The 144,179-nt window shown below is 37.5% G+C and overlaps 1 protein-coding gene, 3 pseudogenes and 4 gene segments (V, D, J or C); all 8 read right to left on the bottom strand.

Moving 5' to 3' along the window:
- Positions 1-34,864: 34,864 nt before the first annotated feature.
- On the bottom strand, positions 34,865-37,221 carry LOC148102929 (Ig heavy chain V region 6.96 pseudogene; annotated as a pseudogene).
- A 21,720-nt stretch (positions 37,222-58,941) lies between these two features.
- LOC102795187 (Ig mu chain C region secreted form) lies at positions 58,942-60,465 on the bottom strand. The gene is given in 5 exon segments (XM_087840400.1): positions 58,942-59,306; positions 59,461-59,562; positions 59,565-59,687; positions 59,792-60,124; positions 60,201-60,465. Coding segments are annotated over 5 exon segments (831 nt in total). The 3' UTR covers positions 58,942-59,298.
- Positions 60,466-83,822: 23,357 nt separating this feature from the next.
- On the bottom strand, positions 83,823-84,269 carry LOC102795472 (Ig heavy chain V region 5A-like). The segment is given in 2 exon segments: positions 83,823-84,127; positions 84,210-84,269. Coding segments are annotated over 2 exon segments (348 nt in total).
- An 11,068-nt stretch (positions 84,270-95,337) lies between these two features.
- LOC148102928 (immunoglobulin heavy variable 3-48-like) lies at positions 95,338-95,794 on the bottom strand. The segment is given in 2 exon segments: positions 95,338-95,651; positions 95,749-95,794. Coding segments are annotated over 2 exon segments (360 nt in total).
- Positions 95,795-97,983: 2,189 nt separating this feature from the next.
- On the bottom strand, positions 97,984-98,449 carry LOC148102927 (Ig heavy chain V region 6.96 pseudogene; annotated as a pseudogene).
- Positions 98,450-103,892: 5,443 nt separating this feature from the next.
- LOC148102926 (immunoglobulin heavy variable 3-48 pseudogene) lies at positions 103,893-105,142 on the bottom strand (annotated as a pseudogene).
- Positions 105,143-110,653: 5,511 nt separating this feature from the next.
- Positions 110,654-111,092, bottom strand: LOC102797719 (immunoglobulin heavy variable 4-38-2-like). The segment is given in 2 exon segments: positions 110,654-110,955; positions 111,039-111,092. Coding segments are annotated over 2 exon segments (345 nt in total).
- A 1,411-nt stretch (positions 111,093-112,503) lies between these two features.
- Positions 112,504-112,955, bottom strand: LOC102776175 (Ig heavy chain V region XIG14-like). The segment is given in 2 exon segments: positions 112,504-112,808; positions 112,892-112,955. Coding segments are annotated over 2 exon segments (348 nt in total).
- Between the last annotated feature and the right edge of the window lie 31,224 nt (positions 112,956-144,179).

Raw genomic sequence — 144,179 nt, 5'->3', positions numbered from 1 at the left:
CTTGATCTCGAGGTACTGAGTGGTGCTTGGAACATCTTGAGTAAAGGTGAATCGGTTTTGAAAGGCACTGGCGTAGCTAGCAACAGTCGTTTCATCCACTCCAAAGCCTTCCCAGGTTTCTGTCATATCCAGTTAATGCTGTAACTTGTCATTGTATAACCAGATGTGACACATGAAATCTTTGCATAGAACTCCCTCTGCAGGTTTAAATTCGAACATAAAAAATATGGTTTAACATCTGCTGCTGGTACAATATTTTTAGATGTAGACAGAGTACTGCAGTGCACTAATGTAAACTGTGAACTTGGGGACAGACTTTGCTGGAAACCTCTGAAGAAAACTGACTAGAGACCAAAGGATTCACCAAAAAAAAAAAATTAAATCAGACCTTCCCAAAGTGTGGGGCCCGCCCCCCAGGGGCGTGGTATGAAAAAAAAGGGGGGGGGGGACAAAACGCTTGGACACTGCTACCACGGGGTGGCCACAGAAACGCAAAGCATGAGATGAAGCGTCACTGAATATGTTTCCAAACCAACTTCATTCTAAGCCAAAGACTAGAAAATATGGTGAAGCATATCTTCCCTTTGGTTTCACCTGCACAAGTGCCAAGGTAGGTCTCCCCTGCATGGGTTTTCCCTGTGTCGGGAGCAGAGCTGGGCTGTTCAAATCACGGACTAACAGTATCCCACAGTTGTTTATGTTTTTAAACCCATTTTGCACAGAGAGGCATTGAATAATTTTTGCATGATTCTAAATATGATTGTTACTTTTGGAGATTAAATACAAGTGTCTGAAAATATGTATGACTGTAACTCTAATAATAAAAAATGAAAAATCTAACTTTTAAACATGGTATTATTAGTTTCAAAACATATGTGCATTAACAGTAGAACAGAGAAGCTGCTAACAGTCAAAATAGCTGAAACATCTTAATCTAAAATATATATTTTTACATTTCTGTGTATGATGGTGTTGACAAAAACCTTGCACTTCTCAGGCAAAAACATAAATTATTAAAAAGTGTTACACCTGGGAGATTGTACCAAAACATGGTGAGACAGCAATTTGGTGTAACAATTATATGTAAATGTTTTTGAAAAATCAAAAAATATTTTTTAGAAAATTAAAACCTATTTTGTCCCTAATCTCAAGAATCACTGTTTAAAAATCAATTCAGGATTTGATTCGATATCACTTTATTCAAGCTAAAATCGATTTGAAGCAGAAAATATCCAGGCTAACTTGGCTAACTTTGTTATAGCGGTAGTTTGGTGCTCTTCATTATGGGGTGCCATTTGTAAACTGAAACATGCTGAAATTAATGGCAACATTTTTCCACTTTTAGCTCAAAACCTTACAAAAACATGTTTTTTTGAGTTGTTTTTTTTACAAGAATTACTAAAATAATTGTAACCTTTTATGTTTAAAACACAATTTTGAATATTAAAGCTAAATGTTAAATCTAAATATTATATTTAAATTTAAATGTTAAATCAAAATGTCACGGGAAACCAAATAATTACCTAACGTGCAAATTTATTGCACGGGTCAACGGAAATACCAAAATAAAGGCTTTACGAAAAGCTCCCGCTCTAAAGTGTGCCGGTAGTGGTCAGGTTGTGTGTCTGCTCTCCCCTGACGGTCACTTCTCACCGCCATGAACTGCTTCACGTCTTGCCTACCAGCATGTTCAGCGATTTAGCTGAAAACATCGGAAGATTTTGTCAGCCATCCAAAGGTTCAGCAGTAGTGCACCCCCAGCAGCTGCAGTCTCCACTTCACGATCACTGTCTTTGTAAGGTTTTGAGCTAAACGTAGAAAAATGTTGCCATTAATTTCAGCGTGTTTCAGTTTACAAACAGTGGCCCATACTTCATGCCAAGCTTTACGGTTCATTGTTTTACTTAGCAGGTATGAAAATGAACACTGTCGTCTAATTATTGTTAGAGCAGATGAAGTGTATGCCATTTTTTTATGTTCTTGTTTATAGTCAGTAAAAAAGAGGTTGAGTGCCTTATCCAAGACTTTAACATGTTTATAGCGGAGTCTAACAACTCTGGAAGAGCAGAACACGGTCTGGACAGAGGGAAGTTCCTAAGCATACTGCACAGGCATCTGGGCTGACTGATGACAGGATCATGGGTAGAGGTATTCAGTTTACAGTCATTTATATGTATGTAATTATTTATTTATTTACAACCCAAGTTCCAAAAAAAGGTGGGACACTGTGTGAAATGTAAAGGCAGCATGCAATGATCATTTTGAATGTGCATAAACTGTAGATTTTTTTAACATCCAGTCATGTTCGTGACCTGCTGCCAATTCTGCCAATTAACCTGAAGTTGCAAAATGTTTTTCTGTTTCTTTTTTAGTACCACTTGCTTTCGACCCTACTGTTGCCTTCTCAGCTGTCTTGAGATATGTTGGTGCCATCAAATTCAAACTGTTAGGAGACCTGGGTCATCAACCCAGAGTTTTGAGTTTTGTATTGTACTTTGAGTTCTCCCTTCTGGTTTCTGTTCTGTGTTCCTTAGTTGCTCGTTCTCCCCTGTCTGCTGCATTCCCTTGTCAAGTCCGCGTCTCTGTGTTATGTTTCCTGTTTTACTTAAAGTAAAGTTTAAAGTTGCATTTCAGTTCACCTTTTTACTCCATGTGTTTGCACACAGCCTCCACATGACAGAAGATCGCGACCACAACATGGACCCAGCAGACCGTGAGCTGTACGAGCGTCGGGAGGCAGCCTTTGCCCAGCTGGAGGAGGAGCTCTGCTGGAAGCCGTGGTGTGCTCCTGACTATGATCGTGTCTTCTATGGTACTTGTGTATTTAAGCCCAGTGTTTTCTACCTACCATCATCCCATGCTGTGTGGTCTATCTTTCAGTTAAGCCAGGTTTCTGTTTTTTGTCATCAACCATTAAAGTTCCATTTGAGTTCACCTTTTTACTCCGTGTGTCTTATGCTGGGCTTACACGATGCGATTTTTGGCCCACTTTGAGCCGATTTTTCAGTCGTGCAACCGTTTTGGCGATCGGCCCGATTTTGGCCTTCATCGTGCGTCGTGCATCGTGTAGTATACGTGGGATAACGAGAAGCGATTAACACCTCACGACCAGCTCTCGATCATCAATCGCTTGGTCGAGAGGATTTCAAACCTGTTTGAAATTCTCACGACCGTCGTGAGGGTGTCACCGCAGCTTCTCACACTGCGCAAGCGCAAACACATAAATGTCAGTGAAAAAGACGAAGTAGCACGGCAGTGCAGCGTGTGATCTGGACACAAGCGATGGAGGCACTTGTAGAACTTTGGAAAGCTCATCCGAGCCTTTTCGATGTGGCCTCACACGACCACAACAACCGTGAAAATAGTTGGATTTACACTGCTGCTCAATCACAGCTGCCTGATCAGTGTTTTTAATTAGCAATTTAGCAAAGTTAATGGTGGTGGTGTGCGTGTCTGTGTGAGTGAAAGACAGAGAGGGAGAGTGAGCGACAGATTTTCTGTTATAACCTTCATTTTTATGGATGCACAGTGTGGGCACTCTGGTCGCATCATCGCATCGGGCTGTATAGTGTGAGACATTGCATCGTGACCTACGAACTTCTAACCCCTGCGAGTCAATCGTACAGTTTGAGCAGGAGCTGAATCGTGCGACTGAAAAATCGCAGTGTCTGCCCAGCATTAGTGATGTGTCGGTTGCGAACGAGCCGACTCTTTGAAGTGAATGACACTAGCCGGCCAGTGTTGCCAACTCCTCAGTAAGGAAAATCGCTATTGGTTGTCCTAAAAGTCGCTAAATGACGTCATCACCTAATTAGCATAATTGGTCATGCTAATGTAATTGTAACCTATGCTGTTGGAGAGAGAAATAACATCGTGGAAGAGACATAAAGTGAGCAAAAAACGTCCTAAATGCATTTAGAATTTATTTAGAACTACAAATAAAATTTCTTTTAACAATTATTGTTTTTTGTAATGTCTTTCACGTCTTTTTGTAGCGACTTTTTTTTAGAAAAAAAGTCGCTAGGGGGTCTGAAAACTCGCTAAATATAGCGACAAAGTCGCTAAGTTGGCAACACTGTAGCCGGCTCCTTATTGGGAGACTTTTTTTTTCTCTCTCTCGCCCTCTGTCTCTCTCACTTTTTTCCGCTTCACTCTGCACACGTGCCTTGTGCTTGCGCTGGGCAGAGGGGGGAGGGGCGGTAGTTACACTCCCAGTAGCACAGGAACAGAGCGGAGGGAAGGACAGAGAAAGAGAGCCAGGGACGACAACAACATCACATTAGAAAGGTATAGTAATCATCCACAACTATTTTCAGTTGCGGATGATAAAGGATTCAGAAAGTTTATTCATGCAGGCCTATATGACAGAGAATATGCATCTTCTTTTTTTTTTGTTGCATATTTTAATTTATATTTTATTGCGTTGTGGTTTGCAGTGTTTTGTGTTGTTTCACTTTAAATTCATTAAAAAGGAAAAAGCTGAAAATTTAAATAGTTTAGTTGAAATGTAAATAGTTGGTTTTTGTATTTTATCATTTATTTGGTACATTTTATGTGGAGTGAATAAATAAAAGTATGTTGGCTTTTATTTTTATGTATGGCTGCTAGAGACAAAGCACGTACAAACTCCAAAACATGTAAAAACTCAGAAGCACGCACAAATTCAGAAGCACGTACAAACTCTAAAACACGTAAAAACTCAGAAGCACGCACACATTCAGAAGCACGTACAAACTCTAAAACACGTAAAAACTCAGAAGCACGCACACATTCAGAAGCACGTACAAACTCTAAAACATGTAAAAACTCAGAAGCACGCACAAATTCAGAAGCACGTACAAACTCTAAAACACGTAAAAACTCAGAAGCACGCACACATTCAGAAGCACGTACAAACTCTAAAACATGTAAAAACTCAGAAGCACGCACACATTCAGAAGCACGTACAAACTCCAAAACACGTAAAAACTCAAAAGCACGTACAAACTCCAAAACACGTAAAAACTCAGAAGCACGTACAAACGCCAAAACACGCACAAAATCCAAAACACAAAAAAAACTCAGAAGCACGCACAAATTCAGAAACACGTACAAATTCAGAAGCATGTACAAATGCATGTGAAACCTCTAAAACACGTACAAACTCCAAAACACAATGAAAGTGCTCCAGGATGCTAAGGGCCTTGTTGAGCTTTTGTTACCTAGTGGCTACACAAGCCAGGAAGTACCAACTACCGGATTTGGTGTGTGGCAGCAACAGGTAAATGAACTTTTTAAAAAAATTATTTGAATATATATGAGTCTTTGTGTATACAAACAATAAACATATGCTTTCAATTGTGTAATTTAAGTGATCTTGGTAGCTCTGTTTTGGAAGTTCAGTTAAGGCTAGATATGTGTTTTGAAGTTTGTACGTGCTTTGGAGTTTGTATGTGCTTTTTAGAGTTTGTACGTGCTTTGTCTGTAGGGGCCACAGTACATATTTATATGTAAACATATTTAAATAAAACCATGTTTTTTTTAAATTTCTTTTGTGCGTAATTTTATATTGTTGTTGATATTAAATTAATTAAAGCAACAAAACAAGCTTGGGAGCCGAAAGAGCCAGCTCTTTTTAGAGAACCGTCTCTTTCGGCTCACTAAAAAAAGCCGTAATTCCTATCACTAGTTCTGTCATAAAACTTCTGGCCTATTTTCATCAATCTTTCCATCTTGTGGCCGCAATTTTCTTTTATCACTGGTAGTACACTTTCCTGGTATCCCATTGGAAACAGCAGCACACCTCTCTTTCGAAGGAGTATTCATTTCTTACTAACATTGACCAGCAGCCTTTTCTCTTTTTTTGGTTTTTGGGTGTTTTTTTCCACATGTTATTGTGGATGAGCTGATGGAGAGGAGACAACATCAGCACTTTAAGATTAATGTATCTGATTAATTACCTAGCTGAACAAGTCTGCAAAGTTTTAACTAGTTGTTTTGCTAACACTCCACATTCATTTTTCAATTCCACTCCTTTGGAACAGATTTGTTTTGAGTTGACGGTCTTATGGTCGTATTTTAAAGCCACAAAAATACACACTTGCATTGTTTTTTCTTTGACTATAAAATCAGTCTGTCAGTGATTCTTCGGTGGTACACTGAAGTAGCGAGGTAGCAAAGATGGAGGGTTATGTGGATGGTAGGAATTAAAAAAGAAAAGCTTAAAGCAGTTAATATAAAAGTTAATTACTGTTTGAGACGCTGAAACTGAAGTCTGTGCTAAGCAGTTAGAACAGCACTGTTTAGAGGTACTTTGAAGTAATCTGTAAAATGATCAATGACTTGGTAATGATGAAGAAAATTATTTTCCCACACTAATGAATGTGTGTTTTTTAATATACACTTGGTATGCACATGCAAAAGTGTATTCAATGTGCATGCTCACATTTATTCTGACACTCTCTATCACCGCTACCAACATGCCAATCATGACTCAGCCCATGATCCCTGGCAGGAAGCGGAGGAGGAAGAGGAGGCTGATGATCGTGGCAATAACCAATTCCCTGCAAAGAGGAGGTACAATCAAATTGAGAAAAATCTCTTTGCAATACAAACAGAGCTGACAAGAAAAGGATGAAAAAGGAGAGTTTATTACTTACAAGAGAATCCAGTACCAGGAATGTGTGAAATCCTCAAAGGTTTTCATCACCACCTGACGAGCTCCCATTACCACAGTGACATTCCTGTGGAGAAAGCCACGTGTGTTTATCTGCTTGAGGAATTTCTCATCACACGTTATTTGTAGTGGCAGGTTGACACAGACCAAAAACTAGCTGTGTAACCAAAATCCACTGATGTATACTCACTGTACACCAGCAACAATGTGTTGGGCGTTTCTAATTTCCTTTCCATCATTAAATGTGGAGCTGTTTCCCACAGTTATCACCCCTCCTTTCATGCCCAAAGCTGGGAAGCACCTGCAGGTGACTGAAAGAAAAGTAGAGAAACATGTAATTGTCAAAAATACAAAAACAAACAAATGAAATGTGTTTCCCTACATGTGTAAAGAATGTCATTTGAAAACTATTTAAAATAAACCTATCATCAATTTCCTCACATTCTTTAATACATTTACTGTTGCAAAGGTGGATGTTCAGATTATTCTCAGCTAAAGTTTCAAGTAATCCCAATGAGTCAAAGCTTCAGGCTGTAAACAAAAATGCTCTGTTTCCAACAGATTTTTTTTTTTAGTTTAGTCACTTTTTGTTACAGTAACTGGAGGGACTCAAACGCAGGACAGGTTTATTCACGAACACCAGGTGAAATGTGCAACAGTGGCAAAGTGCTATATACAAGGGTGTGGGGATCAGGGCTCCAGAGAATCCACAGGGAAAAGCAGGGGAACAGTCTCACTCCTCTTCACTCTCTCTTGGTGTCTCACCAGTCTTTCACTCCTCTCTCGCACCAGAGTCTCTGTAGGTAACAAAGGTAGGTCTAGGGCAGACGTTCCCAAAGTGTGGGGCCCGCCCCCTAGGGAGGGCGCAGAGCCATTGCAGGGGGGGCGCGGCATGAAAAGGGAAAAAAAAAAAAACAATGCTTGGACACTGCTAGCACGGGCGGCCACAGAAACGCAAAGCAGGAGATGAAGCATCGCTGAATATGTTTCCAAACCAACTTCATTCTGAGCCAAAGACTAGAAAATATGGTGAAGCAGGTCTTCCCTTTGGTTTCACCTGCACAAGTGCCGAGGTCGGTCTCCCTGCAGGATTGGGTTTCCCTTCCTTGGAAGCAGTGCTGGGATATTTAAATCATGGACAAACAGGATCCCACATTCTTGATTTGTAGTTCACAAACACTTGTTGTAATGACTAACTACTCCTGACATTTTGGAGATGTTTGCTCTTTATACAGTAAAGTTACAGCAGGATACAAATAATATCAGGCTGATCCTGCCACGATTTGTTCCCCGGTTCAAATCACGGACAAACAGCATCCAACAGTTGTTTATGTTTTTGAACCATTTTGCAGAGGGATTTTTTGAAAAATGTATTGATAGCAATGTTGAATATTATTACACAGGAAAAAAAAAAACTACATGTAAAATAATTACACCATGCCTTTCTAAATGGAGGGACAGTAACTGCTTGTATATGTAAGCCTGTAAAACCTGCAGACAGTCAGATTAACAGTATTTTGTCTCTATCTGTCATTCTGCAATTCATCTCATGTAAACAATAATGTGGCGCGCAGCGTGACGTGAAAAAATGCACATACCTTTGACGTTGCCTGAGGAACTCTGTATTCCTCGTGGTAAACGCAAAAAAGGAGTTTTAAAAAATCTCCGTTCTCGGTGATTCGAAACGCCGTTTACGTGGACGAAACAGCTGCGTTTTCAAAAATACCCGTGTAGGTGTGGACGTAGCGTAAAAGACTTAGTAGTTTACTTCCTTACTACCTGTCATTTATTGCAGATTACTTGTATTTGCTTAATTGTTTACTAAATATTTGAGGTGTGAAATACACCGCAATGGAGCAAAATATGGGTGTGTGTGGTTGGAGGATGTGTTCGTGCGTGCGTGCGTGCATGCGCGCGCGCGCGAGGGGGGCGCGAACATTTTTCTTGTAAAACAAGGGGGGCCCAGCAAAAAAAGTTTGGGAACCACTGGTCTAGGGTATGTGTACACAGGGAAACAATGTGTTAACACAAGAAGCAAAACTACGGGAACTACACTGTACTTAAAGGTTTTGTATAGCTGCTCCTCTGTTGTCTGTTATTGTTTGATCAAGCACAGGAATAAACAGCAGAATCTTCTGCTGTCAGACACTTGATCTCAAGCTACTGTCTGCTGCTAGAGTCTTCTTCAGTCATGATGAAATGACATTGAATTGCCATAGGTAGCAGAGTTTAAACCTGTGTTCATCTACCCAGCCGAAGGCTCCTCCTGGTCTCTCTGGTGTCCAGTGAATAATGTAGTCTGTCAGAATATAACCAGATACAACACATGATATTTTCACTCTCTCTGCTGGTCATTTCAGAACAGAGGGAGACTGCCCCAGTTTAATCTCACTCTAAACTCCCCAAAAAGGACAAAAGGATAAAGTAGTGATTGTCACTCACCACGTTTGTCTTCAGTATTTTAAAGAATAGATCATTTTCATGCCATGGAAACAAACAATAAATAATAAACTTGACAAAATAATATGTGCCATATTTTACAGCAGTTTAAATCAAAATATTTGCGTAATTCAAAACACAGTTTCCAAGATGCAATGCAAATATTGGTGATGATGTGTTTATAAAGGCGCAAAAGATTGCATTGAGCTCTCTCTACAGGAACAGGATTTTGTATTTAAAACACAGTCTCAAAGTAATTTAGCATATGCTATGATGGAAAATTTGTGCTCTTCAGTGAAGATAATTACACCCTAATTTTTTTGTAAGAATAGAGTTTGGAATTTTTTAAAGTTTTACTTTATTTGCAGTGAAGGAATAATTACAACTGAATGGATCATTATATATGAGTGGATGTAATAAGTTGTGTAGGATTATGTACAGCTGCTTAGCCACTTCTGTCACTGTGGGTCTCGAGCACAATAATAAACAGCAGAATCTTCAGTCTTCAGGCTGTTCATCTGCAGATACAGCTGCTGTCTGCTGTTGTCTCTGGAGACAGTAAACCTGCCTCGGACTGACGGTGAATAGTAATTAGTGCTACTGCTAGTATCAGCAGCAATCCACTCCAGCCCTTTTCCAGGAGCCTGTCTGATCCAGTGAATCCAGTAGCTGCTGAGTGTGAATCCAGATGTTGTACAGGTCAATCTATGAGACTGACCAGGTTGTTTAACTGCTGGTTCAGATTCTGTCAGAGTCTGACCATTAACACCTGCCCCAGTAAAGAGAAAATTAATAACAAATGCACAACTTAAAAAGGATGGCCCAAAATATAATTTTAGATTATCATCAGCAAAGCTTTTCACCTGCCAAGCAGAAAGTTATAAGCAGCAGTCCTGTCCTACAGTCCATCATGTCAGGCTGTGAGTCCACTGTTCTCTGTCCTCATCTCTGCAGTCAGACATAGAGATGTCAGTGCTTTGCATTGACTCCGCCTCCACCTCTTTTCTCTAATCTCACTGACAATGTGATCTCGGTTAGGGAAAGGTGGGCCTGAAAATCGATAAGGATGAGCTGTGTGCTAAGAATTGCAACAACCTCACATTACTCTCCTTGACAGTCTGGTTGTGCCCACCGTGTTAAAGCTACTAATCACAGTAGATGGAGCACAAAATGATTTTTTACTTTCTTACAACATGTTTGTTTTATGCGAGTCATACAAATGAGAACAGCTGGTTATCACTCAAGAAAGAACATTTACTGCCAGATTTACTGAAGCACAAAGCCTTCTTTAACACTAAAAAGCTTCTGGATGTACTAAAGAGATATGGTGCCAATTTTGTGACTACTACTACTGCTCGTCCAACACATTTCATTGCAATGCTGACGCTGTGCTAACGTACATATAACAACTAAAACTGAAGTAACAACAACGACTTCATTTTCAGCTTGCTTGCCTTTCCCTAACTGCTATGAATAGTTAATATTTTATCCTCATTTTATAATAAAATAATAAATATGGATAAATAAAAACTCTTTTTCATCTGCAGAGGAAAGACAGAAGTTATAAGATCACATTGTTACTTGATATTAGTACATGCTGAGGTTTTCGTGCAGCAGTTTGTGTTCAGTGTTGGACACAGAAGTAAACAACAGGTGTACTGTCTGCTGGAGTCTTCTTCAGTCGTGATTACACGACTTTGAAAAGAACTGCCATAGGCAGCAGAGTTTCTTCCTGTGTTAATCCACCCAATCCACTCCAGAGCTCCCCCTGGTCTCTGTCGTATCCAGCCAGTATTGTAACCTGTCAGTCTATAACCAGATAGGATACATGAGATCTTCACTCTCTCTCCAGGTATTTTCACCTCAGAGGGATTCTGCTCCAGTTTGATCTCACTCCAAACTCCTGTAAAAAAGAAAGGAGATAAAAAAATATATATATAGTCGTCTTCTGTGTTTTAAAGTATAACCAATTTTCTTACCATGGAAACAATGAATAAAGAGTAACTCATTGAACTTGCTGATATAGTTATCGGTTATAGTCTAATTTTACTCTAATATCTAATAATCTGTAGTGTTTTATATACAGTTCTAAAACAACTGTATTTAAAATAAGTAATTTTCTATCTCTGTATAAAGTTAACTTTATCTTCAACTTCACACTATTTTTTGAAGCATTAAGAGTATATCACTCTAAACTGAACACATCACTTGATTCAGGATTTGTTGGTCTCCAGACTGTTTTAAGGGTCAGCTATGGCTCAGATAGTGGGTGAAGTTTAAAAGTTTAAAATCTAATTCAACTAGTTTAATTTGATAATAACACTACAGCTATTAAGATCTAAGTTATTTATTTTAAATTGGAACTTGTGTAATGCCATTTCGTAGAGAAATTCTTAATTTCTAAATCACATTTTTATGGGCCTCATCTCCCTAAACCCTTCACTGAACTGGGGACATCTGTTGCTACTCAGACTGTTTCATCAGGTGTCGAGGAGGTAATGTAACAAACATATGTGCAGACTGTCAGTAGAGATTCATTTATATGTGGTGTAAAGTTGTTCTGTTATATTGCAGGTGGGGAGCCAAACTGTAATCTCAGAGTTAGGAGAAATGCCAGCTTTCCTCCAGAATCAGCAGTAATTTTTCCTGTGTACCCCTTAGTGAAGATAATTGTAGAGTGTCACAGCTTAAACTTCTATAGGATGATTTTTTTTTTTTAAATGTATGTTATTCTTTATTGGGTGTGAATAAGTTCTCTAAATGGTACACATTGGGTGAGAGAGTATAATAAAACCTGAAGGATTTTGTACAGCTGCTTAACCAACTTCTATCACTGTGACTCTCGGGCACAATAATAAACAGCAGAATCTTCAGTCTTCAGGCTGTTCATCTGCAGATACAGCTGCTCTCTGCTGTTGTCTCTGGAGACAGTAAACCGGCCTTGTACTGACTGAGAGTAGTATTTGCTACTACCACCTGTATCAGCAGCAATCCACTCCAGTCCTTTTCCAGGAGCCTGTCTGATCCAGTTCATCCAGTGGCTGCTGAATGAGATTCCAGATGTTGTACAGGTCAATCTGTGAGACTCTCCAGGTTGTTTAACCGCTGGTTCAGATTCTGTCAGAGTCTGACCATCAACACCTGTCAAGACATTAGAAAAAAATCAAATTACTTATTTTTCAAAATTTTATGTCAATGTCAATTTAAGCTCAGAGAAAAACCTTGCCTGCCCAGCAAACAGCTAAAAGCAGCAGTCCTGCCTTGAAATCCATCATAGTGCTATAGAGGTGCACAAAGGTGTCTGTCGTTCTCTCCAAAGAGGGTTAAGTAGTGGTGGAAGATGCTTTGCATTGACTCCACCTCACAGGAAAGTGATAACTGACTGTTTTCACAATTTTTCAAATGCTAGCAAGTCTGTGTTATAAACACGCATTTTGCCTGAAGAATTAATCTCTCCTCCAAACCTCTGCATATTAAATAAAAATGATGACAATGTCACTTTTTTAATAATGCATGTTTGCCATAACAATTACCAGCTTTTAGATAGATTTGATATTATTTTTGCTCCCTCTCATAGCATTCATGCTACAGTCTTCAATATACCAGAGTACTCATTCAGCAGTAACAATAACAAGCTAATTAATATTATAGTGTCTTTGAAAACATAGTTTAAGTTCAATTTTAGATTTGGATCAACCAGAAAGCCCTAAAGCATAGAAGTACTAAAGGTCATATTATAGTTAACAATTTTAGTTTGATGCCAGACCCAGATTTAAAAATGATGAAAAATGTACAGACAGTACTTTGTATACATTTCATTCATCACTATATTCATACACACCACTATACAGTTGTGGCAGTCGTTGCATTGCTGAGAAGTCTTTACAGAGATTTAAGAACATAATGTTTAGCCACATATTCTCCTTAAAATGCTGGCCGTGTGAGTGCTGTCCGAAAAACAATGTGGGCTTTGTAGATAATAGATAGATAACCTAAAGAGCTGGCGAGCTTTTATTTCCAGAAATCTGAACAAATGTATAACAACACACACACACACACACACACCCCCCCCCCCCACAAAAAAAAAAAAAATGTGACTACTCAGAGTTGGCACCAGCAAGCAGAGGTACTGTCTCCTATGCGACTCTGCAGCTTCCTTCATCCTGCCATTCCCTGAAAACCTCATCCCCACAAAAAACAACATTCAGCAAAAAACAATTTAAGCACAAAAAAGACAAGGAAGAAAGATATAGCTTTCTAACAGTACTAAAAATCAAAACAAATGGATTATTCTTTCTTTCAACAGGAAGGGGCAGCCACCTGCTGTGACCCACTGGTACTTTTCCTACAGACTGTCTTATCCAAGCTGTACAGTTGCCAAAAGTTTCCAAAAGAATAAATGGCTTGTTTGCATTCACCTGAAGTTTTCTTATAAGCAGTTTTTATAGTCGAGTAGCAAGAAAGTTACCAACTATGTTATCTGATAAACTTGCCAGGAGACCAACTTTGCCTCGCATTCCTTTAATTGTATTACTCAGTCATGCTTTAAATTGACACTGTGATTAAAATTAGTTGCAACAAAGGAACTAATTGTCCTCTTGTCTCTCCTCTTGTTGTTATACATACAGTTTATCCAGAGAGGATTCACTTTGTCATAGAATTTTGAGGTGAAAAGTGAATTTAGTCCATTTTGGAATAAAGCTACAACGTGACAAAATGACAAAACAAGTGAAGCACTATGAATACTTTTTAGATACAGTATGTATTTAAGGACTTTGGGGTTTTTGTTCAGGTCTGCAGCTGGTTTGTTTTATTGTGGTTTCCTGGCACAGTAATACACAGCAGTGTCTTCAGGCTGCAGATTCTGTCCATTTAGAGTCACTGTCTTGCTGGAAGAGTCTAAGCTGATACTGAACTTGTTCTTTAATGAATCTTTGTAGAGTGTGCTATGTCCAACACCTGACCCTCCAATCCACTCCAGTCCTTTCCCTGCAGGCTGTCTGATCCAAGCTGTCCAGTAAGTGCTTATAGAATAAGTGACCTGACAATTGATAGTCAGACGTTGACTTGGCTGCAAAGTCACAGGGCCTGACTGTGTCAGCTGTTCACACTTTACACCTGTAATGAGAGAAGTATATTTCAAATTGTGCAGTTACAGATAAATTGGTTACTATGACAAATGCAAACCATGTATGATAAATCCAGAGAAACCTACACGATCCAACTGCTAACAGTAGCAGAGCTACAGACAACATTGTTTATGGTGAGATTTCTGGTATCTCCAGCCAAAAAATATGAGAAGGTTTTTATGGCTGAGTAGCAAGGAAGCTCACTGAGTTTGCATAGAATAAACCACACGAGGCACTATGTAGCCAACAGAAGGATGACTGTTCTATTTAAAAAAAACTTTTCATGATAACTTTGCCTAATATTTGTTTAATTGTATTCACACTTTCACAGCCCCCCACAATGAAAGTGAATATTAAACTACATTTTCCTAACTTTTTTTGCTCAAAGTTGTTCCATGAGCACAGATGGACCTGCACCTGTCTTTTTGTATTTTCAGAGCAAAGATTTGCAGGTTCAAACTGTGACTGATGTATTTATTTGTTTGCCAGGAACCATGAACAAAAACATCTCCTGAGATGGGTAATACAACATTTAGCTCCTAGCTAATTTCCATCTGCAGTCTCCTGTCAAACAACAAATAAAATATTAAAAAAGTCACACTGTCATGATTTTTTAAATATAATTAATACAACTGACAATTCATGTAGTGTTATACTTTCAGTGTATCCTTTAGAAAAACTTTCAGAAGTATTTTTTTCCAGTAGAATTCTACAAATTTAAAGCAAATAAAAAGCTCAGCATCTTCTCATTATGTAGCTGTTGAGATGCCAGGTAATGTACCTGAAAAGTTATACATTCCTAAAATTGTGTCAATAAATAATGTAACCAACTGTTTATTAAGAGGTTTGCCACGCCACCTTAAAATGTGACTATAAATATGGCTTTATGTGTTTCAAATCTTTCTTTTGTTGCCACCCCAATACTGTTTTTATTATTTATTACTGACACCTACCTACAGCATTCCCTTTTAAACATTCAGAAATTTACTGCTGTAAAAAGTATTGTGACCCACTGAAACACAAAGTCAGAAACAACAACAATCCTTTTATAGTGTGTACATGTTTACATGTATTTCAGGCCTTCACATCAGTTCGTGTTCAATTTTCTGCCACCTTTAGGTGGTTGTAAAATATTTTCATTGAGTCTTTATGCTAAGGTATACAAAGTTTTAAAAGGAATTATTTCTGAAAAAACACTTCACTGAAATGTCACAAGAGACAAAAAATGTACAATATTTAATACTGACAATATATTTGAGTGTGTCTGGAGATTTTGTTCAGCTTCTCATAAACCTGATTTCCCAACAATTTGAATTGAATTGAATAAGATGGCACATTAAAGCTAAATTGATTTAAAATAAAACACATGAATAAAGGTTTGTTTTCTTTACAACAAGTTGGACCAAAGCATTTTTACAAATTTTATTTGTTCCTTCAACTTTTAATCTGTTGTCCAGTCATTTGTTGTCTGAGAGCTCCTCCTCTGGCAGATCATGTAAGTGATCAGGCTCTGAGGGGTTTTTTTTTTCAGGTCCACTGCTGGCTTGTGTTATTGTGCATCTCTGGCACAGTAATACATGGCAGTGTCGTCAGGCTGCATATTCTGTCCAATTAGCGTCACTGCTTTGCTTGAAGTGTCCAAATCAATACTGAACTTGTTCTTCAGTGAATCTTTGTAAGCTGCTTCTCCAGTATATCTGGCACCGATCCACTCCAGTCCTTTCCCTGCAGGTTGCCAGATCCAGCCTGTCCAGTAGCTGCTAAGAGAATAAGAGACCTGACAGGTGATGGTCAGACGTTGGCCTGGCTGCACAGTTTTAGACCCTGGCTGTGTCAACTGCTCACACTTTACACCTGTAAATAGAAAATAGTTTTTTAACAGATGATTGAGTAAAGCTGTTAAAGATAAACTTGTGAGTATGGCAAATCCAGAGAGACTCGCGTGATCCAGCTGCCAACAACAGCAGCAGAGCTACAGAAAACATGGTTTATGTTGAGGGTGATGTTCTGCTATTGTCACCCCAAAGTGTGAGAGTTTTTATTGGTGAGTAGAAAGGAAACTCACCGAGTTTGCATAGAATCAAACACATTAGGCAGGAGTACCAGCTATAACTGTTAGTAGATACATAGTAATAGTGTCAGATAAGCTCGCAAGGAGATCAAATTTACCTTACATTTATTTGAATTTATTACTTTTACTTACTTTACTTACATTTTGCCCCTGAAAAGAAATTGAACATCGAATGACTTTTTTCTCATAACACATCCCTGTTCCACAGATTTTTTTAGTCATTAGTCATTCCTCACGTACAGAAATACACCGTGTATTTACATTTTAAATTATATAATTAAATTGTTGATGTATTTAAAATATTTCTCCTGTACTTATGGTTTTCCGCACATTAATGTAATTACTTCATCTTTCAGTGTTTGCAGAATGGGATCCACAGTAAAATCAGGCAATTAATGCAATTTTTATTGTTTGAATCTACTATTGTTTCATTCATTTTCATCAATAACTGTAATATTTTAGTAGGTTAATTATGGTTCCCATGGGTGAAGCTTGTACAAGGCAGTTGGGACAGCTGATTAGGATGCAGGGCAGCACCAGTGTGAATCATTGCACAAACAGCTAGCATAGTCCTGCCACATTGTGCTTAATTTCATTTCCATGTGACAAAAGGTGTTGAAGACATGTTAACATAGCAATACAGATATTTAAAAAATATGTTATAGTCAACCAAATACAGTACCAGTGTGTAAATCCAATGTTTATGCTAATGACACGTTTGTTAAATAATAAATATGATTATTTTGTGTCAAACACTGCCTCACCTACAGTAGCTACTTGTAATATAGACATATAGATGCTTTACTTGTTATAATGTGCAGAATATTGTTAATGTGAGTATAAATATAGTGTTAGCAGGCATTTAATGTTTGACATAAGTTCTGTAGTACTGTAAAAGTTTATGACATTGGTGATCATTGTCAAAGGTGTTGTCTTTGTGTCAGTGTTTATCTGAATAGGTGCATGACCCTGTCTCCCTGACATGTTCTGTTTTGCATACACTCCTCCTCTCCTCTTCATCAGTGAAACACATTTTTGATTCACTCACACAAGTACTGTCATACTAACCTATTTATATACAATGATTAGTTGTTTACTGTACTAAAGCAATAAACATGCTGCATATCATCATCTGAACAGAACTCAGGTAGCAACAATAGCAATGTGAACAGACTGGAAAACTTGAAAGGGACTTGATAGAATGCTGAAAAGAGAAAAAAAAACCACACAAATAAATAAATGATAATGTTTCATCATAAGTGAATGTTCAAACAAATACCTGTTCTAGAAATTCTTGGTCTTGTCATAGCATGTGTCTAATGTACAATATAATATATATTTACAGATGCTATATAAAATCAGTTTTGAATAAAATAAATCTCCTTTACTGTTGCAAGTAAAACAACTTATTTAGAGTTTTAAGAAAAGGAAGTCAGAAACCACAGCAGCTGCACTCGTGTTCATTTTGACATATTTACATGCGTGTCATATTTTCCTTTGTTTCCAGTTTACATGTTTTACTGACACCTGCAGTTGTTTGTTATGTCAAATATTAAAAAATACTAAAATATGACGTATTTTTATGGTCTTACTTTCTCTAAAGTACAGTAATACTGATTGACTTTACACACCTGTGACAGAAATCACATTTTCATCAATCATGCCACTACTCAGTATTTCTTTTGTATTTATAAGCGTAAATTTAAAAAAATTCCATCTGCACCAGTGACAATGAATCTGCAAACACAGTGGAATTTCCAAAGTTTGTAAAATGTTCTGGCATTTTTCTTCATGGCAGAAACAGAGAGACGATAACTTTTTATAGTTAAATATGTGACAGTAATTTGGTAAGTAAGTAATTTAGCTCTGATGTTTCTTGAAATACTGATGTATAAAGGAAGAAGTTACTTTTTCATCATTTTGAACAAAGGTGTGAACTGAAATTTTTAACTACTAGAAATGTTAAATGTTTTACACTATATACAATAAAGATTTTATGTTGCAATGATTTGCTGTTGTTTATATAATAAAAACACAGATGTCTGTCATAAAAGATTGCAGGTCTCAGCTGCCCAATAAAGGGTAATAGATAGGTGATGCCCTGATGCTGTCAAAGTCAGGATGGCTGTCAGTGACCGTCTGTTCACACTTCACATCTGTTGCAAAAAGCTTTTTGTTCACAGTTTATACTGCAAAAGAATGATGACTGTGACTCACAGGATCCAGGTGTAAAAAGCAGCAGGAAAACTATAGAAAACATGGTTTATGAGAAAGTTTACATACTGTGAACCCAAACTGTTTACTGTATTGCCATACATTGACATAAACTCCTAATTTCTTGTGCATTAGCAAATAATATGTTTAATGGAAGATGTTTTTTAAAATCTGAATTGCAATAAAAATTATAATAGGCCCCCATGGAAACAAAGAGTGTTGTCTAAATATAATGTGAACTTTTCACTGGGTATAATAAACTGAACTAAAAACAACATATTTGAAACTTAACTAAGCTGAACTAAATTGAATCTAAAGTGTTCTTTTTTTGTGATGCTAGCAAGTGTTAACACTGCTAGCATCCAAGACTGAGTTCTACATAAACTAATATTTTGTTGTTGCTGGCTTACTTAAAATACCCTTGATGTTTTCAGTCTCTGCAGATGTGTGGAAAAAAAGGATTAACTTGACACTGAAGGAAAATAGCTTTTGAGGAACTAAAACTGTGTGTGTCAATATGTTAGCTTTATTTACTAATGAATATTTTTTATATTATATATTATTTATATTATTTTATATTATAACAAAATATAATATATTATTAAGACAACTAACTAATAATGACTCTGTAGCTCTGAAAAAATCTGAATCTGACACTGTTACGGCCCTAGCAGGGCCTCCTCCTGAAGGTGCCTGTGTGGGAGTGTCCTTCAATCACTTCTGCCTGAGGTGCCACCTTTCCCTTTTACACAGCTGACTTTCGTCAGTAATTAAACGTATTTAATCCCAGGGAAAGGTGAGCTCTGGGCCAGAGTGCCATGTGAGTGGTTACAGCTAGTGAGCTGTGAGTGTTTGTAGCTATTGAGCTGTGAGTGTTTGTGGTGTTTGCAGCTAGTGAGCTGTGTTATTGTGGTTTGCAGCTAGTGAGCTGCTCTCTTTCTTTTTGGCTTACGTTTTACTTTATTGACCAACGCCTGAGTTTTGTTTGTTTTCTTAAATGGTGATAGCGGCTTGTCTCTTTTAGTTGAGCTACTTTAGTAGAACTATTTAATTTAACCCTTTTGCCTCCTTGACTCCTTTTCCTGACCCGGACACTTTTTGTTACTTTCCCCTTCATCGCCTGGACCCTTTTAGGGGAACGTAACAACACGTAAAGTTTTTGTATAGCATTGCATCATCGTGTGTCCCTGTGCCTCTTGAACACAGTAATAAACAGCAGAATCTTCAGTTGTCAAGCTGTTCATCTGCAGATACACCTGCTTTCTGCTGTTGTCTCTGGAGATGGTAAATCGGCCTCTGAATGACTGAGAGTAGAAGGAGTTACTGCTCGATTCAATATGAGCGATCCATTCCAGTCCTTTTCCAGGACGCTGCCTGATCCAGTCAGCATAAATGTCACCAGCAAACCCTGAGTATGTACAGGTCAGTCTGTGGGAGTCTCCAGGCCTTTTAACCACTGGTTCAGACTCAGTCAGTGTCTGACCCTCAGTACCTACACAAATGTCAACAACGGATTAGGACAATGAACAATTACATCTACATGTGTTTGTCCAATAGATTTATATACCCTTACCAGCCAAAGTAGAACACACAATGAAAGAAACAACTAAATAAGCAGATCTGGTCATTGTAAAAGGCTGTTTTCTTTGTCCAGTTTGCAGTGTGTATGTTAGATTGAGCTTCTGACCTTTGCTCTACACCAATATGAGGATATTGTAGATACCGGTTTTGCATGGACTCCTCCTCCTTAGCAGAAAAAATATTTTTGGTTCACTCAAAGTTATATTTTTTAGGATAGTTTCCAGACAGAGCCTGAAGTTGTTTTTTTTGGCAGTAAACCTCTAAAATACAAAAGTACAGAACAAGCGCAACATCATCTCCTCACCCAGTTGTGGTTAGACTTATTTTAGACTGTCCAGGTTGTACAACTATTACTTTGACTGAATGAGAACAATCCTGGACATACTTGGAAAAAAGCCTAAATAAATATAATTTCCAACAATAATAACATGTGGATTAAGAAAATGAAGATTTTGTCTTTGTCTTGGCAACATCAGTGGTGTGCACCTCTCTTTTATGTCAAACTTTGCACTGTTATTTTTTATAAGCATTTGATTGCCTATTTCTATACAGTTAGGGTTACAGTGCAAGGTGTTGCTTTGGTGCCCTCTTGTTGGTGCATATAGTTTTGCATTAAAAAAATATGTTTTCAGGTCTTCCAGCTGTGTGAAGACAAAGGTGTAGAGATACTTTAAGCAGCAAAATTGCTGAGGAACTGAAACCATGTGTACAGTTGTGGTCAAAAGTTTACATACATTTGTAAAGAATATAATATAATGACTCCTCCGAGTGTCCCGTTATTTCTAAAACTCTGATTGGAACAGATACTTCTTTGTCACAAAAAACATTCATGAAGTTTGGTTCTTTTATGACTTTATTATGGGTTAACAGAACAGAAAAAAGTGATCACATCTTCTGGGTCAAAAATATGTGTTTGGGGTCATTGTCCCGTTGGAACACCCAACTGCGCCCAAGACCCAACCTTCGTGCTGATGATTTTAGGTTATGTTGAAGAATGTGAAGGTAATCCTCCTTCTTCATTATCCCATTTACTCTCTGTAAAGCACCAGTTCCATTGGCAGCAAAACAGCCCCACAGCATAATACTCCCACCACCATGCTTGATTGTAGGCATGGTGTTCTTGGGGTTAAAGACCTCACCTTTTCTCCTCCAAACATATTGCTGGGCATTGTGGCCAAAAAGCTCGATTTTTGTTTCGTCTGACCACAGAACTTTCCTCCAGAAGGTCTTATCTTTGTCCATGTAATCAGCAGCAAACTTCAGTCGAGCCTTAAGGTGCCGCTTTTGGAACAAGGGCTTCCTTCTTGCATGGCAGCCTCTCAGTCCATGGAGATGCAAAACACGTTTGACTGTGGACAATGACACCTGTGTTCCAGCAGCTTCTAATTCTTGGCAGATCTGCTTTTTGGTGATTCTTGGTTGACTCTTTACCCTCCTGACCAATTTTCTCTCAGCAGCAGGTGATAGCTTGCATTTTATTCCTGATCTTGGCAGTGACGGAACAGTGCCATGCACTTTATACTTACAAACAATTGTTTGTACTGTTGCTCTTGGGACATGCAGCTGCTTTGAAATGGCCCCAAGTGACTTTCCTGACTTGTTCAAGTCAATAATTCGCTTTTTCAGATCCATGCTGAGCTCCTTTGACTTTCCCATTGTAGTGTTTGTGGGCATTTGTATCCAATGAGCCATATTTAACTGGCCTAAGAGAAGTTACCAGCTGTAGTCAGTCATAATCACTCACAAGAAGTTAAGAGGCCATGCTATGAAGCTCAGTTCACTGACAACTTTCTAAGTCACCAAAATTGCAAATTCATGCTGCTGTATGTATATTTTTGACCCAGCAGATGTGACCACTTTTTTCTGTTAACCCATAATAAAGTCATAAAAGAACCAAACTTCATGAATGTTTTTTGTGACAAAGAAGTATCTGTTCCAATCACTCTATCAGAGAAAAATCTGAGTTTTAGAAATAACGGGACACTCAGTAGAGCCATTATATTATATTCTTTACAAGTGTATGTAAACTTTTGACCACAACTGTAAGAACAAATAAAAACATACTTTCAAGAACAGATAAAAACTAGGATGTGTCAAATTTAAAGTTAAAGACAGATAGACAGATAGATAGATAGATAGATAGATAGCATATCTACACATTGAATATGAAGAATTCAATATGAAGAATATAAAAGTCTCGTGAAATATAAATGTTGTGCCTGAATATTAATATATTTCTACATTTAGAATGAGCTCAAAAATGAGTACAGTAGGATTTTGTACAGCTTTTAAAATGACTTCAGTCACTGTGGCCTTTCGAGCACAATAATAAACAGCAGAATCTTCAGTCTTCAGGCTGTTCATCTCTAGATACACCTGCTGTTTGTCATTGTCTCTGGAGATCGTAAACCGACCTTGGACTGACTGAGAGTAGTATTTAGTGCTACCAGTTGGTTGAGTTAAATGAGCAATCCATTCCAGTGCTTTTCCAGGAGCCTGTCTCACCCAGACCATCGCATAGTCGCTGAATGTGAATCCAGAGGCTGTACATGTCAGTCTGTGAGATTCTCCAGGCCTTTTAATTACTGGTTCAGATTCTGTCAAAGTCTGTCCATCAACACCTATAAACAAGAAAACTGAATATGAAATATGTCGATAACACAAAGAAAACTTTATTAAAGTAAGATCAAACTCTTCACCTGCCCAGCAGAGAGTTAAAATCAGCAGCCCTGTCATGCAGTCCATCATGTCAAACTGTGTGCACACTGCTCCAAGCAGTCAAATAAGTAGAGGTGAGATCAGAAAGTTTTACACTGACTCCTCCTACCCCAGAGAAAAGCAGTCTACATGTGTACTGGAATTATTCATGATGTGAGAACCTATTATTTTATTTACATAGTAACAACATGAGGGCCAGGAACAAAAAACAAAATGAGTGTGCAGTAGTAATCTCCATTGCCTATGTCACCTCACATATCAAAAGCTGTGGGTGTTTATCTGTGCTTGAATGGTTTCTCTCTGGGTGTCATTATCTGGAGACATTAATTTGAAAAATCCCATCAGCCACTTCAATTTTGATTTTTTTTCAAATTATTTCCATCTTACCAAAGAATTTTGACCAGAGGGTAATTTTTTGAGGTTTTCCAAACATGGTTAAAGACTTTAACCATAAGTAAGTCAAATTTCTAATTTAACATTTTTTCAGCTGCACAAATTCCTGATCAGCCTGAAATTGCTCCAACAGATTGAAAGAATATATTTCTATATTTAAGCAGAATTTAGTCAACTATACTATGTGTTCAAACATAATTGACATTCACCACTTTTAGTTAAGTGCTTTTTCTGTGGAGATTTTTTAAACACTTTTGACAATAAAGAACATAGTTTAGCGATGGCATGCCTGCTTCATGTAAACTCCAAAACTGAATTGTTGGAAATGAAAAAACAAAAGCTGCATCATGACACGCTGAGGGTGCAACATCTGCATGCTTTGGAACAGATTTTTTTCAAATGCTTTCATCCAGCCGTTATCATATAATAATAATAACATAATTATAATAATCTGACAAACCATAGTTTGTCACCTAATTACAGGTGAAAGTAAATGACTAAAATAAATCACTTATATTCTAACATTTAGTTAAATATCTGCATTTAGGATGGAAAAAAACTTTTTTCAACAAATGAATGAGTTATGAAACCCTATGTAACTATCACCACTATAATAATGTATCTTTTTTATATTATTTCCACATCAACAGTTATTTTACAGTAAACAAGAAGACCTTATAATTGGACTGATGTGCTCTTCAAATTATTAGTGGTCTGAGGGCTCCTCCTCTGGTGTATTTATCTTACAAAGGCTTTCAGAGCTTTTTGTTTAGCTTCTGTTGATGGTATCATGCAGTAATGCAGTAGGCAAACAGAGCATAGACTGAGCCAGGGAGGAGTCAGCTCAAACTGCTTTTCAGTCATCCAGATGTCTGCTTCATCTGAAGGTTTGCACAAACGCTCCTCCTTCAGCAACACCCATTATCAGCAGCTCTCAGGTAAAATTTTGAAAAATAGGCCAAAAGGATTTATTTTTTAAGGCTAGAGTAATCTGCAAGAACCCTTTGACTCATGAAACTAACAATCAGGTTAAAAAGATGCATGTCTATAATACAAAAAATAATAATTATCTGCCTGAAGCAGTCTTCCTTCTTTGATTCATTGGAGAATATCTTCAGAATTTATTGTGGGTGAATTTTATGTGGGACAAATTGCTGGTCAAAACAAGGTATAGCACAAGAAAGGGTAATTTGATCTAACTGTTTAACCCTACAAGAACCCCACAGCCCTTTACTAAACTTAAAGAAATGTGTTCCTTTTGCTAACCTGTAAAAATGTTTGTTTGTTTGTTTGTTTTCAGATGTATAATTTGTGGTGGATTCTCATTATTTTGAGGTATTTGTGCAGGTCTCTGGGTGGGTTGTGTCACTGTGGGCTACGCACACAATAATAAACAGCTGTGTCCTCGGGCTGCAAATTTACTCCTGTTAGTGTTACAGATGAAGTAGAAGTGTACGTGTGGTGGAGTAACTTGTTCTTCAAAGCATTGTTTTGAGCCATGTCACCGTTACCCCACCGATGCAAAATCCACTCCAGAGTTTTTCCTTTACTCTGTCTGATCCAACCTGTTGCATAGTTGCGATCAGTCAAAGAATAACCAGAGACCTGACAGGTGATGGTTACAGACTTTCCAGGCTGTACAACCATTGAGTCTGACTGGATGAGATCAATACTGTACACACCTGTAGAAAAAGAAATAAACATTATTTCCATTATTTATCTGAATGTTCTGCATTTCACTTGCATTTATTATTCATCTCCTCACAGGATCCAACTACCAGCAGCAGCATCAGAGTCACAGACAGCATGGCTGATGTTAAAGAAACTGATGTGATCTCTTCTGTTCTCTCACTGACGCACGGACACACTTCACTTTCTTATAAGGTGAGAAACAGGATGGATGATTTGAATATGACTTACATTCAGTCAGGAAACTTCTCTTTGGCAATACTGCACACTATTGTTATTCATTGTTATGCAGATTCCTCCCAGATCCATTTATCCATCAAGCTAGATAATGCAAAACAACTAGTTAAACTGAAGACATAATGCCCTGGATGGTCACTACTAAGCTACTTCTAAAATCAGTCAATACCAAGCTCATTGGGCAAACCTGCAAATCTTACTCTGTGTCTATCCAGATGCTTCCTACAGCCAGCATTACCTCCAGTAATACTGTGAGAAATCTTGTCTTGTCTTGTCATTTTTGAAGAGAATGTCTTGCAGTGCACAAAGTATATATATATATATATGACTGTATTCATGTATTTATACTATACAATTAAAATGAGAAACATGCTGCCTCAGCGTGATGATGAAAAGCTAGTCCATGCATTTATTAAGGGTGGAGTATTACAATTCTTAATTGTCAGATAACTCTAAAATCTCCCTAACATCCAAAATACTGCACAGAGAGTACTATTAGGCACTGGAAAGACAAACCACATTTGTCCCAAATCATCTTTTCCAGATTGGCTTCCTTTCTGAGCCTAGGTCTATAGGAGGTTTCTGCCTGTTACACAGAGTTTTTCCTTCCCACTGTTGCTAAGTGCTTTCTCAAAAGGGGGTCACATCATTGCTGGTGTTTCTTTCTGATATTGTGGGTTCCTTATTTTTTGCCAAGTTGGTACAAAATACAGTTTTCCAAATTTATGCTTGATACAGTACTTGCAAAAATTGCATTGCTGTCTGGTCTTAGAGCTCCTCCTTTGGTGGCTTCAAGTTACAAGTGCAGGCTCTGATGGTTATTTTAAATGTGAGCTGTTTAGTCACAATCCCAGACTATTCGACTGCAACCAATAAAATAGCATAGCATGATCCCCACACTCTGCCTCTTGCCAAGTATCATTTTGTGTGTGGATGTGAGAATGTGAGGATTTCTGTCACTCCATGTTAGCCCAGTAATGAACTGGTGGTGACCTTTAAGTCATCTGGGAAGAGCTTTTAGGACCTATATGTGTATGATTTTCATATAATTAGACATATATATTTACATAACTCTGTTTTATAGAATATATAACACAAAGAATATCAAAAACTTATTGAAATGTCTGTGAAATACAAATGTTGTACTTGAATAGCCTATTTATAACATAATACATACAATAGATAATAAAATTATACCAATGATGCTTAATGCTAAGGTTGAAAGATGAGTACAGTAAGATTTTGTACAGCTGCTATAACAACCTCTGTCACTGTGTGCGTCGAGCACAATAATAAACAGCAGAATCAGCAGTCGTCAAGCTGCTCATCTGCAGATACACCTGCTGTTTGTCGTTGTCTCTGGAGATGGTAAACCGACCTTGGACTGACTGCGAGTAATATTTATCACTACCACTTGGGCTACTTAATAAAGCAATCCACTCCAGTCCTTTCCCAGGAGCCTGTCTGACCCAAGCCATCCGGTAGTCTCTGAATGTGAACCCAGAGGCTGTACATGTCAATGTGTGAGACTCTCCAGGTCTTTTAACCACTGGTTCAGATTCTGTCAGAGTCTGCCCATCAATGCCTGTTAAGCCAAACGATAAAAAATTATGTGAAACAAGAAAACGTCAAGTGAAATATGTCAGTGAGAAAAAAATAAACTTCATCAAGATCGTTAAGACTCTTCACCTGCACAGAATATAGTTAGAAGCAACAGTCCTGTCCTGCAGTCCATCATGTTCAATTGTGAGTTCACTGTTCAAAGCAGTCAGATAAGTAGAGGTGATACAGTAAAGCTGATTTACATTGACTCATTCTGTTTTTGTTTTTCTTTAATTATTCATGTTTTGGGAATAGAAATTTGTTGACAAAATGGAAACCAGTGACGCATGTAAAAACATCAGGTGTTTCCTGATCCCACTTTATTTGCAATCCATTTACTATTATTAACACTTTGTTACACTTAACTTTCACTTCAAATATAAATGAGCAGCTTCTTTTTAATTAAAAATTATTAATATTATTATTAGTAGTAGCAGTATTAGTAGGAATGGTAATAGTAGTAAGGGCAACAAAAGTGGTTAATTTCATGTTTTATTGTTCTTGCAGTTTGTCTTATAAAACATTTACTGTATTTTTCTGTCAAAGATTCACCATCGTTAAAGTGTGACATATTAATAACCAGGAGGATTTTATAAATGTTTAAAGTACACCAGTCCTATTATGGAAATTGAATCCACTGTCCCCAGCCATCAGATATGTACAATCTACACCTGAAGTTTTACATCTACTACTCTCATGAAAGAAAGAAAAAGAACGTGTGTGAAAAAGAATATCGCCACTGTGGATACCGTGTTCGGATTTAGAATTTCTCCTTGCAAATAAATTCACTGAATACTTAAGAATAAGTACTGCGACTGAGTCCTGTTTTGAGAAGCAACACCTTGACAGTGAGTTTAAGATAATGATGTTTTTTAAAGGCTTTTTTATCTATTAATATTATTTATAGATTTTAGGATAATATTCTTAACTAATGATAACATTTATGGCCCTAAAAACACCTAGAAATAAAAAAAATAATAAAACACCAAACACATCACATTTTGTATCTACTAGTGTTTGTGTGTTTTACCCACTGCCATATATTGCACAGTTAGTGCCTTCCTATTCTACTGCCACCCACAGGTATTAGCAAAAACATTTTCTGTGGAGTTTTTGTACAGCCTGTCAGTGCACTTTAAACATTGCACCGGAATATGCTGCAGAGACTTCTGGCTTTAGGTTTGATAGTCTCATATAAGTCATGCTGTTGCTCTTATCTCTGCTGGAATAGTCAGTGCCACTAGCATCACTATAAACACGACGCAACCATTCCAGTCTTTTTCCTGCAGGCTGTCTGATCCAATGCATACTGCAGCAACTAAATGAGAAGCCAGTCCTGTATAGAGAATCATTGTATATTCAGGATCGTTAATAAATCGTTTTTTTTTTAAAAAGTGAATCTTAACACAAACTTACATCACTAATTTTTACTGTATTTAGAGAAAATGGACAAATATGTTAAAACTGTAGCTGAAGGAAAAGTTAAAATTTTAAAAATATGCCAACCATGAAAAGAATCGTAGCACATTTTAACAGCTAGTTCAATAGTCAGCCTCTGGCTGTGACATTACCCAGCATACATCACCTCCTCCATCAATGCAATGGCTAATGCAAAAGTAATCACCTGTAACTATTTTATCTGCTGTAATTTTCAATCAGATAGTTGTTTATATTATATAATTTATTGTGTTCAGTATATGTCACTATAATGTGATTCAGAACCATGTAAAAATACGGACGACAGCCTCTTCTGTAGCAGTCTCATGTCTTCTGGACAGAGATCTCAGATGTTTTTCCGTGGATCTGCTGGAGCCACTCGCCTAGCTTGGGGGTAACTGCACCGAGTGTTCTGATTACCACTGGTATCACTGTTACATTCACCTTCCACATCTTCTCGAGCTCTTATCTGAGCCCTTGGTACTTCTTCAGCTTCTCATATTCCTTCTTTCTGATGTTACTATCACTCTGTATAGCTCTCTATCTATCACTACAGCCGTCTTCTTCTGCTTGTCTACCACTTCTATGTCCGGTTGGTTAGCCATCACCAGTCTGTCCGTCTGTATCCGGAAGTCCAACAGGATCTTAGCTCGGTCATTCTCGACCACGCTAGGGAGCATCTCCCATTTTGACCTTGGGGCTTCCAGACCATACTCTGCATACTCTGTTTCTGTATACTGTGCCCCTTGGTTATGATGTTCAATGTATGACCTGCCTCCTAACATCTTGCACACTGCTGTTATATGCTGGATTTTCTCAGGGGCATCTTTACACAGCCTGCACCAGGGGTCTTTCCTGTGGTAGATCCCTGCCAGCATTTGCAGCACCACCCTACTGATACTAGAAACTAATACTGTTAAAAGGTATTCTACTGACAAAGATTCAATAGGTAATTTGTTAAGCACTAGCAAATAAAAATAAGGTCAATAGAAGCTATTTAATATAAATAAGAATTTAAAAAAAAAAAGAATCATGAAGTGTCCTCATGGAAAAATAAGGTATATTATTTAGTGGGGACAATAAATGTACTAAATTGACTGTAAGCCCTCCTTCTATAGAGATATGATCAAAATCAAGATATATTTAAACAGCATGATAAAACTAAAGTATTTCTTTTGTACTGAGTTTATAAACCTTTTGACCTTGTTAGTACAGCTGACATCCCAGATTGCATAAAAATTGATATAAACTAAAAGTTTGCTGTTACTGGTTTGAATAAAATAACCTTCTTGTTTTGAGTTTCTGCAGATGTGTGAGGCAAAGACAAGAACTTGATACTGCAGGAAAATAGCTTTTGAGGAACTGAAGCTGTGTATGACAGCTAAGCAACTTTTTAAATAAATAAATAAATAAATAAATGATCAAAAATTAAAATGTTATGATCAATGCGATCTTTCTACAATATAACCAAACACATTTGACCCGTATCTTCAAGTTCCTTCTTAGTTACCATAAATACCCAATGAATATGCATGAGAGCGATATATTTACAAACAGTGCATATGGTAATATCTGTTAGTTGTAAGATAAGATTTATTAGCTAATATTAATATTTAGCAACATTAATAAAATTAAGCAACAATACTCAGGTGGGCAGTGGAGTTTAAATCGTGCTCAGCTGGTATTAAAAGACCCAAAGAAAATATGCTGAAAATTACAACAGCAACAAAAACCTGAACTATTGATACAAGACAGGAAACCATATCACACATGCAAGCATGATCCATGCTGTCTTTTAAATTGCCTTTAATCCCGATTCTGATGCTCCATTTGAACTACTGCAGGTTATGATGGCCATGTTGCTGTCATGTGATTAACTGATTAGATATCTATGTTAGCAAGTTGTTGACTAGTTGTGCCTAACAAAAGGCTGGTGAGTGTATATACAGTCAGATAAATAGAAATAGAAGAAGTCTGGTCTGCACTAACTCCTCCTCATAGGTGTGTATCGCTTTATATAGCTGCTCAACGAATGTCAGTCACTGTGACTCTAACAAACAATAATAAACAGAAGAATATTTATTATATTATTCAAAAGTATATTCAAAAATTTGTGAAAAGGGAAAAAATAAATAAATTGGCTGGCTTGAGTTTACAACTTAAAAAATTAAACACAAATTAATATCTTTGAATGTGATGGGCATACAGTTATCATCATCGTGCTTCCACTGTTCCTGTCTCCAGCCAAGTAAGTAAAGGTAGAAGGAACTTGATTAAAAACAAACAAACAAACTTTTTTCTGTGGAGTTTTTGTACAGCCTCTCAGATTACTTGAAACACTGTGACTGTTTGGCACAGTAATACATTGCAGAGTCCTCTGGCTTTAAGTTTGATAGTCTCAGATAGGTTATGCTGTTGCTGTTATCTCTGGTGATTTCTATTCGTCCTCGCAGACTACTTGAATAGTCTGTTCCACTGCCAGAGCTATGAACGCGCCCCAACCATTCCAACGCTTTTCCTGCAGGTTGTCGATTCCAGTGCATACTGCAGCAACTAAATGAAAAGCCAGATCCCCTGCAGGAAAGACTCAGAGTTTCCCCGGGTCTTTTCACTACTGGACTAGAAGGAATGGATTCCATACTCTGACCTGTAACACCTGATGAGATTTAAGAATTGAAGAGTCTAAAAACAAACTGAGACAGTTATCTGGCATGTATTATGGATCACAGCTTGAATGTGATTTAAGAATGTCTAATAGAGACAAAGCAAAAAGCAAAACTTACTGGGCAGAAAATGAGCAACCAGCAGCAGAGTGACTACATTCATCATTTTGAGGCTGGAGATGTGACCTCTCATGCTGCACATAAATTACAAGACGAGTCAGAATTATAGAAGTACTCTGCACAGACTAAAGATTTGCATCAGGATATCACTGGGTGGGAGTGGAAAATAGTCCAGCAGAGTCAGTCACTCAGACGTTTTGAAAAAATTGCATTTTCATATTTTCATTTTGAAATCTAAAGACTTAAAATTATGTTGTTGTTAACTCAAGCTGCTCTATTTAAATTCATTTAATAAAAAGCACTGTCTCTATATCCACTATCAGTGCCTTAAAACACACTATTGCCTTTGCAACACTTCAGTATTTAATTTTTTTAATAAGTTATTGATATTTTCAAAGGAAAAATAGCATTTGTTATAATGATCTTATCTTCACAAAATAGCACTTACCACTGTCATAAAACTTGTGATGTACTGATAGAAAACAGAGGGGCAACCATCAGGACCTTCTTATAGTCATTTTTATGGCTTTAAATGTGATGACAAGCACTGCCCTGAGAGAACGATCGTCTGCAAATATATCACATAAGTTATGAATATCAAACTGATATGATCATATTACATACAGTGGATGTAACAACATTTTGTGTGTGTTTTATTTGTTTGTTTAATTATTTAGTTTTGTTTTGTTTTTCAGCTACAGTTTGAAACTTTGTGATTAGATTTAGCAAAAGATCCTGGCTTGGGTTAAGATACACCATTTTATTGTGCTACCTTGGATGTTAGCTTGAGGTGGGACATAATGTTTTAAAGTGTGATACGAAGTGGACTTGACCGAAGATATAAAAAGGTCAGTTTTCCAGATGACTCCTCATCATGGAGAAATGAATTTTTATACACCTCTGTGAAACAGTGTAAGATCATCACTTTTCAAGTATCAAAAAAGTTAATTTGATTATTTTGTTTGCTTGTTTTTTTTTTTAGGGTAAGAAGACGTTTTTTAATATTTTTTTCATAGTTTTTTCATAGTTTTTTTCAGTGTTTATCCCAATTACTACAGAAAAAAATATGATTAAATTAATGTTCCTCCTGACAGACCATGCTTTGAAAGCAGAATGCTGTTTTTTGGTACTTATGAATAAAAAAAATAACACAAAATCTCAGTGAGGCTGACTAGTACCTACATTTGTAATGCTGTTATGATTTAGATCATTCAAATGTTTCAGGAAAATGTAATTACTCTTTCAGTTACAAACAAGTAAAATAAAGAGTTCTTAACTTCGGTTTGGTCAGGGCAAACAAACAGCAAACAAACAGGATGATTTTATTGATTTTATATACCAAGTTATATTTTGTTGCCACTAAATTGCAGATCAAAGTCAGTTATTTTAATATCACAATATTATAGATTAAAATTAGATCAAGATCAATGTCATCTTGAGCATGGTCATTCAGTTTGATCAAAAATACTAATTATTGGCAATTTTATCAATGAATGGTCTTGAATGTCTTGAAATCATTAATGGACTGACAGCGCCTCCTCTGGTGGCTTCATGTTACAAATGTTAGGGCTTCACTGTGTTTTTGTTCAGGTTTGCTGATGGTTTGTGTTAGTGTGAGTCTCTCGCACAGTAATACACAGCCGTGTCCTCAGGCTGCACATTTTGTCCATTTAGAGTCACTGTGTTGCTGGAAGAGTCCAAGCTGATACTGAACTTGTTCTTTAGTGAATCTTTGTAGTATGTGCTGTATCCAACACGTGCACTTTGAATAAATTCCAGTTCTTTCCCTTCGGGCTGTCTGATCCAAGCTGTGTGATGGTTACCAACAGAATAAGAGACCTGACATGTGATGGTCAGACTCTGACCTGGCTGGACAGTCACAGTGTCTGGCTGAGATAGCTGTTCACACTTCACACCTGATAAAAACAACAACAACAAAAACATTTGTTACAATCTTTCAACATTCACAGAAAAAGAAAAACTGATGACAGTGACAAATCCACAGAGACTCACTTCCAGCTGCCAACAACAGGAGCAGAGCTACAGAAAACATGATTTATGTCCAGCGTGGCGTGTCGTGAATGGCCTGATGTCAGTGGCGAGGTTTTTATAGCTGATAATTTTGCATGGCATTAAAGATACGAAGTATCAGTGTTAGTCAAGCTAAAACCTCAAATTCAAAACAGTTTTGAGACCTATTTTTAAGGACTGACTCCTCAGATGCTTTATATCCTTCCCGGATAGGAAGAGGGTCTGAAAACTTGCTAAATATATCAACAAAGTTGCTAAGTTGGCAACACCGCTTAAAGACTGGATAGCTAGCAACTTGACCAAGTCCTTATAGAGAAAGCAAAGATTACGATGCAGTTCAAACATTTTCTGTTCCATCTTTTCACTGTTTGAATCATTTGAGACATGTTAGAAACTGTCTGTAAAGTATAAATATTGTGAAAAAAGATTCTACAGAAACAAAAAAAATGAGTGGATCGATGAGTGCTGATCATTTCTTTCTCTGACATTAAAAATTCCTTATAGCTTCCTTATACATGAACATTTAAAATTCTCTAATGTTTAGTACTATCTAAACCTAGTATCTGTATTATAGTATCTGTATAACAATATGTAACGGTAATATTATGTTCATATTTAACTATGTATGTATGTATATATATATATATATATATATATATATATATATATATATAGATAGATAGATAGATAGATAGATAGATATAGACATAGATTCATCGCAATCATTGCCATTACATTTTTTTATGCAATTAACGCATCTGGAGTGCAGAATGACTCAAAATCTGCCAATGCATTTCGGGCAGTTTGTCCGAGTTGCTGTTGCACATGCACAAATGGGCAGTTGATCTGGCAGTGACAGGCAGCTGAACCAATCAAATCTATATGGAAGATGATAAACGCACATTGGCCCTCTCGATGGGAAATTTGAGTATTGAAAAAATAACAAGACGGAACAGTCGACCGACATAAAGTGTTATGCACATTGTGCAAGAAGGAATTTTCTTTTCACTGAAGCACTTCCAGCTTCAAATATCACATTGACGTGAAGGATACGTTAGTCGGGCATGCTGCTAGCACTTTGGCTAACGCGTCACCCAGCTTGCCACTAACTCACAGAGCATCAGGGACTCAGTAAGACTACCTCGGACACAATGACTGACACAATTACCAAGTGGAATGCAATAAACTGCAGACCTATTAATATGGTTGAGAACACGTGCTTTACATAGCTATGGTTCCTCGTTTCAAGGACTTTAAGTGCCTCACCAAGAGTGACAGAGAGAGTGGATACATGTTTACAGAGTTTTTTGTTAACATGAATGTTCAAGATGTTCAATAAACATGTTAAGTGTGTATATTTTCCCCTTTTTTCTCGAGTCAGTTTGCTCTTGCAAAGTAAAATGCTATTAATAAAGAATAAAAACGAATAATATTTAATCATGATTAATTAAAATTAATCCACAGTAACCATGTGATGAATCTGATTAAACATTTTAATTGCTTGACAGCACTAATATATATTATATATTAGTGTACACTTACCTATTAGTATATAGGTTTTTAAAAAAGTTGTATTTCACAGGAGAGAACCTGTGCTAAGATTGAAGAAAGCTATTCAAATTCTCTTTGAATTTAAGCATACATTCTTTGTGTTTATTCTGCATTTATTTCATTGGATTGAATAAATGTCAGTTACAAGCTTAAATATAAAGTTGAAAAAATGTAATTGCAACCAGGCTATTGATCAAGTAATTGCAATTAATCGCAATTACTTACAGAAAATTGTGAGATTAATTTTTTAATCTATTGAAAGCACTAATATGTACATAAACACTAAGCATTTAGTCAAAGAATAAGTTCAGTACAGCTGCTTAAACTACTTCAGTCACTGTGGCTCCCGAGCACAATAATAAACAGCAGAATCTTCAGTTTTCAGACTGTTCATCTGCAGATACAGCTGCTGTCTGCTGTTGTCTCTGGAGATGGTGAACCGGCCTTGAACTGACTGCGAGTAGTATTGGCTAGTACCATCAGGGCTACTGAAACCAATCCACTCCAGTCCTTTTCCAGGAGCCTCTCTCATCCAGGCCATCCAGTAGCCACTGAATGTGAATCCAGATGCTGTATACAGTGGGGCAAAAAAGTATTTAGTCAGCCACCGATTGTGCAAGTTCCCCCACTTAAAATGATGACAGAGGTCAGTAATTTGCACCAGAGGTACACTTCAACTGTGAGAGACAGAATGTGAAAAAAAATTCATGAATTCACATGGTAGGATTTGTAAAGAATTTATTCGTAAATCAGGGTGGAAAATAAGTATTTGGTCAATAGCAAAAATACAACTCAATACTTTGTAACATAACCTTTGTTGGCAATAACAGAGGTCAAACGTTTACTATAGGTCTTTACCAGGTTTGCACACACAGTAGCTGGTATTTTGGCCCATTCCTCCATGCAGATCTTCTCAAGAGCAGTGATGTTTTGGGGCTGTCGCCGAGCAACACGGACTTTCAACTCCCGCCACAGATTTTCTATGGGGTTGAGGTCTGGAGACTGGCTAGGCCACTCCAGGACTTTCAAATGCTTCTTACGGAGCCACTCCTTTGTTGCCCGGGCGGTGTGTTTTGGATCATTGTCATGTTGGAAGACCCAGCCTCGTTTCATCTTCAAAGTTCTCACTGATGGAAGGAGGTTTTGGCTCAAAATCTCACAATACTTGGCCCCATTCATTCTGTCCTTAACACGGATCAGTCGTCCTGTCCCCTTGGCAGAAAAACAGCCCCATAGCATGATGTTTCCACCCCCATGCTTCACAGTAGGTATGGTGTTCTTGGGATGCAACTCAGTATTCTTCTTCCTCCAAACACGACGAGTTGAGTTTATACCAAAAAGTTCTACTTTGGTTTCATCTGACCACATGACATTCTCCCAATCCTCTGCTGTATCATCCATGTGCTCTCTGGCAAACTTCAGACGGGCCTGGACATGCACTGGCTTCAGCAGCGGAACACGTCTGGGGTGGCTGTAGTTCAGGTGGCAGAGCAGGTCAGCCACTAACCAGAAGGTCGGTGGTTCGATCCCAGGCTGCTCCAGTCTGCATGCCAAATATCCTTGGGCAAGATACTAACCCCGCGTTGCTCTCCGATGCATCCATCGGAGTGTGAATGTGTATGAATGGTAGATTACTTAGCACTTAGATCAGAAAAAAGTGCTTGTGTGAATGGGTGTGATTGGGTGAATGAATTAGTTGTATAAAGCGCTTTGAGTGCTCAGACAGAGTAGAAAAGCGCTATATAAGAACAAGTCCATTTACCATTTACATCTGGCACTGCGGGATTTGATTCCCTGCCGTTGTAGTGTGTTACTGATGGTGACCTTTGTTACTTTGGTCCCAGCTCTCTGCAGGTCATTCACCAGGTCCCCCCGTGTGGTTCTGGGATCTTTGCTCACCGTTCTCATGATCATTTTGACCCCACGGGATGAGATCTTGCGTGGAGCCCCAGATCGAGGGAGATTATCAGTGGTCTTGTATGTCTTCCATTTTCTGATGATTGCTCCCACAGTTGATTTTTTCACACCAAGCTGCTTGCCTATTGTAGATTCACTCTTCCCAGTCTGGTGCAGGTCTACAATTCTTTTCCTGGTGTCCTTCGAAAGCTCTTTGGTCTTGGCCATGGCGGAGTTTGGAGTCTGACTGGTTGAGGCTGTGGACAGGTGTCTTTTATACAGATGATGAGGTCAAACAGGTGCCATTCATACAGGTAACGAGTGGGGGACAGAAAAGCTTCTTACAGAAGACGTTACAGGTCTGTGAGAGCCAGGGATTTTCCTTGTTTGAGGTGACCAAATACTTATTTTCCACCCTGATTTACGAATAAATTCTTTACAAATCCTACCATGTGAATTCATGGATTTTTTTTTCACATTCTGTCTCTCACAGTTGAAGTGTACCTCTGGTGCAAATTACTGACCTCTGTCATCATTTTAAGTGGGGGAACTTGCACAATCGGTGGCTGACTAAATACTTTTTTGCCCCACTGTATGTCAATCTGTGAGATTCTCCAGGCCTTTTAATTACTGGTTCAGAGTCTGCTAGAGCCTGGCCATCAGCACCTGTTAATACAAGCAAGATAACATCATATGAAATATGTCAGTAACACAAAGATAAATGCTATTAAATCAAGATCAGTAAGACTCCTCACCTGCCCAGCACAAAAGCAGCAGCCCTGTCCTGCAGTCCATCCTGTTCAACTGTAAACTCAGTGTCCAAGCAGTCACATAAGTAAAGGAGAGATGGAAATGTTTTACACTGACTCCTTCTATTGGAAAGAAAAGTACTGTTTTTGTGTCTCTGTTTGTTTTTAATTATTATGTTGTGGAAATATACATTTGTTTATACACTGACAAAACAGAGACCTGTAAAACATCAACCGCTGCTTTTAATGTGTGTCTGAGTGTGTGTGACGGTGATTGTGTGTATTAATAATATAATAATACTTGATTGTTTGTGTTAAACGATGTGTCACTTAAATGTTTTAATAGTTTATCTTCAGCGGGCATTTATGTAACTATAAACCCTGTGTAAACAACTTTATCACAGAGAAAAAAAATAACAATGAACAATTTTACACATTTCTGCAAAAAATAATGTATTATAATGTTTTACTTCATTAACCAGTTTTAAAGGATGACGATTATGTGTTAAATGTTTTAACTTAAGAAATGGGTGTAGGGTGCAGCTATTGCAGTGTGGACTGTGCATTAGATGGATGGCCATGAGAAACACGACACAAAGTCAACTGTTGCAGTCCCACCTTTAGGTCAATGTAAAATACATTTTCTGTGGAGTTTGTGTACAGCCAGGCAAATTACTTTGATTACTATGTGTATCTGGTACAGTAATACACCTCAGAGTCCTCTGACTTTAGGTTTGATTGTCACAGATGGAGGTGAGGCCTCTGATGTTTCAAACAAAGTGCAAGTCACCAAAACAGTAGTAAACTACAAAGACATCATAAAGAGGGTGTGGTACAAGTACCCCAACAATGTCTATCACTGAGATGTTTATTTTCATGTTAAAAATCAGGTCATTGTAAAATATTGCATCATTCATTGTCATTTTGAAAGCTATTACTTGGGGAAAAAATTATATGTTAATGTTTATTAAACAGTTCTACATTAAAACATTTTCAATTAAGTCATCTAACTATCCAAACTTGCCTTTCCTGTTATTTTTTTTTCTGACAATCCATGAAAGTACATGCTTGATTAATGTATGAAGAAATGCGCCCCAGTTGACTGGAAAATTGCACCTGGCATGAATTGTGATATCCTAAAAAAGGGGGTGACAAAAGAAAAGAAAAACACCATTAAACTGTTGAAACACGACGAAAACAGACATCTGCAATTAAAATATCTACAATCTAAAATATCTAATTATCATTTTTTGGTGTGTTTATTTTTTGTGTTTGGTTATTTTTTTTCCTGTGTCAGTGGATACGTTTCATGTTTACTGTGCATCTGTGCGTGTCTGTTGATGGTTGGTAACAGTGCCACATACACAGTAATAGACAGTGTCTTCAGGATGCAGTTTCACCACTGTTAATGTCAATATATTATTGGAATGTGTTAGTAACTTTTTTATTCACTGAACAAAGAAACAGTAAATCAGTAAAACTCAGGTTAACAATAAATTTCAAAGCAATGAAGTGTTGATAATATGTATTATATGAGAACATGGCTTATAAATATAGCTTTAGCAGAAATCATGCTGTGGCCCAAAATGTTTTAAAGCCATTTACTAGTTTTTTTTTAAAGGCTAAATTTAATGGCCATTTAATTCTAAATAAAAGTAAATTAGTAAATTATCAGTACGTAAACAATTCAGATATATCTTTAAAAGAATCATCAGACTTTGAAAAAAAAAATTGCTTTGCATAAAAAACACTGACTGATTAGAAACACAGGTATGTGGAGATACAACACACAAAAACCATGAACATTTATTGTGGCTATTTTTTTCTGAATGTGTATATGATAATGAAGTAAAGAAAAGAATTTTGGTTTGACCTGGGGTGTTAAGTTTTTGTACAGAGTTTCTTCCTCTTGTGTCACTGTGGCTCTCGAGCACAATAATAAACAGCAGAATCCTCAGTCGTCAAGCTGCTCATCTGCAGATACACCTGCTTTCTGCTGTTGTCTCTGGTGATGGTGAAGCGGCCTCTGAATGACTGAGAGTAGTAGATGCTGCTACTGCCACTGCTGCGATAGGCGATCCATTCCAGTCCTTTTCCAGCAGCCTGTCTGATCCAAGCAGCATCAATATCACTGCTGAACCCTGAGTATGTACAGGTCAGTGTGTGGGAGTCTCCAGGCCTTTTAACCACTGATTCAGACTCTGTCAGTGTTTGACCCTCAGTACCTACAGAAATATTAACTTATTGTTGTGATCACATTTTCATTAGAAAAATGTTTGTTTGTCCAACAGATTTATGTATCCTTACCAGCCAAGGTAGAAAACAAAATGAGAGAAACAACTAAACAGTTTGGTCTGATCATTGCAAAAGTCATTGTTGTTGTTGTCCACTCTGCAGTCTGTGACTTTTACTCTGCAGATCAACATTTGAAGGCATTGGCCATATCAGTTTTGCATTGGCTCCTCCTACTCAACAAAAAAACAAAAAACTCTTTTTCACAAAGTGAGAAGCAAAAGCTGGAAAATGTATAAATCACATTTGTCAGTAATATGACCATGTACTATAAATAATTGCGATGCAGAATTTTCTAATGATTCAAATGAACAATTATTAAGACAGTGTGACTGAATTTCTGTCTGCTGTCTATGAAGATGAGAGTAATATTCATTTCAATCAGAGTAGCACTGCACTACCTTTCCAGCAGCATGTCTGACTCAAGCGTTCCAGTAATGACTGTCAAACTCTCACTTTATACCCATCAGTCTCTGGGATTCTTCAGGCGTTTTGACCACTGGTTCACACTCAGTTAGGATTTAACAGTACCTACAAACAAATATTTAATTATTAGGGAAAATTAATTATGGAAAAGTTAACCTTGTATCAGTTCCTCCATCTGTTAGAGGACCACACCTTAGCTCATGCAAAATAGTCAGTAGCACTCATGATTTTCATGTTGCATTTTTTGTAGAAATTCATGAACTGCAGCATGTCTGGGTTTATGTGTATGTGTTCATCTTATTCTTCTACTGTAATCTTTTGCTATTATTTGTGAACACTTGAATATGTGCTCTTACACTGCTAATATTAAGCAGCACACATTTTTGTTTGTTAATTTCATAAAATGGAATAATATAGAATAAGAGGCTTTGAAGCATGCACAATTTTTTATTTTAATGACATCTATGGAGCTTTATAAACTCAAACTTCATTGAAGTTATAACAACTAATCTTATCTTAAGTTCTAATTTGAAGACATTTCATTACAAACTTGCATTATAGTTGTTTATGTTATGTCTTTATGTTGGGCACAAGCAAGTTTGATTAATCTTACGCATAGCAAGTTAAGTTATGGGTGTAGCATATATCAGAATTTTTTAAATTGTTTTTGAATAAAATTTGTGTAATTTTCATATTTTCTTTGTTTTTGTTTTTCAAGTTTTCATTGTTATAGAAAATATACAAGCCTTTCTTATTTAACCACTCCAAAACCATAAATGATCTAAGGGCTCCTCTGGTGGCTTCATGTTACAACTATTCAGACATTGAAGAGTTTTTGTTAATAACTCCCCCCAGACTGAGCTCCAACAGGGAGATCAGTTTGAGAACAGAAAAAAACACCTCTGCACATAGCACATGAAAAAACTCTTAATACACCAAAGAAACACATGACAAGCAACAGGGGTGGGTAAAGGGTGAGAGACACCCAGTGTAGACAGTACATCTGGGCCTGCAGCCTGTGCGCTGGTCTCCTTGATCCACCGTCAGCATCGGAGGGGAATAAGCGTCGAAGGCGTTTGGAGGGGGATGAGTGTACATCTGCATGTGTATATATATATGTCTGTGTGCGTGTGTGTGTATGTGTCCAGAGTTCAGCTGAGACAGTGTCCTTCGCACTGCAGGGCTAAGTAAACAGTCTTCCAGCCAACCCAGGTGGCCTTGCGTATAGGAAGAACAGTCTAGGCTCACACTGTTATCAAGGTGTTTTTGTTCAGCTCCAGCCTTGAGACCACAGCTGGCACCGAGTGGTAGCCGCATGAAGTGATGATGGTTTTTACTTTAGTGCGAACAACTCATATGAATTTCAAAGCTGTTCTAACAGTCCGACACTGGTCTCTCAATCTCCCGTTGGAGAGCCGTGAGCTTCTCCGTGATGTTATCAAACTTACGCTCCGTGATGTTGTCATTCTTGTGCTCAAAGAGCAGATTCTGAGAACTCACGACCGCAGTGAGCTTCTCCAAGATATTATCCAATTTGCGCTCAGAGGTCTTGTTCTGAGTGTTCATGGCAGCCGTAGCTTCTCCAAGATCTTATCCGTGCTGCACTCAATGAGCCCATTTTGAGAACTCACACCTTGTCCCATCGTTTCAATCCCAGCAGGCAGCCTTGTGGGGGTTTGAACAGCCGGTTCCGCTTTCTTAATTCTTCGATAAGCCAGGCCAAGCCAGTTCCAATCAGCAAGAACCCTGTTATCATGGTTCCGAATAGGTAGATATCTTCAGCGTCTTTGATCAACAGTCCCGCCAGGCACACCACCCTCCAGTTGTGCCACCCGTCCATCGTGTATCCGGCAAGGAAAGTACCTCCAGGACACTCAGGCTCACCCGAGCCCAGACTTCTCGTTGAAAAAAGGGTGTCAATTGCCTTCAGGGACCAGTTGATCAAATCCATAATTCCTCTTTTAGGTTTTAGAGAACAGACTGTGAGAGAGTGTTCCAGGGAAAAGTAATAGCTAAGGGAGAGGAGGAGGAGGAGAGGAGAAAAGTGTGACCGCCTTCGTCAAGAGCAAGAGAGAAACAAATGATTTTATGTCCATATTTTATGTCCACTGCCTCCACTTATAATCCACTCCAGTTCTTTCCCTGCAGGCTGTCTGATCCAAGCTATCCTCCAGCTGCCTGGAGAATAAGAGACCTGACAGGTGATTGTCAGACTCTGACCTGGCTGTGCAATCACAGAGGCTGGCTGTGTCAGCTGCACTTCACACCTGTGGATAAAACATCAGTGCAATTGTAAAAAAAAACAACAACAATATTCTCCAATCATAATGTTAGTATTTCTGGCTCAGTTCCTCTGACTCACAGGCCCAACCAGCCAACAGAAGCAGAACAAAGAACATTTTGGTACCGAAGGTGGTCTGATGGGAGCTCCTGCTCTCCTGTTGGAACTCACAGCATCATATCAGGTATTTATAAGAGTCTGTGAGGAGGTTTACTTTGCATAAACATTGACACTGAAAGACAACAAAAGAACTATGGATTACACCCTCACTTACAGCTAGACTGGAAATTGTTGTGAAAACATTTCATATATAAGCAAGCAGATTATGTTATTATTTCTTCGAGCGTGTTAATAACTGTACTTCGTTTCTGTACATTTGAAATGTAGAAAGCATTTTTGACTTAGTTTACATGTTATTTGTTTTTGTATATTTCCTTTTTTTAAAGAAAGTTCAATTTTATTTTATTTTTTTACAGAACCAGTCTAAAATCATTATTTGTCTGAGGGTTGTACCACCGCTTGTTTAATGGTTTCACCAGTGCTGAGAGTCTAAGGAGTTTTTGTACAGCTCTACTAATAGTTTGTGTGACTGTGACTCTCTGGCACAGTAATACACAGCAGTGTCTTCAGGCTGCATGTTCTGTCCATTTAGAGTCACTGTGTTGCTTGAAGTGTCTAAGTCAATACTAAACTTGTTCTTTAATGAATCTTTGTAAAATGAATCTCCAGTATATTTCATCCCAATCCACTCCAGTCCTTTCCCTGCAGGCTGTCTAATCCAAGCTGTCCGATAGCTGCCCATAGAATAAGAGACCTGACAGGTGATGGTCAGACGCTGACCTGGCTGCACAATCACAGAGGATGGCTGTGTCAGCTGCTCACACTTCACACCTGTGGAAAAAAACATGTTTTATGTAACAGCAAAAGTCAGTATGCTGTGATCATCCTGTCAGTGTTTTTTTCCAGTGAGACTCACAGGATCCAGCAGCCAGCAGGAGCAGCAGAGCCACAGAGAACATTTTGGTATTCAAGATAATCTGATGAGAACTTTTCTTCTGCTTTAACTGACACCATGATGATGATGATTTTTATAGTCGACTGTCAGGAAGTTTGCTTTGCATATAGATGGATGTTGACAGATTATAAGATAAGATAAGATAAGATAAGATAACCTTTATTAGTCCCACACGTAGGAAATGTGTTAAATTTGGCTATAAGAGATCACACTGCGGCAATCAGTATTTACAATTTTTTTTAAAAAAACTAATTAAAATAACAATATTATTTAAAACACAAATATAAAGTTTGATGTGTTTTTCATTCAAAAATAATTTTACAAAAACAATCTCCCAGTGAAGCAGCTTTACTGAATCTTTGACTATGTTGATGCGTTAAATGTAATCTCTGTAACTTATGTGAAAAAATGTTTTTTCTCACTCCTGTGACACTGTGAGTCTCAGGCACAGTAATAAACAATAAAATCCTGCTATCAAGTTATCAAGAACATATAAAGTTTATATATTCTGTGTTAAAACGGTAAAATTTTGATAGTAAAAATATTTTTATATCTTTAGTTCCTGAAAACTTTACATTTATCACATCTTAATTTAACACACAGTGTTTATGATTACATTTCAACTTTTTTATATGAATGCTTTTAGTCACCCTATGTTAAACCACCATAATTATTTAATTTTGACAATTGGATATTCAGTTATATAAACTGCTTTTTAACATGTTTGCATATTAGTCTTATAAATATTTGCTGGTCAACCTGCTCTCAAATAACTCGGCCTTCTGACAGCTACTAAAAAAATACAACAAAGACAACAACAATAAAAACACCCTCAGACAAAGTCTGATGTTTGCTTATTTAATAACAATCTGAGGTAAACACAGTGGCCACAAAGTATCTGTGCATAGTTTTATGTCAAAGTGAAATACAATAAAGGAATATCTACTGACTTGATTTTTACATCAGTCATTATTCTTCTAGCAATTTAACTCACATTGTAAAATCACTTGAATAATGTAATATCTTAAATTCATCAGTGGTCTGAGGGCTCCTCCTCTGGTGGCTTCATGTTATAACTGTTTAGGCACTGAGGGGTTTTTGTTCAACTCTATGGATGTTTTGATGCTGTGGTTCTCGTCCACAGTAATACACAGCAGTGTCTTCAGTCTCCACAATCTGTCCACTTGCAGTCAGTGCTTTGCTGGAAGAGTCTAAGTTGATGCGAAACTTATTCTTTACTAAATCTTTGCTGAATGAATCACCAGGATTATATTCAGATCCATACCACTCCTTTCCCTGCAGGCTGCAATAAGTAATGATAAATAAGTCTATCTTTAAAAAAGGTACTATTAAAGATTAATGCATGTGGTCTGAAAACTAAACAAGATGCTGAGTGCAATTTATAGTAAATATTTGAAATAGATAATCAAATTGATGACTTATCCCAACAGATATTGTTAAATATTTTGAAGATCCTTGCACCTTTGTTGTTTCGTCTTGTGTTAATGACGTTGACTTGCAGTTCATTACTATAATTGTGAACAGCAGAAAGTAAATTGTTCCTTTGGTGATGTGCTGAGTTTTTGTACAAAGATTCTTCCTCTTGTGTCACTGTGAGTATCGAGCACAGTAATAAACAGCAGAATCCTCAACTGTCAAGCTGTTCATCTGCAGATACACCTGCTGTCTGCTGTTGTCTCTGGAGATGGTAAAGCGGCCTTGGACTGACTGAGAGTAGAAGCTGCCACTACTCTCACCCCAGATGAAGGCAATCCACTCCAGTCCTTTTCCAGCAGCTTGTCTGATCCAAACAGTAGCAGAATGACCACTGAAACCTGAGTATGTACAGGTCAGTCTGTGGGAGTCTCCAGGACCTTTTACCTCTGGTTCAGACTGAGTCAGTGTTTGACCCTCAGTACCTACAAACAAACAGAAACAATTAACTTATGTATTGTTTTATAACAATAATGTAAAAGGACTGTACCGTTCTTACCAGCCCAGCAAATTGAAAGGGTGAGAAAAACAGCCATAAAATTACGATGATTCATTGTTAAAGCCATTTGTCTCTGCTCTGTGTACATGGGTGGCTAATCATGTAGTCACGGGCTTATATTCTACATCACATACTTAAACATGTTAGAGAACATAGTTTGCATCGGCTCCTCCTCAAACAGAACATAATTTGAATTATGCAGGCTAACATTAAAAATGCACAAAAATTATGTATTATCTTTTTCTCCTCAATTCACTAGCTTACCACCTTGCATAGATTTATATTTATGCATCTTTTGATGAAGGATCTGTTCTGAGACAGTGCCTTAGACACAGTTAACTCAGTATCTTTTCTGAAGGCAGATAAAACCCCAGAAAGACAGAGAATGCACAAACTGCAGCGCCTGAAGGTTTGTGTAAAGAATATCATTTGGAGAGAGTGAGAATGTGACAAAGTATCCTTAACTGTGAAATCTAATATTAAATCAAAATGAATTATCTTTTACTAAACAGTAAACTATGGAGATAATGGAGATAATACATTTATTTCATGAACACTGCATTGATTTGTTTCCAAAAATAGAAATAAAACCAAATCTAAACTCAGTTACAGGATTTTAAGTAGAAGCTTAGTTCAAATGCTTCAAATATACATGTCATATGTTACTAGGACTTAATTACAGATAAAAGTATTGTTTTTATTTTGTGAACAATTGAGCTTTGAGCTATTAAAGTTGAATTGTATACTGTACCTTAAATTATAATTCAGTTAGTACTGTTTTATTACCTCTAAAATTAAAACTAGTGCTACAGAGTGGCATAGAGCAGAGACTGTGTTAGTGGCCTGGTCCTGTAATCATCTGTGGTCTGAGGGCTCCTCCTCTGGTGACTTCCTGTAATTGTTCAGGCACTGAGGAGCAGGGGTGCTGCCAGGCAAACATACATATGTGTGTGTGTGTGTGTGTTCCTACCTAGCTATCTTTGTGAGGACCAAAATCTACATTCTACTATACTTGCGAGAACCAACAGTCACTTGTGAGGACGCACACGCCAATCCTCACATGTTTGAAGGCCTTTTTGAGGCTCAAAATGTGGTTTTAGCGTCAGGGTTACAATCAGGTTCTGGTTAGGTTTAGGGTAAGGGTTAGGCATTCATTTTTAATGGTTATGGTCAGGGTAAGGGGCTAGGGAAACCATTATGTCAATGAACCTCCTCACTAAGATAGCTGAACGGGGGTTGTATGTGTGTGTGTGTGTGTGTGTGTGTGCGTGTGTGTGTGCGTGCGTGCGTGCGTGCGTGCGTGTAAGTGTGTGTGTGTGTGTGTGTGTGTGTGTGTTTAAACATTGATTTTTGTCTGGAGGTAAATTTAAATTCACATTCTGTATATAAAATGGGGTAAATAATGTATAGAATAGAAATACCTTTACCAAGGGCAATTAGCCTGCAATTAGACACTTTTAGACAAAAAATTTTCTCACTTACCTTCTTCTTCAAATATCAGTGGAACTGATCAGGACTGTGCATACAGGGAGATGGGACAGAGATAACTAAGCCTGAGGTCTGATCTGTTTGCCCTGGCAGCAGATCATCATGTGCAGAAAAAAGTGATTCAGCATACTTATGGACAAAGGCTCCACAAAATACTGGTTGCCCTTTGGGGAAGAAAAGCTGAAGGTAAATTTAGATTTAGTTTGATGTGCTGAGTTTTTGTACAGTGTGTCTTCCTCTTGTGTCACTGTGGCTCTCGAGCACAGTAATAAACAGCTGAATCCTCAGTTGTCAAGCTGTTCATCTGCAGATACACCTGCTTTCTGCTGTTGTCTCTGGAGATGGTAAACCGGCCTTGGACTGACTGAGAGTAGTACTTGCTACTGCCACTACCACTCTCGATCCGAGCAATCCATTCCAGTCCTTTCCCAGCAGCCTGTCTGATCCAAGCTGCAGCAATATCATAACTGAACCCTGAGTATGTACAGGTCAGTCTGTGGGAGTCTCCAGGCCTTTTAACCACTGATTCAGACTCAGTCAGTGTTTGACCCCCAGTACCTACAGAAATGTTAATAGCTCATTAGTTATCACATTTCTTCATATCATTTAATTTGTTCAGCAAAATGTATGCTTACCAGCCAAGAAACAAAACAGAATCTGTAAAATAACTGATCTGATCATTTTTAAACTCAGTTGTCTTTGCCAGTTTGCAGTGTCTACATGAGGTTGGGTCCCTGATTCTTACTCTTGAACACTTATAAAGTTACAGAATAAATGGTGTTTGCATTGACTCCTCCTCCCTAGCAAAAAATACTGCTGTTTAACAAAGTGATAAACTAGAAAATGAACATGTACAGTTTGACAGTTTTCTATGATTTTATAGTACTTTGCAATTTTAAAATAAATTAGAACTTTCAAATATTAAAACTGACCATTTTTTCAAGACAATCATTCGCACACTATTTTCAGAACATTATGTCTTATACTGCTAGTAGTGCTGGACGCTGGGCTCTTTATGTACTCTTTTTGGCACAGATTTCCTTTATTATTCTTTATTTCTATTGAACACACAAATGCGCAGTATTTGACAACACCACAGGTGTAAGTGTGCCTCAGATGGCTTGGCTATAACTTTGCTTTTCTCAGCAACAAACTGTGTCACATTGTCAGGAAGGGACCTTCATTTCCCATTTGCTAGGAAAGCCAGAGGGACCTATTATCAGAAAGCCACATGCACAGCCTCCAATGAATCATTGTTAAAATTGTATTGCTCAGTGTTTAATAAATTAAATGAGATGTACTCTAATAAATGGCTCTATTTTAATAGCTTGTTTTGTATAAAGTTATTCAAAAAATGTAAATAAAATAGTCAACTCCTTAGTGCCTGTGATCTCAGCACAGTGGCACAAAGCAACTTTAGAAAATGTTTTATATACTCAAGTATGTTTCATTTTCTCAGTGTATTAATCACTTAAAACAGCACAGGTTTCTATAAACTTGCAATATATTAGAAGAAAAAAAAGTTCCCATTAAACATTTAAAAAATCTTATCTTAAAAAAACAATGAAAAACTAAAAACAAATTGACTTTTGGTAGGTTATAACATTTTCCCCACTGTACAAAAACACTATCACAAAAAAAGCTTTAGTCACTTATTTAATTAATCTTCCAGAGTCTTTTTCTTCACATTTTTTGTTTACACACAGAACAATTTGAGAGTATGAGTATGTGACATGTGTATTACCACTTAGCATTAGAGTACATTGAGGAAAATTTCATCTTGCATTTCTAAAAAAAATGCCACTTTTTTTGATATAATTCAGTATTCCTTGTGTTGTTGGCAAATAGAGGAAGTAGTTTTTGTATGACTCTCCTGTTGCTGTTTCTCACTGTGTCTCTTCGGGCACAGTAATAAACTGCTGTGTCCTCAGTCTTCAGATTGTTCATCTGTAGATAGACTTTACTGCTGGAGTCATCTCTGGAAATAGTAAATCGACCCTGGACTGACTGGGAGTAATAGAAATGAGAACTGCCTGTGTGTACAAAAGCGATCCACTCCAGTCCTTTTCCAGGAGCCTGTCTGACCCAGTTCATAGGGTAGCTGCTGAATGTGAATCCAGAGCCTGTACAGGTCAGTCTGTGGGATTCTCCAGGCCTTTTAACTGCTGGTTCAGACTCAATCAGAGTCTGACCATCAACACCTGTCAACAGCACCAAATCACACTAAGTTAAATAGTTTGTTGAGAGAAATAAATGTTGTGTAATATCAGGGTCTATGAGTGTTTTCACCTGCCCAGCAGATAGTTAACAGCAGCAGTCCTGTCCTGTAGGCCATACTGTCAAACTGTGTGTCCTTAGCTTCCTGTCATCTTCTCTGAAGTCAGATTTATAGAGGAGGAGCAGCATGCAAAAATATTGTGGTTTTGCATTCATCCCACATTTTTTTAAGACCAGTCACAATTAGCCATGTAGTTAGGATATGTAATATATAAATCTGTTTTAGTCAGCCACTGATTATATCAATAGAACAGGTGAAGGTGAAGATACTATTGTCAATTTTCTTAATGATGTTTATTGATTAATACTTGTATTTTTAATACAGATTACAACTGGCAGAATTAAATAGAAATATGGATTAACCTGCAAGCAACAAGTGGAGTTTGGATGTTTTGTGCTGCTATGAACTGCATGAAGATTTGTATCAGGATGTCACAGTGAGGGAGTAGGAATTTGATTAGGGATGTGACATTGAATTTTTTTTGTCATTGTCATAAATTATTGTGACTTAATTATGGACATTTTCTTGTTTTGTCATGACTGACCTATTAAGTTATTAACACTTACCAGTGTTGAGGCTCTGAGGGATTTTTTATTCAGCTATACTGATGGTTTGTATTACTGTGACTCTCTGGCACAGTAATACACGTCCTGGTTGAAGTGTCTAAGATGATAGTCAACTTGTCCTTGTGCAGTATAATTTGTATTATCAATCCAGTTCTGTCCCTGCAGTGTCTCTAATATGATGAAACAATACAATGAAATCAGTGTATCTTTCATACTGTCATTGCCTCAGTGAGACTCTTTGGATCCAACAGCGGCATCAGAGCTACAGAGAACTTGTACTGAGGGTGATAACCCAAAACGTCTCATTTTCTCCTGCACCAGGCTTATATTAATCTTTATATCAGTGTGTGAGGAGCTTTGCTTTCTGTACAGAAGGACAATGACCGATTATAAGAGAGAATGAATGGCCTTGTGGCTGTACTGTAGTACTGGTTTGGGCATAATTAAAGGAAAAGTATTTAAAACAGAAATTTAGATTTTAATATGTCTTTGTCTTTGTTTTTTTAATTGATAAAAAATTTAATTAAGACAAGACATCATAAAAGCATTTCCCATTGAGGCAGTGTTATTACATCTTTGAGCGTTTCGATAACTTAACTGTAATTTCTGTAACTTTAAGGGGAAAAACAGCTGGCAGCAAATGGTTCCATCTTTTGATGGGCTGACTTTTTGTAGAGCATTTCTTCATTTTGTGTCACTGTGACTCTCGAGCACAATAATAAACAGCAGAGTCCCCAGTTGTCAAGCTGTTCATCTGCAGATACACCTGCTTTCTGCTGTTGTCTCTGGAAATGGTAAAGCGGCCTCTGAATGACTGAGAGTGCCAGCTGCTGCTGCTGCTACTGCTGATCCAAGCGATCCATTCTAGTCCTTTTCCAGCAGCCTGTCTGATCCAAGCATTACTATAATCACCACTGAACCCTGAGTATGTACAGGTCAGTCTTTGGGAGTCTCCAGGCCTTTTAACCACTGATTCAGACTCAGTCAGTGTTTGACCTTCAGTACCTACAGAAATGTTGATGGCTTATTATTCCAAAGACTTTACTTCATAACAATTAATTTGAACAATAAATGTAAAAACGTCCTTACCAGTCAAGAAAAAAAACAAAATCAGTAAAATTGCAAAATAAACTTTTCTGATCATTGTTAAGGTCAGATGTCTTTGTCTAGTCTGCAGTGTCTCTGGTAGAATGAGTACCAAGATATATAAATCTACTGATCAGTTTTACATAGACTCCTCCTACAAAGTAAACTCAGCAGTATATCAAGAACCTAGTAAATATTTTTAGCAACTAACAGATGAATAGAATGATGAGTTTGAGAACTGTTTGTCGCACTGGCTGCCCTGCTAGTACATAATTTTTCTTTTTGTTTTGTTTTGTTTTGTTTTGTTTTGTTTTGTTTTGTTTGTTTTTTTTTGGTGTTTTTTGCTATGATCTTCATATGCACTGTATGCATCTGGTCCCTGTCATTCCTGTCTTCTAAGGACAAGTACAATGGTGCGGGGGCAAGCCATTAGACATAATTTGTTTCTGGGCACAGCAGTGCTGTCGTTACATTGTATGTGAAGTGTCCTTAAGATTTCTTTTAAGAGGCCAGAGGGCACAACCTGATATCCAGGCAGCCAGAAACACAGGATCATTAACTTTTGCATCTTTTCTGATGATTGAAACAGAGAAAACATGCAAACTGCAAAGCCTGAAGATTAATATCAGGATATCACTGGGAGGAAGTGACAAATATAAGTTTACTGTTTATTTATTTATTTTTGTTTAATTAAATCTAAAACATGTTTTTATCTGTAAAACGTTAACTAAATAATAAACATTAGCCTTCTCTCATCTACCCCGTGATGACTTTTTTTGGACTTATATAATGTGAATATTTCAGGAAAATTGCTTTGTCCTCAGTTCTCTCTATGTTCTCTCTTTCTATCCTTTATGCTATTTTTGTGTGGACTTGGGAGCCATCTCAGGTTATCCGTACACACACCTGTTCCTTATGCACTTCTTTGCAGCCACTACTTGATGTAATGTCAGACCGTCAGTCTTTGCTGGATCATTGCATTGCATCGGTCAGCAAATGTCCTTCTCATAATTTCTGCTAAAGAGAGGAGAGCTATTTGGTGTTTTTTAGGAGAGAATCTGTGCCTTTTTTTTTTTTTTTTTTTTTGCAAATAATGAAACACAACCAATTCTAACCTTCATTACAGGTGGTTTAACACAAAGCTGGAAGAACTTTTAATGAACTTTAAGAACTTTTTAAAACTTATCATATAAATGAGTATCAAAATATATTATTGTCACTTAATTACAGAAACAAAATGTCAAAACTTTTGCAGGTTATTAAGGTTGAATTGGAAATATAAAATTTAAAACTTTACACAGCAGTGTCTTCAGGCTGCATATTCTGTCTATTTAGAGTCACTGTCTTGCTTGAAATGTCTAAGTTGATGGTGAACTTGTTCTTTAGTGAATCTTTGTAGTATGTGTTGTGTCCATAATGTGCATCTCCAATCCACTCCAGTCCTTTCCCTGCAGGCTGTCTGATCCAAGCTGTCCGATAGCTGCTTAGAGAATAAGAGACCTGACAGGTGATGGTCAGACGCTGACCTGGCTGCACAGTCACAGTGTCTGGCTGTGTCAGCTGTTCACATTTTACACCTGTGGAGAAAACATGTTGAATACTGAATCTGTGTTTCAGCAGAATCTTATAATCATATTCTGTCTTTTCCGTATTGAGACTCACAGGTTCCAGAAACCAGCAGCAGGAGCAAAGCTACAGAGAACATGTTGCCTCCTTTGTGTCACTGATGGCATGATCTCAACTCTTATAGGAGACTGTGAGTAAGTGCAATTTGCATACATGGATACAAACATGGTATAACAGAAAAGTTACTGAAGTTTCCACCTGTAAAAATAACTCTCATATATTAGGCAACCCTTAAGTTAAATATGTGTTTCTGACTGCAGAAAAATGTGGGTCATAGCTAGGTATTTTACAATGAAATGGAAATATGGAAAATGGGTTGTGCAAAAAAGGTGTTACATTATTGTGCTTAATTAGTGCTTAAATGGTAAATGGCCTGTATTTGTATAGCGCTTTGCTAGTCCCTAAGGACCCGAAAGCGCTTTACACAACCAGTCATCCACCCATTCACACATACATTCACACACTTAAACTATTTAAAACAGTGGAGGTTTATATGAACTAAAAAGGAAAAAAAATATTTTTTTCTTTAAAATTTTTCGGCTTCTGTGTTATTTATTATGTCTTATTTAATGAAGTGTTGAATTTGCAGATTTTGTTTTCTAAACTCTTTTGATACACACTGAAAGCTAAAAAAAAAAGATGAATCCATCTGTCTAAGCTTTCATTTTATATCATATACATAAAATAATTTAATTATAGTATAAAGAATTGTAAAACAATTGTTTTTTCATAGCAGTTCAGAACTTCTATAATTGATTTCTTTTATTCAAAAATATGTTTTGCAACCCAAGTTTATGCAGGCGTTCATAAACAGAAAAAAAAAGATAAAACTGACATTTCAAATCTTATTCTTTATTCACAAAGATATACAGTTAGACCTGTGCCACAGAAGTTCTTTTTTTCAGTTAGTGTTGTCTTCAGTATTCAGTGAGTGCACATTTCAAGAGGAAAGCTGTGCCGACTGTTCATGTTTAAATGTTTTTGAAAAAAACATTGAATAACACTGTAATAACAGTAACACTTAATGTGCTGTGATCATGCTGTTAGTGTCTCGACTTCAGTGAGAGTCACAGGATCCAGCAGCAGCAGAGCTACAGACAACAGGTTGGTACTCAAGGTGATAGCATGGGAGCTTCTGTTCCTATTAAAAATATTTTTATTTAAAAGTTTTTATAAACGTCTGATAGGTGGCAATCCTTTTTTTTAATCTATGTCCATTATTTTCATTATTTGCTTTTTTCTAAATAATGTGTTATTATTATCATTATCATCTTTTTTAAAAAGAAATTTCTTACAACTGTCTCATTAGCCGGTGTCCCTGTTTTTGATGAACAACTGCTTCCTTTGGGTTCTTCTAAAAACAGATGGCAGGATGTTTTTGTAAAGCCTCTTCAGCTGCTTTAACCACTGTGTTTCTCTTTGGCACAGTAATAAATAGCAGAATCCTCTGGCCTCAAATTGGACAACCTCAAAGACACCATGCTGTTGCTGTCATCTCTGCTGATTTCTACACGTCCTCTCAAACTGCTTGCATAACTGTTTCTGCTGGAAGTTGAGAAGCCGCTCCCGATCAATTCCAGTGGTTTTCCTGCAGGTTCTCTGACCCAGATCATAACACAGCAATCAAAACTGAAGCCTGATCCTCTACAGGAGAGACTAAGAGTGTCTCCAGGCTTTTTCACTACTGGACTGGAAGGAATGGACTCCATGCTCTGACCTGTAACACCTGATGAGATGAAAGAAGAGAGGAACAAGTGAGACACCTGGAAAGTTGTAATGGGGCCACAAATGAGTATGACTTGATGTTTTTTTGATATGAGAAAAATAAGAATCAAGACAACTTACAGGGCAGAGAGAGAACAATGAGCAGGGGAGTGAGTGTATTCATCATCCTGGTGGAGATGTGATTTCTTGTGCTCTATGCAATATAAAAGACCAGCACGGGATGAAGATTTGCATCATGATATCAGAAAAGGGAGGGGCTCAAAAAGATAGTTATTCTTTAGTTTAATTATGTGCAGTGTAACGACAAAATGTGTTTTTTATTAGGGTTCATTAAAATTAAAACAACAGGAGTAGTAATGAAAGAGAAAGTTAATTTACATTTTTATTTGGCTTTGTTGTGAATAATACACATGAAATGGAATAAATGGTAAGCATACAGATTGCTAGCATTACTTGTGAAGTCTTAAGGATATATATGCTACATATGCATTACATACTTAAGATTTAAAGATAAAAAGAAAAACATCTGAATCAACATTAAAATGTAAATTTGGGTGAAAAAAGTTGATTTCATTTGTTTCACATGGCCAATTTAACCTGTACATTTATGTGATTGGTTGAGGTGTTTTATTTTCTGCAGTGTCGTTTAGTCTTTACTGTTTGAATGCATATAGAGTATGAGTAATTTTTTTGCACACTTCAATGTGTTTTAGATTTAAAACTCTAGGTTTTATCCCTTAGAAGAATAATCCATAATGACAACTTGCAAAAAAGGGAAAATTATATCTTTATCCATAACTCATGAGGGATGTACAGTTGTAAAGTAATTAATTAAATTGGATAAAAAGCACAAACAAATTAAAGCCTGAAATAGAGGCTGGGTGTCAAATGCTGAATATCAAATCAGTATCAAACGAAGAGCTACAGAAAAGAATAGAACAGTCCTTTATTGTCATTGTACATGCACAACAAAATTGTGCTCCACACCAACTATGCAGGTATAAAATATAAATAGTAAGATAGCAGGAATAAATAACAAACATGAGAGATATATACAAACAGCAGGAATATAGACAGAACAAGAGAAAGGCACACAATAAAAGACCAGGTTGCAAAGTCCTTGGGCCTCTAAAATAGCTGAGTGAAATATTTTTCATTTCCTTTTTTTTTAATCAAAAAAAGCATTAAATTGCATTCTTTTGCTTTGTTTGTAAACATGGACTCATTTGCTGAACTAAGTCTGAACTTGTAACTACTAAACTATGCAACACTTTCATATTTTTTATGCTTTCAAAGAAACATACAGCAATGTGGTTTACTTTGAGGGTTATGTATACCAGAATATGTTTTTGGTTGTTGAAGAAAAGAAGAGGGATTAAGAAAAGTAACCTTCCTCTGTGAGAAATAATGTTTATTAGAACTGGAATTAATAATCAGCTTTATTTCCAGATTATGTTTCAATGTTATGTATTGACTTATTATGCTGATCTAAAAATCATCAGTGGTCTGAGAGCTCCTCCTCTGGTGGTTTCATGTTAGAACTGTTCAGTGAGGGGTTTTTGTTCAGCTCTAGTGAAGGGTTGTGTTACTGTGGCTCTCTAGCACAGTAATACACAGCAGAGTCCTCTGGCTTTAGGTTGGAAAGTCTCAGATGCACCATGCTGTTGCTGTTGTCTCTGGTGATTTCTATACGTCCTTGCACACTGCTGGCATAAATGGTTTTACTTGCATCATACCAAATAACTCCCATCCATTCTAGTGTTTTTCCTGCTGGTTGTCTGATCCAGTGCATTCCATACTGGCCAAAGTCAAAACCAGACCCTCTACAGGAAAGACTGAAGGCTTCCTGAGGCTTTTTCAACACTGAAGTGGGGGGAATGGACTCCAAAGCCTGACCATTTAAACCTGGAAAGAACCAGTGAGATAAGTGAAACTGGGAGAAAAGTGTCACTTCATAAATTAACAGAAAAGAATAAATAAATAAATAAATAGATAAATTATTATTATTATTAATAATAATAATAATAATAATAATAATAATAATAATAATAATAATAATAATAATAATAATAAGTCAGTTATAAAATTATATGACTTACAGGGTAGACAGAGCACTGTCACCAGAACAGAGAGTCTGAGCATCATCTTGAAAGTGAAGTTGTGAAGGAAGTGCTTCCCATTAGACAAGATGACAGCCAGACCCTACGAGGACAGAAGTAAGCCATCTAAATTTTATTAGGGAGGGACTAAAATGTCAGGCTTAAATATTATTCAAATACATCTTTAAAAAAAGGTTAAAAAAAAGGTTGAAGATGCGATGTAGTACACACAGACACACACGTACACACACAAACACATATAAAGCAGACAAAGACACATTTTTGATAAAGCATAACAGTGAGTTCAGTCTCGTGTTATCTTCTATTATGTTGGAAAAAATGCTATCTGGGACAGAAGTGAAGTTAAATGATTTAATTAACAATACGGGGTTGAAAAACAAAAAATAAAATGTTTTGCTTTTGTTGTTTAGTTTATTTTGTTATCCATGCATTAAATCTTTCAACTACCTTTCTAACTTGGGTCATCCAGCAAGAGGCAACGTACACCATGTGTAAGTAATCAGTCTGTGAAAAGCCTGTGTTTTAAGAATGAGAATAGACCAACAGAAGGATCGTTTAGACTTTTATGGTTATTATATTAAACTTATTATGACTCATTTAATTACATGCTGTTGATTTTTAAGTGACATCTTATTTCTTCTTATTGTGCTGATCTGAAATCATTGGTGCTCTGAGGGATCACCTTCTTGTGGCTTCGTGTGTTCAGTCACAGAGGGGTTTTTGTTCAGGTCTCATGATGCTTTGTGTTACTGTGGGTGGTTCTCTGGCACAGTAATACACAGCAGAGTCTTCAGGCTGCACATTCTGTCCAATCAGAGTCACGATCCTGTTGGAAGAGTCTATGTCGATACTAAACTTGTTCTGTAGTGAGTCTTTGTACCGTGTGCTGTGTCCAATATGTACACTACCAATGCACTCCAGTTCTTTGCCTGCAGGTTGTCTGATCCAAAATGTTCGAGCGCTGCTAAGAGAATAAGAGGCCTGACAGGTGATGGTCAGACGATCCCCTGGATGCACAGTCACAGAAGCTGGCTGTGTCAGCTGTTCACACTTTACACCTGAGTAGGAAAACATGGGGAATATTGAAACAGTGTAACAGTCATTGTGTTTTTATCATAGTGTGAGTTAATCAGTGAGACTCACAGGATCCAGCAGCCAGCAGCAGCAGAGCTAAAGAGAACATGTTGATACTGAAGTTGATCTGATGAGAATGTCTCATCTTCTTCTGTAACCGGTGCCATGATTTCAAGTCTTAATAGCAGACTTCCAGGAAGTTCACTTTGCATATTGAGAAGGACTCTGAGAGCCCTCTCACAAGAGGACTCTCACTTAAAATTGTGTTAATATAATATGTATCTATTATTAACTCAGGAAGAAGCTCTGATTCACAGAGGATGCTCCTACAAACATATTGTGTGAATGCATAATTTGGAAAATTACCCCAGGATTCTTGAATGTGCCATTGTGTCTATCTATTTTTGTATCCCTCTTAAAAATTGTGTTTCAGTGTTTTTGAATGATATTTTCCATATTATTTTTCATTATAATCAAAAGTCTTTTTTATATTTTAAAAGCATTCATAGAGGATAAACACAGGTGTTATTGTGACAGTGAGTTGAACATCATAGTTTGATCATCTGTTGCCCCCTGTAGGTTCTTGTGAAACTGTATGGCTGAAGGTTTTTGTAAAGCTTATGTCATTACTTAAACCATGGTTTGTCTTTCACACAGTAATACACAACAGAGTTTTCTGGTTTTAGGATGGAAGTCTCAGATATGTCATACTGTTGCTGTTGTCTTCGGTAATTCTATATGTCCACTCAAACAGCTCATGTATCTGTTTCTCCTGGAAGATAAAAAGCCTTTTCCTATCCATTCCGGTTCGTTTCCTGGTTGTTGTTTTATGCAATCCATAGTACAGCAACTAACTGTGAAACCAGATCCTTTACAGGAGAAACTGAGAGTCTCTCCAGGCCTTTTTACTACAGGATTGGAAGGAATGGACTCCATACTCTGACCTGTAACAGCTGAGGAGATGAAAACAGAGAGAAACAAGTGAGACAGATAAAATGATAGACAGATAAAAGTATCATTAACTCACCATCAAGCAGTGTGTCCTGGTACATGGTGAAATAGTGAGCAGCACAGGAACTCAGGGGGAAGCAAAAAAGCAATCGATGAGGTACAGCACAAATGCTATTGCAAGGACGAGCCAGGACGTCAGGTCATCCATATTCGTTCATTCATAGTTTTGATGCCTTCAGTGAGAATCTACCATGTGAATAGTCATGAAAATAAAGAAAAGCATTAAATGAGAAGGTGTGTCCTGGTAGTGTATTAAATACTAATATTTCCAATGTTAATAAATGTGTTTTTGTTAACGTGAAAATATGGGATAGTCTGAAAGTGCAACAGATCACCTCAGAGGTTGCCAATAGTAAGCTTTAGTGTGTTTAGTGCTCTCCCTGCCAGTTGTGAATTCCTCTAAACCTCAAGTACACAAATGCAATTCATTCAAATACAGGGAGTGTACAGATTTACAAGGACACTACATATGTTTGCAAAGAAGAAGAGTTACAACAACAGTCTTTGTGCTTTCAAATGACTGCACCTCTTCATAACACCACTGGCATACCAACACATTTATCGGCATCTTGAAATTACTACATGAAAAGTTTTTTACATAGAGGTGGAAACTATATTGCTGCGTCTGCACATGGAGCTTTGTCTCACTCTTGTGGAAAATCTGAGAATTACAATATCTTGGAGCATGAAGCAATTTTCTGAAGGATAAACATGGTGTTCATTATTATTATTATTATTATTATTATTATTATTATTATTATTATTATTATTATTATGATAGTAAAAATGCACGGTATAATTTAAAAATTGGACTGGAATCTTACTTTTAAACAATCAAATGACAGGCGCTTATCTTAATCAATGTAGCTATGATACCATATAAAGTGGTGATGATGAAAAAACCAATGAGGGTGAAAACTGCATTCCAGCTTTCCTCAGCTCACATCAGCATGCTCAATATCATCAAATAAAACACACTTCTTTTACTTGGGACAGGTCAAGGTGGCTCTGGAACTGAACTTTCCATCTGGGCATCTTTGGGGTCACTAGTGTTGTAGTTCAGCAGTTCTTTGTCTCCATTTAGAAAACCAGTGATGTTAATGGATACAGGACTGAAGCCAAAAACCAGGCACACGAGTTCATTAGAGCCCTGAAACAAGTAGGCAGATGGTTGGCTGTAGATCACTGAGGCTGGAAAGATGTGCATTACAGTTTTAGTAATCAGTTAATCATTTTAATCAGTTTTGTTAAAATGAATATAATGGAAATAAAAGATTAATGTTAAATGCTAAACAGCAGCTCACCAAACACATCAGTTATGGTGGCTTCAACAAGTGCTTCAGATGACTCATGTTTGACAACACAGGAATATGTAGACCTTTTGTCTTCAGTTTTGGATATGTTTCTTCCCAGTACACTAAGATGTTAGCAGGGAAAAATCCAGACACTAGGCAAACAAGCGTTAGGATGTCAGACACTGAAAGTTCAGAGGCAGTTGGTTGCATTGTCTTCACTGTTGGCACACAAAGGTCTTGAAAAACACTAAAGGGAGAGAACCATAAAAATATAGTCACAACCAGAGGAACATGAACTTTAGAAAGAGCTGTAATCAATTTGTTACATTTCTAACATTACCTCTGGTTTTGCTTATATGGTCTTCATTGCCCTGATTGGAACATGGATGTTTTCCTTCACAAAACCCTTGTTTATCTGCATCACAATTTTCTGCGGACACATTAAGGAAGCTCTGTTAAGTCTCTGTCCCATTGTTGTGACTCACTGCAGGATTAGTAAGGACATAACAGTCAGGAATTTTGGTGCCCGCTGATTTCCAGGTGATGGAGAAATCATTAACACTAGGGGCAACCAGAAGACAGATAACAGTCATGGGTCCTTTGTTCTCAGGCTGTTGCAGTGGTGATGGTCCCTGAACATAAACCCCAACTAGCTGTGAGGATGATGGAGGTACTCAAAAAACCCCAAAACAAAAACAAAAACAAAACAATTCTTAATATGTATCACAATAATAGTATTTTCACTTTACCTGTACAGAGATTGACATTTCTTGTGATATTTTTATTCATAGACCTGTCAGATACTGTACAAGCGAAGATCTTCCACTCAGAGTGATCAATTATAAGTTGGCTGGTCACTCCAGCATGTCCATCTACACTCATGCTGAGATCAGTGGTTGTTGGAGATCTTTGCTGAGACTCGTTAAACCATCTAATATGAGCGTTGAAGACCCATCCGCAACATAAGAGTGTCTGTGATCTTGACTCCTTACTTTGGACCAGAAGGAGCTCCATTAAAGTGAGACAAATCAGGGCATCAATTAATCGATTTAACAGAAACCATTAAAGTATAAATCAACAAAGTTAAATCAGCTGCCTGAAAGGGAAGCGAGAGTAGCTTATTACCAAAAATATAGCTGGTAGAGTTTGCTCTCCTCTGCATGTTAAATGCTTTACTTGCTTCCACCAACTCAAGAAAAAAGTTTACTGATAATAAGAGTTGTGTTTTACTCTCCGCGCATTTTTTCATTTGTGGCGCTCCATTAATCAGCCAGGAGATCATGGCATGAAAATTAGTGTGGACCCAACATGTTCCTTGCACATTAGAGTCTGACGCTTAAGTCTTATACTTGGGAATCTCCACATGAATGGAAGGTGAATTTCTGTGGAATTAAAGAAAAACATGCTAATTAATAAACTTTATCTTAAGACTGTTCTTAATTTATTCAAGATATACCTGCAAATGAGCATGGTGAATATGGGGTTTGAGACAGTAGCTGTACATACTCACTGTGACAAATGCTTATTGTCATCTTATATTCATTTAAACTGTGATTAGCTTTGCAGGTAAAAGTTGATCCTTGTCCCCACACTGAGAGTTTGCTGCTCAGGCTGAAGGTTTTCTGCTCTGTCCCTTCACTTTGTAGCTTCGTTCTGCTTGGCTTCTTGTTTTGACTCAGTGGTGATTTGTCCTAAAACCACTCCAAAGCCAGTTTGTCTGGGAAAAAGCTGATGAGCCTTACTGGTGAGATTCCAAATTCCCAGTCCGAGACTGGGTACAATGTGATGTTTGGCAACACAATCCATGGCACTGAAATAAAGAAGAGATTAGTTTGATTTGCATAACTCATTATAAATATCATGTGTGAAAACAAAGAAAAACATTAATCTTATCTAAGTTATACATACCTTCAGATTCTGGTAAATGCAGAACTCTTCAATTTCAGTTGTCATTAAGTTATGTTAGAGTTGTACTTTTACATTGTTTAGTGTTGTTCAGTAAGGTGAAAATAGGGCAGGAAGTCTGTTGCACAGTTGTTATGCATGATAAGGCAGAGTGATCAGGGCAAGCAGCAAGCGGAAGCATTGAGTAACAACCAGGTCTCAAAAAAGTACCAAAACACAGAAGTGAGAGAATGCAAAGAGCAACGGAGCATCACAAACAGCAGGTGTGAGGTGTGGTTATGCCAGTAAGAGAAACAAGATGCACATTTAAATTTCTCATGACAGTTTGCATGTGTACCAAATACACAATATCTTATCACCTTGCCAAATATTTTAGTTCTCAAATCTTGTAATAATAGACTAAAATGCAACCAGTTGTAAAAGAAACCATTTGGCATTTTTGGTATCACATGAGCTGCTGATCCCAGCGCTGTGGATGTGGGTTGGCCTGTAGTTATCTAATAATAACAACTTTAAGCATCTGTGTAAAGCATATAAATTATTCACTGTTGCTCTTTTCTTAGTGTAATTCTAGCAGCCACTGTCAATATCTGATCTAATATCTGATCTGATCAATTCTTCTGTAAATCTGATGTGAAGTTTTTTACAGAAGAAAGATTGCCAAGTGTGATTAGCGTTTATGCCACATGCAGTTTATTTTTCTGAATCATGTGTGAGTTTTAAACCACTGCCTGAAAGGTTTTTGAGTTACACAGTGGATCGCTGCGGTTCTAACCATTTCTCTGTTTGCAGTACCATTAAGACCCAATTTAGCTGCTCTCTCTTCTTGTCTTTGGAAATTTGTCACTCTACAGGTTATAAAAGGAGACGATGTAACACAAATACATCTCTCGGTAGATAACTCATGCAACAACAGTCTATAATGTTGAATCTTCTTGAATATCTCATTTTTACACTAACTAAAAGTTGGGACGAAGAAATTACAGTGTATTAATATTTACAAAAGTTCTGAAAATGAGAAAAACTAAAATACATAATTTTCTTGAACCATACTATACCAAACATTGATTATCAGATACATGTAAACAGGATAAAGACTACTGGATTTTGTACTGTTCAAGGAACTTCAGTTTGTAAATGTGAATTGAAGAATAAAATTTAGCTTTTTTTATTCATTTTTGGTTTTCTGAGTTTTTGTACAGTGTTTCTTCCTCTTGTGTCACTGTGACTCTCGAGCACAATAATAAACAGCAGAGTCTTCAGTCTTCAGGCTGTTCATCTGCAGATACACCTGCTGTCTGCTGTTGTCTCTGGAGATGGTAAACCGGCCTTGGACTGACTGAGAGTAGTATTTGCTACTACCAGTACTAACTTCGGCAACCCATTCCAGTACTTTTCCGGGAGTCTGTCTGACCCAGTGCATATCATAGCTGCTAAATGAGAATCCAGAGGCTGTGCAGGTCAGTCTGTGGGACTCTCCAGGCCTTTTAATGACTGGTTCAGATTCTGTCAGAGTCTGACCATCAACACCTGTCAAAACAAACAAGAACATTATCACCTGCTGTGAGTTGGAAAATCATTAAAAGAAATTCAGCTCAAAATGACTGAAACTATACCTCCCCAGAACAGTAAGATAATCAGCAGTCTGGCCGATATGTCCATTATGTTAAACTGTGAGTTCACCCCTGTCATTCACACTTCAGTCACAAGAGTATTCTTTAAAATCACCCAAGTTTTGCATTAACTCCTCCCCACAGAAAGGATATAGTGTTCATCCTTCTTTTTTTCTTCTGATCCCCTATTTTAAATTAGATTATCAACAAGTAGTTGCTACCGTAAAGAGAACACAAATCAACCAGCCACACAGATGCTCCAGTCATGTCTGGATTAATGGATGATTGTAGTTGTTTTCTACATAGAAGTGCATTAAAACATATGTGTCTCAAGATTGTTGAAGTCTTCAGTGAAATCACGTACTATGCTCTTAACTGAAGAATGTTGTTTTAATATTGTGAGTAGTGCATCACTGCCATATATACAGCTACTTCCTTTAACACTGATGACAACTTGAAAGCATCAATGGTCCAAGAGCTCCTCCTGTGGTTTGTTAATATTAGAGCTGTTTAGACACTAAATGGTTTTTGTTCAAGTCAACTAGTGTTTTGTGTCACTGTTAGTCTCTGGCACAGAAATACACAGCACTGTCTTCAATTTGCACATTCTGTCCAGTTAGAATCACTGTGTTCGTGGAAGAGTGAAATGCTGAACTTATTTCTGAGTAAACTGTAGTGAGGTGTTCTTCCAGAAGCTGCTCTTCCAATCCACTCTAGTCCTTTTCCCAGAGCCTGTCTATTCCAGTGAGTCTAATAGCTGCGCACGGAATAAGACACCTTACAGGTGATGGTCAGAGGGTGACCTAAAAGCACACTCAAAGAGTCTGGCTGTGTCAGCTGTTCACACTTGACACCTGTTGACAAAAGGCATGTGTTGTTGTAAATTATAACACAAAGAAGAAATGCTGGATATAACAAATCTATAGAGACTCACATCCAGCAGCTAAGAACACTAGCAGAGCTACAGACAACATATTGTTTGGTGTCTGTTTTGTTGTGAACTCTGCATCACAATCTGATGTAAAGTTTTTATAACCCAGTAACAGAGAAAGCCTATGAGTTTGCATATGATCATACACATCATAGCTGGTCTAACTGGAGCCAATCAAAGAGTGTGTAAAACAGCTGATTGTTTCATTGCATTTAATATATCTGAAAACAATATAGTATTAAGATTTCCTTTTTTTTCTTCTTTTTGTAGACCATCTAGTAATTAAAAAGAATATTAAATAATATAAATTTTACATGTTTTGGTATTATTTCAAAAATCTTAAAACCTTGTTACTGCTTACTAATGCTTTGGCTTGCTGGGATAAACCAGTGGTAGATCATTTTACCCAAAAGTACTAATTATGAGTGGCTTTTAAACAGTTATCATTTTGCACATTTTAAATCCACATTTATATGGCTGCAGAAATCAAAAACTGTTCACAACCAAATGTCACTGAGTATTGTGATATCACTGGTTATAATTTTATCACCAATATTGTTCTAATTGTACTGTTTTTAACATGTTATGAACAAAAAAAATAAAAACGTGACAAACAAATTGATTTAGCAAATACTAACTTTAGAATTCTTCACATCCTGGTACAATTAAAACATGGAGATGGATATTCGATTATTGTATTCCATAAAAGATGAAAGATGGCTCTGTTTTGGTTACTTCAAAATAAAGAATAATTAATGGAACAATACATTTGTAATGAAAAGTGTAGAATATAATACATTAACATGTCAGATATACTCAAACATTCTTAAAATTGACATTGTTTTATATATTAAAATTATTTTAAAAGTAAAATTAAAGATAGCACTTGATAAATGTCTGTCATATAGAGAGGATGACTCTAAGATTTTGTACAAACAGCTTCAGTCAGTCATTCTTTACACTGTTCATCTGCACATTTCTGTTGTTTTTCTGGAGATGGGAAAGCTGCCTTCACCTGAATAAACGGCAGAATCCTCAGTCCTCAGACTGTTCATCTTCAAATACACCTGCTATGTGCTGTTGTCTCTGGAGATGGTAAACTGTCCTTGTACTCTGGGCCAGTTCTAGACAGGCATTTATGAGGGGGCAGACAGAAATGTAAAGGGGGCACAAGGTGGCAATGCAGGCGAGAAAGGTGTGGGAGCTGTGTGGGGTGCTCTGGATTCAGGGTTCCACAAACGATTATTTTGATAGTCGACTAGTCGCCGATTATTTTTGCGATTAGTCGACCAATCAGATCGTGCATCCATTGGACGTAAAACGAACATCTTATTGCACCAGCATGCATCTGCTTTTATATAACTATCATTAGCTTACAGCTTGAAGTATGTGCTAACTAAAAATAAAGACAAGATCATAGTTTATTAAACTTTTAATGAAATTTGCAGATTGTCTCAATGGAGTTTAATAAACTCAGTCGTCTGCTCCTTGCTATCTAAAATATAACAGGACACTGGCGTAAATTCTTTACCATCTCACACTTCTGTTTAATCAGTTTTCTGTTTGACGTTTTTTCAGCTGTGTGAAAACGATAACTTTAATCTCAGTCAAACCGATTTACTCGCTTTACTGATTTACTTGCTACTTATTCCTGCGTCTTTCAGGATCTTACAAAGCTTCAAACAACGCACCAACTATTAAATTAGTCGTTGACGATTTTGATAGTCGACGAAATCGTGACTAGTCAACTAATTATGGCAGCCCTACTCTGGGTAACTGTTTTTGTCATGTAATTGGTTTGCACTTTGTCAGGCTTTTACCCTAAGACCTGACCAACTTGGGTGTCCCACCTGAAGGCTAAGCTTCTGCTGGTCTAGCTTTTATGGTCACTAAAACACGCAAAGACCACGTTAAGGTGAAAAAATAGAGAAGTATAATTTTTTCAGTGACTTTATTATAGTCTCTTTTTACTTTGTAATACAGAATTTTTCAAATGTTAAAACTTACAATACATCAAGAGACTTTATCATATCACAGGACCTATGCTCTATCCATCTGTGTTTTTAGGAAAGATCTCAAACTCCAAACTATTTAAAAGAAGTAGTACAAGGTTTATATTTGTGTGCATTATACGTATGGACCCAGTCCCTGTCATTCTTTATTTCTACTGCAGCACTTGCAAGTGCATGTCTATTTCAAACTTTGCAGTAATATCGCACCCAGGCTGATACCCTCAGACATCGGTGCGTTGATGGTTCTTGGTGTCTGGGGCTGGGCGCTCCTGTATGTACCGGCTCACTCCTGGTGGCCGCTTGGCAGGGCCTGGAGCCTGTGACCTGGTTGGGCCCCTTCCAGAGGGTGGGGGGCCCTCAGGCCTCTGGCCTCTGGGCCTGGGGCTCTGTCCTCTCTGCCACAGCTGGCTGCCAGCAGAGCTCGTGGACAAGTCACTGCAGCCCCCTCTGGCCTCTGCTCCGTGGCTCCTGGGTGACCCCTTGTTAGGTTTATATTGTGGATTGTCATTTATGCTTAGAAATATGTACTCATATATGCTTAGAGTTTTATAATCGATTGCATAATGATAGAGGTCTGATCCTTAGCAGTCTGTAAAGACTTTGTGTGCCAGAGCACTCTGGCATACACACACATCTTAAGGTCATGAGAGAGGTCGTACCTTCTCTTACTGATTTATGCTATTGGAGGACACCTACTCTGTATCTGTTTAACTATAAGTGCCTGTTGTTTAGGTGGACCGCTGGACTCCTGGCTCCAGCTTTGGGGGAGTCATTCACAGGGTCACATCTTGACACACACACATGCACACACACACATACCTACACCATGCACAGACTGGTATTCTTTGTTCACATGTATGTCTATGTAAGACATCATAGGTTAATGAACATATGCATAGTCATGTAACCGCAATAAAGAGCAGTGTTACGAGGGAGCAGACGAGAGCAAGTGGGGTCAAGCGAAGGAACGACGCAGGTCACAGGTCTCTCCCTCGTGCACGAGCAATACAAAAAACTTTGACGACTGTCTTGCTTTGCTGTGTAGTAGAATTGTCTTGAACGTTCCAGCAAATAGGTTTATGCTACAAACCTAACACCCCTCGTCTGGGGCTCTCCTCAGCTCTTCCCAGGAGGGCGGCATGGTTAATGGTCCTCCTTGGGTTCTTGGGTACACAGGTGTTCACAGACACAAACTACACCTTTCTTGTCTGCTACCTTGAAGCACATTGTGCGCTGTCGATCTTGCGTGCTGCACAATAACATTTAATATTTAGTATCTACTGTTATTTACTGTTAGCTAGTTTATTGTGATGATTTTGTGTTTATTAAGTTGCTCTTTTTTGTTTGTTTTCTCTTCTGTTTTTTCTTCTCTTGACAGGTAATCCAGGTGATTTTTTTCTTCTCCCCTTTCTCACTATCTCTTCTCCCCTCTTTTTTCTTTCTCTACTTCTCTTTCTTTCATTGTTTCTTTCTTCCTTTCCTATCCCCCAGTCATGTCTGTCCCATCTGTAACAACCGAAAATAAAATAAAATAAATACATAATAATAATAAAGGTCAATCAGATGATCCAATATGGCAAGGCCATGATGATCCACTTGGTAAAGTAAATCCGCTAGGCATCTTTCTTGGCCTTCAGACAATCATTCTGATGGCTAAAGATCCAAACGGGACAGGCAAAAAAAAAAAAAGAAAGAAAGAAAATGAAACAACTGTAGCTGCCGCCACGATTGTGTGAATGTGAGAGTGAATGAATAGTGGAATTGTAAAGCACTTTGAGGGTCTCGAAAAGCGCTATATAAATGCAATCCAGTATTATTATTATCATTACAAATTATTAAGACTTTAACAAATTCCATTGAGTCCTCTTGAGAACATGTGAGCATACCTCCTTTGAGGTGATTGGAAGTAAAGAAAAACAATAGTGCTTATCAGTCCAGCAAAGAGTGGAATGGAGCGCTGGTACACACACACACACACACACTGTGCCCCCAAAGTGCTGTAAGGATTTGTGAAAGAAAGTATAAAGCATCATTAAGATTAGCATTCACCCTCCGAAAAGGGTGAAGGGGAAAAATCATTGGATGTGACCAAATTAAATCCTTTATGTGCAACTCATACTGTATGATTTCGATTTTTTTCCTGTTCAAGCACTGAGGGGTTCTTTTTCAACTCTACTGATGTTTCTTTTCTGTGAGTCTCTGGACAAGTAATGTTGAAAGTTGAAAGCAGTGTTTGACTTTCATGGGTTTTTGTACAGCGTTACTTCCTTTTGTGTCACTGTGACTGTCGAGCACAATAATAAACAGCTGAATCCTCAGTCGTCAAGCTGTTCATCTGCAGATACACCTGCTTTCTGCTGTTGTCTCTGGAGATGGTGAACCGGCCTCTGACTGACTCAGAGTAGTAGATGCTGCTACTGCTATCACTGATAGTAGAAACCCATTCCAGTCCTTTTCCAGGAGCCTGTCTGATCCAAGCGTTCCAGTAATTGCTACTGAACCCTGAGTATGTACAGATCAGTCTGTGGGAGTCTCCAGGCCTTTTAACCACTGATTCAGACTCAGTCAGTGTTTGACCTTCAGTACCTACAAACAAACAGCTTATTAGATGCAATGATGCAGACATTTTATGTGTTTTCATTAGTAAAAGTAAACGTATAATGCTTACCAGCCCAGTTCATTAAAAGAATGAGAAAAGTGAACCAGATATGAAGTCTGAACATGATGAAAGCCATTTATCTCTGCTCAGTCTACAGTGGGTACATCAATGATTTACTCTCTGTCTTAAACTCTCTAACACTTATGTAAAGATAAACTAGAACAGTTTTGCATCAGCTCCTCCCTCAAAAACAGAACCACACTGTAGCTTGTAGTACTGATTATTTTATTACATTATTATTTGAAATGTATTTATTTGTTAAGTAATTGTGTTCAGGTAAGACAGTCCTATCCTTATAATTCTACATTTTTTTCTTTTCTTTTTTCTTTGATCATAAAATCCTTCTTGATACTCATTTAGAAAAGTATATCATGTTGAAGCATTTGTTTAAGCATCAGAGTTTCTGTGTTTATGATTATTGTTCATTTTACTGTAAAGTATGAGCAAAGTAAATAAAAATTAATTCTGTTCAGCATGCGCATAAATCGTTCTATTAGTCTGTCTCCAAAAAGATTGTCAAAGAGATTGAACTGCAGGTGATTAATGCAAATATCATTTTGATCGGCTGAGTTTTTGAACTAAATTTCTTGAAGGAGGATTGTTTACTGTCATATGTAAATATTTATAAAACGATAGTGAGGTTTCTGCTAAATGCCACTTAACATCTGTTTCATTTATCAAGCTTAATATTACAAAAAAATAGATTTTACTCCAGCAGACAAACTATTGGAGTCATCTCTGGAGATGATGGACCTATCCTGGATGAACTGGGACTATCAGCAGTGCCAGTGTGTATCAGTTCATATTGTAGCTGCTGAATGTGAATCCGGAGCATGTAGGTTAATTCTGGATATTTTCCAGGCCTTTTTACCACTGATTCAGATGTTGTCAGAGACCATAAAAACATGTCAAGAGCATCAAATCACACTAAATTAAACTGTAATATCAAAAATTATTAATGCTGTCAACTCCCAAGTAAATAGTTAACAGCAGTTATGATGATATTTCTAATCCACAAAAAATAAGCAAGGAGCAACTAAAGTTGTCCAGTTTTATTTTCAATATTCATATTTCTCTCTTTTAAAATAAAATGAAAATAAAATCAAAGACAGGAGATCTCATAATGAACAATACTCAGAGAATAAGAGACCTGACAGGTTACTGTGAGATCATGATAAACATGAAAAATCGAGTGTCCAGGTTCGTTGATGGTTTGTGTTACTGTGGCCTGGCTGCACAGTCTCAGAGGCTGGCTGTGTCAACTCTGCACACGTTACATCTGTAAAAAGGTGGATATAAAGCAGGACAAATGATTGAATTTTAAAAGAAAAGCTGCACATTTACAGGTTATAAATTTACAGTGACTTGCGGTATCCAGCTGCCAACAGCAATGGGGAAACATGTTTTTTGATTGAAGCTGACTGTATGACCTTCTGATCACTGTTTCACTTTAAGTGACTCCTTTATAACTGTGTCACAGGAAGTCACTTGGTTTGCATATTGATTTGAAATATTAGGGTGCAAATTTACCATGGTGTGTGACCAGGTAACCATATGTCTCATGTTGGGGTGCAGCAGACTTCATCACTGCTCCACTACTCAATAAAGTGCAAAAAGAATATCAAAAAGAAAAGAACAAAGACAAGGAAAAATACTGGAAAAAATATTAACTTGTAAAAGCAGCATGTAATACAAAAAGAGAGGAAGAGAAGTGATTGATGCATTGTGGGAGGTTCACCAGAACCCTGGGCTTATGGCAGGATTTCTAACAAATTTGTAGAATAATTTATTCAATAAATATATCTTTGTATGTTATGTATTATGGGATAGGAGAGACCTCTTTGGTAATTTCTTTGCTGTTGTACATCTTCATTGAAGGGCCATGGATTAAACACAATCAACAGAAACTCAGTAGCTCACACTTAAGTACTTTGTGTAAGCTTGAAGTCAGTAGACAGTTTGTGAGATTATCTGGATCTTTTAATCAGCCTGTCAAAGTCTTATGAACAAAGACAAAATAAAACTGGATTTGTAAGTAAAACAAAACACAAAACAAAATCACATGCACAAGCACATATGAGTGAAAAACGTCTGAGGATCACAGGAGGATTTTGTTCAGCTGGTTAACTAGTTCCAGTCACTGTGAGTCTCGAGCACAATAATACACAGCAGAATCTTCAGTCTTCAAGTTGTTCATCTGCAGAAACAGCTGTTCTCTGCTGTTGTCTCTGGAGGCAGTAAACCTGCCTCGTACTGACTGAGAGTAGTAGTTGGTGCCTCCATTAGCCTCAGTTGCAATCCACTCCAGTCCTTTCCCAGGAGCCTGTCTGATCCAGGCCATCCACCAGCTACTAAATGAGAGTCCAGAGGTGGTACAGGTGAGCCTGTGAGACTCTCCGGGTTTTTTAACAACTGGTTCAGATTGTGTCAGAGTCTGACCATCAATACCTGTAAAAACAGAATTGAATAATAATCAGTTCCTTCATGTTTTTAAGAATTTTATTGATGAGTAAATCTTGTAGATCTTCACCTGTCCAGCAGATAGCTAATAGCAGCAGCCCCGTCCTGCAGTCCATTGTGTTAAACTGTGTGACTTCTGCTCTCTGTCATGCTCCCTGCAGTCACATAAGTAGAGGTGTAAGGTATGTAAGTTTTGCATTGACTCCTCCTCACATTAGGTAACTAGACTCGTGTGAACTCACTTTAACTGAGCGTCACATATTAACTGGTGAAACTGGAGTGGATGCTACATGTAAGTAAATGTTTGCATAAACTTTAAATTGAGTGACAGTTTTGGACATCACTTCAGTAACAAATAAAGAAATAAATATGTGATCTGTTGGATTAAGGGAACCATTTTGATTTGCCACTTCCTGAAACTTGAGACCAAGTTTCTGTTCAGTAAAAACAAATAATAGACATAATGTTAATGTTTATAAAGGTTATCTCTTTTTTACAATGTCTGCTATCAGTGTCTCCAGTATTCAAACTGAGTGCACATTCACTCGTCTTGCAAAATTACAACACACTCTTTGCAAGACTGTTAACACGTCTCCCTCCTTAACACCTAGCAAGGTTTTGTGGTACTTACAGTTTTTTCTGATTGCTTAAGCACATTTTTTGTAACTATTGGCTATTTTTGCAAAACTCTACACACAAATAAGAAAACCTGTCACCCAATTATCAAAACATTGTAGTTCTCTTGCAAAAGCGAACACAGCTAGATTAACTCTTCGCACCTTCGTAAAAATGGTGTTTTCGTATCAAACAGTACACACAAGCCATCATCTACTAAGCACACAATGCGCCAACTGCACACTGATGGTATGAATACAAAACACATCTGGCTTTTGCTTTCTCTGTGCACAAGGTAGGCTATGTCAGTTTGAGCTCATACTTTTGTCATAGATTCGTAAGCATAGAGGGATCCAAACTTCAAGTACTGGTGTTTATTCACACACATCAAAACAAACACAAGTGTTTATTTCCAAGTATAGGATTATTTGCAATCGCCATATTGACTATATGGGTTTCTTGGTCTGCAGTGAACATGCTTCCTCTGCCCCCAGCATCTGGTCATCTAGCAATTCTGTAAAGTAACAATTTCAGTATTTTTACATCTATGGTATTGTTGTGTTTCTCATCAGCATATGGCAGTGCTACAAATCTTAGTGCAAAGTGACTGTACTAACCGATTCTCATTTCAAAATATCCTTATGATGCTTGCTACAGTGTAGCGGCTTGAGTTAGGCTGGACCCGTTGGCCAGCTCCCCTCAGGGTCATTCCACAGTTGATTACATGGTCCACTATTGTAGCTCTGATGTCATCAGCAATTCTATTTCTTACTCTTCTTACCCTTCCTCTCCCCCCTCCTCGTCCTCCTCTCCCCCCTCCTCGTCCTCATCTTGCTCCTCCTTGTCCTTGTCGTCCTCTTCTTCCTACTTCTTCACCTCCACGTCCTCTTCCTCGGCCTCCTCTACTTCTCACTCTTCCTGCTCCCTCCATTGTACTCCACACACAGAGCTTACCTGTATTATAGTGCTTAGGCTGACTGCAAAGTGAACTAATTATCTAAAAAAGTTTTCACATGTGACAGTGTGCCAGACAGTTGGCAAAATAGTGTAAATAATGGCCTTAAATGTGTATAGTTTTGCTAGGAGTGTGTTGATCATTTGGAAATTGAGTGTAAAGCAGTGAGTTGTGTTTACAGTTCTGCAAAAAGAGTGCTGTGCAGTGGATTGTAGCTACAGGTTTGCAAAGTGTGTGTTACAAAATGGCAAACTGAGTGCAAAGCAGTGTTTGTGCTTTTAGTTTTGCAAACTCAGTGAGTGGTTTTGCTATAAGTATTAATAGTTTTAGAAATTGTGCTATAAGAATCACAGTTAGGGTTTAAGCATTCAGAAAAAACTGTAAAGTGTTTTGAGTGAGTAATTGTTTTCAAAGTTAGTGCTTAAGTAATTACACATAAAATGTAATCATGGTAATTTATCCTGTATTGACAAATTTTAGTCAGGAAAACTAAAAGAGCGTATCAGAGCAACTACTATAAAACTACTCTATATTATTAAGTGGTAATGAAAAAGAGGAGTCGTTTTTGCATGACTCTCCTATTACTTCTTCTCAGTGTTTCTCGTCGAGCACAGTAATAAACTGCCGTGTCCTCAGTCTTCAAACTGTTCTTCTTCAAACATTTGTAGATAGACTTTACTGCTGGAGTCATCTTTGGAGATGGTGAATCTGCCCTGAACTGTCTGAGAGAACTAGCTGTATAAAAGCAATCCACTCCAGCCCTTTTTCAGCAGCCTGTCTGACCCAGGCCATAGTGTAGCTGCTTAATGTGAATCCAGAGGCTGAACAGGTTAGTCTGTGAGACTCACTGGGCCTTTTAACTACCGGTTCAGATTCTGTCAGAGTCTGACCATCCACACCTGTAAAGACATAAAATAAGAAAAAGAAAAAAAAGAAATCAAATGAAATGTTCTCCAAAGAAAATAAGGGCATGTTAACTAAAGATCAGGGAAAATCATCATCTGCCCAACAAAAGCTACAAGCAGCAATTCTCTCTGCAATCTATGATACAGCATTCAGGATATGAATAGAATTGTATTTATTTATTTATTTATTTATTGCTTTCTTTATCTTTTGTTTACTGTTCTTTCTGCTCCTGACCCCAATGACACATGCTTATTTTCTTTGCTATGATATCGGTTCTATTGTGTTATCTCATTATCATCATCCTCTATCATGCACTCTTCATGTTGTTGATAGCATAGAAAGAACACTATGGAGACTAACTACAAGTAAAGTGCACAGTTTAGGCCTCAAGCTTGCCTGAAGGCTTGAAAATACTTCTTCAGAAGATGAACAACTACATCTCTCATTGTGTGAAGAAATCTTCTTGGTTATTTACAAATATGGAAAAGACAAACAAGAACGTGGATCATTTTACTGGTTTACTGATAAAAAATATATTGTAGTCAGTGAATTCACAAAATGGGCCAAACCAAAAGCACATTCACACAAATTGTATTTTTATACAACAATATTTTGTTGTTTTTTTTGTGTGTTCAATTGTACTGTGAAAAAAATGACTTTTATGTATACTAATAATATGTTATGTTGAGAATACACATCAGTTGAGCTTCCTTTTGCATCCTTTTTTAGTTAATGACCCTCCACCCTTCTAAAAAAAATGGTATAATTGTAATTAATTGTATAATTGGTGGTAGTATTGTTGTTGTTGTTGTTTCTTGTTTTTTCATTAGATGAAGAGACAACTATGAAGCAATCAATTCATATAAATCTTGTTAGAGTGAGGATGCTCTTTAAAATCATTAGTGGTCTTAGAGCGCCTCCTGTGGTGCTTTTACTGATGTTCAGGCAGAGTGCAGTTTTTGTTCAGCTCTAGTGATGTTTTGTGTTATTGTGGGTCTCTGGCACAGTAATACACTGCTGTGTCTTCAGGCTGCATATTCTGTCCAGTCAGAGTCACAGTGTTGCTGGAAGAGTCTAAGCTGATACTGAACTTGTTTTTTAGTGAATCTTTAAAAGCTAAACTTGCACCAACTCTGCTTCCAATCCACTCCAGGCCTTTCCCTGCAGGCTGTCTGATCCAAGCTGTCCAGCGGCTGGTCACAGAATAGGAAACCTGACAGGTGATGGTCAGACGTTGACCTGGCTGTACAGTCTCAGAGGCTTTCTGTGTCAACTGCTCACACTGTACACCTGCAAGTAGAAAAAGGTTATTTTTAATATGTGATTAAATTATGTTGTTACAGATAATCTGATGAATATGACAAATATAGGAGACTCACATGATCCACCTGCCAACAGCAGGAACAGAGCTACAGAAAACATGGTTTAATTGAGACTGATGTTCTGGTATTTCACCCAAAAATGTGAGCAGTTTTTATGACTGAGTAGCGAGGAAGCTGAGTGATGTTTGCATAGAACAAAGCACGTGCTTGTAAACTAGAACAAGTAGCGCAGTCACTATACTAGCTGCCAAACTTGCCACAAGATCACATTTGCCTAAAATTTGTTTAACCGTATTACCTCATGAAAATACATAAAAAATAAAGTCAAATTGCTTTTTTATGGAAAGGATCACTGTACTGCTGATTTTTTGAAATCATGTTTGCTGTTTACTTGACTGAAACATATGCATGAAGAATGTGCTGCAGCATTTAATTATTTATCCTGTAATATCAGGAACAGCTTGTTGCATTATTTAAATTTGCCCTGTAACACAGAATTTGCAATAAAAACTGTAATATTTTAGTAGATTAATTGTCATGTCCAAAAGTAAAGCTCAATAAAGGCACTTTATGCCTTGAATACTTATGTTATTTAGTGCACAGACAGCCCTATTGTGCTAATGCACTTCAGTGTCTGTATTTCTAAGGCAGCAAACCTATTGGGAAAACTGATAAACACAGGAACCAAGTTGTTATGAATAAGTTATAACATTAATTTAGGTATACATTAATTTAAATATGCTATTTTCAGGCTAAATAACATACATGATTTGGTCAAGCCACAAACAGCTGCAGGTTAAGTAACAGTGTGCCGGATCTTATCAATGTGAGTGTATTGTAAGGGACACAGGATAAGTAATCATTTTACATTTCACACAAGTTTGGGGGTGGTTTGAATGTTTATGGTGTGTGTGTGTGTGTGTGTGTGTGTGTGTGTGTGTGTGTGTGGGGGGGTGTGTGTGTGTGTGTGTGTGTGTGTGTGTGTGTAATTTATGATTCCATTGTCTTTAATACTGAGAGACCCAATCATGAAGAATGTATCTTCTTACAAAACATCACAAAATGTACTTAAGTTGTTTGCAATTGCTAGGCCTATATGTATGTGTGTGTGTGTGTGTGTATGTATATATGTGTGTGTGTGTGTGTATATATATGTGTGTGTGTGTGTGTGTAGTTGTATACTACATTATACAACTACACAAGATATGTATCTATATTAATACGTAAACGTAAACTGTATGTGGAAAGCTAGAGGATTTTGTACAGGAACTAAAACAGCTTTAATCACTGTGGCTCTCGAGCACAATAATAAACAGCAGAATCTTCAGCCTTCAGGTTGTTCATTTGCAGCAACAGCAGCTGTCTGTTGTCGTCTCTGGAGATGGTGAAGCGACCTTGGACTGACTGGGAGTAGAATCTCCTGCTACCACTGCCGCTATCGTGCCAGGCAATCCACTCCAGTCCTTTTCCAACAGGCTGTCTGATCCATGCCATATAGTTGCTGCTCAGTGTTAATCCAGAGGCTGCACAGGTCAATGTGTGTGATTGTCCAGGCCTTTTAACCGCTGGTTCAGATTCTGTTAAAGTCTGGGCACAAGCACCTGGTAAAAAAATAAGAAAATTGTGATTTTCTGCAAGCTGGCAAATTTTAAAAAACAGAGGATATTTTCTCACCTGTGCACCAAACAGTTAAAAGCAACAGTCTCATGTTACAGCCCATCATGTTGAAGTGTCTGTCGTCTATTCTCTGTCGTCCTCTCTTCAGTCACATAAGAAGCGCTGGATTACATTTAGGTTTTGCATTGGCTCCTCCTCATAGTAAGTATTTCTAAGTATATTCCTCCAGCACTGTTACTGTTTCTTTTAGATCTTCAACTCCTGCCCCATATTGCTCTTATTATGATAGTGAATAAATGCAAATTGAATATTAGCCATATGATTTATGTCTTTGATTCACCACTGTCACAAAGTGCTTCATCACAGGCCAGTGATATGACTTTAAACATGCAACTGAAGTTTAATTTACTTCAGTTTTGTTAAGTGTGCTGTCTTTCTGTTTTTTCATACAAGATTATTTAAGTTTATTGTTTGCTGAATTTCTTTAATTTATGATCATAATTACAGATATATCATGTATAAGATCAGGAGTGTTCACTTCTGCAAAATGCTGTGTGCCCTTTACAGACAGCAAGTGCTATAAAGGTCCTTCAGGTGTCCAGTGATGTTCTGGTATTGTTAATGACCCTTCTTAGTGGCTTATTGTGTGCCATAGTGGAGCTTGACAACAACACAGAGATGCAATATGTCAGCACACTCTCAGTGGAGAAGTGCTAGAAGATGGTCAGCAGCTTCAACTTCAGGTTGATCCCCGTGAGGATCCTCAGAAACCAGGAATTTGAAGCTGGTCAGCCTCTCCACACACTTCCCAATGATGAAGATGGGCTGTAGGTCGCACTTCCTCCTGCTGAAATCAGTGATAAGTTTTAGGTCTTTTGGGTTTTTGGTCAACTTAAGAACTGATTTGTTGAGTAATCACTGGCCCAGACTGAGCTAGTGTTTGACCATCAATACCTAAAGACATGGAAACAGCTCATTAGTGCAATCTGCCTGTAACCAGCAAATAAAGCTGTGTTAGAGTTCAAGTCTGTCTGCTGAGTACTGATCTGGGTCCACTATCATCTTGCCACACAACAGACCATAACATTAGAAGTCTGTGCAATCCACCATATATAAATACATCACAGGTATCAGTTTTGCATCAACTCCTCCTTAAAAAAGACAAAAAACTGTTAATTCATGGTTATACATAGAAAATCTTTTAGTAGGCAGGTATTTATGCCAATAACACTCTCAAAATCAACAATACACCACAAGCTCAGCAGTCTCTTATCATTTAACTCCAAAGGGTAACCTTTATTCTATGTAATACAAAACTTTTAAATTAAATATTTCTCAAAAATGCACCTGCAAAAGTGAAATGTCACTAGAGATAATAACAAAAGAAGTTTTAAGTTGCTGGTTTCATTTAGAGGAGTTTATCTGCTGTGCAAAGATCTAAAACCTGACTTCATAGTACTTTCAAACATGATATATGAAAGCTAAATCCGTCTAGAATAAAAGGAACAAAGTTTGATTTGTTGATAAGAACATATGGACCATAGCTTTTTTAGATTTTCCTTTTTCCTTCAACCATGTTGAGCAATCATTTGTGATCCTAGAGCTCCTCCTCTGGCAGCTTCATAAGTGATCAGGCTCGGAGGGGTTTTTGTTCAGGTCTGCTGATGGTTTGTGTTAATGTGTATCTCTGGCACAGTAATACACAGCAGTGTCTTCAGGCTGCATATTCTGTCCATTTAAAGTCACTGTGTTGCTTGAAGTGTCTAAGTCAATACTGAACGTGTTCTTTAGTGAATCTTTATAGTAAGAGCTCCCAGTACTTTTCACCCCAATCCACTCCAGTCCTTTCCCTGCAGGCTGCCTGATCCAGCCTGTCCAGTAGCTCCTAAGAGAATAAGAGACCTGACAGGTGATGGTCAGACGGTGGCCTGGCTGCACTGTCACAGAGGCTGGCTGTGTCAACTGCTCACACTTTACACCTGTAAATAGAAAATATTATTTTTAACAGATGATTAGGTAAAGCCGTTAATGATAAACTATTGAGTTTGACAAATAAAAAGGGACTCACGAGATCCAGCTGCCAACAGCAGCAGCAGAGCTACAGAAAACATGGTTTATGTTGAGGGTGATGTTCTGGTATCTCCACCCCAAAGATGTGAGGAGTTTTTATGGCTGAGTAGCAAGGAAGGACACCGAGTTTGCATACAATCAAACACAAGAGGCACCGGTACAGTTAGAGCCAACAGAAAAGTCATAATATAATAGTGTGATATAAACTTGCCAGGACTCACCTTTGCTTAGCATTTATTGTACCATATTACTCATTCACATTTTCAAATCCAACAGAAAGTTTAATCTCTTGTTTTTTTTCTTATAACAATATGTCTGCTATTTTCTTGACAAAACTGACTAATTCAGTCATTTGTCAGATTCAGAAATATATTATAAGTGCCTCTTAATTATACAATTTAACTAATTATCTATTATTTCAAAAGGCACTTGATTCATTTCAGGACCATAAGATTCATAAATATAGCAACAGAAATATGAGTAGGTACATCCTGTACTTTTTTTTTCAGCACATTATTGTTATGATGTCTTCCAGCCTTAAACAAACATGGTGAAAGCTTTGCAGAAAGACATTATTTCCTTCATTTTCACAGGAAATATGTTAATTCTTTCAGAGGTTGCAGATCTGCAAAAATTGCACTTTTTACTGTTTGGGTTTAGTATTGCTTTGCCTGTTTGCAGTAATATTTTAGTAGGAAATAAAGCTCGTACAGGGCACTTGGGGCAGCTTAGCGATATTTTAAACAGGATGCACTGTGGGATCCATTTCATTCATGCACAAACAGCTGAAATAGTCCTGACACATTGCACTTCATTTTTCCATGTGAACAAAAGTGTTGAAAAGTTTTATTAATATAGCAGCACAGATATGAACATGAAGATGTTCAGTCCAACACTCCCTTCCTCACCTACACCATATTGGCAATAAATACATCAGTGCTTTGCAGAATATTGCCAGTGGGAGTTTATTTAAAGGGACATATTGTAAGCAGGCTTTTTGAGTTCTGAAATCTTGTGAATGTTTATGATGTCCGTGAGATTCTTGATTCCAATATTATTCCCCCATCATGAAGTATGGTTCCCTTTTAAACAATAAGAAGGGTAAAAATATCCAGGTGGAGTGCTGAAAATGCAGGAGACAGCCTTTATACATAAAGGAATATTTTTAAGTTTAAGACATAAATTTTAACTGCACTGCCCCAAGAGAAAGCAGGATTTTATACAGCTGTCAGTGCCCAGAGGGGCATCCCAAAAGGGCCAGTGCCAATCTGATGGTACGATTAAGAGCAACAGTATGTTTGACAACAAAAACATTCAGAGATTGGAAAAAAGTAATAACATAATAATAGTAATAATATTATCATGTTCATGAGAATTTAAGAATGAAGAGCCATGATTCATTTTTATGATTGCTGGGTATTTGTGCAGGTTAGTGTGTGGTTTGCATCACTGTGGGTTATGCGTCATTCATCTCAACATTTAGCATTTTTTCTGTATTTATTATTCATATGCAGCTCCTCACAGAGTCAAGCTGCCAGCAGATGTATCATACAGAGAACATGGCTGATGTCAAAGGTGACTTGAAGTGAAGAAGCTGAAGTACCCACGTGGATATGGAGAGAACGTGCAAGCAAGACGATGGATTTGAAACTAGGACTTTCTTGCTATGAGGCAACAGTGCTGACACCTACACCTTCATATGGGAGCACTTTTTCTATTTTTCTATTTGAAATCAATAAGAAGTTTTCTGAAGACTGATATGAAAAGTAACCGCTAAGCTTTTTTAGTTTCTTTTTTATTACCTAATTGTTTTAATACTCAGTGTAGTGTTGAGAGTCATGAATTGCAATATTTTTGATAAGAAAATTTGCAGTTGAATAAAAAAGTGAACATGTGAAATCACAGAAAAGATGCAAAAGTACACCTGGCATGTTAAGTTATTGTACAGTGTTTCTCCCTCTTGTGTCACTGTGGCTGTTCTGCACAGTAATAAACTGCAGAATCCTCAGTTGTCAAGCTGTTCATCTGCAGATACACCTGCTTTCTGCTGTTGTCTCTGGAGATGGTAAAGTGGCCTCTGAATGACTGAGAGTAGAAGATGGCACTGCTCCTGCTGATATAAGCGATCCATTCCAGTCCTTTTCCAGCAGCCTGTCTGACCCAAACACCATCAATATTATAATTGAACCCTGAGTATGTACAGGTCAGTCTGTGGGAGTCTCCAGGCCTTTTAACCACTGGTTCAGACTCAGTCAGTGTTTGACCCTCAGTACCTACAGAAATATTAACAGCTCATTAGCACAATCATTTGTATACATATGTCTTCTTATCCAACAGCTTTTTATATCCTTACCAGACAAGGTAGAAAACACAAAGAGAGAAACAATTAAATAAACAGATTTGATCATTGTAAAAGTCAGTTAACTTCCACTTTACAGTTTGTCTATCAGATTGAGTCCCTCGCCTTTGCTCTGCAACATATACAGTAATGATTTTAAAGATGTCCGTTTTGCATGGACTCCTCCCCATCATCCACTGTGGTGATAACTTGGGAAATGAGGGAGCACCTAAAGTACCCAAAAACATCTTCTTTTATCCACTACTTGACAGGAAGAGTTGCCGTTAATTAGTAAAAAACTGTGGATTGCTGTAGGATATTTTCTAAAGTTCTCCAGTTTGTATACCATATTTTTAAATTGCAGATCCTCCTTTTATTATGATGTGTGTTTACTGGAAGTGCTTGTTTCCTAGAATTATGATTACCTTTACTACCTAAACAAAGTAAACACAAAAGTAAACATAAACACAGTGTATTTGAAACTTCGGTATGTTTTTGTTTATAACACTTAAAGACCTTTGTACACCAAATGCAAGCAACTGCTAGGTTCCCTTTTTCTCAGTGAGACTAAAAAGACACTCAATGTTTTCAGTTCTTGCAGCTGTGCAAAGGCAAAGATGTGGCGATAAAAAAACAAAACTGCAGAGAAACTGAAACTATGTGTGATGATATGCAAAAAAGTAAAAAAGGTAAAATGAAATGTACTTTATGCACTTAATGCAACTTCAGTGTATGAAGTACCATTAATGCGCTTACGCATGAATTGACTCAAATGCGCTCAAATTTGACCTTTGTTTTATCTTATTTATTAAGAATTAAAACAAAATACTCTTAATTAAACATTAGAAATGTATTTTAGTCTAAGGGTCCTACCTGTTACAGCTCACAGCTTGATGAACATTTGGTCTCATGTTACTTTGAACGTAACTCAAAGTCACAGTGTTGCAAATACCTGAGCACAAATTTAGTCTTTTTCGTCTTCCTTGCTCCCTCTATACAAAGGTGGGCCCCAGGATCTTTGCTTTTCTCAATTTATGTAAATAATATTTTTTTAATGCAATGCTGCTTTTCATTTTCTCATGGAAGCTTCTGTTCTGATGCAACTGACAGCGTGATATCAAGGCTTCATAATAGACTGATGGGAAGTTTGCTTTGAGTCATGAATAGGAAGGGGCTATAAAGCAATGACTCCACTTGACATGGGTGTTAGGGGGTTTTTGTACAGTGTGTTTTCCTTCCTGTGTCACTGTGAGTGTCGAGCACAATAATACACAGCAGAGTCTTCATTATTCAAACTGTTCATCTGCAGATACACCTGCTGCCTGCTGTTGTCTCTGGAGATGGTAAACCGGCCTTTGACTGACTGCGAATAGTGGATATAGCTACCACCACCACTGATGTAAGCAATCCACTCTAGTCCATTTCCAGGAGCCTGTCTGATCCAAACATTGTCTTCATGAACACTGAAATCTGAGTATGTACAGGTCAGTCTGTGGGAGTCCCCAGGCCTTTTAATCACTGGTTCAGACTCAGTCAGTGTTTGACCTTCAGTACCTATAGAAATGTTAACAGTCCATTAATACAGTCACTTTTTCTTTGCCAGGTTATTTTTTTAAATAATTTGAAGTACTTACCTGTCAATCTGAAAAACAGAATGAAGAAAATAGCCAAACAAACAAAGGTGGTCATTGTTAAAATTGTCTAAGTTTGCTTTGTGTCAGAGGTTTTTTTTTAAGACCTGACTGCAGAATATATAAACCAACTAAAGATATCAGTTTTGCATAGACTCCTCCTCTTAAAGGGTTGAATATTGGATGATGATTCTAAACTTTGTGTTTTAACAAAACGTAATTGTTTAAGGATGTAATATCATCATGAGTGCATACACATTGCAAGGCAACAGTCCAAGCCACTCCACCATTTTGCCATGCTATTTCAACTCTGCCTGTTTTAAGGCACACTCTGATTTCTAAATGAGTTTTTTTGCACACCACATATGATCACTCTCGTGGTATTTTACTATTAAACTGCTTCTAGATTCCCCTTTTGAACCTTCAAAAACCAGCCAGTGCCAGTCTCTGCAGAAAACTGGGCAAATATGGTGAGAATACAAGAAGTTCTCTGCAAACCTGTTATTACTGTCCCATAAAAAAACTGGGACAAATTTGTGACAAAATTTCACAAAATCCAGTGTAGATGACAAACAGTGTGGATTACATGGATTCTCATTATGATTTGCCCTCGCTGTGAGGCAGAATATTATTTCAGTTTCTTTCAGTTTGAGCAGCCAATCAGCCAACAGGCTGTCTGATTCATAATTTGATCTTTTTTTAAACAAAAAAACAAACAAACTCTGATACACAGATCTGTGTGTCTGACTCTCGTGGCCATTTGCCCTCTGTTGCTGGAAGTTTCCAAGTTAATATTAATTTATTCTTTAGTGACTCTTACTGTAGTTTGAATCTTTGGTTTATCTTATTTCAATCAATGCTAATACTTTCCCTGCAGGCTTTCTGACACAAGCTGTCCAATAACTGCTAAGAGAGTTGAAAGAAAGTTGACCTGGCTGCAGAGTCACAGAATCACAATGTGAACAGCTGTATCTGCTGATAAACTGAGTATTTATTAAAATGTATTAATACTATCATTTTATACACAGTATTTATTACTGTAACATTAACACTTCAATTTCTAGTTAACATTTGAAAAACAAATTACTGCTCTAAAAAACTCTAGCACTCAGAAACAGTTTATTATTATATTATTATATTATAATTATTAACATATTTACATCCTTTCCTTTCATCTCATTTCATACATTTTACCATCATCTTTAGGAGGGAAGAAAAGTAGAGATGGATGGATGATGTAAATGGTTCAATTAAAGAAACATGTTTTTGTATACTGTCTCTCAAACCAGCTGCTCAGGTATTGTGGGGTTTTTGTTCAGGTCTGGCGATGGTTTGTGTTACTGTGGGTCTCTGGCACAGTAATACACAGCAGTGTCTTCAGGCTGCATATTCTGTCCATTTAGAGTCACTGTGTTGCTGGAAGAGTCTAAGTCTATACTAAACTTGCTCTTCAGTGAATCTTTGTAGTATGAAGCTCCAGTATATTTGCTACCAATCCACTCCAGTCCTTTCCCTGCAGGCTGTCTGATCCAGGCTGTGTAGTAGCTGCCCACTGAATAAGAGACCTGACAGCTGATGGACAGACGCTGGCCTGGCTGCTTAGTCACATAAGCTGGTTGTGTCAGCTGTTCACATTGCACACCTGTTAAAAGAAAAATAAACATGTTTTATAAGAAATTTGTACCACAAAAGAATTAACCACTGAAAAGTCTACAGAGACTTACAGGATCCAGCAGCCAAAAGCAGCAGCAGAGCCACAGAAAACATGTTTTATGTTGTAACTGATCTACTGTGAAGCAAACTGACGGTTTGCTGTCAAATTTTTATAGCTTTGTTAAAGGAAAGGCCACAGAATTTGCATAGAATTAATCCAGCATATGACGCGCTTGCTAAGTTAAGTTGATTTGTTTATTTTGCAGACCTTAACATGGAAATCCCATAGTCCTAAAATACATTTTGCTTTTATTAATATATTACAATGAATTTTGTTAAGAATAATAAGGAGGATAATGATGATAAGGCTATTTAGTAAAATATCAATTACTGTTGAATTAAAAGTTTAAATAAAAGACTTTAATGCATTCAAAAAGATGAACCCTCTGAATTAAAACAACAACAACATTTATGAAATCCATTATTAGAATGCATGTTCTATTAATCTTGTTAGAGTGATTAAAGGCAAACTAAACTGCCAGTATTTTCAAATCATTTTGTTCAAAATGCTGATATATTTCAGTCACAGATATTTTCCTCAATATGCCAAATTAATATAAATTATTATATAAAAAAAAAAAAACAATCCTTGGACACTAACAGCTCACAGACTGTCAATAAATGAACAAATTTCAAAACAATGTCTTCTATTGAATTGAATATAATCATTTATCTGTTTTATATGATTCCACATCAAGAATGCTTTATATAGTAATTAAAGAGACTTGGGCTGGTCCTGAAGTCATTAGTGGTCTTAGGGTGCCTCCTCTGGTGGCTTCATGTTCCAAGTGTTCAGACTTTAAGGGGTTTTGTTCAGACCTGCTGATGATTTCTGTTACTGTCAGTGTCTGGCACAATAATACACAGCAACATGCTCGGGTGCACATTTTGTCCATTTAGAGTCACTGTGTTGCTGGAAGACTGTAAGTCCAAACTGAACTTGTTCTTTAATTATTCTTTGTAGTATGTCATGGATCCAAAACATGCACTTTGAAAAAACTCCAGTCCTTTTCCCTGCAGGCTGTCTGATCCAGGCTGTGTGAAAGTTACTAACAGAATAAGAGACCTGACAGGTGATGGTCAGATACACAGAGACAGAGGATAACTGTGTCAGATGTTCAGACTTCACATCTTTAAAAACAAGAAAATTGTTTGTTGCAAGATATCAAAATTTACTAAAAAACAACAACTGTGGACTCAAATCCAGGCCCCCAAAACAGTAACAGAGGTACAGGAAACATGGTTTATGTTCAAACTGAGGTGTTGGCATGACGTCAGTGATAAAGTTTTTATAGCTGAGTCAGCACTCATAGCATTAAAGAGTTAAAAGTCTTTTAAAAAACAAAATGTACTGATTGATCTTCTTTCTTTAATAATGAATGATCTTTTGACGATAGGCAATGAATGAATTTTTTTTTTTAATTAAATCAATTAATCATTTTGAGATATTATAATATTTGCAATATGTAGATATTTTAAACCACAAAATACACAAGTACAAAGATAATTTCATGATAAACAACATTATTTCTAAAGCTTAAGTAATCTTTTCTCTTCTGTTCCCCGTTGCTGTAAAAGAGGAAGTTTATGTATGACTCTCCTATTATTTTCTCTCACTGTGTTGTGGCACAGTAATAAACTGCTGTGTCCTCAGTCTTCAGATTGTTCATCTGTAGATAGAGTTTACTGCTGGAGTCATCTCTGGAGATGGTGAATCTACCCTGGACTGACTGGGAGTAATAGATTTCAGAACTGCGTGTGTGTATAAAAGCGATCCACTCCAGTCCTTTTCCTGGAGCCTGTCTGACCCAGTTCATAGCGTAGCTGCTGAATGTGAATCCTGAGTATGTACAAGTCAGTCTGTGGGATTCTCCAGGCCTTTTAACTGCTGGTTCAGATTCAGTCAGGGTTTGACCATCAACACCTATAAAGAGAATTTTAAAAAAAACCTGATTAAATGTGCTGGATTCAGATCTAAAATCAGCATAATAATAGAATCTATTTCACCTGCAAAGCAGATTGTCAAAATCAGTACTACTGTCTTGTAGCCCATACTGGTAAACTGTGTGCCAGCTACTGTCTGTCAAACTTTCTGTACTGATATATATATATATAGGTGAAAAACATTTGGGTTTAGTCTTAACTCCTCCTCACAGGAAGCAAAACCTAATGGGCTTTATTGTGTTATGTAAATATATAAATGAATATCATTTGTTGTGAAGCTCATGGCAAAATACAATAACCAGTAAATATAGAAATACATTATTAAATTAGGTATTTAAAGGCAGAAATCCAAAGCCATCTTTATTATTAAATTAAGGCTCTCTGTGAGGTTTAGTTTAACCATTGAATTTAATCAGTGAGAAAACTTTTCTTCTCCTTGTTGGTAAAATTTTTTATTGAAATTTTTATGGAGTTTTTACATAGCGTTCATTCCTGTATGTGTTTCAAGATCCAAAATAAATTCAAATTTATTTACATAATTCTTTTTTTTTTACATCTTTAAAGATGTGTAGTGTACGGTCATTCCACCCTAGAAAAAGGAACACTTAAAAAAGAAGAGGAAACAGCTAAAACAAGTTTTGCATGTATCTCACAGGAAGAAAGGGGAAAACTGCACCCTGCTTTATGAAGTCACATGTACACTGTTGCCTGGTTAATAGAAATATCAATATGTAGCATGTCTGTGAAGGTTCTCAGTCATCCAGGTCTTTGTAGTCTAAAGAGCTTGGAAGGAGAAGCGTCTGGACTTCTTTAGGTTTCTTAAAGACGTTTCACCTCTCATCCATGAAGCTTCTTCAGTTCTTCAGTTAGAAATGAAGAAGCTTCTCGCATGAAGCTTCCCTGAAGTTAAGCACTTCATTTGAACATGCACAAGTTTCACTTTTCAATGGTGGGAATTTTCAGCAGTCATACATATATGTTCAGTTCTATGGTGCTTGAGGTTTTGAATTATTTGTCAAATTTCTTGTCAGAAGTTTTTTTTTTTGAATTGTACTGATTTAATTTCATTTGACACTCAGGTGTGTTATTTATATATCACACTAAATAATTAGACAATAAATAATTATGATCATTAGGGACCTTTGTATCAACAAAATGTCTCACTGGACCTCTTTAGCTTTTAGTTGAATATTCCTGCTTTATTACAATTGTGAAGGTACATTTTTGGTTTTTGTACAGCTGCTGAACCACCTTCAGTTACTGTGGCTCTCGAGCACAATAATAAACAGCAGAATCCTCAGTTGTCAAGCTGTTCATCTGCAGATACAGCTGCTGTCTGCTGTTGTCTCTGGAGATGGTGAACCGGCCTCTGACTGACTGAGAGTAGTATTTGCTGCTACCACTGCCACTATTGATATAAGCAACCCACTCCAGTCCTTTTCCAGGAGCCTGTCTGACCCAGCCCATCCAGTAGCCACTGAATGAGAATCCAGAGGCTGTACATGTCAGTGTGTGGGATTCTCCAGGCCTTTTAACCACAGGTTCAGATTGTGTCAGAGTCTGACCATCAACACCTGTCAAGAGAATTTTTTTTTTAGAACATAAATAACATAAATAGGTTGATGGAAAAAAAGACCAGCATGTGTTATGTTAGAATATTTTCACCTGCCCAGCAGATAAATAAAATTAGTAGTCCTTTCAAATACTCCATCATGTTGATCTGTGTCCACTGTTCTTTGGTGGTCAGATAAGTGGGGGAAATATCTAGGTTTTGCATGACTCCTCCTGACAGGGAGGGGAGAACTGCATTTAAATATGCATTAATTTGCACAGTGTTGCCTCATTTTGTTTTATATATGGCGTTATTTTTTTGCCAGTATTCTGAGCGCACATAAAAAAAAACTGAGCGGACGTAAAAAAAAATTTTGCAAGTACAAGTGTTTCATTTTGAGGATAAAATTATTTTGAGCGAAGAAAATCTTAATTTGAGCCAACAAGATTCATTGCTGCGTGCATAAAATGTATTTCAGTGTTTGTTATTATCCATATACACACACAAAAACAGCCCGTCTCACTCAGTTTTTGCATTTGCTCTTTCTCAGATCTATGTGGACCTGCTCGCAGTGTGTTGCTCCCACTCTCAACATCTCTGCTCCCTGCGTGCTCAACTCTTTCTGTACACTGTTATATTTGTGCCACAAAACCAACTAACCACAGACTTGGATGCAAAAATTCTGATTGGCTGTTTTGGTCTCCAATCAGCTCGCTAGCTTCTGCATTCTGGGAGCACTGTCCAAAATGTAGCTAAATCCAGTGGAGTGGTTTGGTTTAAACTAGATTAAAACCAACAATGGTCTTAAAAAATTGCATATTTTAAAATAAAATAATTAACCATAACCGAAAATGGGTCTGTTTCTAAATTCTCAAGTAAGCGAGTCCGTACTCGCGTTCTCGCTAATCCGGACTTTGTAAGTTCACATGGGAGTCCGAAATTCCCAAGAACGCAAGACTGACATCTCCATTCTGGAGTTTTTACTGCCATTCCCTCTTAATTTAACTGTGATTAATATTTGCAATGGAAATTACACATGATGTAAACATCAGAGCACTTTTCCAAATATGTGATGTCTAATATTTCAAACCTTTTAGCCGCTTTCCTCGGCCATTGCCACGTTTGAGTTTTGGACGAAATGCATTCTGGGATATTTGGCTGGGTTTAGCTACAGTAGCTAGCGAGCTGTTTGGATACCAGAATGGCCAATCTGAATTTTTGCATCCAAGTCTGTGATTGGCAAGGTTATTATCGTTAACGAAAACTAACGAAATAACGAAAACTAGAAGTGAAAAAACATTTTCGTTAACGGAAATAAAAATAAAAACAAAAAAGGAAAACTAACTAAAACTGGAATGAGTGTTCACAAAACTAACTAAAATTAACTGAATTTATAGCAAAAATGTGTTTAGTTTTCATTGATGTGTGCGTGTCATACAATAGTCAAGGGTGAAAATGAAGTTTAGTTTCCAGATTTTTTTCTTGCTTTTTTCTTCTTTATTTATTTAAAGAACCCATAGGTGGGAATGTGAGTTGTCTGTCTCTGCATGTTAGCCCTGCGACAGACAGGCGACCTGTCCAGGGTGCAGGGTATGGTAGCTGAAATAGCAACATACCCAAGGATAAGCAGAAGAGAATGACTGATATGATGAAACTGGGATTTTGTTACACTTAATTATTGCAAACACAACTAAAACTATAACTGAAACTAATCAAAACTAAACTGAAACTAAGGATTTTCAAAAAATAAAAACTAAACTAAACTAGCAAACAATTGGTAAAAACTAATTAAAACTGATATAAAATTGAAAATCTGAAGTCAAAACTAAATAAAAATAAAAACTAATGAAAATTGCAAAACTATTAAAACCCTGGTGATTGGTTGGTTTTGTGACACAAATATAATGGTGTACTGAAAGAGTTGAGCACGCAGGGAGCAGATATGTTGAGAGTGGAAGAAACACACTCGGAGCAGGTCCACAGAGATTTGAGAAAGAGCAAATGCAAAAACTGAGCGAGACGGGCTGTTAGTGTGTGTATATGGATAATAACAAACACTGATATACATTTTATGCATGCAGCAATGAATTTTGTTCGCTCAAATTAAGATTTTCTTCGCTCAAAATAATTTTCTCCTTAAAATGCAATTTTTTTTTACATGCGCTCAAAATCTTTTTATGTGTGCTCAGAATACTGCCACAAAAATAACGCCATATTAATACAGTAGTCTATTTTCAGCTGTGATTGGTGTGACAGAAAATTTCAAACAACACTTTCGACGAAATGTGAGATATATAATATAAAAATGTGGTACAAGTTTCTCTTGGCATGTGTGGTGGTTAGTTGCTGATGCTTTTTTGTATAATTTAGCTCTGGTGCTTTCTGTTATTGTGACTTATAAAACAAAACATAGAACATCTCACAGGTATTACATTCAGATTGATTTGGAATTTGACCTCCAGTACAGATCACCATATTTATCATGTGACATATTACCACAGGTTTTTTTTAGAATATAGAGTGGCAGCAGAAACATGACTATGTTCATCACTCTGAGGCTGAAGATGCGCCCTCTTGCTCTCCACACAATACACAGGACCACTCGGCACTCCACTCCACAGACTGAAGATTTGTATCAGAAAAGAGTGCTCATTTCTGTTACAGCGTTTTGTACGATTTTAAAAATAAATGTGATTATAACATGAAACAATAGCCCTGTGCTATTATATCAGCATGTTATACAAGGTGCCGCAGGCTCTTTCACTGCTAGAAGTTCAGTTATGGTATTGCATGCATTGTCATATGTCTAGAAACATGTGGAAACAAAAATAGCATTTGCAAATAATGAGAGAATTACTCGAGTAGAATTAATGATTTATGATCCCAGAATATTTTTCCTCTTACTAATCATCATAGAAAACATGTTTGATGTCGAGTACTCAGAGGTTGACCTATCTGCACAGTCAGAGAGGGTGGCTGTCTCACCTCTTCAAACTCTGCACCTGTGAAAAAATACATGGTTGGTGTAAATGCCATAAAAGTGTTTACAGTGTCCTGCAGCCAGCAGCAACAGCTTCAGATGGAAGCTTCTCCTCTTCTGATGTAATTGAGGGTTTCATATGAGTCTTTATTTCAGTCTGTAATTAGCCCAGTTTGAATGTAGACATGATTATAAGAGAAACATGGATTTTCCTGCCACATGGAGTAATCTAAGCAAAGACACTGATACCATAAAGAGAAATATAGTGTTTTTGTTTATTATTTGTTTTTTTCTTGTTTTTCAATTTCTGAAAAACATATTTCAAACAAACCAGACTCTGGTTTGCCCAAATACAAATAAAAACAATCATCAGCCCTTTCCCAACAACAGTTTTTTTTTTTTGTCTCTGAGTTTGTTCATAAGTTAAATTTAATTTCTGTCACTGATAATCTAATTTTGACTTAGTTTAATGTGCTGGGTTTTTGTACAGCATTTCTCCCTTTTGCATCACTGTGAGTCTCGAGCACAATAATAAACAGCAGAATCTTCAGTCCTCAGACTGTTCATCTGCAGATACAGCTGCTGTCTGCTGTTGTCTCTGGAGATGGTGAACCGGCCTCTGACTGACTGAGAGTAGGATTTGCTACCACCGCCACTACTGATATAAGCAACCCACTGCAGTCCTTTTCCAGGAGCCTGTCTGACCCAAGCCATATAGTAGTCTCTGAATGTGAATCCAGAGGCTGTACATGTCGGTGTGTGGGATTCTCCAGGCCTTTTAATGACTGGTTCAGATTCTGTCAGAGTCTGACCATCAACACCTGTCAATTACACAAGAATGGATTTTGTGATATATATCAAAAATGCTGAAAAAGGTTAAAGATAAACTATATTAAAATGAGATATTTTAGACTCTTTACCTGCCCAGAAGACAGTAAAAAGCAGTAGTCCTGTCCTGCTGTCCATCATGTTACTCTGTGTGCACACTCCCCCCAGAAGTTAGATAAATAGAGTCAATACCACAAGTTTTACATTGAATTCTCCCATGAGATTAAGAGAAAAAAATATGTGCAGGATGGGTGTGTGTGTGTGTGTGTGTGTGTGTGTGTGTGTGTGTGTGTGTGTGTGTGTGTGTGTGTGTGTGTGTGTGTGTGTGTGTGTGTGTGTGTGAAAAGTTATTGATTCATTATATTATGTGTTTATTGAAATAGATTAAACACAGGCATGTAAAACAATGACAAACACATATTTTTTTTTATCATTTATTTATTTATTTACTTTATAATTTGAGGGTAAGGACATTTAAATTCATGGATCAGCTCCTGTTATGAAGCCTGTTGGTGGCTGCATTTCATGTTCAATGTGTATTTATGAAAGTCTCCTCTGCACTCTTTCTAATCCATACTGTTATATACATTATCAAAGTCACTCAGCTGATTAGAAAGAGAAGGTGTAGCTTAAATCACAGCTTTAAACACTTCTTTGTATGTTGAATATTTGTTATTTTGTGTTCACTGAGCAGTTATTATTCCTGATAAATCAAACCTGTTTCTGATTTTATGTTTTTATGTTCTGCCAGTTTTGAGATTACTTCCCAGATGCCTTAACACCCACTCCCATCTTGGGCCATTTGACCTCAGTAAATCACATGATAGGGTAGGGCAAGGTTTCACAATGGGTTCACCTGAAACCTTGGCTGATTCTGACCTACACCCGTTTTCACATCTTGGCTTGTGTGATTAGGTAGAAGATCAATAGGGGACCTATGACCCTCTTAGGGACACTCCCATAGGGCTTAAAATATGTGAATCTCCACCAATCTTCAAGGAAACTTAAAGAAGTCCAGATGCTTTTCTTTCCAAGCTCCCTATAGACTACGTCTACCTGAATGACTGAGAACCTTCACAGACATAAAGGTTGTACACTCTCTCTCTCTCTGGGGGGGTTCAGGGATGAGCTGTGGAATGCTCTTTGTTCTGACTGTATTTAAACAAGTGCTGTGCTTTTCAGCCTTAGGCCATGTCCACACTAATACATTTTTGTTTGAAAACGCGTCTTTTTCTCTCTGTTTTGGCCTTCCGTCCTCACTGAGACGGCGTTTTTGGTCAAGGAAAATGGAGCTTTTTGAAAACGCTCTCGAAAGTGGATACATTTGAAAACGCCGTTTTCGTGTCACATTGTGGACTGCTAATGACGCATTTTAGTCATGTGATGACGTCATGTAACCAATTAAACTAAGATGGCGGAGGGCATTATACAGCAGTTGTTTTGTTTGCTCTCAGTTTTGACAGCCCTATTAAAGATTAATATCAGTTTGTACATGCTCCAGTTAGCTTTTCTCCAAATTCTTTACTTCTCACTCTCTTTTGCAACTTTGTACTTTTGTGTTACTCGCAGCAACAACTCCACCATATTGTCAGTCCATTAAAAAACTCGGTGCTTTTCCTCAAAATTTTGCCGCAACATTTCAAAGAGCCAGAAAGTAAATAAACGGCAGACGGAAATGACGCAGAAACGTAACGTAAGCGTTTTCAGATGTTTCAGTGTGGAGGAACAGCTGTTCGGAAACGATTGAAAACGATAGTGTGGACACGGAGTGTTTTTAGACGAAAACGCCGTTTTCTAATTTATCCGGATTAGTGTAGACGTAGCCTTAGAGACTTGCGTACCAGCGCTGAATGTGTCTGCAGACTTTGTTAATCAAACAGATGTCATATGTTATTGTCACCTAATTATAGTGAATGGTAAAGACTCAGCCTTCATCTCAAGTCTGTTTTCTTTTAGTGGTCTGTTCCCAAAATTCTGTCAAAGACACTGAACTGCAAGTAATTTATGCAAATTTTGATTGAGTTTTTTAACTCAGTTTCTCAACCTCAACTGGCTCCTTTCAATGTGGAGGAGTAGCAGATCTACCCTCAGTCCCAGCCACCCTCAGCAGAAAGCTAATTTCTGCCACTCGTGTTCGCGACCTCGGTCTTTTCAGTCATGAAAAGCTTCCCAACCCCATAGGTGATCATGTCAAGACCATTAAATCGAGAGCTTTTCTTTTACGTTCAGCTCCCTCTTCACCATGATGCACTAGTACAGCATCTGCATCACTACAGCCACAGCACCAATTCGTCTGTCGATTTCCCGCTACCCTCACTCATGAAAAAGACCCAGAGAATAGAGAATTGTTAAACTCTTCCACTTGGTGCAGAAACTCAGGGTCAGGGATGAGCACAACAACCCACAACAATGGTCAGGCACAACAGCCTTCTGTTATTGCTCCAATAAATAGTTCTTCACACAGTAAATATGACATTGTCCTAGTCACTGACTGTGATCTTTATTTGGTCAATTTTGCCATCAATAAACAAAACTTGACTGGTATCCTTTAAATCTGCCTGATCTGGATCCATCAATGAAATTATCTTTAAGTCTAAACATCTTGTGTTTTTAGACGTGAGCTTGTCGATGAATATGGGCATTTAAACAAGACAGACAAAGTGAGTTTCATCAGAAGAAGAGAAACAGAAATCTTTGTATCTTTTTTTTAATATCAGATTTATTCTTCACAGAATAGTTTGTAGCCTGTCCAAAGCTAACACCTTGACCAAGTAAAGATTGCCATAATTTACGAAAATTGTGAAGGTTTTTGTAAAGCTGCTGTACCACCTTTAGTCAATGTGACTGTCGAGTGTAATAATAAACAGCAGACTCTTCAGTCTTCAGACTGTTCATCTGCAGATACAGCTGCTGCCTGATGTTGTCTCTGGAGATGGCAAACCGGTCTTGAACTGACTGAGAGTAGAATTTACTGCTACCACTGCCACTATCAATAGTGGAAACCCACTCCAGCCCTTTTGTCTGATCCAGCCCATATAGTAGCTGCTAAATGTGAATCCAGAGGTTGTACATGTCAGTGTGTGGGATTCTCCTGACTTCATGCTCAGACTGCTGGTTTATTTTTGCTTCATAGTTTATTTAAAAGTAGAGTAGGAGGCACAGCATTCACCTTGCAGGCCCCTCTTCTGTGGAACCAACTTTGAACTTGGTTTCAGGAGACAGACACCCTCTTTGCTTTTAAGATTATGCTTAAAACTTTCCTTTTGACAAAGTTTATAGTTAAGGCTGGATCAGGTGACCCTGAATCCTCCCTAAGTTATGCTGCAACTGGCTTCCCATGATGCACTGAGTGTTTCTTCTTCAATTACCTCTTTACACTCTATGTGTCTAAACATCACTCTGCATTTAATAATTAGTCATTATTAATCTCTGGCTCTCTTTCATAGTGTGCCTTTGTCATGCTTTCCTCCTTTGTAGATTCTTTACCTTACAATATAAAGTGCCTTGAGGTACCCGTTGTTATGATTTGGGGCTAAATAAATAAAATTGAACTGAATTTAATGTAACTGAAATATGGATTTTCCTGGGACATAGAGTATTATTAGCAAAGACAAAATTTTGCAATCTTTTGTTTGTTTGTTTTTCCATTCCTTAAAAACACATTTCAAACACAAAAGGTGATAATGTTCACAAAAACAAATGCAAATATTTATTAAATACCAATAATGCAAATTGATTTTATCTTTGAGTTTGTTCATAAGTTCAATTTAATTTCTGTCACCAAAAAGCAAATTTTGACTTAGTTGGTTTTTGTACAGCATTTCTCCCTTTTGCATCACTGTGACTCCCGAGCACAATAATAAACAGCAGAATCTTCAGTCCTCAGACTGTTCATCTGCAGATACAGCTGCTGTCTGCTGTTGTCCCTGGAGATGGTAAACCGGCCTTGTACTGACTGAGAGTAGTATTTGCTACCACCGCCACTATTGATATAAGCAACCCACTCCAGTCCTTTTCCAGGAGCCTGTCTGACCCAGTTCATTTCAAAGCTGCTGAATGAGAATCCAGAAGCTGTACATGTCAGTCTGTGGGAATCTCCAGGTCTTTTAACTGCTGGTTCAGATTCTGTTAAAGTTTGACCATCAACACCTGTCAAGGAAAACAAAAAAAATTGTGAAACATATCAAAAATGTTGAAAAAGGCTAAAGATAAACTATATTAATAAAAGATCTGTTGGACTTATCACCTGCCAAGAAGACAGCTAGAAGCAGCAGTCCTGTCCTGCAGTCCATCATGTTAAACTGTGAGTCCACTGTTCCCAGCAGTGGGATAAGTACACTCAAGACCTCAAGTTTTACATTGACTCCTCCCATGTGAGAGAGAAAAAGATTATGTACAGTGTGCAAGAAAAAAAAAAGAAACTGATTCATTAAATTATGATTAAACTGTTTATTTAACTTGACTAATAATGATACAAATCTGTAAAATATGTAAAACATGATTTTTATCAGTAATACCCTGAGAGAAGACAAAAAAGACAAGAAAATAAAAGTAATCAAAGAAGTACAACTTACATTAATAACCATCCATCCATCCATTCGCTTCCGCTTATCCTTTTCAGGGTCGCGGGGGGCGCTGGAGCCTATCCCAGCTGTCATAGGGCGAGAGGCGGGGTACACCCTGGACAGGTCGCCAATCTGTCGCAGGGCTAACACACAGGGACAGACAACCATTTGCACTCACATTCATTCACACATTCACACCTAATGACAATTTGGATTATCCAATTAACCTATCCCCACAAGCTGCATGTCTTTGGACGGTGGGAGGAAGCCAGAGTACCCGGAGGGAACCCACGCAAACACGGGGAGAACATGCAAACTCCACACAGAAAGACCCCGGCCTGATGGTGGAATTGAACTCAGGACCTTCTTGCTGTGCGGCAACAGTGCTAACCACCGTGCCACCGTGCTGCCCTTAATACATTAATAACAATTAGCTTAAATCCACTGAAACGCATTTTCTTATTTCACATGTCTGTGAAATGAGACAAAACAAAAACATATGAAAAAGATGAAAACTGCTTTTAAGACATCTAACAACTAAAATATGTCAACACTTTTTTTGTTTTTTTAATGAACAGAATGAAAATATATTAATTCATGCATTAGCCTGTGTTGTTTTATTAATTATTGGTGGCTTAGTCTCATGTGTACTGAATATTTGTGTAGGTTTATTGATGTCTGGTAACACTGAGGGGCCACATACACAAAAATAAACAGCTGTGTCTTCAGGCTGCAAATTTACCACTGTGAATTTGAAGTATATTTGTGGTAGTTGCACTTTTTCTTCAAAGCCTTGTGAAAGTCTCATCCTCCATAATGAACCCAAATCTAGTTCATTCATTTTTCTTCATTCTTTCTGATCAGTCCATGAATAACCAAGCATGTTAAAGCCTGTCCAGGCTGTACAACCACTGATTCTGGCTGGATGAGGTCAATACTGTGGAAAAATATTTTTTCTCTACAATTCAGCTGATTATTGTTTTTATAGTGTTTATTAGATTGAATGCACTTAAAAGCTTCTCTCAGGGTCCAAAACCTGTAAGCAAGAGAGAACATGATGAACTTGTGTGAATGGAAAATCAGCCAAGCAAATATATGTTCAAAAATACCAAATAAAAAATTGTTCATCTCACAGAACTTCTTTATATGTTAATGATTTATGTTCATGTAATAGTTACAGATATAAATTCAGATAATGGCTGAATATATAATATAGTTTTGGCTTGTTTCTTTTCTCGCCTTTAAGTGTCTTTCAAACACAAAACTGAGGCAATAATATTCACCATACCAATAAAAGAGTTGAATTCAATGTACTGAATTATGACTGAATATTGGATATTTAATCCCCTTTCATGTTTTATACCACCACCTCTTATTGGTTTGGGTGGTAAAGTAATGGTTACGTTTCTATGGCTTGGGTAAATGTTTTACTGGATTACCTTGGATGACTTCCTATTCATATCCTCTGTAAATGAGAATTTCTGCTTTTAACAGTTTTTTGTACAGAGTTTCTCATTTTGTATCACTGTGGCCCTCAGTCAGTTAGGAGATAAAGACAATTTAGTATGATATCCAGGCTCTGGATAACTTCACCAATGTCATTAATCCCCCCATAAATGTGTCTGTTATTATATACATGTTATATAAAATTATATAAATGTGTTGCAACAAATCACTGGTGCATGCACTTTAATACACAACATAAGCTGTTATGTTATGTAACATAAAGAAAAAGCAAATTATAAAATTTACACTTACAAATACATGAATACAATATTTAGGGTTCACCGTTCCTGGTAAGGCACATTTATTGTTCCTTTCAGTGTGCGCATGTTTAATAATTTGTAAATGTAAATTGCAGAAAATAAAATTTAGCTTTTTTTTAGAGTTTTTGTACAGTGTTTCTTCCTCTTGTGTCACTGTGACTCTCGAGCGCAATAATAAACAGCTGAATCCTCAGTCATCAAGCTGCTCATCTGCAGATACACCTGCTTTCTGCTGTTGTCTCTGGAGATGGTAAATCTGCCTTGGACTGACTGAGAGTAGTAGATGTAGGCACTGCTATCACTGATAGCAGATATCCATTCCAGTCCTTTTCCAGGAGCCTGTCTGATCCAAGCGTTCCAGGGATCGCTACTGAACCCTGAGTATGTACAGGTCAGTCTGTGGGAGTCTCCAGGCCTTTTAACCACTGATTCAGACTCAGTCAGTGTTTGACCCTCAGTACCTACAAAAAAAAAAAACCAGTTCATTAGATACAATGATGCAGACATTTCATGTGTTTTCATCAGTAACAGTAAATCTATAATCCTTACCAGCCCAGGTCACTAAAAGAATGAGAAAAGTGAACCAAATACGAGGTCTGATCATGATGAAAGCCATTTATCTCTGCTCAGTCTTCAGTGGGTACATCAATGATTTACTCTCTGTTTTATGTAAAGATAAACTAGAACAGTTTTGCATCAGCTCCTCCCTCAAATACAGAACCACACTGTAACTTGTAGTACTGATCATTTCATTACATTATTATTTGACATGTTTTACTTGTTAAGCAAATGTTTTCAGGTAAGACTCTCCAAGCTATTTATTTATTTGTTAGTATAAAAATTATACTTGTTACTCCCTTCAAAAAGTACATCATGTTTAAGCATTTGTTTTTGGAAGCCAGGAAATCAGGAATTCAAAGCTACAATATACACGTGTGTCTGTTTGTTTAATGTTTTCTAAATGCTGATCTACTGGCACCTTTAGGTTTTGTCCAATTTTTGTGAAGCATCAGAGTTTCTGTGTTTATGATAATGGTTCATTTTAATGTAAAGCATGAACAAAGTAAATAAAAATAAGTTCTGTTTAACAGAAGTATAAATCTTTCTATTAGTCTGTTTCCAAACATCTGTCAAAGACACTGAACTGCAGAAGATTTATGCAAATAGCTTTTTTTTTCCAAGTTTTTTTTTCAAGAGAATTTTTTCTAACATATGTAAACATCTTTTGTAAGTTTTCTGTTAAATATCTATAAAAGGTTATTTAAGTTTTCACCTGTCCAACTTAACATCTGTTTCATTTATCAAGCCAAATATTACAAAAAATAGATTTTACTCCAGCAGGCAAACGCCTCCTTTTTTCTTGTTTGAAACGTAGTGCATAATCGAAACTTATGAGTGGTTTCAGTTTTGTTTTGCGACATTTAATTGAGGATCAGCTTTAAGATTCATCTTAGGAAAAAAATGTCACAGTTTCAAAATTCATTTATGGTCTTGGAGCGCCTCCTCTGGTGATCTGAAGAAACAAGGGTATTTGTTCAGGTCTCCTAATGGTTTATGATACTGTGACTCTCTGGCACAATAATACACAGCATCATCTTTAAGCTGCATATTCTGTCCATGCTTTCAGTGTTTCGGTGAGACTCACAGAATATGCTGATGTTGAAGGCCACTGGGTCAAAGCTTCTCTCTTTTGCAGCCAACAGTACATACATGTATATAAAGTCTTTGTATGTGCTTGGCAAGAAGTTTATTTTGCATGTGGTGGGATTTATTAAGAAAAGAACAATGCATTATATTCATTGTACATTTTTAACACAAATATACAACGCAAATTTAAACATTTAAATTAAAAATAAGACAACTTTGAACTTGATGTTCAAAGCTGTTGATGAAGTTGTTTCATTGTTTCTTTTTATGTGCTGTTGATCCTGTGAATGACAGAAAGAAAAGAGTTTGTTTGATATGAGCTTTTCTACATTGTTTTTTTCCTCTTCCCATAGCTATAGCTATGTTTTAGCTAGCCATTGCTAATCCAACAATCCACTCCAGTCCTTTTCCAGCAGCCTGTCTGATCCAAGCAGCACTAATATCACCCCAAACCCTGAGTATGTACAGGTCAGTCTGTGGGAATCTTCAGGCCTTTTAACCACGGGTTCAGACTCAGAGTATGTGAGTATATGAGCAGAGACTAAAAATATGTTGCCGGACTACCTCTAAAAGGGACCTCCTGGACAGTGTGTTGAAAGCCTAGTGCCGGGGGAACCGAGTAACGTCTATCCCTCCTGCCCCCTGGCATACCTCCATGCTCCCATAATATAGCCTCACGACGAACATCCATCAAGGTGGCTGCGGACATACTGTTTTAATTCTCTGCGTAAGAAACAATCAAGCACATTTTCAACAAATTGGTCTCTAAGCAACACATCTTTGTTCAGCAGAACATGAGGTGACTATTTCACAACTCTATCCATGAGGCACATAAGAGCATGAGAAAACTCTTGCAACGTTTCTCCCTCCTGCTGTCGTCTTGAAAAGAACTCTTCCTGCAGAGAGACATATGACTTAGTACAGCCATACAGTTCCTGTAAAATAGTCAAAATCTTTTCGGGATCGTCTTTCTCCTCTGGAAGCTCACATTTAATCTCTTCTCTGGGACCAGTCTTACCGTTGAACCATGGGCACTTCCTCTCCCGAGGAATATAAATCAGTCTCTCAGGCGCGGGAGCTGAAACAGCAGAATGCCCATTGGTGGATGAACCTGTAGCAGCAGCACTGGTGACAGGTAGCTCCAATCCTCACTCTTGCCGCATCCGCCGATTTTTGCTTGCAGCTGAGCTACCAAGTCTCGTAGCTGTGTGAGCTCTTCCTCCATAATAAACCAGAGTATTTAAATATCACTTTATAAAAACCAGAAGTCCGTTCGGACGCTGCCACTGCTGCTGTCTTGCCGCTGCACTACAATAACCAGACAAACCAAACAGATTTAACCCCCCCCCCCCCCCAAAAAAAAAAAAAAAAAAAACGAAACAAAACAAAAACATGCAACAGATTTCTGCCTGAAAATATCCTGTCGACACAACACCAGATTGTGGTGTCGCGATAGAGGAATAACCAGGGACGGTAACTAAGATGTTGACAACGCCACCTGGGGGAGGGCGTTACACCCCAGGAAAGACTTCTCTAGCTAATGTAAGTGTTGCACTGGCTACCAAAGCCCACAGACTCGTTATTAACGGCACAGGTGAGACAGATGAATTTTACAAATCAAAAGTTCATTAAGAACTACTTAAAAAAAAAAAAAAAAAAAAAAAAAAAAACAGAAAAACAAAATTATAAAATCAAAAAGGCACCTAAAGTAGCAGGGTTGAGACAGCAAAATAGATAATTAAAACACTTTATTAACAAAACGACCAGACTCCCTACCACGATGCTACCCTAAAAACAATCACAACATGTTAAAAGAATAACTGAACAAAATGATGGAGACCGGCCACTTGAGGAGGCAACCTACAGGAGGAGTGCCCAAGGATGCCACCAATTACTCACCCGTGTGATTTCACTGCAGACATCACTCACACTAAACTCTAAATGGTGCAATCTACCTATGCCCGGTGTGTACACTCGCTTGCATCGGGGAGGGGATTCCACCTCACGTGCCTACCCCCTCAACAAGCGGCTGCACCTCCACTAAAGCAATAAAAGAAAGCATAAAACGTTAAACAAATTAGTAAATGATCTACATAAAACAAATACAACCCAAATTACTATTCGTTAAAAAAAGCATTGCATAACAAACAAAACAACATATGACAAGACAGCAGCAGTATAGTGCAAACCACTCTCTAAAGGGCAATACTAAACTGAGTAGCTTTCCTGGAGAGATCTGCAGCACTTAGCTGCCTAATGCTCTCAGCCACCTTGGATGGACAAGACTGCCAAATGCCTCCTTCTGGTAGTGAAGCGCAGCTGTTTCTTATAAGCCTGCTAATTGTCAACTGTGAAGGTGTGGATGTTAGTGGTGCATTTGTGGACATCATGTAAAATCCTACCCCAGAATCTACTTCACTACAATCGTAAGCAAATTTCAGTTTCAACTGTGAAGAGAAGTCTTCGAGCTGCAGGTTTGACAGGACATGTTGAAGCAAAAAAGCAGTTGCTAAGCCATCATAATGAGACAAAGAGGCTTGCCTGGGCCATTAAACATCACCATTGGACTACTGAAGATTGAAAGAATGTATTATGGAGTGATTAATGAAAATTTTAAATCTTTGGATCATGGTTCCACAGTGTGGAATCAGCTGTCAAACATGGAGAAGGTGGTGGAGAAGTGTGGATGGTCAGAGGCTGTTTTGCTGGATCCAGGTGACTTGTACACAGTGAGATGCAACCTGAATCAAAATGGCTACCATGGCATTCTGAAGCACCATGCAATACCCTCTGGTATACGCCTAGTTGGTCAGGGGTTTATGTAACAGCAAGATAATGACCCAAAACATAAGTCCAACCTATGGCAGAACTACCTCAGGAAAAAAGAACAAGATAGTAAGCTTGAAAACATGGAGAGGCCAGCACAGTCTCCAGACTTAAACCCCATTAAGGTTTGGGATGAACTACACAGAAGATTGAAAGCAAAGCTACAAGTGCCAAACATTTATGGGAACTTCTGCAACAGATATGGGAAGAACTCTCTGAAGAATATTTGATTTCTATTGTAGAAAGAATGCCACAGGTATGTTCAGCTGTTACATCTGCCAAAAGTGGCTACGTTGATGAGTCAAAAGTTTAGAATACATTTTGGCCAATTAATTGATTCCATGACTTTTTTATTTATTTATTTATTTGCCTATGAAATAAATAATAAATAAATAAATTGCTTATTTGTACTATGCTTTCATTTCAGAGTGCAATAAGACATTAAACTGCATAATTGTCATTAACAAACTGGAAACATTGGTGTGTGCTAAAAGTTTTGACTGATAGTGTATGTGGAGAAGAAAATGTCAACTCTTACAGGAGACTAGAAATGTTTGTGTTTGCAAAAAGAAATGTTCTTTCCTTTCCAACCAGTAAACTGAGAATATAAGAAAATAAAACATAAAATGAGGACAGGTCATTTAAGAGTCATGTCTCTCTGCCTGGTCTATAGTTGTGTAAACCATTCATGTAGTTCTTGTGTTATATTTGGCAACACATATGTAAATATCATCCACCATTTTGCTGTGATACATTGTTTTCAGAAGTACAATAGCCAGTCCTTTCTTCCTGATACAGCTGATAGTAAGGCTGCCAGTAAATTTAAACTCTATGCTGTAAACCTCAGAAGCCTTGATCAGAGCAAGGATGTCTGCCTTGACCTATTGTAGACTCCGAATTATAGTGTCTCCAGGACACACTGGGCAAGAGGAGAAAAAGTTATCGGTGATAATGTTTTGTCTTGTCATTCTGAGTCTACTACACAACTGTTGGATAGTGGTTTCCCACAAATTCTTCTAAACTAATTCCCGTGTTTATCTCCCTGTGTAAAATATTCCAAAAATTACTTGGATGGATGTGGGCATCACAATGTTCAGGCCATACGCATGTACTGTTCTTAAGGGGTGATACTCTTTGTGACCCACAAAATATGTATTCCTGACAGTAACAGTTACTAGGAATCAAAATATCCCATGAAATTCCACAGGAAATTAATGCAGATTGTTTTTGACTCACTTATGGAAGTTTGGGGTAATAATACAAAAATGACAATTTTGTAAAATGTATAAAAGATAAGTTCAAATTTTAAATGGCATGGTATCAAAAACATGTTCTTTGAGGAACAGCTGGAACATGAAATGATAACAATTTTTCTTTAATTACATATTGCTAGAAAACAATCTCATCAGGTCATTTTAATCAACTAATGCATCCAAGGTTTAAATTCTTAGCAAATGTGGTCATTATATCAGGGTCTCTGCGTTAGTGAGGCTCAGAGCATCCAGCAGCCAATGCCTCCAGCCAAACTTTCTTCTGAAGGGGCTCTGAAAGAACAAATTACTGCAAGTCAATGCTGAACTTGCTCTTTAGTGAATTTTTATAGTGAGAGTCCCCCAGTGTATTTCATCCCAATCCACTCCAGTGCTTTCCCTGCAGGCTGTCTGATCCAAGATGTCCAGTCGCCAAGAGAATAAGAGACCTGACAGGTGATGGTCAGACGCTGACCTGGCTGCACAATCACAGAGGGTGGCTGTGTCAGCTGCTCACACTTCACCCCTGTGGAGAAAACATTGCAGACTGTAACAATAGTCTTTCTGTTCATAGTGATCATAGTGCTTCTGTTCAGTGAGACTCACAGGATCCAGCAGCCAGCAGCAGCAGCAGAGCTACAGAGAACATGTTGGTACTAAAGATGATCTGATGGGAGCTTCTTATCTTCTTCTGTGACTGACAGCATGATATCAGACTTTATATCTGTTTTATATATCTATTTATATATCTGTGAGGAAGTTTGATTTGCATACAGATGGATGCTGACAGATTATAAGAGAAAACAGATCACACTGTGGCATTTAGTATAAGTAGTAAGAAACAATTTTAGTACAATTAAAAGGAAATATAATTTAAAAACAAATATAGTGTTGCATTTATTTTTCTTAAAAACAAAAAGTCCTTCAATTCTCAATTCAGACACAGAAGATAACAATATTTAAATGTAAACATCCACAAAAAAAAAAGAACTATACAACACAAATGCTTCACAAAACCAACTTTATTGCATTTCTCAGTGTGAGGATTGAGTTAAATGTATTTTCTGTAATTTTGGGGAAAAAACCTGAAATCAGTGTTTGACGTAGTTTGATGGGTTTTTGTACAGCGTTTCTTCCTCTTGTGTCACTGTGGCTCTCGAGCACAATAATAAACAGCTGAATCCTCAGTTGTCAAGCTGTTCATCTGCAGATACACCTGCTTTCTGCTGTTGTCTCTGGAGATGGTAAACCGGCCTCTGACTGACTGAGAGTAGTAGATGCTGCTACTGCCACTGCTGACATAAGCAATCCACTCCAGTCCTTTTCCAGCAGCCTGTCTGATCCAAGCATTATTATAATCACTACTGAACCCTGAGTATGTACAGGTCAGTCTGTGGGAGTCTCCAGGACTTTTAACCACTGGTTCAGACTCAGTCAGCGTTTGACCTTCAGTACCTACAGAAATGTTAACTTTTTAGTTCAATCACTTTTTGTTATGTCAGTTTAAATGTTCAACAAAATGTGTCCTTACCAGCCAAGAAACAACATAGTATGTGTAAAATAACTAAATAAACAGATGTGATCATTGTTAAAGTCGTGAAAGTTGTTGTCCAGTCAAAAGCTTGTCTATTAGATTGAGTCACAACACTTACTCTTCAACATATATAAATGAACTGAAAGAATGGGATTTGCATCGACTCCTCCTCACTGACAAATACCAGTTTTCTCAAAGTAAAAACTTGAAAAAACAGAAAATCATTTTCTTGTTTTTGATTATAGTTTATTTTTACTTTATAATACATACATTTTCAAATATTAAAACTTGCATTGCATCAAAAGACTTATTTCATACCAAAGGTCTTTTTTTAAGATCTCAAACTCAGAAGTATTCAAAGAAAGTTGCCCAAGTTTTTGTGTGACTACTAATGGCAGGATTTAAGCATTTAGCAGCCAAGCCACCTTTACATAGAAAGCAGTATGTGCTGTGTTGTATATGACCCAAAATTTATGTTCCACTGGCAACATGCTGATGGTATTTGTGTGCATTATATGGATCCAGTCCCTGTAATTCATTATTTCCGCAGCACTGTGTAATATGGGGACTCAGCTGTAAACCATTTATGTGCAGCAGTAGCTACTGGAAATCTCTGTTTCAAGGGCACAACAGTGCCATTAAGAGCCCTTAAGATTCCTTTCAACAAACTGGTGAAGCCAAAGAGAAATAAAATCATTTCCGCACATCAGAAACACAACTTCGAGCCAGTCATTGTCAAACTAACTGCTAGTTGCCTAAATAAGTAATAAAATAGCATGTTTCCTTACCAATTAAAAGGTCATAATACCTTTTTTCACAACTTATTTCAATACTTAAAATTGCTTTGGAAAGTGTAATGGGGAAAAATCTAGTTTACCCTCACATTTACATTTGGGTGTTTATAACTTCACTGTAGGATTTTTGTATAACCGTTGTTTGCTTAGATAAAGTATGTGTATGTGTCAGTATGACCTGCTGAAAAACTGCTTAGCAAAGCCTAAGGATGTTTCACTATCGCTCAGAATGATGAACTCTCAGGAAGGCCAGCATCTGGGAAATGATAGTGGGAGTCTTCCCTGTCCAGCAGCAGCCTGGGTGAGACATACAGAGAGTTTGTGCGATGTTATAAAAGGGACACTGCGACGCCCCAAGGTTAGAGCTCTTATGACTGTATAACCGTGATGTTTTGATGTGTGCGTTTGCTCTGCTGCATGCAGTAATAAAATAGCTTGACCACAACTGACCTGGTTGCAGACTTTATTAACACAAAACTCCACGACAAAAGCAACTAGTTAAGTTCAGTTACTGAATATCATATATTTAAGTCCATTTGCAGTATTTTCATTTTTTCATTGTCATGTAAATAAATAAACAAAATCTTAAAGTACATTAGCTAAGTAAGATCATTTGGATTTCAGATGCAAAAGTTTGAAATATATATGAAGTGAAAGCTCTTTGTGGCTGGTGCATGATGATCAATTACTTTCGCCTCCAAGAAATCCCACACTGAGAAGTTAGATGGATGTTTTCTGTTACCTCCGAGTGTTTTGGCCCAGAGTTAAAACTGAAAGAAGCAGGAGAACTGTGAACCTTTGTTGCAACAGTGGCGCCTGGGCACACAGGAAACTACAGGCTTGATGACTATCACAGTAAGAGACGTCAGTTTCAACATAAAAAGAAACTTTGCATTCATGACTACAGAATTTGATGAGACATATTTCAAAAGGGGGCCAGGAGGATTCAAACATTAAACTTTTAAAGCCTAAATCATGAATTAATTGTCAGATAATTCAAATTAAACCATTTGGCAATAAAAAATAAATATATTAAAAAAAACAGGAATTTTATTTTGTATCATATTTGCTACATCCAGCGTTGCTTTGTGCAGTTTTTTGCTTTAAAATGTGAAATTTATTTAGATTTTTATTTGGGGGAGGAAACACACTGATGATGTACATGTCTCAAAAACACAAAAACTGTATGTATCAAATATGATACACTGGGCATTAAGGGGTTAAGAATTTGAGTGTTAAAACAGAAAAATATCAAAACTTAAACAAATCCAACTGAGTTGCTATCCTATTGGAAACATGCAGCCTCCTCTGAGGTGAGTGTGAGTAAGGAACAACCATCGGGCTCACCAGCAGCAGGACTGGAGCAGGGTATTAGTACACACATACTGTATCACCCAAGTGCTGTAAGGATTTGTAAGGAAAGCCTAACAGCACTACAGACACACTGCTTGACAGTCCCAGTTTAAAATATCATTAAGATTAATCATTCATTTTCTCCTAAAAGGGAGAACGAAAAGAATCACTGGATGTGATAAAACAAAGTCCTGTAATTAAACTCACACAGTATGACTGAGTTTGAGTTTTTAAAATAAAAAAAAACACTTTTGATTTCAGAAAATATGTAGCATGGATCTTTAACATTATTGATATTTATGTGGCTACGTATTCTTAACCACCAGCCCAGCAGATAGTTAACAGCAGCAGTCCTGTCCTGTAGTTCATACTGTTAAACTGCATGTTCTTAACTCGCTGTCAACTTTACTGAAGTCAGATAAGTAGAAGAGAAATAAATCAGGCTTTTGCATCAATTCCACAGGAAACAAAAATAAATTATTCTAATATGCTATAAAAATGTACAAATAAATATTTTGCACTTTCATACTTTGACCAAGGTCCCCATAATAAGTTTCTGTTATTGCAAAATGTCTACCTGATTTTGATCTACATATCTGTTAAAACGGTGTAAATAGTCTGACCTCTGACATTAATAAATAATGATTAATCATTAATAAATCCCAAAAAGTCAATTCTGTTCATCTGGACATTGCGTTTTCAGTGGACCATGGATGACAAACGTTTCGTCACTCATTCATGGTCTTTGGTCAGTGGTTGTTGGTCAAAGTGAATGACTATTTCCATATTAATAATGAAGAAACTGATCTCAGAGCTCATTGTTTATCAGTGGTGCTAGTTTCAGTCATTGTGCAAATGTACTGTTTATAAGGTTGGGAAAACCTGCAGTCAGCTGAGACTGAAGAAGTCACTCTGATGAGTTTCTCCCACTGAAAACGCTACGTCCAGATGAACAGAAACAACTTTTGGGGATTTTCTAACCTGGATGATTGAGCATCCATCAAGACATCATTAATAAATGTTTCAGTGAACAGGGAGAATCTATTTAGGTTTAATAGCACTTGTTTAGGATAAATATAACAGTCAGTGAGAAATCTTTGCTTACATACTAACAGTGGCCAATTTTAAATTTTAAATTTTAAAACTGGCAGTTGTAAAACTGTTTTGGTCTATGCAAAAGAAAATTATAATTCACAACATTAGTTGAGAGATTGTTATTATATAACATAGAGCAAATGAGCACACACAAGATACAGTTTTTAATGATATGAGGTCCTGATAATCCCGTATTATTTCTTTCTTTCGGTGCGCTGATCTTTAATAATTTTTCAAAGTGAACTGCAGAAAGCAAACTGAGCATTGTTTTGTTTTTCTGACTTGGTTTGATGTGCTGAGTTTTTGTACAGAGTTTCTTCCTCTTGTGTCACTGTGACTCTCGAGCACAATAATAAACAGCTGAATCCTCAGTTGTCAGGCTGTTCATCTGCAGATACACCTGCTTTCTGCTGTTGTCTCTGGAGATGGTAAACCGGCCTCTGACTGACTGAGAGTAGGAGATGTCACTACCAGTATAGTAGATCCAAGCAATCCATTCCTGTCCTTTTCCAGCAGCCTGTCTGATCCAAGCAGCATGAATATCACCACCAAACCCTGAGTATGTACAGGTCAGTCTGTGGGAGTCTCCGGGCCTTTTAATCACTGATTCAGACTCAGTCAGTGTTTGACTCTCAGTACCTACAGACAAACAAGAATAATTAGTGACTGTTTTCCAAGAATATCATTTCACTTTCACAACAATGTTAGTAAAACGACTGCACTTTCCTTACCAGCCCAGTAAATTGAAAGGATCAGAAAAACAACCATAAACATCGGATGATTCATTGCCAAGGCCATTTGTCTCTGCTCCGTGTACAGTGGTGGTTAATCATGTATTCCCTGTCTTATATTCTGCATCATTTCTTCAAACATGGTAGAGATCATAGTTTGCATCAGCTCCTCCTCCTCAAAGACAAACACACATCCTCTCCTTCAGTGTGTATTATCAAGTCAACACTCCACATTTTGAATTATTCAGGCCAACCTTCTGAATGCAGAAACTATATGTACTGACTTTTTTTTCCCCTCAGGTCACCCATTCATACGATTTTTAATACGTTGACTTAATGAGGAATTAAAAACCTTAAGATCAAGGATCTCTTCTGAGAGATTGTTTTTCAGTGTTTTTCTGACATCAGACAAACACAGAATACTGTACCCAGTTATACCAGTTATTTATTTATTTTTTTATGTGGCTACGTCTCCTTAAACATTTTTTTAAATATGAAATAAAACCACATGATCTTATTTTTGGTTGATTTTTTATTTATAATTTTGACTAAACATTCAGCTACGTAAGCTGTGTTTGTGTACGCACACTCAGACATGACACGCACAGTGGCACTGCTTAATATTCCTTACAGATGCAGTTTTCCTTTGTTTGACCCAAAATCATAGATCTAAAATCCATCTGAACAGATAACAGTCACATTTGATCCAGAAAAGAACAAAAACATTCTCAATACTCTTCATTAGTAGAAGTAACATCAGCCTGCTTTTATACACACTCCTTTTATTTCTGTTCATACTCCACTGCTCGCACAACTCTTGAACTCTCTACTTTTATCAGTTCACTCACTTCTCTCACTTTCCTGTCCAACCATTTTTAATGTTTCAGTCAAATTACTTCAAACTATTTTCAAATATGTATGAGAGACTATATACAATAACACAGTCAAAAACAGCAGTGAAATTGCTCTTCAATTGAAAGCAAATATAAACACGTGTTCTCAGAACAGGTTTAACTGCAACAAATCTTCTGCTGCTGCTCATCTGCTGAAAGGTTCAGATGTTCTTCTGCATATCTTGGTTGTGTTGAGTGGTTATTTGAGTTACTGTTGATTTTGGTTCAAAGATGTCTGGAAATTTTCCTCTGACCTCTGACATCAGCGAGGCCTTTTCTCCTGCCACTCACTGAATATTTTCTCTTTTTCAGACCATTCATGGCAGATCAGCAGTTTCTAAAACACCTAATAAAATGGCTGCTTAATGCACTTCATGTGATGTTATTGGACTATACAGTAGCTGTTGCTATAATCTCACATTATATCTGAGCATTGATTAATTATTGATTACCTTGAATAACAGAAGTAAAGACAAGGAGTCTTTAAGTTTTGTTCACCCAATTATTTTATTCAAGTGTTTGTTACTCATCATTTAAACCCACCATATTTAAACAGTTATAAGACCACAACAAGAGTAAGTTTCTTAGAAAAACATCTTAAATTCATTCATGGTCTGAGGGCTCCTCCTCTGGTGGCTTCATGCTACAGTTGTTCAGGCCCTGAGAGGTTTTTGTTCAGGGGTCTTAACAGTTTGTGTTACTGTGAGACTCTGGCACAGTAATACACAGCAGAGTCTTCAGGCTGCATGTTCTGTCCATTTAGAGTCACTGTCTTGCTTGATGTGTCTAAGTCAATGCCGAACTTGCTCTTTAGTGAATCTTTATAGTAAGAGCTCCCAGTACCTTTCATCCCAATCCACTCCAGTCCTTTCCCTGCAGGCTGTCTGATCCAAGCTGTCCAGTAGCCAAGAGAATAAGAGACCTGACAGGTGATGGTCAGACGCTGACCTGGCTGCAGTATAACAGAGGGTGACTGTGTCAGCTGCTCACAGTTTACACCTGTGGAAAAAACACATTGAATGCAGTCAAATTAAAAGTGTGTAGTGTTCATGCTGTCAGTGTTTGTGTTCAGTGAGACTCACAGGATCCAGCAGCCAGCAGCAGCAGCAGAGCTACAGAGAACATGTTGGTGCTGAAGGTGATCTCCCAGGAGCTTCTATTCTTCTTTTGCAACCAGCAGCAATATATCAAGTCAGTGGGGGAGCTTACTTTGCATACAGATGGACGCTGATACATTATTAGAGATACACTGATTGTTCAAGCAGTAATAGAGACTGTGTTTTTAACATTTTTAAAAGATGAAAAACAAAAACAATCTTAAAAAATAGGTTGAAGGGTATTTCATTCATCAAAACCTGAATTTTAAAAGAAAAAATTAAACTTGTCCCCATGACAGATTATTGACCTCTCCAGGGTGAACTCTGCCTCTTTTGGCTTTTGGCTGCTGGAATAAGAATGAGAAAAGCAAGCCAAATATAATTTCTGGTCATTGTTTAAGCCATTTGTCTCTGCCCAGTCTACAGTGCAGACATCAATATTAGAGGAAGAGGAGAACTTCAGTAGTTACGACCTTGCTTGACTCTGTATGTTTAATCCACACAACATGAAAAAGTTTGATTTGATTGCTAATAAAATTGAAAGAAAAAAACACTTTTTGTCATTTAAATTTTTTTTATAACATTTACTGTACATGTAAATATTATGTTCTATATTTCTGTATATAAACAAGTACTTTGCACAACTTATTGGTTTATAGATTAAAGTGTACAATATAATAAATAAATACAAGCTCGCAAACCAAAATATTTTTTTAACAAAAGTATTTTATGTCATAAATTAATCAGTTTATAACAACATTGGTCAGTGAATTCAGTTTCATGTACTAGCATTTTATTTTAGAACTTTTAAGAGTTTAAAAAATATTTTTCTGTGAATGTGGCTCTCTGGCCCAGGAATACACATGAGTGTATTTGGGCTGAATATTCTGTCCATTTACTGTAGGGTCTCTTTGCTGCGGTCTCCATAAAAACACAACATAACAGAACACAGTTTGCATTTATATAAAATAGCACAGATTCCTTTGAATCATTTTTCTATCCTGTTTTTGTATTGCATTGAATCTGAAGGAAAACAAAATTACTGTATCATTAGATTGTAAAATATGTTTTTCATAACAAATAATAAAACAAAATAAATAAAATAATAATAAAACCGTTCTAACAAGTTATGAAAGGATAGGGTCTTTGCTTTATGTCTCTTACAATAATAAACAGTAGAGTTTTCTGATGTCAAGCTGCTCATCTACAGATACAGCTGCTTTCTGTTGTTTCTGTGGTAAACTGGTGCTTAACTGCTGTGAGCATAATTTGTTGCTACGACTACCTCGAACAACACAATAAGGAATTTCCAAATTTGTTTCTATTTTTGTTTTGAGTAAATAGACCTTTCAATTCATTATTGGTCTTGGAGCTCCTCTACTGGTGGCTTCATGTTTCAAATGTGTGCATGCAGTGAGGGGCTTTTGTTCAGGTCTGCTGATGTTATGTGTTACTGTGACTCTCTGGCACAGTAATACACAGCAGTGTCTTCAGGCTCTATATTTTGTCCATTTAGAGTCACTGTCTTGCTTGAAGTGTCCAAGTCAATGCTGAACTTGCTCTTTAGTGAATCTTTATAGTGAGAGCTCCCAGTACTTTTCACCCCAATCCACTCCAGTCCTTTCCCTGCAGGCTGTCTGATCCAAGCTGTCCAATAGCTGCTAAAAGAATAAGAAACCTGACAGGTGATGGTCAGACGCTGACCTGGCTGCACAGTCACAAACTCTGGCTGTTTTAGCTGCTCACACTTCACACCTGTGGAGAAAACATGTTTTATGTGACAGCAACAGTCAGTATGCTGTGATCCTACTGTCAGTGTTTTTTCCAGTGAGACTCACAGGATCCAGCAGCCAGCAGGAGCAGCAGAGCCACAGAGAACATTTTGGTATTCAAGATAATCTGATGAGAACTTTTCTTCTGCTTTAACTGACACCATGATTTCAAGTCTTTATAGCAGAGTGTCAGGAAGTTTGCTTTGCACATAGATGGATGCTGACAGATTATAAGAGATCACACTGTGGCAATCAGTATTAACAATTTAAAAATGGAGATAATTCCAATAAAAATATTATTTAAAACACAAATATAAAGTTTGATGTGTTTTTCATTCCTTAAAAACTCTATTTAGACAAGGCCGATGAAAATAGTCACATTGGCTTGTACACATGGACAGACAAAATATTTAATGTAAAACTGGAGAAGACCGAGTCTTCACAAAAACAATCTCACAGTGAAGCAGCTTTACTGAATCTTCCAGTATGTTGATGAGTTAAATGTAATCTCTGTAACTTCTGTGAGAAAATGATGTTTCTCACTCCTGTGACGCTGTGAGTCTCCAGCACAGTACAATAAAATCCTGCTATCAAGTTATCAAGAACATGAAAAAATATGTACATTGGTTGCATGCAATAAAGTTATATTTTCAGTTCCTGAAATCTTTACAGTTATCAGATCTTAATTTATCACACAGTGTTTATGTTTAGATTTAAACTGTTTAAACTGTTTGTCATTTAATCAAATTACTCTTATAAATATTCGCTGGTTAACCTGCTCTCAGCGACTGTCAATGATATTTGCATTTTGAAAATCTTTAAAATTTTACTAAAAATATCTAAAATGTTAAAAGCGCCAAAACAGTTAGTTAAACAAACATCTATATTTTCTCAATATTGCACAATTACACAACTAGACTTCCACTTCACACTACAGGCATGTGATACACACTTGTTTGAACTGTAATATAACATGACAACATAACAGTGAGAAACATACTGCTTAGGGTGTAACAGCAAAGGTACAATAAAATTGTTAAAATGTCAATAATTTTAGTTTTAACTATGTTATTTAACCTGTTTTCTAAACAGTGCAAAGTCTGTTAAAATAATTTTTAAATGGGATTTCTGACAGCTAGTAAACAACAACAACAACAATAAAAACACCCTCAGACAAATTCTGAGTTTGCTTATTTAATAACAATCAGAGGTAAACACAGTGGCCACAAAGTATCTGTGCAGAGTTTTAGTTTGTAGATGTCAAAGTGAAATACAATAAAGACATATCTACTGACTCATGTATTTTCACATCATTCTTCTAGCATTATGTAACTCACATTGAGTTACATAATAAAATCGCTTGAATAATGTAATATCTTAAATTCATCAGTGGTCTGAGGGCTCCTCCTCTGGTGGCTTCATGTTATAACTGTTTAGGCACTGAGGGGTTTTTGTTCAACTCTACGGATGTTTTGATGCTGTGGTTCTCTTCCACAGTAATACACAGCAGTGTCTTCAGTCTGCACAATCTGTCCACTTGCAGTAAGTGCTTTGCTGGAAGAGTCTAAGTTGATGTTAAACTTAGTCTTTACTAAATCTTTGCTGAATGAATCACCAGGATTATATTCAGACCCATACCAGTCCTTTCCCTGCAGGCTGCTATAAGTAATGATAAATAAGTCTATCTTTAAAAAGGTACTATTAAAGATTAATGCATGTGGACTAAAAACTAAACAAGATGCTGAGTGCAATTTATAGTAAATATTTGAAATAGATGATCAAATTGATGACTGATCCCAAATATTTTGGAGATTCTTGTGCCTTTGTTGTTTCTTCTTGTGTTAATGAAATTGAACTGCAGTTCATTACTATAAATGTGAACAGCAGAAAGTAAATTGTTCCCTTTTCTGATGTGCTGAGTTTTTGTACAGAGTTTCTTCCTCTTGTGTCACTGTGACTCTCGAGCACAATAATAAACAGCAGAATCCTCAGTCGTCAAGCTGTTCATCTGCAGATACACCTGCTTTCTGCTGTTGTCTCTGGAGATGGTAAACCGGCCTCTGAATGACTGAGAGTAGTAGATGCTGCTACTGCCAGGGCTGATATAAGCAATCCATTCTAGTCCTTTTCCAGCAGCCTGTCTGATCCAAGCAGCATAAATATCACTGCTGAACCCTGAGTATGTACAGGTCAGTCTGTGGGATTGTCCAGGCTGTTTAATCACTGATTCAGACTCAGTCAATGTTTGACCCTCAGTACCTGCAGATAAAAACATAATTAGCCTTTGTATTTCAAGCATATAATTTGTCATCGAGTCATAATGTTTGTAAAAGAAATACTTCTGTCCTTACCAACCCAGTAAACTGACAGGACAAGAAAAACAGCCTTCAAACGGTTCATTGTAGAAGCCATTTGTCTCTGCCCAGTTCACATTGGTGTGATTCAATCATGTAGTCCTTGTTTTTTATCCTGTGACACATATTCAAAGATGGAGGATATAATTTTGCATGTGTTCCTCCTCAAAGAGAACCACACTCCAGGTCACAGAAATTTAGCATTCAGCAAGTATTCAGGCTATCATTATAAAGAAATCAATACTACAGTGCTTAAAATATTTATACACTTGTCATAAAAAAATATATAAATCTGTCAAAAACCTGTTTTTTGGAAATAGCTGGTATACATGACTCCTCTGTCAGAAAAGTCAGAAATTAATCAAGCATAACAGTTAACCAATAAAAGGTTGTTTTTTTTTTCAATTTAGGAAATAAATATCTGTAATTTAACATCTTAATATACATAATAATGTGATTTCCTTTTTTTGTTGCTATTTTTAAATAAAACAATTTAAAAACTGCATGGATAAGATCAGTAATTAACTAGTAACTAGTAATTAATATATAAAAAAAATCTATATTATTATAAGTACTTTGGGGTAGCTGTGTCATAAACCTTACACTGGGTAGTGGTCTATTACAGTTATTAAAGCATCTATGGGGTTTTTGTCTGTTTTTTCTGCTCAGAAAGAATTTTTATGCTGATATTAACCAGGAAAAGAAACTCTTGAGATTCAGAATCTCTTTTGACTCTTTTGAGTATGTAGGACCGTTCAGAGTGATGGAAACAGGAATTCATAAACTATATGATGAGCTGTTGTTGTGTGTACCTGTATGCATATGAAAGAAAATAACATTTTATTGATAATAAGGAACAGAAGACCACAAACCACAACACCAGCTGCTCCCTCTTAGTTTGCATTTGTGCATTCATATTTAGAGCCGTACTTTTTAAATAACAAAGGAACTGATTGAGTTTTTGTATATCTTCAACATTCAGACACAGTAATACTGTGCACAGAAGAGTCCTCTGGTTTAAAGTTGGAGAGTCTGAAAAACAACATACTCTTTTCTATGTTTTATTTTGGCGTAATTCAGAAATATCATTAAAAAAGATACTATTAAAGATTAGTACATGTGGGCTGAAAACTAAATAAGACTGTAATTTCAGTAAATATTTGAAATAGATTATTAAACTGATTACTAATCCCAATTGATAGTGTTAAATGTTTTGCAGCTCCTTGTGCCTTTGTTGTTTCTTCTTGTGTTAATGATGTTGAACTGCAGTTCATTACTGTCATTGTGAACAGCATAAAGTAAATTGTTCCTTTTGTGATGTGCTGAGTTTTTGTACAGAGTTTCTTCCTCTTGTGTCACTGTGACTCTCGAGCACAATGATAAACAGCAGAGTCCCCAGTTGTCAAGCTGTTCATCTGCAGATACACCTGCTTTCTGCTGTTGTCTCTGGAGATGGTAAACCGGCCTCTGAATGATTGAGAGTACCAGGTGCTGCTGCCAGTGTTGATCAAAGCGATCCATTCCAGTCCTTTTCCAGCAGCCTGTCTGATCCAAGCATTACTATAATCACCACTGAACCCTGAGTATGTACAGGTCAGTCTGTGGGAGTCTCCAGGCCTTTTAACCACTGATTCAGACTCTGTCAGTGTTTGACCCTCAGTACCTACAAAAATGTTAACCACTTATTAGTTTAATCACTTTTCTTCATATCAGTTATATCAGTTTTTAAATTAAAAAAAACAAGTCCTTACCAGCCATGAAAAAAAACAGAATAAGGAAAATAACTAAATGAACAGGTCCGGTCATTGTAAGAATCAGTTGTTTTTGTCCAGTCTACAGTGGGTATATGAGATTGGGTCCCTGACTCGTATTCTTGAACATTTATAAAGTTACTGAATGTAGGAGTTTTGCATTGACTCCTCCTCCTCAGTAAAAAATACTGCTGTTTCACAAAGTCAAAGCTACAAAAGTAGAAAATTATCATGTACAATTTTCCATTTTTTTATGATTTTATTATATTATGTTTGTAATTTTAAAAAATAGAATATTTATTATTAATTAATTTACATATTAAAACTGACAGTGTATTAAGACAGTTATTCACACACTACTTTCATAACATTTTATCGTATACTGCTACTAGTGCTGGCCACTGTGCTCTACCTGTACTTCATCATTTTTTGCAGCCACTCATTGTTTTGTTTTTTTTTCTGCTCACTGTTATTCTTTATTTCTACTGAACACACAAATGTACAGTATTTGACAGCACACCACAGACATAAGTGTGTCTCAGATGGCATAGCTGTGACTTTGCTTGACTCGGCATCAAACTGTTTGTGTCCGGCACATTGTCATTGCCTTGGTGGTATTAACTGTGGATTAACTTTCCTTTTTGTTGCAACTCGGGTCTTATTTTGATCTAATTCGTTAAATTATTATTGAGATTAATTTGCCGTGTCAACACTGAGGCTTTTCTGAACGATAATACAATTAGTTTTACTGGGAATACAATTCCTCAGGTGGCTTTGAGTTCTCAGGTGTGCTCTTATCTACAGTGGAGGTTAATCATGTACTCCCTGCCTTATATTCCTTATCACACATTCAACCATCATAGTTTCATATAGATCATAGTTTGCATCAGCTCCTCCTCCTCACAGACAGACAAACACAACCTCTGTCATTGCAATTTCTAACAAATTGTAAGTTAAATAGTTTAGACTGACCTTAGAAATGCACAAATGTGAGGTATTCTTCCTCTCACTTCATGAGATAACTAACTTTCAGTCCATCATGTTAAACTGTATCGACTGTTCCCAGCAGTCAGATAAGTAGACTGAATACCTCAAGTTTTACATTGACTTCTCTCATGAGAGAGAAAAAAAGATCATGTAGAGTGTGCAAGAAAAAGAAAAACTGATTAATCATATTATGTTTATACTGTGTTTATTTAACTTGAATGATAGTGATTTAAAAAATTAATAAAATATAAACATCTGCCATCATAGTAGATCTAAGCAATCCACTCCAGTCCTTTTCCAGTAGCCTGTGTGATCCAAGCAGCATCAATATCACTGCTGAACCCTGAATATGTACAGGTCAGTCTGTGATGGTCCCCAGGCCTTTTAATAGCTGTTGCTGTGGCCTCTGGTCTACTTAAGTAGAACAGAGTCAATGTATTGCTGGAAGCATCCAAGCTGATGGTGAACTTGTTCTTTAGTGAATCTTTGTATGATGTATTGTATCCATAATGTGCACTTCCAATACACTCCAGTCCTTTACCCACAGGCTCTCTGATCCAATCTGTCCACCAGCTGCTCACGGAATAAGAGACCTGACTGGTGATGGTCAGATGCTGGCCTGGCTGCACATTCACACAAACTAGCTGTGTTTTGCCAGAAAATTACCTTAGTTGGAAAGTCACATTCCAGAGCACCATTAGGTACCTTGTTCTAACCGCCATGAAGTAATCAACCTACTTATGAAGTGGCTAGGCCCAGAGTCTTCTGAACATGCCAAGAGATTAAAAGCAGTCCACATAAAGCATCCACCTGATATGGTTGAGACTAGAGGAACGTTACGGCTTGCCAGAAGCAATAGAAAAGCTCTCCAGTAAAGAACCACAGAAGCTTTGTGACCTGTCAGGTCTACTGTGTGAACTCCAAGCTGCAAAGCTATATGGTTATTTATCTGATTTAAGTTACCTTGACACAGCTAGGGGAGTACATCCGATTGTGGAGAAGCTGCCCTTCCATCTTCAAGAGAAGTGGACAATGGTAGGGTCAAAGTTTAAAGAACACCACAATGTTAGCCTCCCACCATTCTCAGTCTTTGTTGTATTTGTGAAATGTCAAGCCAAAGCAAGGAATGATGCAAGCTTTACCACACCTTTAAACACAACTCTTTCCTATGTTAACCACATGTACAGAAAAAAAAAACCATTAAGCAACCACAACCAAAGGTCATCAGTTACAGTGCACAAGACAGACATATCATCCATCTGCTGATCACCCATTCAGTTTCACACTTTTTTGCATGAAATCGTGTCCAAATACAGCACATGCCTGTTCCTTGGAGAAAGTGATGCAAGAGAGAGTTTAACTGGATGTGAATCTCAATATAGGACACGGGGTCACACTGGGTGCAACAATACAGACTTTTTTGCTCAGGTCTCCTAATTGTTTGTGTTTCAGTGTCTCTGTCTTGCCTCCAGGCTGCACATTCTGTCCATTTATTTTCACCCCGTTGAACTGTATACCTGCTCAGAGAAAATGATAGGTAACATATAATCATGGGACTGTACACTCACAGAGGCTGGCTGTGTAAACTGATCAAACTTTTTCACACTTGTGGAGCAAAACAAGTTTAAGTTTATTGTAGAAATCTTAACAGTATGTTGTGGTCATTTTATCAGATTCTCTGCCTTAGTGAGGCTCAGAGCAGTCAGCACGCAATGCCTCCAGCCAAACTTTCTTCTGAAGGGGATCCGAAGGAACAAGTTACTTATCATCAGAGTCTGAATTTTTTTTCATAATAATATTAAAAAATAAACATTTTAAAATAATCATAATCTAACAGATTATGAGAGTCTTTGCTTTGTGTCTCTTGAGGACAATAATAAACAGTCCTCTGCTGCTAAGCTGCTCATCTGCAGATACAGCTGCTTTCTGTTGTTTCCTTTGGACATGGTAAACTGGTGCTGAACTGCCGTGAGCATAATTTCTTACTACGACTATCTCGATCAAGAATAGTGACCAGTAAGGAATTTCCCAATTTATTTTTTTGAGTAAAATCGCCCATCAATTCTTTAGTGGTCTTAGAGCTCCTCCTCTGGTGCCTTCATGCTACAACTGCTCAGTCACTGAGAGGTTTTTGTTCAGGTCTGCTGATGGTTTGTATTACTATGACCCTCTGGCACAGTAATACACAGCAGAGTCTTCAGGCTGCATATTCTGTCCATTTAGAGTTACTGTCTTGCTTGAAGTATCTAACTGAATGCTAAACTTTCTCTTTAGTGAATCTTTATAGTGAGAGTCCCCAGTGTATTTCATCCCTATCCACTCCAGTCCTTTCCCTGCAGGCTGTCTGATCCAAGCTGTCCAGTCGCCACTCAGAGAATAAGAGACCTGACAGGTGATGGTCAGACGCTGACCTGGCTGCACAATAACAGAGGGTGGCTGTGTCAACTGTGCACACTTCACACCTGTGGAGAAAACATGTTTAATGTAGTAACAGTAAGAATCAGTGTGCTGTGGTCATAGTGCTTCTGTTCAGTGAGACTCACAGGATCCAGCAGCCAGCAGCAGCAGCAGAGCTACAGAGAACATGTTGGTACTAAAGATGATCTGATGGGAGCTTCTTATCTTCTTCTGTGACTGACTGCATGATATCAGACTTTATATCAGCCTGTGAGGAAGTTTGATTTGCATACAGATGGATGCTGACAGATTATAAGAGGGAAAAAGATCACACTGTGGCATTTAGTATAAGTAGTAAGAAACAATGTTAGTACAATTAAAAGGAAATATTATTTAAAAACACTTTTTTTTCTGGAAATCAAAAAATCCTGAAAAAAAACCCAATTCAGACATGGCAGATAACAATATTTAAATGTAAACATCCACCAAAAAACTATTTATTGTAAAACTTTACAACACAAAGGCTTCACAAAACCATCTTTATTGTATTTCTGAGTGTGAGGATTGAGTTAAATGTATTTTCTATAATTTGAGCAGCAATCAAGCAGTGTTTGACTTAGTGTGATAAGCTTTTGTGCAAAGTTTCTTCCTCTTGTGTCACTGTGACTCCCGAGCACAATAATAAACAGCTGAATCCTCAGTTGCCAGGCTGTTCATCTGCAGATACACCTGCTTTCTGCTGTTGTCTCTGGAGATGGTAAATCTGCCTCTGACTGACTCACAATAGAAGCTTCCACTATTGTCGCTCCAGATGAAAACAATCCATTCCAGTCCTTTCCCAGCTGCTTGTCTGATCCAACCAACATGAATATCACTGCTAAACCCCTAGCATGTACAGGTCAGTCTGTGGGAGTCTCCGGGCCTTTTAATCACAGATTCAGACTCAGTCAGTGTTTGGCTCTCAGTACCTACAGACAAACGAGAATAATTAGTGATTGTTTTCCAAGCATATCATTTCACTTTCACAACAATGTTAGTAAAACGACTGCACTTTCCTTACCGGCCCAGTAAATATAAAGGATAAGAAAAACAGCCACGAATTCAGGATGATTCATTGTCAAGGCCATTTGTCTCTGCTCTGTGTACAGTGGTGGTTAATCATGTATTCCCTGCAAGATATCAGTAAATAGTCAATCTGAACTTATACTTTTACCTAATATGTTGTTACAGGTTTTACTCAGTCAGTTTGGTTCAGTTCTCACAGCAGAAATTTTATTCTCACTGCTCTTAATGCAGTCGTCAAAACAGTTAAGGCATTTTTCATTACACAAACTCACCTATTTGTCAATTTTGCCAGGGCCAGGAATTCCCTCTCATAATAGGTTTTTCCACCATACTGAGCCACAGATATATTTAGAATGCACAAATAGCCTATCTGACATTAATAAATGGTTGATTACCCTGTTTCAGAGAGCAGGGAGGTGACAGTTATATATCGTATAATGTGGTGGGAATGCAGACAGTTCTTGTAACAGTGTCAAAATCCCCCTGAACTCTTTCACTGCTGTCCCATAATAAAATACATGACATGACGCATACAGTGTCACTGTTTATGATTCCTCAAAAATGCACTTTTAAACTAAAATTGCATTTTAGAACTAATTAGGAAGACAAGATGGGGGACCGAAACTGGCACAGAGCAGGACCATTAAAATAAAACAGGAAGGATATGAGAGGGACAGAGACACAGTCTCAACACTGAACAGAGGGAACACAGAACCAAACCCTACGAACTAGAACTCGGAAAATACTAAAGCACCGAGGAGCTAGGAATACTTGAGACAGAAACCAAAACTAACAGACTAACAATAACACATCATGAAATCAAGGATTAATAACACAAAACAGAAAACACTGGGTCACCGACGCAGGACCGTGACAACAGTTGAACAGGTGTACCTAATAAAGTGACTGCTGAAAGTATTGTATGTAGTGTGACATTATTGGACTATACAGTAGTTCTTGCTATAATCTCAAATTGTATCTGAGAACTGATTGTATCTTGAATTACAGAAGTAAAGAAAATGAGTCTGTGAGCTTTGTTTTTCAATTATTTTATTCATGTTTTTGTTTCTTTTTTGCAATTTTTGCACACTTGCATTTCATGTAGTCATGTGCTGCGTGTCTGTTATATGTGGCACCATGGCCTTGAAGGATCACTGTCTCACTTCACTGTGTACTGTACCACCGCACATGGTTGACGTAAAAAAAAAGCACTTGATTCGTTAGGCGTAATTTAAACCCATCATATTTTAACGGTTATGAGACAACAAGCAGAAGAAGTTTCTTAGAAGATGAAGTTAAGTTTCATTCATGGTCTTAGAGCTCCTCCTCTGGTGGCTTCATGCTACAGTTGTTCAGGCACTGGGAGGTTTTTGTTCTGGGTTACTAACAGTTTGTGTTACTGTGAGACTCTGGCACAGTATTACACAGCAGAGTCTTCTGGCTGCATGTTCTGTCCATTTAGAGTCACTGTGTTGCTTGAAGTGTCCAAGTCAATGCTGAACTTGCTCTTCAGTGAATCTTTATAGTAAGAGCTCCCAGTCCTTTTCACCCCAATCCACTCCAGTCCTTTCCCTGCAGGCTGTCTGATCCAAGCTGTCCAGTAGCCAAGAGAATAAGAGACCTGACAGGTGATGGTCAGACGCTGACCTGGCTGCAGTATAACAGAGGGTGGCTGTGTCAGCTGCTCACAGTTTACACCTGTGAAGAAAATGTGTTGAATGCAGTCAAATTAAAAGTGTGTAGTGTTCATGCTGTCAGTGTTTGTGTTCAGTGAGACTCACAGGATCCAGCAGCCAGCAGCAGCAGCAGAGCTACAGAGAACATGTTGGTGCTGAAGGTGATCTCCCAGAAGCTTCTATTCTTCTTTTGCAACCAGCAGCAATATATCGAGTCTGTGGGGGAGCTTACTTTGCATACAGATGGACGCTGATACATTATTAGAGATATACTGATTGTTCAAGCAGTAATAGAGACTGTGTTTAACATTTTTTATAGATGAAAAACAAAAACAATCTTAAAATAACTCTGAGGCTCATTAAAAACTGAATTTTAAAAGAAATTTTTAAACTTGTCCCTGTGACAAGTTATTGACATGTCCTGGGTGAACTCTGCCTCTTTGACTTATGCAGGCTGGAATAAATAAAAATGAGGAAAGCAAGCCAAATATAATTTCTAAACGTTGTTTAAGCCATTTGTCTCTGCCCAGTCTACACTGCAGACATTAATATTAAACGATGAGAACTTCAGAGGTTATGACCTTGCTCGACTCTGTATGTTGAATCCATACAACATATAAAAGTTTGATTTGATTGCTAATAAAATTGAAAGAAAAAAACACTTTTTTTTTCATATGAAAAAAATGTTATAACATTTACTGTACTGTAATGTTATGTTCTATATTTCTGTATATAAACAAGTACTTTGCATAATTTGCACCTTATTGGTTTGTAGATTAAAATGTAGAATATAATAAATAAATACAAGCTCACAAACCAAAATATTATTTTAATGAAATCATTTTATGTCATAAATGAATCACTTTATAACATTATTGATAACTGAATTCAGTTTCATGTACTGGCATTTTGTTTTAGGGCTTTATCAATACTTACAAAATCACAATAAAGTCATTGGCAAGGATTTATAAAAAATAGAGAGACACTAAAAAAACAGGAATTTATTTGCAGTCTTAGAGCTTTTTTTCTGTGAATGTGACTCTGGCCCTGTAATACACAGCACTGTTTTCAGGCTGAATATTTTTTCCATTTACTGTAGGGTGTCTCTGCTGCAGACGGCACAATGTAACAGAACACAGTTTGTATTTATATAGAATAGCCGATTTTTCAATTCCATTTTTTCTGTTTCATTGAATATAAAGGACCAAATTACTGTATCATTAGACTGAAATTAGTTTTTTCATAATAAATAATAAAGGAAAATTAATAAAATAATAATAAAACAGTTCTAACAAGTTATGAAAGGATAGAGTATTTGCTTTGTGTCTCTTGAGGACAATAATAAACAGCAGAGTCCTCTGATGTCAAGCTGCTCATTTACTGTTTTTCTTGTTTTTTGTTTTTTTGGGGGGCGGTCTTCAGGATGCATATTCTGTCCATTTAGAGTCACTGTCTTTCTTGAAGTGTCCAAGTCAATGCTGAACTTGTTCTTTGGGGAATCTTTCTAGTAAGAGCTCTGCGTACTTTTCATCCCAATCCACTCCAGTCCTTTCCTGCAGGCTGTCTGATCCAAGCTGTCCAGTGGCCAAGAGAATAAGAGACCTGACAGGTGATGGTCAGACGCTGACCTGGCTGCACAATCACAGAGGCTGGCTGTGCCAGCTGTTCACACTTCACACCTGAGGAGAAAACATGCTTTAAGTAGTAACAGTAAGAATCAGTGTGTTGTGGTCATAGTGTTTGTGTTCAGTGAGACTCACAGGATCCAGTAGCCAGCAGCAGCAGAAGAGCTACAGAGAACATGTTGGTACTAAATATGATCTGATGGGAGCTTCTCATCTTCTTCTGTGACTGACAGCATGATATCAGACTTTATATCAGCCTGTGAGGAAGTTTGATTTGCATACAGATGATGCTGACAGATTATGAGAGAAAACAGATCACACTGTGGAATTTAGTATAAGTAGTAAGAAACAATTTTAGTGCAAATAAAGGAAACATTATTTAAAAAACAAATTTAGTGTTGGATTTGTTTGTAGTTTTGGGAAAGAAAATACCCTCAATTTACACATGACAGATGAAAAAATTTACATTTAAACTATTTATTGTAAAACTGTACAACACCAAGGCTTCAGTGTGAGTGAGTTAAATGTATTTTTCTTTAATTTGGGGGGGAAAAACTAATATCAGTGTTTTACTTAGTTTGGTGGGTTTTTGTACAGCGCTTCTTCCTCTTGTGTCACTGTGGCTCTCGAGCACAATAATAAACAGCTGAATCCTCAGCTGTCAGGCTGTTCATCTGCAGATACACCTGATTTCTGCTGTTGTCTCTGGAAATGGTGAAGCGGCCTCTGACTGACTGAGAGTAGAAGATATAGCTGCTATCACTGAGGATCCGAGCAACCCACTCCAGTCCTTTTCCAGCAGCCTGTCTGACCCAAGCAGCATGAATATCACTGCTGAACCCTGAGTATGTACAGGTCAGTCTGTGGGAGTCTCCAGGCCTTTTAACCACTGGTTCAGACTCAGTCAGTGTTTGACCCTCAGTACCTACAGAAATGTTAGCAGCTCATTAGTCCAGTCATATTTTTTATTATATATTTTTTTGTATAACAGAAATATATGTCCTTACCAGTCAAGAAACAGAACAGAATCAGGAAAACAACTAAATAAAAAGTTTTCATTATTCTAAGAGTCAGTTGCCTTTGTCCAGCCTGCTGTGTGTATATTAGGTTGAGTCCCTGAGTCTTACTCTCAAACACATATAAAGCTGCTGAAAACATCAGTTTTGCATTGACTCCTCCTCCTCAGCAAAACATATCTTAACCTGAAAAAACAAACAAACTGAAAAATTGTGACTTTATTTTATTCTGGTGGTAATTTTACATTAAATGAGAATTCGAAAAAAAAATGTCAGTATTAAATCATTGGATTATATTGTATTACATAAGCAAACATACAGTATATTTATACGTTAAACCAATACTGAACAATGTGATATTCAATGTAAAATTTTATTTGTAGATACATTTGAATAATATTTAAGCTGCATATTTTTGTCCCTCTCTAATAAAATCCAGGTGGCAGACTCTGTCCTTTTGATTTAAAGCTCTTCGCTCACACCTTCATTTTCAAGATGATGTTCAGGCTGTCTGTCCTGCTGACAGTTGACTGTCTGCCCTGTAAATTGCTTCATGTTCATGCATAAATTATTATTTTTATTTAGATAATTTGTTTAAGTCAATACTTAACTTTTACTGATCTGTTTTTTCTTCTGGTTGTTCAGCAGGTTTGAATGGTCAGGCTTTGGAGTTCATTCCCTCCACTCCAGTGTTTAAAAAGCCCCAAGAAGCCTCCAGTCTTTCCTGTAAAGGAATCAGTTTCAATTTCAGACTCGGGCTTGACACTGAGACAAGGAGATATGACTGACTGGGGAGACAGAGGGAACATAGTCTGGACACAGGAGATGCACAAGGGTGACTAGACATGAAATATGGAACACAGGGAAGGCACAGTAACAGAAACCTAAAAAACAGGACTAAACTATGGATATAACATATGCAGAGAACAATAAGGAGACAAAACCATGAATAAAATCAGAGAATATAACTTAAACTAAAAATATTCTGGATCACAGACCCAGTACCATGACCACAGTAACCTCAGCAATTTACTTTGTGCTAATCACACTTGTGGGATTATGATATTATTTTATGCCATGTTAGACCCCTAATTAAAGATTGTGAATTATTGTGTAGTTTCAGTTTGCAATATGCTCCTGAATTAGAAGAAGGTGATAATTATTACATTTGGTAAACTGATTTGCATTACATTAGACTGTTGATTTATTGTGAATGAATGATATTGTTTTATGATGCATTATACTGCTGAGTTATAAGAAATACTGTTCACAGAAAGTCATCGTCTCATTTGTCTGATTAGAAGAGAACAGAGCATACTGCCCCATTTCATCAGGAGCAGATAAACAGGGAGCCAAGGTCGTAGCTTAGGCGCTGTGTGAGAAAGAATGTTTAGGCTCTGATGATTAGGTGGGGGCCACTAGAGGCTATAAGAGTTTGATCAAGGCTCCACCATTTTGAGATCTGATGCTGTCTGTGTATGGTGTCCATCTCCCACGCGTGTGTTCATTAAATCATCGTTTGACTTGACCCGGCCGGACCAGTGTTGTTATTTTGGTTTTCCTCTTGTATCCATTCCCAATATTTGAATCCGTAACAGTTTTGGGGGCTCGTCCTGTGGTATTGGGATGGAAGTTTTGGAGGCTTGGACGGTCCGAGGTGGTCAGACGGGCAGACATTATCCGGCAATCGAACTGAGTGGACAGGCGCCTTTATAAAAGAGGTAGGCACAGGCCTGTTGATTTTATCCGAAGTGTGCTGAATTGGACGATAAAATTAAATGTCTATTCAGTAAAAGTTGCCGGTGAGTGTCTGTTTTGATTTTGAGGAAAAAATCTCATGAGTGTTGAAATTTGAAGTACGGTTACAAGTAAAAATACTGAGTTAGAGTCTCAGGTAAAGGTAAAAATACTGAGTTAGAGTCTCAGGTAAAGGTAAAAATACTGAGTTAGAGTCTCAAGTAAAGGTAAAAATACTGAGTTAGAGTCTCAAGTAAAGGTAAAAATACTGAGTTAGAGTCTCAAGTAAAGGTAATAATACTGAGTTAGAGTCTCAGGTAGTTGGATAGGGAATTGGTTATTTTGTGAGTTAGAGTCTCCATTGGTCTAAAGATTGCATCTGTGTTGGTCATGTTGCGAGTTAGAGTCTCCATTGTCAATAACGTTGCATCTGCCTCAGTCATACTCTTGTTTTTTGGGTGTTGTCTGTTGTTTAAAAGTATTATAAATTTTGTTAGAACGGTGGTTAGAGTCCACTAGGAGGCGCAGTGCTCAGAGGTAACGCTTGCCAAGGCCAGGGACGCCTAGGCCTTGTCCTCTTTGAGGGATAGTCAGTTGGTCACTGTGGAGCTTGGGGCACTCCAGAATAACTAGGAGTTAGAGTCTCCTTACCGTGTTGAACGGTATCTGCGCTTTTTTGGACACTTTAAATTGAGTTAGGGATTTTAGAGATTAGGCCAGATACAGTTAAAGTCTGATACTGGTTAATTGACTACAAAAAAGTTGGACTTTCTTCGGTTGGACCCGTTAACTTAAATTTGTCAAAATTGTGTAGGCGCTAAAACTTTCAGGCCTGAGAGTGATTGTAAATATAAGACGTCTTTGTAAAATAATAGAGAGTTGAGTGTGAAACGAGGCTGTGTGTGACGACAGCGCGCTGCAGCGCTGCAAGCTATTTTTAGATAGTGTGTGAACATGCAAATGAGGTGGCTGCTGTGAAGCCCACAGAGGACTTCCTGTTTAGCGTGTTATTGAGTTTTATAAGTATAATTTGCAAATAATGATACATCCCTGTAATTAAAACGCTGATTTTGCTGATTATAATATTACAAATAAAGTTTTGAATGACTACGGTGAATGTTTGATGTTTGGCTGAGTTTTGATATGGGAGAGACGGCTTCGCAGCTGCTGAGGGTAAGTGACCGGAAACTTGCATGCCCATAAAAGGCAACTGCCTGACTGTGTGAACTATGCACCAAGAGAGAGAGTAAAATCTAGGTGGATGAATTAAATGGATGTTGTAAGAAAAATAGTAAATGAATGTTTTAGTTTCTTAATACAGGTGGATTTCTCTCAACCAGGAGACCTGAGTACAGCAGCAAAAGGATAGATTAATAAAATTGGGACGACACACATGCCAAGCTCTGGCTCAAAATTTTACAGGTTGACCTATCACTTTGTCCCCACCCGAAAAAGAAGCTTAAAGGACATCTTCTCCTCCAGTTATCGGTTACCATCACTGGAAATTTTCAGGCAAGTTTTTCACTGAATTGTTTTTGGCACCATGTGTCCCTGAATCTCACAAGCAAGCTCTAATTCCTGGCTGAAGACATGGAATGCTGTTATTTAAGGTGGGAAATCAAAATTTGGGAAACAAAATTAAAAACACATACAATTAGAGAAATGCCTTGTTTGAGAAAAAAAGTTAAAATATCCCACCCACAAACGCACATACACGCAATGAAGAAACAGCTTACATTCATGAACACGTGAAGATTTTCCAGCAAGGTTAAAGCAGCGAAACTTAACATACACCTGATGTTAAATGATAAAGTCTATCCACTACTAACAATTAAACTCTCTGGGTTGCAGGACAACAACTTGACTTCAAAATGACAGACACTGGTAAATCACAAACCAGTGATGAAATAATAAATTTAGTGGTTAAAAGAGTCGAATTGTGACATGTTTTTTTTTCTGATTGAATAATACAAGAGATTACTGAATGAAATAAAATTCCTTTTTTGAATTATTAAACATGATCTTAAGAATTTTAACGTGTACCTGTGTTGTCCTGTCAACTTGGTGGGTTATGAGTTGATTATATAGTGAGAAAAAAAACAAAAAAAGGGGGGGAGAAGGCTGACACAGGGCCTGGCCCCTCTCTGAATAACATAGCCAAAACAACATTATTTTCAAACAACATCATTTTCCTGTTCGTCTGTTTTTGTTTTGTTTTTGTTTTTTCTCTTTATGCTTAATTACAGGCTGCTTTGTCGGCCCGGAAAGCCGAGGCTGACCTGGACTCCTGCTCTCCCCTCTACCATCTTTGCTCTCCCTTCTACCATCTTTGATGTGACCCTGACCAAATGCTACAGCAGCTGGACTCACAACAACAGCCTGAGAATGTCAACAGTGCTGCAGGAAAGCTATCTCATGCAGCGGAGACGGAGAACGTTAAATCCAAGGCCCGTTTCACTACACGGGGGAGATTTCCAGACAGCTTCAGCTGACAGAGCTGTGACGAGACGCCTATTAAGCCCGGATGAAAAGTGAGGCCGAGCAAAAGAATGCTGACCTTAACAACTCTGCATTAAAACTGTGCAGGACAGTGATGGACCAACACGGAGGATCGGGCAGCAAAAAGGGCGTGCCAGAGACACGAGGAGTAACTGAGGTCAGAAGGCACCTCAGATTGGACAAAAGCAGCAGAAGAACGTAAGCTGAAGGCACAGGTGTCGGGGCTCGGTCAGGAGTTGACCTCTGAGAAGAGCCGAACAGCAGAGCTGCAGAAGGCCGTGGAGCAAAGCAAGGAAAACATCAATAAACTTTAATCTGACGTGTACGGAAAAGACTCTGAGGTTTCTGCCCTCAGTGAGAGCTCAAGACATCAGAGCAGAAACTGAGCATGGCTCAGGAGGAGCTGGCTGCTAATCGAACCCATCAGTCAGGCTTAGAGTCCCAGATACAGGACTTGAAATCAGCCCGGAGCTTGCTGGAGCAGGAGGTTGCCAAACCTGACGAGAAGCTCCAACAGCAGGAGCAAACCCTGAAGGACTTACAGAAGCAAAAAGGGTCAAGTTAAGGAGAAGCTGGACAAGGAGAAGATGCAGGACACTGGAGAAAAGGACTGCCTCAATTGGGGCTAGAACCAGTATGGAGAGAACTTTGGGCAGCAGCACCAATGGACCCAAACGGACTGAAAAGGAGGAGAGCAGGACCCCAGAGCACGCTTCAGGCCATGGTTTACCCAGAACACCAGAACAGGAAAGTGATGAACACAAACACACACACACACAAACACACACATCTACATACACTGACTCAGAATCAAGAGAAACACACATATGAACACATATGCACTTGTTGATTGACTGAGAAATGACACACACGCACGCACACAAATCAAAATGCTGATTCAATTCACGGAGAAGTGATCCACACACACATACACATGTTTGTGCAATGAAGAGTGATACACACACGCTGCTGCAATGAAGAATGCTTTACTAACAAATGCTATGCTGATACGCAAAATGCTGCACACAAACGTCCAAATACAGAATTTGTTACAGCAACAAGAAGCCATTGATTGTTAATTGGTTAAATGCATTTCATGTCACCCAGAGGGCATTTGTGCAGATTTAGGGGACAGGGTCTAGGGCAGTTTGGTTATGAAAACAATGTCTGTGAGTGATGTCTGTTTATGGCTCAAGGCCTCAACTGAATTGTTTACTGTGCTTCACACAGCCTGATAAGGAGCAGTGGTACAGAGTGAAAATGATGAATTAACGGTGTGAGCCTTATTTCGGAGCACCACATTTTTGTGATTGAGATTTAATTGAAGGAGGGACACACTAAAAAAATAATAATAAAAATAAAAATAATAACAATAATAAAATATAAGATAAAAAGAAGAAAAGGGGGCCAGCCCTCGGAATTACGTAAGCATCCTACATGTATTTAACACAATTGCCTCAGGCTTTAAAGATCTGTATAAAATTCAACAGGAAATCATAGCTTCCCTGTATTTCCTACATTGTTGGCATGCTGGTGAGTGCTGTTGCTCCACAGTAAGAAGGTCCTGGGTGCAAGTCCACAGTCTGGCTAGTTTGCAGTGGTTTCTCTCTGGGTATTCTGGTTTCCTGCCACAGTGAAAAGTCATGCAGCTGTTAGAGCTAGGTTAATTGATGATTCTAAATTATCCGTGAATGTAAGTGTAAATGGTTGTTTGTTTCTAGGTGATAGACTGGTGACCTGTTCGGGGTGCACCCTGCCTCGTAACCTATCACTTTAGAGTTATTTCCCAGCCCTCGTGCAATTAGGATAAAGATAGGAGGATGGTAGTTGTTGTAGACCCATTCAATTTTTATGGTAATCAGAATTTAGACTTTGTTGAACCGTAGGCAATATGAAGACAACATGTAGTATTTAAGGGACCAAGTAGAATTTGGATAAAAGTTAGTGAATAGTGTTGAAAAAATGACAGAATTGTGAAGGATTAAAATATTCCAGGAGCTTAACTTACTCCATCTGAACATGTCTTAATCGTGTAATATGAACTCAAAATGCACAGGTTTACTGAATATGAAAAGGTTGTGTTGATTTAACTCAGTTGTTTAAGTTTCTACCAAAGCAAAACATTTGTGGGCAACTAGTGTCCACTATTGACTGTAATAAGTCCAACATGTTTTTGTCAGTGCAAAAAGAAGTTACGGTACCTGTATGCTTACACAATATTGTCCCGGGACGGAGAAAAACTTTCTGGTGAAGTTTTGGTTGATTTTGGGTTTTGCTTAACACTAGGTTGATTTTATCAGTGAGGTTTGGATTGTTTTCTTTCTCTAAGAGAGAGAAAGATGGTTTTATGCTTGGACATGTTTCCAACGGGCCCCAGTATTTGTTATTATATGAGTATTTTATTGGTTACGTTTGTCTTTGCTTTTGTTACAGTGGACTGAAATAAGAACATCTGAGAGGAGTGATCCACCGGTGGTGATATTTTGGTATTTTGTGAGTTCCTGATTTAATAAATCAGCTCTTTAATCCAGGCCTGAGAGATTGAACTTTAAAGCGCTATAAAACATGATTACTAGAAACAGTTGCAAAGTATTTTTCTCCATAATTATAATGGGCTCTGGAGAAATTCACTTATATGGGACATTGATCACATGAGAAGTCCTGAGCCTAAAAGGATTGCAGCGAGTCAATCCAGTCAAAAAACAAGGAACTGTTTTCCTTTAAAATGATGACGTCATCTTGCTGGTGATGGAGGCTTGATTAGGTTGCGCGTGAGACTCCATTATCAGCAATATCTGGTATGAATGTGTGTGAATGTATGCATGTGACTGGACTGTGATGGACTGACGACTAAATGTTTAAACTGACTTGACACTGAGACAAAAACGGTACCGACTTTAGGATTAGTACATGTCTACAAACAATTCACCCAGCTTGTAAAAGAAGGGTGGATGTTTTGTCTCGCTTTGTTTTGTTTTTGCAGGAGTAGGAGGACAGAGACTAGGGGGGGAGGCTGTAGCTTCACATGAGTGTGAACTGCAGACTTAACCCTTTGGTTGCTAATTTTGAGCTACTGATGTTTCCATCAAGAAAATTGTGTTTTATTAGCTGTGTTTCGATTAATGTATCACTTTATATTGTTGGGAATGTTAAATGCTAAAGTGAAGAGAAGCTTTGATTTCACTCATGACTGAACATGTTATTATTAACCATAGCGGGCCACTGTAAAAAGTCAATCAATTTTGATAGAAAAAGCAAGAAAAAACTCTATTGATACCTACACAGCAAATCCAGCATGTCTAAATTAACACTGTCAGATTTGATTTCAACACTTTTAAAGTGTCTATATGGGTGGACACCAGAGAGTGTTAATTTGACTCTTTTTGGAGAGTTGGTACGTTAACTCTGATTTAGTGTTAGACACCAAATCTCTCTGGAGTTGATAATTTGGCACTTGGTGTTAAGAGTTTATATATTAACTCTCAAAGAGTATTTTAGTTTAACTACGTAAGAGTTATCTTCTAATTAATTCTAAAAAGCGGGAATTTTACTGTTCTGAACTTCTAGAAATTTCTTTTGGAAATAAACATTTACTAAAAAGACGCAATGGTTTTTGAAAAACATTTATTCTGAACTGTGCACCACAATTTCAAAACATTTTCTGAAAGATGTAACAGTGTACATGTTCTCACTTTCATTAGAATTTCGTTTATCAAAAGGTCTGACATAGGTGAGCTGGTAAATGCAAATAACAGCATTCTCATCACTTATTTCAATAAATACAAAATACAATATGCATGTCCTTAATTCATCACTTTGTGGAACTTCAACGCACTTCTGCTCTCCCCCATATTCCATCTTCACAAGCATATCCTATGTGGAGATTGAATAAAAATTAGTTGACACTAATTAATGGCACAAATCAATTGCAGCACAGTTAAAAAAAAAAAAAAAAAAAAAAAGGAATCCTTTTTGAGCCATTACTTGTGTAAAGTATTTTCCCAAAAGACAAGGACACAGACAACAGGTAATACTGAACTAAATGTAAAACCTCAACCTTTTTCATTTTTACCTAAAACCGTGTGCACAAAACTCTGGAGGGATCTAAGTGCTAACGTAGAACTCAGTCGGGACATCTGCTACTGCTGTTTGCTCGTTTTTATGGGAGATCGTTTTCAGGCTTCAAGTAGCACCATTATATCAACATTTCACATTCTAGACATTGTTTTAAGTGTATTTGACCAAGAAATTTGACTGAAAATTCACATGCAAGCTTTTTTCATAGGCTGTGGTATTTGCCCGCAAACAATACCTTTCAGCTAGCTAAAACAGAATATTATGCTATCACCGAGCAACATGGCTAATGCCTTTCACACAGCTTTGTCTCAACTCCAAAGAGCCACAGAAGTAAAAGCTAATAACAATAATTGAAACAATCTTTGAAAACATGACTTACCAAGCATGGCAAACAACTCAAATATGTAGAGCAAAATGTTTTGAAACGGCTTCACTTCAGCTTCGATTGGAGCCGTGCTGGGGGCGGAGTCTGTGAATTTACTCTATTGGTGTCATAGCCCCTGTAGGAGTTCAGAGTTAAGAGGTCAAGCGTTAATGTTTCCATTGTAACACCTCCAGATTTGAAATAGAAACACTCATTTTTAACACTCGATTTTAACTACTATCATTTTACACCTCAGAGTTACATTAAAAGAATGTGACTCTACTCAGAGTAAAATTAACTGTAAGACTACTAACACCAAAACATTTAACACTTTTGAATTTGCTGTGTATGAATAACAGGGGAATGATAGACTGTCACTTTCAAAATAGAGATATGTAATGACAAACGTTGGTCAAAGTCATTTAGGTTCTCCATTGAAATAGTCAATAATTTAGAAAAGTAAGATAGAACCGACAGGGGTATGTGGTGCTGCACAAGAGCAAAATAAAGAAAAATTATTGTGTTTAGCTTTGATAAATTAAAATTAAAATGTACCATTACACTCAGAGGATCAATATGAAATTCAATATATGCTAATTTTGTATGAAGTACATGACTGATAACTGTTCTGTCCTGAGCTTTTGTTTTTACAGCGCCCACTTGACCACACCAACAGTTTCTCGCCACAAAAAAGGGGGAACTTGCAAAGAATAGGGAGGAATATCATCAGAAGTGGGAAAGGTAAGCCCCGATGGGGGTAATAATGTAACACACCCAAAGAAAGATTTCAGGTCTGACCAACCGTCTCAGTCGTGGGCAAAACGATGACAGTCAATAAAATTCTAAAAGATAATTTAGTGACTAAAAATATCAAGAGATAAAAGATAAAACAGTCCAGTGTCCCATTTATGAATCAAATAAAAACACACAGTCCCAAGGCCAGAGCCAGCTATGCCACACGGCCAGTTGCACTCCACATGTTGCCTTTAACAGGGGTAGAAGTTGTCCTTGGAGACCCACTACCCTGCAAGCATATAGCCAGTGATCACTCCAGCCTCTGAAACTCTGCTGCCTTTAGGCTGTGGCATATAATAGGCCCTGGCCTGCACAGAGAGATAAAATGACACCTTCAGTATAAAATTCATAGCGCAAAACCCATCCATCTCAAACATATCAGATTATCACATTACATACATGCACAGAGAGACAAAATGACACAGCAGTGTTTGCAGTGTGGGCTATAAGTAGACCAGTGTATCAGTGCAATCAAGTACACCTGCCTCTAATTAGTCCAACCCCATTCCAGCCATTGGCTAACCAAAAATGTGACACACACACAAAAAACCACTCCCAACCCAGTGCAACTTCACACAATAATATGGAGCTGAATTAACACAGGCACACTAGTCTACCATGTTACAATAACACCATTAATTTCACGTATGGTCAAATTCTTAAAACTTGACCCCAAACATGAAAAATTGTGGAGTTCTAGATAAACATAATGCAACAAACCACATAAGGATGGAGCATTGGAATTAATAAGATGGTGAAAAAACACGCAGGAAAAATGTTGATCATGTTGATTATGTTTATTCCAGTGTGCAGGGATTGGCTAATCTGACCAGGAAATGTTATAAATGGATTGTCGGAACAATCAGCGTTAAAATCACCTTTGACAGTCCAGACTAAGATGGCGTTGGACATCTTCAGGGCGGAAAAGGGTTGGTGTGACCAAGGTGTGGTTTGGCTTGTTGTATGTATATTTCATAATGATACAGCTCTGGATGGACCAGTTACCAGGGCATTGAAGGAGGACAGACTAATTAAATGAGGAGAAGGAATTTTCTGGGATTGGAGATCCTGTGGGTGAGTGGTTGACTAAAAGCATGCATAAAAATAAAAGCTATATTTTGTTATTGATTGGTAATAGATTGATAATTGGCCACATTTATAGCTGTATTGACTTGTTGTGGACGTAGTCTACTTCATGTTTAAGCACTCTAATTAACAGATTGAAAATAGTGACATTAAAGGAAGAATAGGCAGCGCCACCCTGTCAAATGCCAGTGCCGGTGGGGCTCAGTGATGAACCAGGTGAGCTTCATGGCTGAATCAAAACATAGATGCCCCTGCTGTGGTCAGGGAGGGATAAAAAGGGGTGTGTTTTACTGTTATTTTAGCATCAGCATTATTGTTACATCAGAATCATATAACAAGCATTGCATTGAACATTTATTGAAGCTATTGACATACTAACATTTGTATTACAGTGATTGTTATAACCCCATGTTAATCTTCTATCTACAGGTGTCAAAAGTAGTCAACAAGTTCATGTTGAAGTGAAGTTCATAATAATACAGGTTTTGTTTGTAGACGATTGTGAAGACGCAGGCTCTGGGCGGAGCCAGGTGTTGAACAGATCTAACATGACAATTAAATTGATTTCATTCCCTAACACAGAATAACAAGATTGGACCAACGACACTGGATAGGAGAAAGTCTGATACTTTCTAAGATATGAGCTCACTAACCTTGTTCTTTAATTTTCTAGCTTAATTGAATGGACACATGTTAGAATTAGAAATGGCTAATTTGTTTTTTATGTCTTTTATTAGAATGAGTGGTTTTAATCATTTTTATATATATCTTGCAAATGTGCTTATAATGAGTTGGCACTCGGTCTTTTGAAGGTCATAAGCGTCGTTCGGCGATAGTCCGGACTGATAAAGTGTAAGAAATGCCTTGAGTGCAGCGGGCTAAATGCAAACACGCTTACACACACATACACTAAATTAGGATAAGTCCTTGGGACATTCTGAATATTCTAAACAAATTCTGAATCACCAAAAGATCAGTAGACAGCAACATTAGATTGTTAGAGCTAGGAAGAGAGGTGTTTTGGTTTTCTGTCTCTTACAGAGAAAGGAACAGACACCAGACGAGGTCACAGATATACGAGGATCCTTGGCAGCAGAGACAGTTACGGTGACTGCGGAAACATCAACTGGGTTCAAGTGTCATGGCATTTTGGGCTCCAGTTAGTCACCTAAAAAGGATGGATCAAATAAACACAGCAATAACCACGAAGGGGTTGACGGAAATCCAGGAACACCACACCAACGACGTTCGAGAGGCTGTTGGTCATAAGGAGAACACCTTTCTGTTCCTTTTCCTGGGGAACACAGCTGTGATCCCAGAATACACAGATCATTGTTTGAAATCGGGGCAGAATAATCCCCTGATCTGTGCAACGACTGAAGGGTTGTCTAACCCCTGAGGTTGAAGGAAACAAGAGCAGAGAATAACCGACTGGAAGACACTGGTGCCTACAGCAATAAAATAAAGGTTAAAAGCTCCTCGGACAGAGGTTCTAGTCCGAGTACGTTTGGAGGGTATAAGGTAGCACTGAAATAAAGCTGTGGGAGAACTGGGGAGTGATGGGAGTGTCATCTGTACCTACTATTGTTGTTGTAATAAAAGTTTTTCTTGCATCTGAACTGCGTAAACACAGAGGTCATCTCACATATGGTTCACCCAACAGGGGGACAAAAGGCCTGGGGAGTAAGGAGAAATGAACCCGGCAACACTGGATTGCAGGGTGTAAGTGAGCTCTTTATGTCTAAAGAGCTCATCAGGGGGAATTGTGGGATTATGATATTATTTTATGCCATGTTAGACCCCTAATTAAAGATTGTGAATTATTGTGTAGTTTCAGTTTGCAATATGCTCCTGAATTAGAAGAAGGTGATAATTATTACATTTGGTAAACTGATTTGCATTACATTAGACTGTTGATTTATTGTGAATGAATGATATTGTTTTATGATGCATTATACTGCTGAGTTATAAGAAATACTGTTCACAGAAAGTCATCGTCTCATTTGTCTGATTAGAAGAGAACAGAGCATACTGCCCCATTTCATCAGGAGCAGATAAACAGGGAGCCAAGGTCGTAGCTTAGGCGCTGTGTGAGAAAGAATGTTTAGGCTCTGATGATTAGGTGGGGGCCACTAGAGGCTATAAGAGTTTGATCAAGGCTCCACCATTTTGAGATCTGATGCTGTCTGTGTATGGTGTCCATCTCCCACGCGTGTGTTCATTAAATCATCGTTTGACTTGACCCGGCCGGACCAGTGTTGTTATTTTGGTTTTCCTCTTGTATCCATTCCCAATATTTGAATCCGTAACACACTCTGTGAGGATTCTCAAAGATAGAAATAAACTGAATAAAAATGTTTTGACATTGAAGCCTTAATGATGTGTAATGTAAATACATTTACATTTTTTGTTAGATTTTATGACATCTATTTTTACTTTTCATCTAAATGATCACATAATTTAGTTGGAAAAGAGCAGGATTTTTATTTCCATACAAAGATTTGTTCAGATGTGAAAGCTGTGTTCTATTTCCATCACGGTGCAATAAAAACATTTTTGTAATAACAGTCAATGAATAATCGTGACAAATACTTATGATCTTAATATTGGACAAAATAGTTGATGGCAAGTAGTAACAGTTTGGAATGAGGTGTGAAGAGTTAACTCTGTAAACCATGAACATGAGATAATTGAGCGTTTATTGAACTTTCTGACAGATAAAACACAGAAATTAAATATCAGTTTGTTTTATTGTAGCAACATTAATGTTGTATAGAGCACCTTGAGTGTTAAAGGAGAGTAGAAATGTGTGACATAAGAACCATTAACCATTTACTATTAGCTACTGTACATCCAGCTTTTTTTGTGCAATTTATTGCTCACAGTTTATCTTAAACAAACAAAAATATAAAAAGGGTTTAAATGAACTCGTATTTGAAGTATGATACACTTGGCATTACATAGTGAAGATCATTTAGAAGACAGATGAAACTTGTGACTTTTTATGTCACTTTATTCTTCATAGGCACAAGTACGTATGAACATGAAGGCTTCATAAAATCCTTTTGCAATAATGTTGTTTTATTGTGTTTTCAAGTATGTTTATGGAGCATGATTGCTATATTGTTTTTAATTCACATGACTGTGAAAGGCATAAAGCAAACTTTAGTTTTTGTATTGCATTTCTCCCTCTTGTGTCACTGTGAGTGGCGAACGCAATAATAAACAGCTGAATCTTCTGCTGTCAAACTGCTCATCTGCTGCTTAGGTGTGAAGTGTGAGCAGCTGACACAGCCACCCTCTGTGGTTGTGCAGCCAGGTCAGCGTCTGACCATCAACTGTCACGTCTCTTATTCTATGGGCAGCTACTACACAGCTTGGATGCGACAGCCTGCAGGGAAAGGCCTGGAGAGCACCTGCCTTCTGCTGTTGTCTCTGGAGATGGTAAACTGGCCTCTGACTGACTCAGAGTAGTAGATGCTGCCACTGTTATGGCTGATAGTAGCAACAAACTGCAGTCCTTTTCCAGCAGCCTGTCTGATCCAAGCGTTCCAGTGATGGCTACTGAGCCCTGAGTATGTGCAGGTCAGTCTGTGGGAATCTCCAGGCCTTTTAACCACCGCCTCAGACTCAGTCAGCGTTTGACCCTCGGTACCTACAAACAGTCATCCAGAATTATCTTCTGTAATTAAAAAATGTATCTTTCAACATTTTTAAGCTGCTCTTACCAGCCCTGTAAATTAACAAGAGAAGAAAAACAACCATAAACTCATGAGAATTTATCATCAAAACCATTTTCCTGCCAGCTCAATCTTGTAATGCACATTTTTATTGCAGCACATATTCAAAGATGGAAGCAGTCTGAGTTTGCATCAGCACCTCCTTATCAATCAATTTAACAAAAGAAATGTTCAAACTAACCAAAGAAACATATATACAAGTAATGTGTATGTTCATCAGGGTTCATCCTGTGTGTTCAGCAGGGTCTGAACAGTCATTTAAAATAAAAATTGTATTGAAACACTGTATCTGGTCAGAAAAATAAAGAAAATTATTTTTAGTGTTCGCTGATTTTAGTATTTCCTGACTTTCCTGACTTTACCCCCAAAGTAAAACTTTGAAAAAAAAGGTATTTATTTATTATAAATTCATTTATTTAAGTACCATGTTTCTCTTCATGTTTCTTTGTTTGTGCTTCAGTGGCCTTTCTGAAACGTCTTTTTTAGCGTTTTATCTTTCAACATGGGTTTCACCAAGTTAACTCCGAATAAGTTTAAAGGCACTAACTCAGAATTTAAAGAGAATTAATTTAAACATTATGATATGTTCATGTGAAAAGTAATGAAAATATTTATTTTTTGACATCCTATATTTTCATTACTGTTTTCTTGTTTTCGTCTTAATTTTGGTCAAATGTTTATGAATTTTATTTTTCACATTGTTTTTCATTGTTACCATAACATGTTTTTAGATTCTGTGCGTTTTACTAATATTTGTTCACAGATGGTAGAATCACAGGTGTTATTGTAACAGTGAGTTGAGCATCATATGCTTTATCATCTGCTGCCCCCTGTAGGTTCCTGTGAAACTGTATGGTTGAAGGTTTTTGTAAAGCCTCTCTCATTATTTAAACCACTGTGTGTGTTTGGCACAGTAATACACAGCAGAGTCCTCTGGCTTTAGGCTAGAAAGGCTCAGATGCACCATGCTGTTGCTGTTATCTTTACTGACGTCTATACGTCCACTCAAACTGCTCACATATCTGTTGCTGCTGGAAGATGAGTAGCCTTCTGCCATCCATTCCAGTGCTTTTCCTGGTTTTTGTCTTATCCAGTGCATAGTACAGCAGCTAAAGGTGAAACCAGATCCTCTGCAGGAAAGACTGAGAGTCTCCCCAGGCCTTTTCACTACAGGACTGGAAGGAATGGACTCCATACTCTGACCTGTAACACCTGAGGAGTTAAAAAAAAGAGAGAAACCAGTGAGACAGACATCTGCAAAATGTTCTTATAGCACTCGTTGTTTCCTGTAAAAATATTAAACAATAAGAAGCAGAAGAACTCACAGTGAAGCAAAGAAGCAACCAGCAGCAGAGTGAGTGTCTGTGTCATTGTGAGTCTAGAGATTGTTCACTGCTGCTCCATCAATCAACACTCAGCACAAGACAAGCACAGAAGTACACTGCACACAGTGAAGATTTGCATCAGGATATTATGTAGAGGGAGGGGCTCTTGTGCTGGCATCTCTTATGATTAATAAGTCATATTTTCATTGTAGCATTTATTATTTGAAACAGCTTCTTCATCATGAAGTATAATAATCAAAATTAATTAAATAATTGCTGAATATGCCATTCATCCAAAGTCTTAAGGATAAATATAAGCACTATATAACTATTACGTAAATGTTAAAAAACATATGAATCTGAATGATTTCATTTGTTCTTCATTCTTTATTTTGATGAAGTCAGTTCTTAATTCATTTAAATTACACAATCAGCTGTGCTTCCTTAATTAGATGAAGTCTTACATGCTCAGTAGTTTTTTCAATCAATCAATCAAAGCTTTATTTGCCACATGCAGGTTGCCCTGCAATCCTTTCTGTTGGTATAAATCCAACAGTGTTTCAGTAATTATGGATTGTCTCTATAGTTTAATATATGTTTAACAAAGCACAGAGGCTGAATGTGTTCTGTGAGGAAAATGTTGAATGTTTAACCTGTGCAACATCTAAAATCAGAAGTACAGAAAATTAAAATATCAGTGTGGTGGTTTGTGTTATTGTGACTCTGTGGCACAAGTATATCCAACACATTAGATACAAATCCACACCAGTCCTTTTTCCTGCTGGCTGGCTGACTGAAGCTGTGAGGCTCATGGGATCCAACAGCTGCAGAGCTGTAGAGAAAGTTAAAAATGACCTGATGGGAGCTTCACTTTTAATGCTGAAACTGACATGATGAGGTCAAGTCTTTACGGAAGACTGTTAAAGAAATTACTTTGAATGGAAATTTTCATAAAAGCAGGCTTGTCATTGCACAAGTACTTAAGGCTCCTTCACTAAATGTTTGGTTTGCTCAAATTCACCGCAAGTGTCAGATAGAGTTACTTTTCTTCTTCAAGTACATGTCAGCTCTTGTGGGCCTTATTGCTTATGTCTTATTTTTAAACCTGGCTGTTAAAGAATTTGAAGGTATGTGCATATTTTGCATCTGTATGACGCCCCCTGAAAATTTAATATGTAAGTACTTAATGTTGTGTATCTTAAAACACACAGAAGTAGATGTTTTGTACCTCCTGGAGTGATGTATGTTGCTGTGCATGAAAACCAGTTAACTACATTTGGCTTCAAAATATTTCTGCCAAATATCAAGTTTTTAATTTAATAAATTTTTAATAATTTTTTATATTTTCAAACAGTTTATTTATGAATGAACAAATAATGAATTCAACAGTGCACTAAAATTGTTCTCTCTCAAGTACAGGCATGTTTCCCAACAACAGCAGATGAATATGTTATTAAACAGCGCACATAATAAAAACAGGAAGTCCACAGCTTTCATTCTGTATGTAAAAGCATGGTGCCAGACATTATATCTTAAATTTATCTTCCACTGTTTCCTTCATTTGTTGACTGCAAGACTGAGTTAAGAGGTTTTTGTAAAGCCTCCTTGAATATTTACACCACTGTGGGAGTGTCTAGCACAGTAATACACAGCAGAGTCCTCTGGCTTTAGGTTGGACAGTCTCAGATACACCATGCTGTTGCTGTTGTCTTTGGTGATTTCTATACGTCCTTCCACACTGCTCGCATAAGCAGTTCTACTTGCATCAGACCAAATGACTCCTAACCATTCTAATGCTTTTCCAGCAGGTTGTCTGATCCAGTCCATTCCAAAGCTGCCAAAACTGAAACCACTTCCTCTACAGGAAAGACTGACAGCTTCCTGAGGCTTTTTCAGCACTGGAGTGGAGGGAATGGACTCCATAGCCTGACCATTCAAACCTGCAAAAATAAAACAGAAATAAAAAGAGATCAGGGAAGTTATAAATACATGAAGGAACATTTGATGAACTAATTTCCACATGCTGTGTTATGAAGCAGCTTACAGGGCAGACAGAGTGCTGTCAGCAGAACAGACAGTCTGAGCATCATCTTGAAAGAGAAAGTGTGAAAGAAGTGCTTTGAGAGGACAGCCAGTCATAACAGAACATAAGTAAGCCATCTGGATTTAAATAGGGAGGGACTAAAATGTCTGGATCACATAAAATTCAAATGAGTTGAATTCACTCCTTTTACAGTTGCTGTATTTTATTATAGGACTGTGAACATTTTTTTTATTTATGTATTTTTTTTTAATTGGGTTGTATTTATTGTGGTTATTTTATGGATTTTTGGTACAATCTGCTACAACAATGCCTTTGAAAATTTCATTATATGTGTATTCTATGCATCCAGTGAGGGTGGAGTGAGGATTATGATATTATATAGTATCATATATTATATCATATAAAGTCTATAATCAGTGAAGAGAGAAATGTTTAATAAATCACAAGACTAAAAAAAGGGTTGATTATCTGACACAGTAATACACTGATCATTAGAGTCAGTGCACTACTAGAACAGTCTGTGTTGATGTTGAACTTGTTCTTTATTGCTCGTTCTGTGTGCTGTGTCTGACATGTACACTACAAATGGGCTCGGTTTCTTTTTTTGCATGCATTTATTTTTCAGCAACACTCTTTCTAAAGAAAATACAAATGTAGTATCCAGAAAAGCTCTCTGGCATCTCTGGGCACAAGCTCTTTAAAATAGGCCGTCCTGTGATCTGGTTGATGAAAATACACCACATATAGTAACACTGTGTCCGTGTGCTAGAGCAGCATTCTTCCTTTGGAACAAAGTGAGTTAAATTGCCTGTTTTG

Source organism: Neolamprologus brichardi, chromosome 4 (genome assembly GCF_056152115.1).
Source record: "Neolamprologus brichardi isolate AB-2024 chromosome 4, ASM5615211v1, whole genome shotgun sequence".
Lineage (NCBI taxonomy): Eukaryota > Metazoa > Chordata > Actinopteri > Cichliformes > Cichlidae > Neolamprologus > Neolamprologus brichardi.
The sequence above is the reverse complement of the archived record's forward strand: the minus strand, read 5'-3'. Positions and strand labels throughout refer to the sequence as shown.